Here is a 135032-nt window from a genome sequence, read left to right as displayed (position 1 = left end):
CAATTGGAACGATCACGTAGATAATGTTGTGCTTGAGGCAAACAAAAGACTGCGTTTAATTATTGATCTTGCCCAGTCAGAAGACCGAGCACCTCTGGAGGGTGTACGGTATATGACTCTAACGAGCTCTCTCGTTTCCCAACCAGTTGTGCTGGACACAGGACAGGTAGTGTTGGCCAGGGCAGGCAACGACCAGCGTCACCACCCAGGGACACGCCTCCACCAGCATGAAGTGGAAACCAGACAGCAGGAAGCGCGAGGCATATCACTTAGACTCTTCGAGGGATTTCTCCAGTTGTGGGACATCCAGTCGTCGCAACAGGGCGCTGTAGAGCTGACAGTCCGCACGAAGAGGCCGATCTTCATGACGGCGCTGCCGATCGTGAACATGTTGGTCGAGACGAGCGTTGTCTCCTCCAACCGGCGCCAGGTGAAACACACCGCCAGTGCACCGTCCACAAAGGTCGCCAGATGGTGCCGTAGGCTTGGAAGAACCACCAGCAGTCGAGAGGCCACACCTCTCCCAGAAACAGCAATCGGTTGCTCATACTGAGCACCGACCCTCCACCAACTTGAGACGATAGCCGGATTTCTGCGCCGTTTCCAGACGTCTCTACGGACCACTCAATACTAATGGCGCCAGCAGACTCATACCGGTTTTTTTTAAAACTGGAGCTCCGAATGTTCCGAGACAAATGGGACCAGAATTTGGCGAGGTAGGCGATACGATGTCACCAAATTCCCGTAAGAAATCCGTGTCGAACGTAGCGTGGAAATAAATATGAGAACTGCAGTTTAAACATTCACTTGAAACCGAAGCTGTTGTCGCGGAATGTGAATTATACAGGAGCACTGCAGCTGTCTTACTCACATATTTATCTCTTCGTTACGTAGTATAAACAAACATAACATGTAAATAATCGAGATTGTACAGTATGTCAATTCCTCATTTAACACTGTCGCTACAAACCGTCTTCAAAAATTATAACTTCTCAGGTAACGTAACTGCGTGACAGGCAATAGCAAAATTTTCGGCCAGTGTATCATATCTCAAGAAATACGCATACATTATTGCAGTTTCCTGCTAATACGAAAAGTATAATGATACAGTCGAAAAATATACCAATTTTTCATCTTGCAGCGGAGTGTTTGCTGATGCGAAACATCCCGGAAGATTAAAATTCAGTCCCGGAACGAGTTTTGATCCCATGTCCAGGTAGTTCAACTGGGAAAACATTTGCCCGAAAAATTCAAATGTTCGTAGTTTTAGTCCCGGTCCTTTACACAGTTTTTACCTGCTAGAAAGTTTCATAAAATAAGCCATCGGCTTCGTTAAACGCAGAGGACACTCTTGTGTTGCACACAGATAGCGTAATATCTTCGCCACGGCCTCTTAAACGGCACTGTTCCGACATTCACCAAAATCGGGAAAAGCGAACGAAGAAAAACCTGAATCATGTTAGGCCGACGGAGTTTGAACACGTATATTCTCTAGTCAAGCGTGGCAGTCATTCCTTCGAGATGTTCCTCCACGAGCAAAGTAATCCATGTCCTTAGAAAACGTATTCTCCAACTTTGAATTTCCAGCCAAGTGTGACCTACGTTCACTCGTGATGTTCCTCGAGGAGGAAAGTGATTCATATCCTCATGAAACGTATTCTGCCGCTCTCAGCCTGTTTACTTAGCTGAATATTGCTGCGAGCAAGCTACATAAAATGTTAATCTTCATTTACTCCAGATATTTTCACGTATTTCCGTTCATTAAAACATATTGTAATGTTCATCTTGACTTCAATGGAGGTTCTACAATAGCGTAAGTGGCTGTTCGGCCATTAAGTCGGTCACTCATTGGGTCAGTGGCTTTCAAAAGGTTAAGCAGACGATGACGTTAACAGGGAGCATTCAAAGATTTTGAGAGGTTGCTGTATTTAACTTGACGATTTGTTTCTATGACTGCGAATTGATATGACTGTTAACAGTACAAGTACAGACGAGTATATGGTTTATAGAAGTTCTCATATGCGCCATCTGCTTCCTGCCTCCTCCCTCCCTCTCTCTCTCTCTCTCTCTCTCTCTCTTCTCTCTCGGCTCTCTCCCTCACACCCACCCACCCACACACACACACACACACACACACACACACACACACACATACATACTTGGACATGGATGCGCTCACATACTCACGCACATACACATACACACACACACACACGTACACACGCGCGCCCACACACACACGCACACACACACACACACACACACACAAACGCACACACACATACGCAGACGTACACACAAAACCGTGCAATCACGCATATTAAATTTTTAAAAACACGTAAAATATTATTTCAGGTCAACGTTTCGCAGATCTGAAACTTTTCCCTGAAATACCCTTTCTAATCGTTTCTGCGACACCCAGATCAGCGGCGACATCATTTGCAAAGCACGAATTAAAAGCGTGGCGTCCAACGCAAACCATCCGTAGGCTCTCTATCGCCAGGGGATTCACAAACCTCAATCCTGTTTTGAAACATATTAAAAGATTCTAGAACATTCGAAAAATCTGATTATGTTCCATGCCTGACTGTACCATTGGCAGATTCTATCAAATACTACAGTTCTTCTAAGGTTACGCTTTTCGTTGATTAGTGATACATTATTAGGCACACAACTTACTTTATTTAATTCAATCGCAAACCAAGTACACATCCTGCCCGCTCCCCCCCCCCCCCCTCTCGTGCGAACATCCTGCCCCCTGCCCTCCCCTCTCGTGCGACATCTTATCAAATCTGTTTCTGGATTAACTTAGTAATTTAATTCCTCCGCGTAAGGAATGGAAGAGACTTTAAGTTTCCTACCGTAAACACCCAATCGTAGAAGAATTTGACTGTCATGAAATTACGCCTTTGTTGTACTGTAAGAAATGAACTACTAAGTTCAGATCGACTGTTTCATAACTTCATTGTTACCGGTTTCTTCCATATCCATCAATAGATCCATATGCCAATCTTCCAGCTCGTGATACAAGAATGTGTCGTCACTGCACTTCTTCATACAAAATCAATACAAGCCGTCTCACACAGCGCAGAGAGCTAAGATAAAAAATTTCAGCTTCATTCTCCGTGTGTCACTCCTCGAACATCAGCGTTATTCGACGGTCATCAGTAATCATAATCGATACTGCACTCGAACACATATGTAGCAAAAACTACGCTGTTGAATCTGCAACTAGGTTTTATTTCCTAACAGTCATAATTCTCTCTTTTTTTCCTTCGTGCAATGTGTCTTTATTACATACGCTTTCAGTTTCATTTAACAAGCGAATACAAGCCCTCAAACAGTAAATCGCAGAATACTACTGAAAGCGACTACCACGTTTGGAAATACATTCACTGAATTTTTATGAATACAGAATGCCAAACTGTATATTTGAATACTTATCGGTTCCGTGAACTCGTAAATACTCTTAAATATAATCCCACTAATTCGATTTGTCGTACATCTTTTCATATTAGTTTGTTGATTGGCCTAGTAGAATACTCTTCATAAATAATTTCGTCCGTGGTACCAATATAGTTGTCTTTCCTCCCCACTGGACCTTACAGCCTGTTTCGAAGCTTACAGGAATTATTCTCTATCATTGGAGTGTTTCTGACGTCAGATTACTTTATCGTAAAATGAATCAGTCAATCAATCATTCATACCGGGACTGTAGCACCATGTGGTTTTTTTCTGCTAAGATTTTGCACTTCCCATACTCTCCATTAGACATGGTGATTCGAATTCAAAATTCCATATCCCATTCATCATTTGTCTACATTGACCTGCCTCATTCTTCATGATGTGGCGGGCTTCATATCGGTGGTGTGTTAGTATCTTGATAGTTTCTGTCAACATTTTAGAACTTTGTACATTCTGAAAAAAGTGAATTTGAACGGCGTTTTTGTTTACAGACAATAAAAAGTGTGTGTCTATAAACAGCACTGTCCAATTTCCTTTCTGAGACTGACAATTTTTTTATTTCAGTGTGTTTCATTTCTGTGTCATAGACACAAATAGACGGCGCACCCACATATTTCTGCAGGCCTGAACTTTGAAACCACCATCAGAAGTCATGTGACTTCTTAATAAGGCCGAGTCAGTGTCATAAGGAGCTGTGTCATGAGCAGCTGATAGTTACAGTTTACTTCATTTAAACCAGAAATCAAGGTCTTGGTTTAATAATTATGTTTTACTACATTATTATTCTGTATTTAGCACTTTAACTAAGTTTTTTTATACTAAGTTCTCATTATTAAAGAGACAGTTATCTTTTAAAAAGTGAAGCATTAAAAACTATAGCAAATAACTTGGAAAACCTTGGTTTTGCTGTTATTTCGGTATATATTTATTACAAGGGCCGGAATACGTTTTCGACTTAGCTTTTCTTCAACCATTACTTTAAGCGAAGATACGCATTATTTCACCCACCGTTCTCACGGACTGATATCGGAATCTTTGATATTAAGAAACCTTTTTTAATCAGTCCAATAATATCAGCACTTTGTATCATCATAATCTTTCTCATTCTTAGAGATTTGGAACTGCAAATCAAAATAAATCCAAGTATCCAGCACTAATTATGAAGGTAAACGTATGAAACCTCTATAGTAATATCTAAAGGTGTGTGGACCACTTTCAGCTACTGAAATTGTTCTCTTAACTTCGTGGCTATTAAATTGTACTTCGTAGCACTCTTTCGATAAAGAAATCTTTCTTTGCCCTCATTCAGCAACACTAGTCCTGTAGCCTCTCACAGGTTTTTAGGCAAACTAAGTCAAACTTCTTGTCGATTTGTCTGAGATGATGATATTCTATTTTCTCGGTTTAATTTTAATATTGAGAAAAATAAAAAATTCATGGTCCATTTTCTTGCTTTTGTGTTCTTCCAACACCAGAGGCCTCAGTATTAAAACATTCAGGTGAACAATATTTGCATAACTTTGCATGGTCTTTCACTTTAAAGATATGTCCATTTAAAGGCAAATTTCGAAACATTTCTTCGTAATTACGTCGTGTGCTATTTAACTCATGTGTGGTGCAAGTGTTCTTATATATCTACCATGTTGGATGACGGAGATACGTATGGAAAAACTAAATAGTTTACATCAGAAGAACGACTATAATCTGTTAAATAGTTGTCTAATTGGTGGGTATACGTGTTTTAAAGAACAGTACACTAATTTCCCAAGTGACCTCAAGAGATTAGCATTCAGAAAGTAACTCACCAAACAAGAAAAAGAAGTGCATATTGAGCCGAAGGTATATGACTTAAATGGTGAAGAATTGTTCGTAGGCAGTTACTTATCTTTAAAGCAAAAACTGTGTAATATAACATCTGTGCTTTCTTGTTGCAGTAGAACTCGCACACGTGTCTCCACTAGTGAATCAAACGGTTTAATTTCCTACGACGTATTATCTCTGACACTGTTCCGAGTCTTTCAATATTGTTATATCGAGCAACAAGTTCATGAAACTCTAAGGATATTTTTTTTTGGAAATAATTTAAATTAATCGGTGAGATCATTCCACGCCATCTTGTGTTCCGAGCTACGTACATTGGAGCGCATTTTCAAAGCAATCACAATGTATTAACTGCACATCAACGCAAGGCAGGACTAAAAAATATTTGCGTTCCATCACGGTTTGCTACAAGATGTCAGTGCCAGGCTATGTGTTCATGAACTGACAGCTCACGTTCCCACATAATTGGAGGAACTATTGGTAACAAAAATTAAATGAATACGAACCACATTTATGCGGCTGCTTATATAAACTGAATTATTAGTAATAGATTCTCTTAGCTTTTGGCATAAAGAAATCAATGTTCAAGTATAAGCTGTCTCTAAAACAGCGCTGTCTAGTCCTTGGCATGTATTAGACAACATTGCCCCAGTAATAAACTAAACATAGTTCCAATCTCCTGTTTTCCACCAATGATCTTGGTTGGTTATTAAGTGAATGACGGAATTGCTAAATGTCTTCCCGTAAAGAACTATGGAATTCCTGCATAGGTCAGTGGGCTTTAAAATAGTTATCCGTAACCGTTTATTCAGACATTAGCCTAGCACATCAACATGGTCAGCGACACTTAATGCATTCTTGAGGGAGACCGCAAATTAATCTGTCGTTGCAATCGCAATTTTAGTCTAGAGCTCTAGAAACATTTTAATGACTGAAGAACATTCAGCACACCTTAATGGGATTCATTCATTTTGCAAACATAAACATGCCTGTAGTTCAGTTAAATCATAGGTAGCTAACAGGACAATAACACTGTAAGGCGAGAGATGTGCAGCCATTCCCCAGACACATACGAAACCAGCTTAAAACATTCGTTACGCACTTTTACAGTAAAAAGTGGGTAAGTAAAGAGTTAGTATATTGCAGAGCACAGATAACAAAATTTCATTAAAAGTTAAAGTAATTTGTAGCCTATCAGTCTAGGATTGGGCTGACACACATTTCATTCTTTGTTGCATATATACAGAGTGGTCCATTGATCGTGACCGGGCCAAATATCTCACGAAAAAAGCGTCAAACGAAAAAGAACGAAACTTGTCTAGCTTGAAGGGGGAAACCTGATGGCGCTATGGTTGGCCCGCTAGATGCCGCTGCCATAGGTCAAACGGCTATCAAGTGCCTTTCTTTAAATAGGAACCCGCATTTTTAATACATATTCGTGTAGTACGTAAACAAATATGAATGTTTTAGTTGGAAAACTTTTTTCGCTGTGTCATAGATGGCGCTGTAATAGTCACAAACATATGGCTAACAATTTCAGACGAACAGTTCGTAACAGGTAAGTTTTTTAAATTAAAATACAGAACGTAGGTGCGTTTGAACATTTTATTTCGGTTGTTCCAATGTGATACATGTACCTTTCTGAACTTATCATTTCTGAGAACACATGCTCTTACAGCGTGATTACCTGCAAATACCACATTAATGCAATAAATTCTCAAAATGATGTCCGTCAACCTCAATACATTTGGCAATACGCGTAACGACATGCCTCTCAACAGCTAGTAGTCCGCCTTCCGTAATGTTCGCACATGCATTGACAACGCGCTGACACGTGTTGTCAGGCGTTGTCGGTGGATCACGATAGCAAATATCCTTCAACTTTCCCCACAGCAAAAAATCCGGGGACGTCAGATCCGGTGTACGTGCGGGCCATGGTATGGTGCTCCGACGACCAATCCACCTGTCATGAAATATGCTATCCAATATCGCTTCAACCGCACGTGAGCTATGTGCCGGACATCCATCGTGTTGGAAGTACATTGCCATTCTGTCATGCAGTGAAACATCTTGCAGTAACATCGGTAGAACATTACGTAGGAAATCAGCATACATTGCACCATTTATATTGCCATCGATAAAATGGGGGCCAATTATCCTTCCTCCCATAATGCCGCACCATACATTAACCCGCCAAGGTCGCTGATGTTCTACTTGTCGCAGCCATCGTGGATTTTCCGTTGCCCAATAGTGCATATTATGCCGGTTTACGTTACCGCTGTTGATGAATGACGCTTCGTCGCTAAACAGAACGCGTGCAAAAAATCTGTCATCGTCCCGTAATTTTTCTGGTGCCCAGTCGCAGAACTCTACACGACGTTTAAAGTCGTCGCCACGTAATTACTGGTGCATAAAAATATGGTATGGCTGCAATCGATGTTGATGTAGCATTCTCAACACCGATGTTTTTGAGATTCCCGATTCTCGCGCAATTTGTCTGCTACTAATGTGCGGATTAGCCGCGACAGCAGCTAAAACACCTACTTGGGCATCATCATTTGTTGCAGGTCGTGGCTTACGTTTCACATGTGGCTGAACACTTCCTGTTTCCTTAAATAACGTAACTATCCGGCGAACGGTCCGGACACTTAGATGATGTCGTCCAGGATAGCGAGTAGCATACATAGCACACTCCCGTTGGGCATTTTGATCACAATAGCCATACATCAACACGATATCGGCCTTTTCCGCAGTTGGTAAACGGTCCATTTTAACACAGGTAATGTATCACGAAGGAAATACCGTCCGCACTGGCGGAATGTTACTTGATACCACGTACTTATACGTTTGTGACTATTACAGCGCCATCTATAACAAAGTGAAAAAAGTGGTCCAACTAAAACATTCATATTTCTTTACGTACTACACGAATATGTAATAAAAAATGGGGGTTTCCATTTAAAAAAAAAACGCACTTGATATCCGTTTGACCTATGACAGCGCCATCTAGCTGGCCAACCACAGTTCCATGTGGTTTCGCCCTTCAAGCTAGACGAGTTTCGTTCTTTGTAGTTTTTTCGTTTCTTATTTCGTGAGATATTTGGCCCGGTCACTATCAATGGACCACCCTGTATATGGTAATTCCTGTGTTGACTGAGCCGATTTATTGAAAGATATTGATATGTTATCATGGTATGATAATGACTGCGAGCATCGAATGGTTCACAACTATCTAATTTCATTTCCTTGTCCAACTATCTAGGTGCATGTTTTCTTAATTAACGGACTACATTTACCATTGGTAGTGTCACCAATGACAGAGCCAGTAACGCAGAATTATTACATACAATTGTCCGAAATTCGTCCGCGAAAGAAGACGAACTAACCACTACAGAATTTGAACCATGAACAGCTGCGAACATGAATAGAAGTACATATCCTCGGTGTTGCGAAGCAGCTGAAATCACTTAAAACACGTAAGTCTTCCACTCGATACAGTATGCCAAGTGACGTCGACAACAGTGGAAGTTTGAGGAAAATGTAAGTGCATATCGAAATGACAGGCTAATGGGAAATGGAGGTTGTGTATTTGTGACACTAAACAAGATACTCAAATGGAACGAGATACAAATTGAAACGGCATAAAAAATTGTTTGGGGAAAGAGTTGTTAGAAAAGTGCGACTGGATTCTTCTACCGACCACCAGACTCAGATCCTGATACAACCGAGAACTTCTCAGAAAACCTCATTTCGCTTGTACTTGAGCTTCCAAATCATACTGCAATCATCAGTGGAGAATTTAATCACCCAACAATCAAAAGGGAATGTTTTGTTAGTGATGGTCATCACAAGACAATCTGTAAAACATTAAAAAATGCATTTTATGAAAACTATGTAGAACAGATGGTTCGGAATACCACTCATGATGGAAATATATTATTTAATGTCAACAACCATGCCTGATATCTTTGAGGATCACCACATGAGAATTTGTAACAGTGACAATGACGTGGTTATAGGAACAATGATTACCAAAGCGTAAAGAGCAACTAACATTAGTGGGAAGACATACATTTTCAGTACACTAGTTAAAAAAGCAGTAGTGTCACTGTTCAATCCTGCCTTTGACGTCAAACATGTGGGGTCTAGGAAGCCTACCTTCTCCGATCGCTAGACAACATTCGAACAAATCGTATTAATGAGTATTAATACGAAATGAACAGTGACAAAACTTTGACAATAACACAGAACTGTCGCAAACTAAAGGAGACACGCAAATAAGAAATCTCTTCAGTATATATAATTCCTAAGTCGCTGGCCTTGAAGTGCCTAATCTTGATGCTGCTGTAGAAGTCGGCAGCGACCAGTCGGCGCGGCTCCTTTGTCCTCTTCGCATAGAGGTCGCGTTGTCGTCCTGGAGAGTGGTCGGTCAGCGTGCAATTGGCTTACGCCTTCTTCACAGCCCTCTCAGCTCTCTGGTTTCCGACTAGGGTTCCGGAGCATGACTTTACGCCGTAACAGTAATGCCTCAAGAACTTGAAACTTTTAACACAGGACAGAAGTACGAGTATGTAGAAGAGTTATTGCTCAAGTTCAAAGAAATAGTTGACTATGCAATTGACATATGTGTGCCCAGTAGAACAGCTCATATTGTGAGGGACCCTCTACGGTATACAGTCACCGTAAAGAAACTGCTAAAGAGATTAATATTACCCCCTAGTAGCTGTAAAAGCAAGCATAGGGCTATAGATACACAGATGCTAAATGAAATGCGTGAAGCCTTCAATGATTGCCGTAGCAAAACTTTGTCGAATGGTGTGCCAAGAACCAGTAGTAATCCTGGCCATATTTACGGCTGTTAGCGGCACCAAACTTAGTGTCCAGTCACTCACCGATGAGACAGGAACTTAAATTGAGGGTAGCAATACAGAAACAAAGATTAGTAACTCTATTTTCAAATTTTCCTTTCCTTTTTTTTTTTTTACTTGAAAGAGGTATAAACACTCAAGCTCTCGAACGTTTTTGTGAGTGTCACACACACATACATACAGTAAACGTACTATGTAGCGTCGGTGTACATCTTCACTTCCCTCGGTCGGGTAGAGAGAGTGGTATAGTGCAGAGAGAGGGAGAGATATTTCTGCAGGTCTCAGACATCCTAATGAAATGCAGCCCACCTGTGAGACAGTAACACTCGCTAGCATTGATGGAAACAAACACAAACAATACGCTACATATAAAATTTGTTATAGAAAAAGTTGTTCTTTCATACAATGTTTTTCACTTACAATGTTTTTTTCATTTATTTACTTTATTCACATTTTTATAATATTAACATTAATCTTCCTCAATTATTTATGTTTTTTAATTTTTTTTACAATAAGAACCAATTGGGTATTTACACTATACATAATCATTCCCTTAAAGGGTTTGCATCTCTTAAATATTTTACTTTTTACATTAAAAACCTACCTAGTATTTACATTATATGCAGTCGTCATTTCTGATGTGATAATGTCTCCAGCTCAGTGTATTTACTTTACTAGGAAGTATATGCTATTCCTCACCTTGTGCAGATAAAGAGACGTTAATTTCTTTAACTGTCAAAACATCATGCTTCTTTGATAGGACGAGTTTCTGCTCAGTGGTTTTCACATCCGGATCCAGCACATACTGCTCATAATACTCAATGATCAGCCTATTTGCGCAGTATGTGCCTATACTTTGTCTCAAGAGCATGTATTTCTGAGAAAAGACGTACAAATTCTGTGATAAGCTCACCATTTAGTTCATCCTTCATTAATCCAAACACTTTTTTAGTCTCCAGCGGAATATCGTATTTGTTATTAGTTTGGTATTCCTAAGTATCAAACATATATGCACATAGCTCCTGACATCTTTCTAGATATTTGGAGTTTTGATGTGGTAGACGAGGCTGTCAGTGGCTGTGTAGCATTGCACTACACAGTTTGATGGGAATTTGTCCAATATACGTCCATAATGGAAATCGAATAGGAGCGTTCTCGAAATACCTAAAATAACTATTCGAGGTGCGATGGGTTTGTCGAAGACTATGTTTAGTCTACCTAATTCGATGACGACTAGATTCTCCTTGAAAATAATTCTCCTCTGAAAATTAGTTTCTGAAATTAATGCATCTGCCGCGAATCAACTTTCTTATGATATTGCTAGTCTAATGCCCCACTTCTTTCACTCAATTTGCTTCATTTTTCGTAATTTTTCCGAATGCAGCATTTCTCCCGAGTTTTAAGGAATTCTACGCAGAATCATTATATGCACTCATCCCGCTTTACGTATTAATTTCTATCTATGGCTTCATTCTGGAAGCTTCCATAAACGATAAGTTTTGATGAATCTTCTTTTGACTAATTTGTTTTGCAAACATGGTTTTAGATTTCTGTAGTGAACGGCCCGGTTTTTCTTCTCATTCAATGCTTAAAAAAATTTATTTGGTTTTTTACTGTATAATAGTAGTGTCATTTACTCCAGACATAACGGAAAATATGAATACAAATCGCAAATACTTTTGGGGTATCCAAGAACTATACCCATTACGCACCCTAAGTTCGAATCGCCTTGTACTTCCTCTACCATAAAACTTTCGACTATCTCAGAAAGCCATTCAGAATCAGGTACGGGAAGATGTTGCAACATCGCACGGCTGTACAGGCTATTCACATCAAGATGAATAAAGTAAAATTCATCGATTTTTTTCATTGTAATCAATCAAGAATCTGTTACTTGCAACTGTATGTCTGCAAGAACAACTCTGATTCCTCTTTCAACAAACTGAAGTAGTTCGTTATGGGTTATAAGCTGCAGTTCTGCTTTACGTATTTCCAGCAGTGCATCTCTGGCCAAGTAATATGAGGTAATATAACGTGCAGGATCTAATTCATATATCCTAAATTTTTCGGACATGTCAGCAAGTAACAGCACTTGAATACAAATCTTAATACTTTCTTAGTGTCTTACATTTGAATACTTTGCACACAATTCAATTTCTTTGATACTCGGCTTCTGATATCGTTCCACCTGTTAACAACTTTTACATTTTTCGATTTGGTATAAGTGATATTGCAACAGAATCGATTAATTCCTAATATGTTCATGCAGAGAAACGCAATTCTGACTATCATAAACTTCTAAGCATCAGTAAAATATGATATCTTTACCTTGAGTTCATCATATTTTAGGTAAGCTGCACACTTTTCAAAGGAACATGTCCCACAATTTAGCAATTCAAGAAATCGGAAATATATGTTGCAGTGTCTCCTTTGGTACATTACTGGAATATTTTTCATGAATTAATTATATTTTTTTGGTTGACAGCAGAATCGAAAAATGACCTGGATTAAATTCAGTTTCTTGCTCGACATGTCATACTGTATTTTCGCAAATGTTTGTGGTCAAGAAATGCCCGCAGTAATTTTTCAGAGTGTGGGCTATGACAGGCACAGTATAGTGATGTCTGTAATTCCCACTGAAACTGGGATACGCTGCACCTTGGTATGCAACTATGAAATGACAATATTCTCGGTGCTTTACATCATCGTCCTCAAACGGGTTTTCACAAATGTGACAAAACTCTGCAGAGCAAGTGCTGATTCTCCTTCGGAGCTTAATATCGTTTTATATTATAACACAAAGGTACTCACAATCTGAGCTACTTCATAGAGCGGTTGAGTAAACCATTTCCTGCAGTCCCTTTATCTACACAATTTAAACTGGAAATACTCCTCATAGCTGCATTGCATGCAGTAGTTCATGATAAAGTGTACCTGATCGGAACATGAAATAGAGTCTGTCCTATGACTGCTTCCAGCCACTGTCTCCTAGACGCATTCCATAAAAGCTTGTCACAAAAGGCAGTTTCAGTTTTTTACTGATGTTTGTAAATTTTACGGACTAGTTCCTTCCACCAAGTATGACATTGGTGACTAGTTTTAACTGCACGCAGCGTTCACGCATTACAGCTGAACGGTGATGATCAGTAATACTATTCCATGATAGCATTTATAAGTTTTTTTATTTAACAGAAATGACATATACCTGTATTATGAACAACCTGAAACATCAACAGACTTACAGGTCTCCTGTGGTGGTATTTTGTAATATGTAGTGATACAACTCAGAATTCATTGTCTTTTCTCTTATCTTCCGCAGTCATCCACTTATAATCTGAATACTGAATGCCTGTAGACGTTTGCAGACACACCTTCATTCCATTTTACGGAAATGTGAAGATGAGTGAGCTCTGCGCGGAAGAGAATGTGGGCAGCGTTTAATTTCTTTACATGTGTTCGGTGTTTAGCCTCACATTGGGAATTCTTATTTACAGGATATAAACCTGCTATCAATAGCCGCTTAAAACGTGCAATATCCTTTATATTGTCGTGTATTACCTACTATTTGTTTATCAGCTCCTACCACTGGCAGTTTTACGCGTATTGCTGCATAAAGGTCAATATTTTTCTCCTCCATATTTTCATTAACGTTAAAGCGTGACTGAATTATTTCCTGCAATGCTCAGTCAAATTCGCGAACTTTTAAAGTTTTCAGTTTTTTTTCGAAAGTCATTATGTGTCACTGGTTGAGTACCATTCTCAGATATCGGCAGACAGCGATAGAGGTATTTTCTTCGCATTGAGGAACATCTGACTTTAGCAAGAGAAGGTTGCAGACCAGCAAACTGTTGCTAACCATAACATAGTATTTCATTTGACGAACTTTTATGTCATAAATGAGAAACCAGGCATACTCAAATTCCAAGTTTTTTGTCTATAGCACCAGTGCATCTCCAAAATGAAGACTTCACAGCAACCCACTCAAGATTATCTAATTTTCTGCGTTTTTCTGCCAGTTCACCCATTACACTATTACTAGCTTAGCATCCTCTCTTCGCTTTCGCAGATTGTATGGTCTGCACAAATTTTTTGTTTCCCTTTAATCGGATTTCAATATTATTCACAAACTACAATATCTTCCCTTTTCACGCTAGTTAAGACCATAGAAACATAATCTTTTCAGTACGTGCCTCTGATCAAGAAGCGATTCCAACAGCTAGAGTCGAAGGTCTTTGTCATCCCCGTCTTTTGAGTTCATGTGATTATATTTCCGTATACCCTTTCATCCCCTAATACATATTTCTTTCAACACAGAATTATACAGCCAAACGGTTGCAATCTGTTGGTTGTATAATAGTATGCTGAAATTAATAAACGGTTGCTGAGAAACAGCCATGTTTAAAACTTACAAATTTCTTTAGAAAAAATACAAATTTTGGAAGAATTTACATTTAGGATGTTTTAATATAACGAAATATTTTCATGAAAGTTTTCATACCCTATTGCATCCCTCAAGGGTTGAGTTTCAAGAATAATGGAACACATATTTCTTTATATCTAACCAAGAAGTCAAACAAATTTTCATAGATATAGCTTAGAAAATGCTTTATTAGTACTTTAACACTGATTTTACTATTTTACCCCCTCGTGGTTGAATGTCCAAAAATGCTGAAGCATGTATTTTTCTATTTCTGACCAAGAAGCCAAATAACAGTTTTCGTAATTCTAGCATCAAAATTGCCCTAATAGCGATATATTTTAAAAATCGCCTCATCTCCTACTTCATCCCCTTAGAGGTAGATTTCCGAAAAATCCCTTACTAAATGATTCCTGTAGTATATGGTCAACGTCCTCTCCCAGTTTCAAGTTTCTATCTTTAGTAGTTTGGGCTGGGCTTTGACTACTAACTGAATCATGCAACCCCCTAGGTGTTTAAATAGCAGAAACACAGAACCATTTCTGTTTATTTATAGCCTGAAAGACATACCCCAAATTTTCATAGATTTCGATTCCAAAATGCTCTCATAATGAAATATTTTCTTAAAAACTTTAATCTCCAATTTCAACCCGCGTATGAGTCGAATTTCCAAAAACACAGAAACCCGTATTTTTTATTTCTAGACAATTTTCATGGATGTAGCTTTAAAACTGCTTTAGTTGTTTCTTAGTAATGATTTTAAAAAAATTACCATTTGTTTCATCCCCACCGGAGTTTAATTTTCAAAAATGCTGAAACATGGATTTCCCTATTTCTGATCGACAAACTAAATACCGAATTTCGTAGTTCTAGCTTGGAAATTATTTTAATAGTCACATATTTTCAAAACACCTTTCATCCCCTATATCTCCATCTTAGGGGTGGAATTTCCAAAAGTCTCTTTTTAAATGATGCCTACAATTTAAGATCAACATCATCTTTAAATTTCAAGTTTCTATTCTTAGAGGTTTGGGCTAGACAATGAGTCAGTCAGTGACGCCATTGCCTTTTATGAACAGAGATTAAGTTAATCGATGTTACCCTACGGATGTAATCTTCTACATTTTCTAAGCTGTTGCTGATCCTATTTGTTTTACAATTTTTCCAGCCGTTCTTGCACACCGCAGATTTTCCATTGCTTATTCAGGAGGACTGGTGGTTCTGTAACATTAAATCAGAAAAAAATGTCGTCATAGATTTGATAAAAAATGTTTGAATGGCACCCAGAACTGCATAAGAAAAAGTGAATCGTCAAATTTTTTTGTCAATTTTCCGACACTCTCTCTCTCTCTCTCTCTCTCTCTCTCTCTCTCTCTCTCTCTCTCTCTCTTTCTCAGCTCCCACCCCTGATCTCGAGGTATAGCTGGGATAGCAAAACATGAACAACCTCAGCGAGCATGAAGGTCTCTTTTTATACCCTCACCTCCCTGTTCAAACAGCAGAGATTTTCTGCCTCGTATGCTGAATCAGATATCGTGCAACCACACTTCTGGAAATGCTAGTTTCATACAAGCGTGAGGAAACGGATATACCTAAGCAAGCAGAGACTTCTTTTCTAACAAGAAAAAGCGAGCTGAGACTTGTTCCTGTAGGTTTGCTTGGGCTTATTGCAGCCAGAATCTTCCGACTGCCAGCCTATAGAGGTGATCTGGGTTTAAAAAAAGTCTTGTTGGACGAGATTTAAGACAACGTTTATATGTATTATCGAGAGAGGATTCTCCTCACTAAAATTCCTGGCTGCACATGCACATCCACATTTTGTAACATAAAGAAAAAAAAATCTACTAGTATATTTTGGAAAATTATGTTGTCCTACCTGCCATTTCCGATGTGAGCTGTATTTAAGAAACCTAATATGAGCTATCTTGTCAGTTGTTGGTTGGACACCCCGCGAGTAAGAGTGTTATAACAGATTGCAATTATCTGTCTGACACCAGTAATTAGAGCATCTAGTAAGCTCTTCTTTGTATTATATAATTGTTGTTGAATGAAAACAGTCATTGCCCATTTTATTTATTTTTAAGGTTGGTTGCAAATGGACAGCAGAAGATTTGCGAAAGGGAAAACAGGCTGTTGCTGCAGGTTTATAGATTACAAAGGTTGCTGAGTAATTTAAAATACCTCTAAACACAATACGATAAAGGTTAAAGAGTTGAAAACAATCGGACCAAAAGGCATACTTAGTTGAATAAAAATACGTGGTGGTGCTCATCTTGTAGAAACAGATCTTCTCCATTTTTTTATCTTTTCAAATGTATAGAAAACGAGCTGTAGAAGATTTGGGAAATGAAAAACAGTTTGTTTTAGAGGTGGAGCCCCTCCGCGCTCACACCGGCATGATGGCCAACTCAAAAAGTCAACTGCCATCTCTGCATAAGGGTTGGTTTTCTCTGAAGTGAGCCGTCGCAGGATGTGGGTACTGCGATACTTGCGTACGTCTGGTTAAGGTTAATCATTAATACGCGCTCAACTGGAGATAGGCTGCGTCGAAAGTCGAACGAAGGGTAGAAGTTTGAAGGGCAGACGGAAAAAAGTGCCAAGGCAAACACCAAGGGGAAAAAAAAACCTCTGCGATAGTTAGGTCGGGTGGTAAGAGCAGCAGCGGATGTGTTGCTGACTGCGACAGGTCATGCAAGCGTAGGTTATACACTACTGGCCATTAAAATTGCTACACCACGTAGGTGACGCGCTACAGACGCGAAATTAAACCGACAGGAAGAAGATGCTGTGATATGCAAATGATTAGCTTTTCAGAGCATTCACACAAGGTTGGCACCGGTGGCGACACCTACAACGTTCTGACATGAGGAAAGTTTCCAACCGATTTCTCTTATACAAACAGCAGTTGATCGGCGTTGCCTGGTGAAACGTTGTTGTGATGCCTCGTGTAAGGAGGAGAAATGCGTACCATCACGTTTGCGACTTTGATGAAGGTTGAATCGCAGCCTATCGAGGTTGCGGTTTATCGTATCGCGACATTGCTGCTCGCGTTGGTCGAGATCCAATGACTGTTAGCAGAAGATGGAATCGGTGGGTTCAGGAGGGTAATACGGAACGGCCGCGTATTACTAGCACTCGAGATGACAGGCATCTTATCCGCATGGCTGTAACTGATCGTGCAACCACGTCTCGATCCTTGAGTCAACAGATGGGGACGTTTGCAAGACAATAACCATCTGCAAGAACAGTTCGACGACGTTTGCAGCAGCATGGACTATCAGCTCGGAGACCATGGCTGTGGTTACCTTTGACAGGAGCACCTGCGATGGTGTACTCAACGACGAACCTGAGTGCACGAATGGCAAAACGTCATTTTTTCGGATGAATCCAGGTTCTGTTTACAGCATCTTGATGGTCACATCCTTGTTTGGCGACATCGCGGTGAACGCACGTTGGAAGTGTGTATTCGTCATCGTCATACGGGTGTATCACCTGGCGTGATGGTATGGGGTGCCATTGCTTACACGTCTCGGTCACCTCTTGTTCTCATTGACGGCACTTTGAACAGTGGACATTACATTTCAGATGTGTTACGACCTGTGGCTCTACCCTGTATTCGATCCCTGAGAAACCCTACATTTCAGCAGGATAATACACGACCGCGTGTTGCATATCCTGTACGGGCCTTTCTGAATACAGAAAATGTTCGACTGCTGCCCTGGCCAGCACATTCTCCAGATGTCTCACCAACTGAAAACGTCTGGTCAATGGTGGCCGAGCAACTGGCTCGTCACAATACGCCATTCACTACTCTTGACGAACTGTTGTATCATGTTGAAGCTGCATGGGCAGCTATACCTGTAAAAGTCATCCAAGCTCTGTTTGATTCAATGCCCAGGCGTATCAAGGCCGTTATTACGGCCAGAGGTGGTTGTTCTGGGTACTGGTTTCTCAGGATCTATGGAACCAAATTGCGTGAAAATGTAATCACATGTCAGTTCTAGTATAATATATTTGTGCAATGAATACCCGTTTATCATCTGCATTTCTTCTTGGTGTAGCAATTTTAATGGCCAGTAGTTTATTAATTGCTAGTACCGTGCAGGAGGATACCGTGTCCATGCCATTGGTCGTCATAATAAAAGGAGTCTAGTGCGGCTGCGCAGTGCGTTGCCTTGAGCCCTCTGATGTGCCCTATCGTGAGTGACCTGGCACAGATCATCAGGCTGGTGCTGAACGGCGGCAGCTCGCTGTTGGTCGGCGTCCCCTGTTACTGCGTCGCGCAGTTCTGCCGCAGCTGCTCTTCGAGCAGGTCTGCTCGGCGTACTGCACCACAGCTTCGTCGGAGACCTGCAGGCCATTCTCTCGTTCATGCGCGATGTATGCTGCCATTTTATCTGCTCTTTCCCTTGCGGGGGTGCCGCCACGGCAGTCGGCGTTGCTGCCGTTACCATTGGGGCGGCGGCTGTCTTCTTGGCACCGTTTGCCTGCGGCGCTGCTGGGGTGGCCGTTGGGTCAGACACCCAAACGCACCTCCATTGAGTTGCAGGAACTTTCGCAGGGGTTCGAAGCCGTTCTGCTGGACGTAGACCTTGGTCAAGGACTGCACGCAGTTGCCCCAAGGCCTCTTCCTTGTCTGCAGCCATGGCGTCTGCGATGGCATGACAGCTGTGATGGTTCTGCGGCTTCCTCCACGGCTGTGCTGCAGTCGACGCCGCTGTCTTGTCGGGGCACCCTCCCCGTCCGCCTCTGGGCGGTCGTCGCCGCTCCTAGCGAGGGGAGCTGCCGCCGCTCTGTCCCTCTGCTGCGCCGGGCCAGTCTGCGCCCGCCGTCGACGCCGAAGTCCTCGTCTCTTCCAGTGCGCCGTTGCGCCCGCGGCCACCTCGCCGTCTTCGGCACGACTGTGGCTCGAAAAAGCCGGGCAGCCGCGCCAGCTGGTGACGTGCGGCCTGCCACACCGGGGGCAAGTCGCAGGCGCGGCTGTCGTGCTCGCCGCCTGCAATGCTTGGCGACATGGCCTTGGCACTTGAAGCACTGGGGCTGGGGGTCCGTGGCGGTCGGGAGAGCCTCCGTCGTAACCGCGAAGCCCAGCAGCTTCCGCAAGCCGAAGGTGTTGCCCTAGCCGTCGGCCGTGTGCACGGTCACGGGGAACAGCGGCGACCTCTTCACGTTGTCGGGTTCTGCACACTTGCCGTTGCGTTACTGAACCCCGCTCGCTACCGCCCCCCCCCCCTCACCCCGCCCCCGGCCGCTGCCTCATCATAGCACCAAAGCAGGATCCTTTGGGGTGCCTTGGTTTTCTTCTTTCCGGAGGAAAGTGCTTTCACAAGCGCTAGCGGCGCGTCCACGATGTGTGCTTTTGATCTTCCTGTGGTCGGCCAAATTTGCTTCCAGAACTCAGATCAGTGAGTCTGTGTCGACAGACTTGTAGACCACCTCGTCCTTGGCGCAGTTCGTCATCACGACAAGCAGCGCTGTCCACCCTCCTCTGCATTTGACGTACAAACGGGGGATAGGCTGTGACTCGTCTTCTCGGGTCTTCTTTGCTTGGTCAGTAGACTGAGTGAGTCGCACAACCGAATGCCCCATCGTAGCTGCGTGTTCTTCTTTCTCATGCTGAGGGGCGCAGAACACGACAGTATGCTGCCCTTGTTAAAACAATACACGACAATTTGTTTCTCGCAACGCCCACAACACGTAACTTCTTCGAGAGCTCTCGTTGGCCAATGAATCCAATATATATATATATATATATATATATATATATATATATATATATGTGTGTGTGTGTGCGTGCGTGCGTGCATGCGTGTGGATGTGTGTGTGTGTGTGTGTGTGTGTGTGTGTGTACAGAGAGAGAGAGAGAGAGAGAGAGAATCGTTAGTTTTTATGAGAGCTGTTCAAGGAGTATATTATTTGATGTATGAAAGGGGGAAAGGTCGTGACTTTATATGTACAGTGCAAATATTTTAGACTCATATGTCGTTTCAATACTGTGACTGCCTGGAGATAGGGTGGAGGGGAAGAGGGAGGGACAGGGTGACAGGGCTTTCAATTTTCACTATTTTGAAAATTCGCCATTTTGATTTTTTATTAGTTCTCTCGGTTTTAATCATTCATTCTTGGTTGGAGGTAGGGATGTGGTGATAAGGGCAGGGGAGATGAGGTGTGGCTTTCCAGCACTGAGGATAACCATCACTAGATAAATTAGTCAGCCACATGACATCACAAATGCAAATAATGTGCGCCACCTTGCCCATGGTATTACTGTTAACTCGCTTATTACATATATCCAACGTCTCTCCCTTTACGTTATAATACAAAATAAACTGCTCTTTCTTGATCTTTTGCAGTATAAAGTATCAATCAGACCCATTACGGATCTCATACTGCACAGTAATACATCAGAAAGAAAAGCAAAAGTGTACTGTAAAAGTCTCTTATGGTATGTATTCAGCTTTTGAAGTGTTGAAGTGTTCTGACAGTATGAAACTGTCTTTGGTTCGCCTTCTCTATAGCATATTATATCATCTCTTTCTGATGTGTTGTTAACTGCAGACTCTAGAGAATTGGTATAATTTACAACCTCTAATTTTGTATCGTTTATCATCTACGAGAAATTCGTCGATTTTCTCTTAATAGCAATGTGGCGGACTTGAAAATTTTTATTGTAATTCTTTCTTATTTGCTGTTGAATTCACTAGGCGCTAACTGAACGAATCAGCTAAACTTAGAGGACGGCTCGCAATGCATCATTTCTGACCGTGGCATGAGCATTAACGCCAATAAGGGCATGAATCAAAAGTAAGGAAGAGTAAGGGTTTGAATAGTTAATCCTTTTAAATGTGGTCGCCACAAATTAATTAATGTTCCACTGGATAAAGAGCCAGCATTAGCTGCTTCTTACTGAGACCTTCAATAAGTGTCACTATTTCCAGACAGAAGCAGTTGCTGGTGTTGGTGTTGCCATCGTGTGCTACTATCTTTTGGCCGTGATACTGATCATATTTAACCTTCGATTTGGTCGCCATTTCAGTAAGGTATGCTAGGTGTTCTGCAAGTGATTTCGTACAATAATTAATGAGAAAATTACTTCTAGAATGAAATTTTCACTCTGCGGCTGAATGTGTGCTGATATGAAACTTCGTGGGAGATTAAAACCGTGAACCATCTCAGTCCAGCACACAGTTTTAATCCGTCGGGAAGTTTTAAAATTAAATCCGCTCCAGAAGTACTGTTTACATGAGTACAGTAACAGTAGTTCAAGTATTCACATGAATCAGTGCCTATAAGAAAAGTTCAGTTAACGACAAAATTTATGAATAGACACTGTAGTGAAAACAATTAAAGCTTAGCTTCATTCGTGATCCACATCAAGCAACAAGTGTTTTAATAAGTTTAAATGTACATAATAATATTCCTGTTTCCCTGTTTGATGAATGCTTTAGTGCATATATGTACTGGGTATGTTTGGTGATAATGCTGTACAGCGAAACATGAGCGATGTACCCCCTCCTCCCCACACACACACTCACATACAAACACATACAAATATGCAAACACACACACACACACACACACACACACACACACACTTTCCCAGACTCTCCCCTCACTATTGATCGCTATATGTCCAGTGCATAGCAAATTCTGTCATTCAATATCCCAATTTCCTAATTGTTGAAGATATAATTTCAAAGTAAAAATAATGATTACCTTGAAATCACATTTTAATCCTTCGTTTATTGTGACAGTACAACAGTCAATCTGAAGAACTAAATTAAATTTCTATTTGCAAAGTTTTGTGCTAATCACTCAAACTAGTAACATGTTTTGTCAGATGGCACTTTGTCAAACAAAATGAGTTTGTAGCAGGATTACAATAACATCCAAATGTTATGGTTTTCATATCCATAATCTAAAATGTCCCTAACCTGGAATTATATAGAAATATTTGTTAGATGGCTAATTACACTTCTCTTAATTACAACTTTAACATATATTATAGCGTGGTACTGTAGTTAAACACTTCATTCCGCCCAGTTTTTCTGAAAATGTTCACCTAATTTTATTGGTACTGTACTATTACCACAAAAAAATTTATGCTTCATGAACTAAGCATAATTCACCAGGGCAATTTGTTCTTGGTAATGCTATGCTGCTGTTATTTCTAAACTTAGTGATACACACACGCATTGCAGTCTCTCTCTCTCTCTCTCTCTCTCTCTCTCTCTCCATCATCACACGTAAGTGTTTGTAGACAGCGAGAGAGTCAGTCATAATTACATTCTAACAATGTATTACTTCTTGTACATAGACACAATTCACCACTATAACTATAACTGTCTTCTGTTTCTTTTAGACAATGTGTGTTTTATAGAAAATGCAACAAGTCTCGTACAACATCATGTTCCGAATACTATATTTTTGGCTTACATAAGATTATGATTATGGAAGTCCAATTCTTTAATGATTCCCAGACCTCTCACTCAGTTCAGGATATGAAGTAACTTCAAACATGAACTCTATTACAAGTTTATTGTGTAGTGAGTTTTTTACCATCTGTTTAAAGTATAGTGATAAGCTGAGATTGCATATAGTTCATCATATACCTATTTCTGTTATGAATGTAATTCCTGATACACAAAAGTTTGTTTAAATTGAGAGGTTATGCACCTCAGTGTTGCTGTCTAACCCCAATTTGAGAGTGAAGAAGAGTAATCAGTTTTCATATACTAAGGAATAGACGCCATGCCTGTCAATATTTCAGACATTTTATTTGCATAATTAACAACATTATGTGATGACGACCACAATGCAAATATTCAGCTTGCTACAATAGATTCGCTGGTGTATTGCAATGTAGGATTCATACTTCGCATTCAGAGACATAATGCATGTTAGATAAGTATTTAACAACATAATTCAGATAAAGTAACCTTGTTTCCTATTTTTTCCTGCTACAAACATGTCTTCTAGTCTAAGATATATAAAAATGACATGTCAAATAACTGATCAGAAGAGTGCAGATTAATCATAATTGAAATTAAATGTACCAAAATTCTCTATATATATTTTATGAACTACAATAATTTAGGCTGATAATATATAGAGATATAATTAAAACATATGAAATCAATATTTTCTCCATCCTTTGAAATAAGAGTAATAATTTCAATACAGTGTGAATTAAATTTAATTTTAATTATAGGAGTCACAACCGACCTATTATCTTAAGTTTCTTGTTATAGTTACAAGTAACAAAATGGTCAGAACACCATCTCATATCTACAGGATTTTGTAGTTGAATACAACTTACATTTCTATAAATGAAATAAGTCTAAATATTTTTAAAAAATTGGAAGTGAAATATAAAATCCTAAGTGAAAGAAATAATCAGAAAAAGTAACTGTATGATTTTCTCTATCAACAAAGAGAAATCAATAACTGTTATTAAAATTTTAGTAGAAGCATCTTCAGTTTACCAATTACATCTATGACTCATACTGTAACATTAATAGTTTCATCCAAGAGGAAAACGTTTGCATTTCATATTCAGAGAGCTGAAATTAAGAAAAAAATGTGTGCTTTTTTCCATGTGAATAATTATATATTTCAGTATTGAAAGGTACATACCCATTAATTTGCAATTACTAAAATTTTTACAGGAATTCTTACATTATTTTAGTTTACACACATCTAAGAAACCTGAATACGATGTCTTCAATTCGTTTATGTCTCTTCAATTGTTTCAACCATGTGTAAATGGCTGAAGGTTTGACTCATTTTATTATATCATACAATGCCATAAAGGAATACCGTTAGTGAAAGATATGTTGAAATATATAAGTATGCTTAATATAAAGTCACTACATATCATGAACCAACGGTGATCTGATGCCAGAACAGCGACTGAGTCTATCGTCTATTCATCTGACCCAACAGTGCATAGAATGAATATGATGCATTCACCAGCTGAAAAGGAAACAACAGAAATTTATAAGTTGCAAGAAGTTTTCCTGAAGACGGATTCTTCATTAATGACAGTTAGTACAAGCTTTTATAATAATAACTGTTTGTCTACTATCATTTCAAATGTGTGAGAATATTTTGTTCAGTTAGTTTATTTCTTTTCAAGTTGTATTTTTATGTATAAGTGTCTGAGAGTTTGAGACTTTTTATTACAGCAGTTAGGGAAATGAGGAAATGCCGTTTGTAAAAGAGGTTTTGAAATGTGTAAATGTGGATAATTTTGCCAAATAATATCACCCATCAGTCATCTGTCCAATTTGAATAGTAGTATGTAGTTCATGCTAAGAATCTAGATACTACTACTACCCCAAATACATTATTTTATATAATCCATTATGGAGTCGAGGTAGCAGTTGTCGTTATACTGATTATCACTGCTAGCATTCAACCGCGATTCTTATACATATTTTAACAACGCGTTTCAAGAGACAATGCTCTCATCATCAGGTTGTAAAATCTATGTCATGAATTAAACGGACTAAAAAGACCAAATATCATCACCAATAGTGGGGAAGTCCATAGAGTAAAACAGAATTAAAAGTATATTGGACTGTGAGTCCTCGTCTTACATTGAAGTTGTTGACACAAGTCAATGGCCGTCCCATAGCTACCAAATATGCTGTCGACTGCGCCGGCTCGGGAGCTGTTGTGGACTGACGTGCCTAGGTGTTGTGGCGTGGTTACATCCGTATGCTTGACGGTAACGCTATGCTATTGGGCGCCTCATTTCCTTATTGCATTGGTCTGCCATCGTTAGCCTATCGCAACTCCGTCATTGACATGCTACAAGTTTAAAGTCGCATGCCTGCCCTAAAATAATTCTAAAAACCCGCTAAAAAATCTCATTTCTTTAAAGTTATCTTGTACATTTAGGATATTGCTTTGTTTCTTTTCATGGATAGCTATCTCGAATTCCTCTAGTAAATCAAGTTTCCTCCCTTTCTTTTCTACATGCAATATTTCTACGTTGTCTTCTATGCTATTAAGGGGATGGCCTGTTTCATATATATGGTTCGCAACAGCTGATTTGTCATAATTCCCTAACCTGAACGCATCTTTATGTTCTTTATACCGGATCGCGAATGATCTTCCTGTCTGCCCTATATATTTTGCATCACAAGTTCTGCACTGAATCTTATAAACTCCCGATCTTTCAAACTTATTTCTCTTCTCGCCAATATCGTGCTTAAGGCTATACCTCACTAGGTTATTAGTCTGAAAAGCTATTTTGACATCGTATGGCTTAAAAATATTTGCTATCTTTTGTGAGACTTTTCCGTAGTATGGCATCGTGATAATTTTCACTTTCTCTCCATCAGGTTTATTCTTTTTGCGCTTATTACTTTTCCGTAACAGTTTTTTAACCATATCTATTCTGTAACCGTTGTTCATCGCTATTCTCTTAACGGTATTAATTTCAGTCTCCCTATCTTTTTCACACATAGGTATATTGACTGCCCTATGCACGAGACTACGGAAAGCCGCTTCTTTATAAGCCTGCGGATGGCATGAATCATTCGGGATCACGGCATCAGTAGTAGTTTGTTTTCTATAAACGGAGAACGCATGTTTGTTGCCCTGCTTTTTTATATTCAGGTCCAGGAACTGTAAACTATTGTCAGTTTCATACTCCACGGTAAATTTTATTTTATTATGTGCGTCGTTGAACTTTTTTACTATTTCCTCAATGTCCTCACGGGAACCATCGACAAGTAACAGGGTGTCGTCTACATAACGTTTGTAATAAACAATTTTATCCATGATGTTATCGTCAGAATTTAGAACTTTATCTTCAAGGTCATTGATAAAAATGTCTGCCATAGTTCCTGAAATACTGGACCCCATGGCTAACCCATCGTCCTGAATATAAAATTTGTTATTAAACGTAAAATAATTAAAACTTGTAATGAGCTGAAGGAGTTCAATAAATTCAATTGTCTCTTGCGTTGAACTATGGCAGACATTTTTATCAATGACCTTGAAGATAAAGTTCTAAATTCTGACGATAACATTATGGATAAAATTGTTTATTACAAACGTTATGTAGACGACACCCTGTTACTTGTCGATGGTTCCCGTGAGGACATTGAGGAAATAGTAAAAAAGTTCAACGACGCACATAATAAAATAAAATTTACCGTGGAGTATGAAACTGACAATAGTTTACAGTTCCTGGACCTGAATATAAAAAAGCAGGGCAACAAACATGCGTTCTCCGTTTATAGAAAACAAACTACTACTGATGCCGTGATCCCGAATGATTCATGCCATCCGCAGGCTTATAAAGAAGCGGCTTTCCGTAGTCTCGTGCATAGGGCAGTCAATATACCTATGTGTGAAAAAGATAGGGAGACTGAAATTAATACCGTTAAGAGAATAGCGATGAACAACGGTTACAGAATAGATATGGTTAAAAAACTGTTACGGAAAAGTAATAAGCGCAAAAAGAATAAACCTGATGGAGAGAAAGTGAAAATTATCACGATGCCATACTACGGAAAAGTCTCACAAAAGATAGCAAATATTTTTAAGCCATACGATGTCAAAATAGCTTTTCAGACTAATAACCTAGTGAGGTATAGCCTTAAGCACGATATTGGCGAGAAGAGAAATAAGTTTGAAAGATCGGGAGTTTATAAGATTCAGTGCAGAACTTGTGATGCAAAATATATAGGGCAGACAGGAAGATCATTCGCGATCCGGTATAAAGAACATAAAGATGCGTTCAGGTTAGGGAATTATGACAAATCAGCTGTTGCGAACCATATATATGAAACAGGCCATCCCCTTAATAGCATAGAAGACAACGTAGAAATATTGCATGTAGAAAAGAAAGGGAGGAAACTTGATTTACTAGAGGAATTCGAGATAGCTATCCATGAAAAGAAACAAAGCAATATCCTAAATGTACAAGATAACTTTAAAGAAATGAGATTTTTTAGCGGGTTTTTAGAATTATTTTAGGGCAGGCATGCGACTTTAAACTTGTAGCATGTCAATGACGGAGTTGCGATAGGCTAACGATGGCAGACCAATGCAATAAGGAAATGAGGCGCCCAATAGCATAGCGTTACCGTCAAGCATACGGATGTAACCACGCCACAACACCTAGGCACGTCAGTCCACAACAGCTCCCGAGCCGGCGCAGTCGACAGCATATTTGGTAGCTATGGGACGGCCATTGACTTGTGTCAACAACTTCAATGTAAGACGAGGACTCACAGTCCAATATACTTTTAATTCTGTTTTACTCTATGGACTTCCCCACTATTGGTGATGATATTTGGTCTTTTTAGTCCGTTTAATTCATGACATAGATTTTACAACCTGATGATGAGAGCATTGTCTCTTGAAACGCGTTGTTAAAATATGTATAAGAATCGCGGTTGAATGCTAGCAGTGATAACCAAATACATTATGTGCATAATTACATTTTGTGTCTATATCTGTATAAATAAAATATCATTGCTATCTCTTCTTCATTTAAACAAATCCTGGAGTGTGTTTTTCTTGAAATATAAAGCAGTGATCACTTAATTCTCCTATATTCTCCTCCAACTCTTACAATATAGAAGTTAAGACAGATATTTCCAATTTTTAGTCTCTTACATCTAATTTGTTTTTACGAAGTTCAGTCATTAGCTGTCTTAATTCGAATAAAGAAATTAAGGACAAAAAAAATTAGCACATGAATTCCAAGCAGCTACACAACACGTCCTGTTCAAGGTGGTATTCCAATAACTGGGAGGTTTCTGCATTCAGTGTGAGACTTCTACAAGATTAAACATTGACAATTCAGTAATGTTACTAAATACAATGTGGAAGCCTATTGCAGAGTAAGCAATTGTAAACATTTCCATGAAAATACATACCAGTGGTGCGGGAAACCCACCAGACGAAAATTAGTGACAAATTAAAAATTTAAACTGCACTTAAGCCCACAGCCAGATACTTGCCTGTCGAAAACAGTGTACTACGAGTTGTACTATCAGTATGACATTGCGACATTTTCTACAGATAAAATCAGATATCTTGGTCTGATACCGATAAAGAGTAAAATATAGTTCTCTTGGAAGACGTTAACTCAAACAAGCTCTTAGTATTAGGAGGCGCTCAGGAAACACCTACGTCTACCAGGCGATGCGAAACTCTCTGTAACATCCTATTTCTGTTCAATGTCGTCAGAGAAAATGGGCCAAAGTTGGTTAAGAGGGAAGGATGCATCTACAAACAAGGTTCATCTTTTTACTGTTACATGACATAATTACAAATTTTGAAATGTCATTGCTCCGCATGTTGCATGAGTTTCTGGGATGACGCCTTGTTTGCAGGCAAACAGTAATACTTTTGACTTAGGTGCAAGGTACCTCTTGAAGCAAACCACTGTCACATAATTACAGCGTTTCAAGACCAGTAAGTGGATCTGTCTTACAGAATCCATAAGAATTGAGTGTCATGTATTGTAAGGAGACATTAAAGGTATTTTCTTCCGCAGTTATCTCTTGTGGAAGTGTACAGGAGCTGTACATATATTATCGTTTAATGTTTCAGTAACAAATAGATGAAAGAGTATATTGTTCGTTTATGAACAAAACCGACATCGTATTTCATTACAAAATTGGTATTCATGCCTTTTCCAGTAGTAGGGAAGTGATTAGTACAAACGTACTGCATTTTTAAGATACAGCTGATAATAATGATCAGTGTAATCGGAACCTCTTTGTGCACGATCTCGTAAAAGTGTTCTAAGACAATAGAGATACCTTTCAGCGCTTATAACACTGTTTGTATATTTGTAATCAGGAGGAAAGAAAAGTTGCTAAGTGTGTTTCTTCAGGCCCTGGGTCAGTTTTGTTTTCTATTCTATTTTCATATTAATTTCTTAAAATAAAAACACTAACTTTTAAAAATATTTCCGTGGGAGTATATTGACTTTTATATACCACAACTACTCCGAGAAATAATACTGAGGAAAATTACCAGTCCCAAAATGGGCTTCAAAAGTCTGGCTTTGTCAGAGTTTTGAAGTGTCTGTGTCTGTGACAAGCAGCTGGTGTGAGGACAAAGGAAAATTACAGTGAAACGTGGGAAATTATGGTGCGGGGAGTGAGAAACAGCGCCAGGTGTCTCTAATCACGCCAGTTTGGGCGCAAAGCTTCAGGAAGCATAAAAGGACCAGCTATTGGCCTCTTCAGAAGAAATAGTACAGAGACAAATTGTACATTTTCTCATCCAAATAATTAAAATAGTAGTATGTAGTTAAAGTGTAAGAAGACTGAGAAGCAGTTTGACTAGCGCAGTTACTCAGAATTATAAAAGAAATTACTTTGTATGAGAAGTAATGGAAGCCGCAGTTTTGCTAAGAAGACTGGAGAATGTGGAGACTCATCCGAACTTGTTCAAGCAGCACGAGTTTATTGTGAACACCATGTTCCGTTTTTAGTACTAGTTTATTGTATAGAGATTAAATAGGACTGATTATTATTATAAAGTATTGTTTTGTGCTTAATTCCTCACTATCAAACATTTAACCTTTTCTTATAGAGAGAAACAGCGGTATGTATCCTGATGTCCTGTCACCACTGTATGAAACGTAAGATAGACGATGTCTATGCTGAACTGTGTAGCACATGTCATCCATATGAGTCCACATGGACCGCAAGGACTCTAGGATTTTCTGCTAAATGTTTGGTGGCTGTGAACATTGACTATGATACATTTCTGTGGATCAGTGGCATCAATGGTGGATCTGTTGAGTTGCACATGAGTTAGTAATTGGAGAATATACTGAAATTCCCAACGAGCTCTAGTAAGAAATATTAATATGAAATAAAAGAAAAGGAATAGAAGCAACATCCTTCTGTTATTAATTTCAGGGAATATTTTAAGGTCATATATCTAAAGAAAGGCAAAATTTCCTTACATGGAACAGAATGCCGTAATTGAACACAGTTTCTCAGATTTTACGAAGGAGACAACAAATCCCGTGTGTGTGTGTGTGTGTGTGTGTGTGTGTGTGTGTGTGTGTGGTTTGTTTGTATGTGTGGATAGAGTGAAATGTTGCTACATAAAAATCATCACCGACTATAATGCACTATTTACACATATTTGAGGATATTATGATAAGTACTTTGCATTGTTACATCCATAATTATCACTAGGAAAGATAAGATACAGTATACCACATGGAATGAAGCCTACTTTAATAATAATTCCAGTTAAACGTATAGTTTTGACTATGTTTGAGAGAAGGAAGGAAGTTTGAGTTTAACGTGTATGTCATTAGAAACAGAGCACAGATTAGTAATGGTGTACGATGGGGAAGTAAATCAGTCATCTTCTTTTAGTGGAAGCATCTGAGTATTCTCAAAAATGTTCAAATGTGTGGGAATTCCTAAGGGACCAAACTGCTAAGATAATGGGTCCCTAGACTTACACACTACTTAAACTAACATATGCTAAGAACAACACACCCACCCATGCCCAAGGGAGGACTCGAACCTCCGGCGGGAGGGGTCGCGCAATTCGTGACGTGGTGCCTCTATCCGCGCGGCCATTCCGCGCGGCCCGGTATTCTCCTTAATCAGACTACGGAATTATAGAAAACCTACATCTGGACGATCAGATGGGCTTTTTCAGTGGCACCCTCATGAATGTGAGACCAATGTGTTAACCACAGCACCATCTGTCTCGATTACCATGTGTTTGAAATTTCACGATTTAACGTTACGTAGAACTCATGTATCAGGTTCTTTTCTTTATTTTGTGCCGTTATAAGGAACCTGAGAGTCTGTCAGATGATTAGTTTGGCTTTAGCGGAGGTAAAAACACAAGAAAGACATATCATATGTTGCACTTGATTATGGAAGCAGGACTTAATTGATATCAAAACGAGATCAAAGGGTTATCGACCTAGAATTAGCATTTGACAATGAAACAATGGTGCAAGACATTCGAAATCCTCACGAGAATAAGCGTAAGCCGTAAGAAAAGACGGGTACTATACAATATGTACAAGGAACAAGAGGGAAAAATAAAAGCAGGAGACCAAGAACGAGATGCTCGGATTGGAAAGGGTCGAAGACATCCATGTGGGTTTCCACCCTTACTGTTTAATCTATGCATCGGAGAATCAGTTATGGAAATAAAAGAAAGGTTCCGGAGTGAGATTAAAATTCGGTGTGATAGGATACCAGTGATAAGATTCACTGATGACACTACTGAGAAATGGAGCGAACAGCTTAATCAGCGCACACTATGGGTTGGGAGTGAACCGATGTAAGACGAATCTTATCAGAAGTAGCAGAAATGAATTCAGCGATAAACGTAACAGCAAAATTGTGGACCGCGAAGTTGTCGAGGTGAAGGAATTCTTCTAACTTGGAAGCAAAATTACGTTGACGGACAAAACTAAGGGAACAAAATGATTCAATGGCTCTGAGCTCGATAGTACGTAACATCTGAGGTCATCAGTCCCCTAGACTTAGAACTACTTAAACCTAACTAACCTACGGACACCACACAGGTCCATGCCCAAGGCAGGATTCGAACCTGCGACCGTAGCAGTCATGTGGTTCCAGACTGACCCGTCTAGCACCGCTCGGCCACAGCGGCCGACAACAAAGAGAACATAAGAGGCAGACTAGCACAGACAAAGAAAGTGTTGATGGTCAAAAGAAATCTGTTAGTATCAAACTTGGACCTTAATTTAAAAACTGAGTATGTACATTCTGAGCGCAGCTTTGTACGTAAGTGAATCATATCTGTCGGGAAATCAAGGAATAACATAATCAAGCGTTTGGGATGTGGTAGTATTGAAGGGCATTGGAAATGAAGTGGACTGGTAATAGGAGAAGTATATGAGAAGATGGGACAAAGTAATAATAGGATATGAGTCAGGACACAGAGAAAAAACTTCTGTGGTTCTTGAGGGAGCTGTACAGGGTAAACCTTGAACGGAATATCGAGACTGTAGTATATAAAGCAAATAATTCACGACAATGGACACGAGTGGTACCCTCAGACGAAAAGATTGGCACAGGAGTCTAATTGTCAGCGGGCTGCATCGTATCACTCAGAAGACTGATGACCCAAAATAAAGGTTTCGTATTTGGTTGGATTCCCAAACATACGGTGATTTTTACGCACTGACCGAGACGAACGTATCCCTGCTCATCGGATAGAGGTGAGCAGCGGTGATAACCAGCGGCTTCTGTGCGCGACACATGAGAATCCTCAGGGCTCGCTTGAAACGTGGGCTCGCCTCCAACCAGGAACAGCCGTATGCCGCCAGCGTCACCGCCTCCGCCTGTGAGGATTAAAACACCAGCTGAAGTCTCCTTCTTTTCGTAGACTGTAATTAACGTCATTAGTGAGGACACAAAAAAATCATCTAAGCGGAGGACCTTTGTAAGGTCCTATTATCGGTGACCTTGAAAGCCTACTACTACTAAATCAACATCTATCGGTATGTGGAGGAGCGTGCTACTAGCTGCCGCTCCATCCGTCCCCCCCCCCTCCCCACACCCCCCGCCCGATATCCCCGGTACTCTCGCGAACGTCGCATGGGGTGAATAATCTTCGGTATCCCTATGTATTAGCTCTAATTTCTCAGGTTTTCTTGTCGTGGTCATTTCGCAGGACGTCTGTTGGAGAAAGCAATATGTTTTCCGAACCTTCCTGTAAAGTGTTCGCTCAACATTTCAATAGTAGACCTCTCTGTGATGCACAACGGCTCTCTTGTAGCGTCTGCCACAGGAATGTGTTGATAACCTCAGTAACGCTCTCCCTCCGACTAAGCGATCCTGTGACGAAACGTGGAATACTTTCCATCTCTTCTATCAGTCCTACGGTAACGTCGCGAGTCAATACGCAATAGTATTTTGTGGCAGTAAGCTACTTTTCAGTACGGCTCGTAGCTTTGGAGACGTTGGCTGTGACAGCCGCTTGTATGTTAGAGTGACTCATTCGCACCTGTGGCTAGCCTAGCCGTGGGAAGCAGTACCGGAGTCAATTCGAGCGACAGAATATTCAAGTCCCTAAAAACGTAAATAAACTATATTAAATATTATTCAATTTAGTTAAAAGTCAGTATACTGCCCTTTGATATTAAACAGAAGATTATGTAAATATCTCAGCTTTCTAGTGGCATACTTTCAGAGTTAGAGAAAATTACCTCAAACACCCCAAACCGACACTTGTAAGATTGAAGTCAGTTAGGATTCACAACAGTTTGTCTTTTAGTATCATTTGGAATGATTACTGAAGTTCACAAAATGTTAGGTCAATTTGTTTGAGTTTTCATAATTATAAACGTTCACTATTTTTCATTTTCGTTACGTAGAATTCAGAAACGATTAATAATCATTTAATAACTATTTGTTTTGTTGTTGTAGAATGAATAAGAATGAGTGAGAGGGTGTATGAGGGACATACATAATATTTCAATATTATATAATGTAATGCATTAGGCAATCATAGAGTGGGAAAGATGTTTGTACCCACATTGCTGATGACGTATGTCTAGGTGTACTTGCTTTTGTAAGGAGGCAGCCATAATATCGGTAAAGTAAAATCATATTCTAAATTTATTTCAAGATTAATTTTCTCTTCGTTTGGTTTTGTTAAACATATTAGTATTTGCATATTGAAATGACATAAAAACAACTGGGAATAGTAACTGGCATAGGACAGTTTTGGCACGAGAACACTCTCGAAGGATAGTTCTGATTGGCTGGTCGTTTTGATCAACCAGTCAGAGTTAAGCAGTTCTCACGCACTGCTACATAGATTTTGCTGTTGTAGAAGCAGCATCTGGGGGAGTCGCTAGTCAGCTATTGGACGTACAGGTCATGTTGAACGAGTCCGTTTTTACTATGTGTAAAATGAAGGAATAATTGGCTTTTCGGGTCAAGATTGTGTGGCCGTAATAGCAGTTGCATTTACGGACAGTTTTGTAAAGTATGGAAGTTTTTGGATCATTTTGTTGGAAAGAGAACCGAGTGTGAATTTTCACCCTTTGTAGAATTCCGCGTGCCATGTTCCGTGCCCGTTTATGGAATATTTGGCGAGCAGCTTCTTTATTAGAAAGCCACTGGAAAAGGACTGAATGTGAAACTCGTATATGGTAGCAGAGTAATGACTGTAAATCGCGTAATAATTCGGGTCGGACTTAAGTACATTCCTGGCTGCCTTGCGTGTATACTGGGTTGTATGAACTGTGAGCTTAGGACAGTGATACTATTCATTAATTAAATATGGGCTGATGGCAAGTGTTTATTTTGAACCTAAAAAATAAAAGAGCCCGTTTGCTGAATTCTGACAATTTTCTATAGAGATGAAACAATCGCCCTCCACCCGTAATTTGTTATAAGGTATTACAGGATAACTTGCTACCACAGCTTACGCGGACTTTGCAACGCAAATGTTGACGGCGTTTTTCTCCAAAGCTGCTTTTACGTCGTCAGCGCAGTACATACGTATACAGAGAAACGGGCTGGTGATCAGACGCCGTACTGAGGTAGGTGGAACTTTGGTAGTGCACCGTACGACGAGAGACACGGAACAAACATTAACGCCTCCATTACTAAGCCGCTCCACCGCACTACCTGGTAAGGATGCCAGACCGGTGAACAATCTCCTTGTAAGGCATTTCCTTAGTGAATGAACTACATCTCCTTAAGAATCTTTCTATGAATCTAAGTCTGGCATCTGCTTTTCCTACTATTTGTTTTATGTGATCATTCCACTTACCGTCGCTCTTGATAGTTACTCCTAGATATTTTGCCGTAGATGCTGCAGATACATTTCCAGCAGACTGCGTCAAGTACAGAGGCATACTGGCAGCCGTTTAGTACACTAATGCGGTACAATGGAATACAGATAATATCTGCGGCGAAGTACTCTTCATTGTACTCTGCACAGTGATTTACTGAACACTTATGTAGAAACAGAGTTCTATCATTTCAGTGCTGACAGGGTGTCTTTCAGAGCGTGCTTTTTCGTAGAGCCTCATTTACAGTCCAAGATTATGGGTTCCCATTTTCAAAACTGAAGATGTACCCACCTGTTCGGTAACGTTGTGTGCTGCCCAGCAGTATAAGTAGATCTGACCAGCAGGTACAGGAAGGTAAGAGACGGACTTTAGGACTGAGCTGTAGTCCATACTCTGTAACAAATAAACGAAGGCGCCGCAGTTATACAGATTACAAGGCAAAAGAGGAAGGTACTGAAACGCAGTAGCCGCTATGTGGGCTACCCTATCCAAGATCAAAGTGAGATTAAAGATTTTTTACGTAACCTAATCAATTATATTACACTTTTTAAGATTCAAAGGGGTGCCATAAAATGATAGCAAGGATTTGAGTTGCGTGGTAGAAATGGAGGGGAGTAGTCGGTCGCCTCCAAGCGGTGGCACGTGTGCTGTTGTTTGGACCCTCCAGTTCCAGTAACAATGGCGCAGTGGACCGTTTAGCATCCTGTTTTCACTGCTGAACATTATTTCAAACGTAACCTCTCAATTATCGCCGTACAGCGGCTTTTCCGTATACTGTTCAGTGTTTTGCATTGTGTTTCAATAGCCGATAGCAACACAAACAACGCGGGGTAGTCGTGCGGTATGAGGCGCCTTGCTACAGTTCGCGCAGCTGCCTCCGTCGGAGGTTCGAGTCCTCCCTCGGGCATGGGTGTGTCTGTTGTCCTTAGCGTAAGATATTGTAGGTTAATTTGAGTAGTGTGTAAGTCGAGAGACCGATGACCTCAGCAGTCTGATCCCATACGAACTTACCACAAATTTCCAAATTTTTGCAACACACTACTTCGCTGTGTTAACTATTTTCTACAACTGCGTCAGATACGAAGAAAATGTCCACTGGTCGTCCTCGTACGATGCGGACTCGAGAATATGTCGACGGAGGAAGAGCGTCTGTTCTTCAAAGCCTTCGCTGCTCAATTAGCCAGTGTCTCCCCCTCCGCCACCCTCCAGCCCCCACCTCCGCCTCGAGTTTCGACATGTATCGACGCTCACAGCAGTGTTTACTGAACTGTGAGTTACAGTCCATCCCTATAAAATTATGATAGTACTGTAGCTTCATGAAAGTAAGTTTGACCAATGAAAGCTGTTTTTTGAGAGAATGCTTCATGTTCTTGCTACTGATGATTTCTTAATAATGACGAACGACGAAGGTCACCTCCACGGGGACGGTTTTGTAAATAAGCAAAACTGTCTGTACAGGGTAGCAGCAAACTCAACAGAATTGCATCATAAAACACAGTACAATGCTAAGGTGACAGTGTTGTGCGAAGTTTCCAAAGTGGGGATCGCTGGGCTTCATTATTATTACTTTAAGAATGCTGCGCTAGTGTAACAGAAAACTTGAACGTTATGTTCCAATGCCAGGCAATTTTTTGTTTCCTCAACTGGAATTTTTGGGGATCAACGTGGTAGAAATGTGATTCCAACAAGATGGAGTCACAGCCCAGACGACTGATATATACGTGTTTCTTCAACACTTAGCATCTCACGTTTCGTCGTTCACCACTGGCCTGCACGCTAGCCGAATTTTCAGGTTGTGACTTCTTCGTTTGGGATCATTTGAAACGTAAAGTTTGTTGCACCAAACCTCGTTCACTCAACTTGCAATACGAGAAGAAATTGCTGAATTTTGGTAGGACATTTTGACAAAAATTACGGAGAATTTCAAAGAAATAATTTAGCCACGAAAAAGAACACCTACTTTCATTGTTATGTTTAAAGAAACTGCAAGTCTGAAATTTCGTAACTTACAGGTTGTATTTGTGTAGGTAAATTGCATGTATCATCAAAATAAATCTAATCATAGTAGTTTAAAATCCACGCTTTCCTTTTGCACCACCCTGTGTCACATGATTTATCTTAAACACCACCCAACAATGAACGATTTAATATACGGGTATAACACACGTCTTTGTCATTTGTCTAGAAGTGTGGACAGTTATACAGAAAACATAAAGAAATTATTGCATTGCAAGAGCTCATAATTTTATTATGAGCTCAGAATTGGCGTTTTAGTATGGCGTAGTTAAATATAAGCGTGGTAAACTGTTTTTAAAGAATGGGCTGTCTTGGAAACAGTCCGTAGTTCATCATAAATGTCATGTATCATCATCTCATTCTAAACATAAGGTATTCTTAGGTGAAGTAGTTCCTTTGAGCTCCCTCTTTACCTTTCATCATTTTATAGTTCCGTCAATCAGAATTCTCTTCTAGTCATCAACCCATTTTTTCGTTTTGCTGTGTCTGTTGCTTTAAATCACTATTTCACCTTCACAACTGTTCGTTATCCATTTATCATGGCTCAGTATTTGGCACACAAGATTTATTTTTCTCTTTCAGTTTCACTGAGGGCTGTCGATTTCTGTCCCCTCATTTATTCGTTTCTTTCTGAAGATCTAGAAAGTTCTAGCAATTCTTCAATATCTCAAAATTTCTGTAGCTTCTAGTTGTTGTCTGTAATATCTTACCTTTTTACAGATCACATACTATTTCACAACTAAGAGACTTAACTACCGTTAAGTGAATTGGTCGTCTTCGAATGTGATACTCCATAAACGATATAATTCGATTACTTTTCAATTCTGAATCTTCCGAATGCTATGATCGCGATGATTTTGTGACCAAGCTCATTTGATACCGACAGCTCCATTTCAGTAGTGATCATTTTTAGTTTACACAGAGTTTCATTGCTAGTACCTTCAGCATACTGTTCGTATTCTGTATTTAATGTGTGACCCAGCAATTTTAATAGCATTTAATGTACTGCTTCTCAGTTCGTCTATGATCATGTCTCTTTCATGAGAGACTATTTCGAAAAACGTTGACAAATGGCGACTACACTGTCTACCATACTGCAAAAATCAGGATTCTACCAGTCTCAGTTACACCTATATGTGCGCTGTTTGTTACTTAAAATCCAGTTCATCCGCCAACCTTTCTGTCATAGAATATAAGTTCAGTTTTCAATTTAAAAGGTCAGAAAACTTCCCCAAAACATTAAGAGCAACAGACGTCTTTGCTTTCTACTCAGTAAGATTCGAAATGCTAAAATTGCTTCCCTAGATTCTCTGCAGAGTGTAAAATGAAATTTCTTTTCCTTTATTTAGTTTTTACTCAGCATTGCGATGCAGTGGTAGGACAATGGGTCGTAGATTGAGGTTCAAATCCCTGTCAAGTCAGCTAAATGTACTAATCATGCTAGGTGTGACATTTTTGTCTCGGATGATAGGAATATCTAACTTCCCAAGCCATTCCTGCATCAAACAGTAGCAAGTGGGAAGTTCGATACATAAAATGTCTTTGAGGGGCCGGGGAACTGGAGACGTCAACTAGAAAATTGCCTAACAATATCACCTCCTAACTACTTCCTCTATCTGTAACCACAGTATAGAGAAATATTAAAATGAAACATACAATGAAAAACCAACATGGTGAACCTAACCAAGTTGTGATAGTGGGAAATCTGAAAACCGTCCTCCTATGTAGCCATTCACAAGCTAATATCAAAACGAAACAGTCAATCAAAATTCAAGATGATGCAACTTGCCACATAAATGACCTAGAAAATAGCATACGTTAGTGTGGGTTCACATACACTGGGGCAGTGCCTACAGCTTAGATTACATAATGTCATCCAGAATGGGGGCCAGGCCCACCTTTCAATGATGACATATAATTACGCCCGCTCCCATCCCCTCACCCTCCCTCAAACCTCCCCTCTCCCTAACTCCAGTCAATCAGAGTAATTTCAGAACTAGTCCAGGTATATAGTGGGGAATTTAAAAAAAATCAAGATTGTAGAACTAGTCAAGTTGTGGTTAGTAACCCAACCTTCCACCCCCTCCTCCTCTCTATCCAATCAAAGCGAAGTATTAAAACGAAACAGCCAATGAGAATCCAAAATGGTGGATCTAACCCAGTTGTGAGGGCGGAATACCGCAAACTCAGAATGCCTGTGGTATCCCATTCTTTTTCTATGACTGAAACCAGAAGAGATAGTGATGTTGGGTGCTGAGATCAGTTGATGTTCTGACTAATGTCAAATATATTCCACTGGCTACTGGTCAATGTTCTGGGCAAGTCCTTCCACTTGAGGACTCCATCATCTCCTTTGGCAGTGTTACATCTCTGTCATCATCTTTGCCTGTGTTCTGTATGTACACATAAGAGAAGTTGTCCATAGGATCTGATAAAAAAAACTTTTTTGTTCCTTCCTAAAGTTGTGTTGCAGTTTAAGTGATAAAAGCACCTTCTTCCTTCATTTATAGTATGTTGTTTGGCTCTGTTGTGTCTGTGGTGTTTTATATTGCGTATTTTTATAAATTAATGTTTTTATTTGGTAGCTGTTTGCAGTAAATACATTCTGTAATTTTTTTCATCATAGTTCGGACTCTTAAACATTTTAGAGAGCCTTAGCTCCGAATGATAAATATTTCAGCATTTTTTTTGTGCTTAACTCCGATTAGGACAGTTATCTGTGGTACAAAGTCAATAATTGCCATTGATTACATTTTTCTCCTGAAACATTATCTTTGCCCCTCCTAAATTGGTAGCGAAAAATTACTGAAAATATTTAGGCACTGACGGTACACAGCAAGAGACTGAACCTCCTTTACGCATTTAGACACTTTTGTAACATTAATAGATGTGAAGATAACTCATTTGAGTGCTATATACCAAGATAAGGCCTAAATAATTACGTTCAGAATGACTATTTGTTTGTGTGTCTGCCTAGTATTCTAGCCAACATGAATTTTGCGGCTGGTTAAGTTAATTTCCGTCTTTTAGCCCCATCTTGGCATGTCAACTGGTGGTTTCCTTTTTTGTTAATTATGTTTAGGCATGAAAAGAGCACTGAGGCACTTTAAGGGCCCACATTTATGCATTAGACACCAGTTTGGTGAATATGTATGTGTACACTGTAAATAACATTGTGATACTTGAAAGAAATATAGCACTGTTTGGCATCACTGACTTTTGCTGACAGCTGAAATGAACATTGACACGTGGCACTCATCACAGATGAGAAAAATACTTAATTTGAGGCTCTCCCGTTCCTGGGTACATTAATAGAAGTACTGGCTTTTTCAGGCTCAGTTCTCTGTTAGCAAAGGCAAGCAACAGAAGTATAAATTGTCAGAAAATTTCTTTGACGTTTTGCGGAATAGTATTATTAATTGATTAAGCTAACTTTGGTTTTTAAGTAGTTGTCCTCTTTCTCATATTCCGTAGTAAATGATATATTGTTTTCAATGAAATTTGCAAGTACGACTGGCAACACAGTATATAAATAATTTTTTGTTGTCAGGAATGAAAACATAGTTGACAATATTTTTTAACCTGGCAACATTTTGTGTAATTCAGACGTGTTTCTTTTGTGTGTGTGTGTATTTTGATGATATATCATAGGTGGATAAATATTGCAAACATAATTATGTGATATATAATTCGGATAGTTATGAAGATAACCAATACGAGGCTACATTGTAATTTGCTGTTTCATGTTAATAAGCATTTTGATTGGACTCTTAATAAACACAAGTAGGCCAGTACACTATCTTGGATTTTGGTTGGCTGTTCCATTTCAATACTTCGCTTTTAATTGCCTGGAGAGGGATTTTAAATTTACTACTACCATAACCTGGTCAGACTGTTATACAGGATTTTCAATGGTTATTTGATTTTAATATGCCACTGTGAAAGGCTGCAGAGGAGAAGAAAGAGGAGGATATATTACTACTTGCAACTTGGCTAGTTCAACCATCTTACCTTTTCTTTTATTTCCACTGGTACAGTTGGACTTCATCTGCCACCGTTGATTTGATTGGCTGAAAGTGTGGGAGAGCTGAACTACAACGAAATTTAAGTAACATAAGCACTTATGAAATTTGAAAACAAACATACTCATATATTCAGATGAACAGGAAGAGGCATGTCAGTGATAACAGATTACCTCCCGCCTAATGTGATTAATGTTCATACATACAGGGTATATGTAGCAATGGCAATGGCCTAATTATGTCAATAACACAATTGTGGTGTCATGCAAAACACAAATTCAATATTATGCAGAAAATCATGAAAATATTTTTACTATAAGAGTTCATGGGAACAATGATATTTCGAAAAGAGCAGCTAGAAACAACCTTGGAAAGTGGCACCAAAAGCCCCACACCCACTCCCTAAGCACATGCCATCACCCCAAGCAGCTGGATCACTTATAGCGTTCCCATTCAGGTCTCTGCTATGGCCTGATAATTATTTATCGTTTTTTGACGTTTTTTTTGATGGGCGCCTACTGAAAAATAAATAAGATACACACTAGCTCCATATTACAACAATCTTCCACCATTATCCCACCTCTACAAACACCAAAAGAATGCAACAATTTCAATACATATTTGTTTATTCTTAATGAAACTTTTCATAATGTGGTTTCTTAATACATTCTATTTGTTCATAATATTAGATTTACTGCACCAACTTCCTTCATCTTACTGGTAGTAATGCCCTTGGTGAGATTGAAAAAGATAACAGTACCACATGTTTGGCAACATAAAAGATTGCTGTAGTGCAGACATGCTCATAGTTAGACCATAAGGTAGTCAGCAAGTGACTCAGTTTCTTGTCTTCATGTAGATAGCATTACTTTCTGTCCCACAAAATGTCTAATCTGATTACAATTTGTATAAATCATAAGCAAATTAAACTCAATACAAAGCAATCAATTAAAAATTTCTATGATTGTAACATGAGAAATGCAGGTGAAGTTCCGTTCACCACACTATTTTGCAGAAAGAAGTGCAATAGTAAGTTGACATTTCGTTCTCACAAACAGTCAATGCTGATGCTCGAATTACCAACTACTTCATTGTAAGCTGAAACATATCCAAGAGTTAAGATAATTTTTTTTCTGAAGTATTTAGTACCATTCTTATTTTCGATGCCCTTGACTCAGTCTTGATTTCGAAGTACCTGTTACTTTTTTCTAATAATGAATATGATTTGAGCGTTTGTAACAATAATATCTTTGTTATCTGTTTATATCTGATGTAAATTTTTTTGTCATCCTATTCCTTTTATTCTGCATGAATGAACTGCAGCATAAAGAAATGAATGGTAACTATATTAATTAACTACTGAATTTATTTTATATATTTCACTAAGTGCAAACTGAGATGTGTAAAACATTATTCAAGATGTTCAGCGTGTATCTGAATTCTTAACAACTATCATTAATCACTCATCACTTCTAGTTTAGCATGCTGATTTAAATAATGCAGATGCAGTCTCTGGAACTAATTTCTATAAAGAATATCCTTAGAATTTATCATGTGAACACAACATAAAAATCTATAAAACGCCATTACAAATTATGATTTAACCTTAAAAACGAAAACTGAAATTTTTTCTCATTTAAACAGTTTCACCATATGGTTACTACAAATTTATTCTGCTAACACCAATTTTAACGATCTTAATAAAGTTCCTAGAAGTTCCTTTTCAAGAAATTCCAAGTGTCAAATGTGTTTTAGTTAAGCTCAAAAAGCATGGCATAAATAGTTCAGTCGTTTAACAGGTATAAAACACCCAGTATGTATATCAGCTAATTCTTCTAAACTTATGCTAAATGGTAGTTTGTTATCTGTGTTTCAGGTTTTTCGTACATCATGCCAAATTAGGTGTTGTGTTGTAATCAGTGTTTTGATTAACCAGGATATTTGTAGACATTTATGTAAAATGAAAGCATCACAATAAATAATGAAAAAAGAGTCATTTGAGTAGTTAATATAGGACCCATATGTTAAATGTTATTAATATCGTCACTCACTGAGAGACACTGCAGCATTTTTTGACAAGGTAATACAGAGTTCATTACTACAGGTGCATATACAGGGTGGTCCAATTATAGTGACCGGACCAAATATCTCACGAAATAACCATCAAACGAAAAAACTACTTTTCTGCAATTGATAACCGGTCTATTTTAACACAGGTGTTGTATCACGAAGTAAATACCGATCGCACTGGCGGAATGTTACGTGATACTTCATACGTTTGTGACCATTACAACACCATCCATCAAAAAAGCGAAAAAAGTGGTCCAAGTAAAACATTCATATTTCTTTACATATTACACGAATATGTAATAAAAAATGGGGGCTCCTATTTTAAAAAACGCAGTTGATATCCGTTTGACCTATGGCAGCGCCATCTAGCGGGCCAACCATAGCGCCATCTGGTTTCCCCCTTCAAGCTAGACAAGTTTCGTTCTTTGTAGTTTTTTCGTTTGAACTTATTTCGTGAGATATTTGGCCCAGTCACGACGCATATTTACTGTCTACTGATAATCCCACACACAGTAATATTACAATATGTTACAACATTTTAAAATAAATATCTTACATATGTTGCTTGAAATAATGTCACACATATGATGAGGACGCTGAAGTAGAATTGCAGCATTACGATGGAACTCATGCTGTTCTCCAATTGCTTGACAAACCTACAACAGTAAAAATGGTGTTTACTCTTTGAGACATTTCATTCTATAAGACAGTTAAAACATAAGCGTTAAACGTTGGTAACCTACTATAGTAACTGCCTGCTCCAATAGAGGGTACATTAAACTCTAGCTACTTAGTACATCTATTTAATTCTTAAAACATGGCCTCATTTTTATACAATTCAACCTGAAATAAGCCTTCACCTTTTTTGTTTCACCACTAGTCAAATACACAATTCATTTGAGTCAGCCCAACAACAGCATGGATATGTCATTTTGAAAATAAAAGAACTTCAGCTGGAAGTTTTTTATTCATAACCTGACCGGTTTTAGAGCGATTCAGCTGCGTCTTCCTGTGCAGTCAGTGAAAAATAATAGAAAAAAACTCAAATAAGGCAAGAAAATAAAGGACTTAACAGCTGAAGCGGTCTTATCTTCAGAAATAAGTTTTGAGTTCAGTCTCATGCATCGTTAAATTAAGACACTTTGTCTTTCATAGCTTAGATAGTGTTACAGTCAGGTGCGAAAATAGTAAACGTTTAAGATACATAAACATCCAAGTCGCTATGAAAATTTTTACATCATGTGGTTTATAGAAATAACATAGCTGATGACTCAAATATTCATATTATAAAAATATAGGTGTATGTGAATGCCACAGATAATCTCATAAATTACTGAAGGAATGTTGATAAATTTTTCTCTGATAGAGGAAGTTTTTTGTATCACTAAATAGTAGAAATAAATCATCTGGCTGTAGATACTTAGTGCTACCTGTCAGAAGCCAGAGCTGCATAAAGAAATAAACTGTAAGGTTTATTTTAGTCCTTATATATTAACTGTACAAATAAAATAAGCAATGTCTCCTTCAGTTTTATAACTAGCACTGTTAAACAAGTTGTAAACATCAAGTAAATAACTATGAATATTTACCTACTTTTTCTTTCTTTGTGATTAGTGAGCTCTCTGGTAATGGAATGAAATTTATCAAAGTAAAAATTCCGATACTGACAGTTTTCATCTTGGTGGTTATATTCAAATGGTGATGAATAAATTGTGCTTTATTAATAGTGGTCAAAATATTTAAAAACACACATCCATTGTGGTATTATAATAGTACTGGTATATAAGAAGTCACATCATCATACATGCTGAAATTTTCCTGTTTATTCATCACTTCCATTTATATTTTCCTTTTAGTAGATTTTGACAGTTGTATTTAAGATACTGTATACTTATCTCCTATTACCAGCTTCCAACGATGCAAAAAGTCATCTCCTAAATTGCGAAAGAGTTATTGCTTTGTTTAAAGTTGTGCACTAGGAATGAAGCATTCTGATTACTCAAGCCTTGCTTATTCTGTTTTTAAATGAGGGCACTCAACCAGGCTTTCTTTTTAAATTACAAAAATTTACTCTAGAAAATTAATGTGTTTCCAGATGTGGAAACATGTTCCAAGGTATAACATGTTCCAAGGTATAGCACATCATGTACCCATGAACTAACATTCGATGCAATTTTCAGGGATTGCAACAGAGAAAATCTTGTCAATATAGAATTTAACAGTGTATCTGTTATATCATTGTTCTGTTACACACCAGAAACCAGTAAGGGATGTCAAATTAAGGAGAAGTGTGATCTAGCTAAATACATGAGATATGAAATACAGTTAGAAACTAAATACATTTAGAAGTAGAAGTTTTAAGAAACTTGCAGAAACTTCCATTTTCAAAAATCTAGACCCACATGTTACATATGTTATACCAGCTATTGCGACTGTGATTAATGTCTTATTACGACCAAACTCATTTCGTTTTATTCTAAAGCGTCTCCAGTAGTCACTATGATGACTTTTCTTACAATTTTGTTTATTATGATTGTGAATACTTCTCATGGATTCACTTACTACTATAAACAGCATTATCATCCTTAGACACAGTATGTTGTTTCTTATGTCGTTCCTTAAGCGAGGAAGATTTTACTGTGCAGTGCCTTGGCTAACAGTAAATATATTCACGTTTTTGGTTGTGAAGTCTGCTGCGATCTTGCCATTTCGTGTACTCTGTTTTGATATTGCAGGATGTGTACATATTTGTTTTGTTTTGGCAGTACCTGGAGCATCTGCTATATATATTACTGGCCATTAAAATTGCTACACCACGAATATGACGTGCTACTGACGCGAAATTTAACCGACAGGATTAAGATGCTGTGATATGCAAACGATTAGCTTCTCAGAGCATTCCCACAAGGTTGGCGCCGTGGCTACACCTACAACGTGCTGACATGAGGATAGTTTCCAACCGATTTCTCATACACCAACAGCAGTTGACCGGCGTTTCCTGGTGAATCATCTTTGTGATGCATCGTGTAAGGAGGAGAAATGCGTATCATCACGTTTCCGACTTTCAAAAAGGTCGGATTCTAGCCTATCACGACTGCGGTTTATCTTATCGCGACATTGATGCTCGCGTTGGTCGAGATCCAATGATTGTTAGCAGAATATGAAATCGGTGGTTTCAGGAGCGTAATACGGAACGCCGTGCTGGATCCCAACAGCCTCATATCACTAGCAGTCGAGATGAAAGCCATCTTATCCGCATGACTGTAACGGATCGTGTAGCCACGTCACGTTCCCTAAGTCAACAGATGGGGACGTTTGCAAGACCACAACCATCCGCAGGAACTGTTCGACGACGTTTGTAGCAGCATGGACTATCAGCTCAGAGACCATGACTGCGATTACCCTTGACGCTGCATCACAGACAGGAGCGCCTACGATGGTGTACTCAACGACGAACCTGGGTGCACGAATGGCAAAACGTCATTTTTTCGGATGAATCCAGGTTCTGTTTACAGCATCATGATGGTCGCATCCATGTTTGGCGACATCGCGGTTAACGCACGTTGGAAGCGTGTATTCGTCATCGCCATACTGGCGTATCAGCCAGCGTGATGGTGCCATTGGTTACACGCCTCGGTCACCTCTTGTTCGCGTTGACGGCACTTTGAACAGTGGACGTACTTCTCAGGTGTGTTACGACCCACGGCTCTACCCTTCATTCGATCTCTGTGAAACCCTACATTTCAGCAGGATAATGCACGACTGCATGTTGCAGGTCCTGTACGGGCCTTTTTGGCTATAGAAAATATCCGACTGCTGCCTTGGTCGGCACATTCTCCAGATCTCTCATCAATTGAAAACGATTGGTGAATGGTGGCCGAGCAACTGGCTCGTCACAATACGCCAGACACTACTCTTGATGAACTGTGGTATTGTGCTGAAGCTGCATGGACAGCTGTACCTGTAAAAGCCATCCAAGGTCTGTTTGACTCAATGCCCGGGCGTATCAAGGCCGTTATTACGGCCAGAGGTGGTTGTTCTGGGTACTGATTTCTCAGGATCCATGCACCAAAATTGCGTGAAAATATAATCACATGTCAGTTCTAGTATAATATATTTGTCCGATGAATACCGGTTTATCATCCAGGGTGGATGTATTGCCCTGTTTATATGATACTATATTTGTAGCATTTATGTGGTTGTTCTTTGCCTTTTATATGTTTTATCAGTTCAATTAACATTTGGCGGCTAATATCTGTTTGGTTGCTTATCTCTTTTCATGTCTGTTTCTATTGTCGTAATGTGGTGGTTTTCCTACCGCAGTGTTCGGCCTGTGTTGAATTGGTGGTGTCACATTCCTATGCTCTTTTGTTCTTTGTGCATTATTTCACGTATTACATTGGTTTTTTTCCTTTTCATTGGATTTCCGGTCGTGTCGATTCAGCCATCTCAGCAGCAACGTCAGTTGTAACAGTAAGAAATTACCACACCCAGACTCTGAGTGGGGAAATCTTCGTCCCAGCCGGGAATCGAACCCTGGCCCCTTCACTTAGCAATCCACGGCGTGGACCGCTTTTCTACCAAGGTGGACGTGTTCTATTGGTCTTCCCTAAGTATACAGTATGACAACTATTATTCGTTAATGCAAAATGTTTGGTACATGTCAGTGATAGCTTCCTGCTATAGACTTATATGCATTGAGTTACTGCTTTTGTAAGCTATTTTTATTCCTTGATTGTTAAAGATGTTCCCAATTCTGTGTGTCATTTTCTTTCCATATATGAGTGTGCAACGGTTTGTCTGTCAGATTTCTGTAATGTCATTGTTATGTAGTGCTGCTGTTGTTGGTGTGTATTTGTGGTTTGTGTTGTGAGCCTCTGGATTTGTAGAGAGTTGTGGTTTATGTTTATGTCCATTTTGGATTTTCGTATTCAGTTTTGTAACTGGAGGTTGTTGATGTCTATTACTTTTTGCTGTTGGAATAATTTTATTCAGCTCCTTATTATAGTTGTGTTTGTCAGGTATTACTATGTGTAGTCTGGGAGCATATATCTGAGAGCTGTTTGTTTTTGGGACTATGGATGGTTAGATGATTGGTGCAGTATTGTGCCAGTTGCAGCGTTTTTCTTGTAGATTATGTATGAGTATTAGTTACTTTTCTCCGTTATAGGGACATGTAGGAAGCTTATTTGGCCTTCTAGTTGCTAGTGAAATGTATGTTTCTATGTAGTGTGTTTACCTCTGTGTGTAGTTCTTTCTTATTTTCAAGTTCGTCTCCCAAGCATAGAATATCATCCACATACCTCCAACAGTGTGTAATTTTGTATTATAATCGTACTGACTCTGGAATATTGTTTCTTCTGTTTTGTTCATGAAGACATTTGCTAGTTTTCCTGAAGTGCGTGATCTTCTTGTAAGAAGAGCTCAGTATTGATTTCTAGACCTACGTTATCAAGTAGGGATTTGGAGGACTCTACTTGATAGGTCAGGAATGCACGACACGAGAGAAGCAGATATTTTGGTAGCAGAGTACTTGTGGAGAGCACATGAGGGCTTTTTGAGCTAGGCAGTAGTTTGATGTACTCTGATCAACCCTCGCCAGTCGATATGCAGCAAGAGAAGTCAGACCGAGTTCAGAGTAAAGACACCTCGACTGTTAAGAGTTTGTCACTGAACTGTCGAAGTAGTCATAATAAAGTTCCGAATTTACTGTCCTCCAGAAAGACCTCATGTTCTCATTATTCTTGGGACCGAGAGCTGGCTGAAACTCGAAGTGGAAAGCACTGAGATGTCTAGCTAATTAGAAACCATAGGAGGGTGAGTGTTCGTGGTAGTTTAAAAAAACACTGTCTCTACTGAGACCGAAGTGGAGTGTGACATTTATCTGGTCACGTATAACAGGTGTAGGTGAAACCAAGTTAATTGTTGGACATTTTTGTTGGCCACCCGACTCCCATGTGACAGTTCTAGTGTCATTCAAAGAACGGCTAACGTCAGTAGCACGTCAATACCCAGATAATACAATACTAGTTGAAGGCGACTGTAGCCTACCGAGTATATACATTGGGTGTGTGTAATAATGTGTGTGAAATCTTATGGGACTTAACTGCTAAGGTCCTCAGTCCCTAAGCTTCCACATATTTAACCTAAATTATCATAAGGACAAACACACACACCCATGCCCGAGGGAGGACTCGAACCTCCGCCAGGAGCAGCCACACAGTCCACGACTGCAGCGCCTAGACAATTCGGCTAATACCGCGCGGCTATACATTGGGTGTCTGTGGATTCATAGTCGAAGGTGCAGAGAGACGGCCTTGGGAAATAGTTTTGAAAACGTTTTCTGAAAACTGTCCTAAGCATCTAGTTCGGCAACCCACAAAAACTGGAAATACCTAGACCTTGTAGCTACAAAGATGCCGGACCTTATCAATCATGTCAATACAGAAAAGGGGATTAGAGATTATGATGTCATTATAGCAACTATGGTTACGAAAATTAGTGAACCAGTCAAGAAGGCACGGAGAGTGTTTCTGCTACATAGAGCAGATAACAGTTAACATATCACTGAGAGTGTGAACTGATTCACTTAGTTCCAGTGAGATGGACGTAGAGGGATTATGGGCAAATTTCAAGCAGATTGTAAATCATAAGGTGGAGAGTAACGTGATTAGTAAGTGGATAAATGACGGAGAAGACCCACCGTGGTCTTAGTAACGAAATTAATTAATGCTGAGGAAGCGAGGCTTTTACACTCTCGGTTTAAAATAGAACGCACAAATGACGACAAGCAAAGTTTAGCAGAAATTCGTGCGTCTGTGACAAGATCTATTCACGAAGCAAACAACTACCACCGTCATACCTTAGCACAAGATCTGGCAGAACACCCAACACAATTCTCGTCCTATAGAAAATAGCTAGGCGGCGGGCCTACAGCTTTCATTAAGTCCCTTGTTGACCAGTCTGCTGCGGAAGTTGAGGAAAGCAACACGGATGCAGAAGTTTTAAATTTTACATACAAGAAATCTTTCACTCAGAAGAATCGTACAAACGCACCATCGTTTCACCATTGGACAGACTTCCTTATGGACGACGCAGCAATAAGCATCTCTGGCATAGAGAAACAACTGAAATATGTGAAAGCAAGTAAGTCACCAGATCTGAATGGAATCCCAATTCGGATTTACAAACAGTACTCAACGGCACTGCCTGGATTTATTGCGAATCTCTCGCCAAGCACAAAAAAGTCCAGATATATGAGAAAGGTAAATGTATGGACGTAAATGCAGGGACCCTCAAAATTACAAACCAATGTCCCAAACTTCGGTTTACAGCACAGCCGTTGAACATATTTTTGGTACCAACATAATAAATTGTCTTGAGACTGAGAAACTTCTGTCCACGAATGAGCATGTTTTTAGAAAGCATCGCTCGTGCGAAGCTCAGCTTGCTGTTTTCTCACATGATATACTGCGAACTATGGATGAAGGGCAACAGCCATATTCCATATTCCTCGACTTCCGGAAAGAATTTGACACGGTGCCCACTGCAGGCTGTTAATGAAGGTACGAACATATGGAAGAAGTTCAGAGATACGTGAGTGGCTCAAAGATTTCTTAAGTAATAGAATCCATTATGTTATCCTCAACGGCGAGTGTTCATCAGATACTTCCCAGGGAAGTGTGATAGGACCACTGTCGTTCTGGATACATACAACTGATCTGATGGACGGAATGGGCTGCAACTTGCAGTTGTTTGCTGATGATGCTGTGGTGTACGGTAAGCTGTCGAAGTTGAGTGGCTTTAGGAAGATACAAGAAGACTTAGACCAAATCTCTAGTTGGTATGATGAATGGCAGCTAGCTCTAAATGTGGACAAATGCAACTTAATGCGAGTGAGTAGGAAAAACAAACCCGTAATGTTCGGATACAGCATTAGTAATGTTGTGCTTGACACAGTCACGTCGTTTAAATATCTGGGAGTAACGTTTCAGAGCGATATGAGATGGAACGATCATGTGAGTACTGTGGCAGGGAAGGCGAGTGGTCAACTTCGGTTGATTGAGAGAATTTTAGGTAGGTGTGTTTCATCTGTAAAGAGACCGTACATAGGACGCCTGTTTTTGATTACTGATCGAGAGTCAGCGATCCATACTAGGGGGGATTAAACGAAGACATCGAAGAAATTCAGAGGCGGGCTGCTAGACGTGTTACCAACAGGTTCGACAACACGTTTAAGTGTTAAGAAGATGCTTCAGGAACTCAAATGAACATCCCTGGAAGGAAGACGATGTTCGCAAGAAACACCACTAAGAAAATTTAGAGGATCAGCATTTCAACCTGACTGCCGAACGATTCTACTGCTGCCAATATACATTCTGCGTAAGAACCACGGAATTAAGATACGAGAAATCTGGGTCATGCAGAGGCATGAAACACTCTTCTTTTCCTCATTCTGGCCTGCCGTTGTGGCCGAGCGATTCTAGGCGCTTCGGTCCGGAAACGCGCTGCTGCTACGGTCGCCGTTCGAATCCTGCCTCGGTCATGGATGTGTGTGATGTCCTTAGGTTTGTTAGGTTTAACTAGTTATAAGTCTAGGGGACTGATGACCTCAAATGTTAAGTCCCATAGAGCTCAGAGCCATTTGAACCCTCAATCTGTTTCCGAGTGGAACAGGAAAGAAAATGACTTGTAGTGGTACAGGGTGCTCTCCGCCATGCGCTGTACGGTGCCTTGAGGAATATCTGTGTAGATATGTAGAACTTCTCGCTCGCATCATCGATACTGTTGCTTGCATTAAAGCCCTCCGAGATGATGATCGATGTACAACACAACACACCCCACAACACACCCTCTAACTCGTTGACAAGTACACTGAGATGGGTGGGGAAGTTTTAGAAAACCTCCTGTAGAATGGATCAATCTCCTATCCCAGCATTCTGTCCACCAAAAAGTCAACACAATATTTCGGTAGTCCTCATATCCATTCGTGGACGTGTTTAGTCTTCAAGCAGTTCCAGTTTCGTAACGATCGAAAATCAGAATTCGAATTTTGTCTCTTATAATGAGTAACGGGGGTGTGCGGGTAAGGCATCAACGGGCCCATTATAGTCCTTATGTAAATAAAGACGTCACTTGAACTTGGGTTACAGATCAAACATATGTGCTGTTCCTAATGTAAACAACAACACCACTTACGTTTATGCAAATGCTCATAGAACTTTTTCGGTTTATTTTCAGGGGCAGAATCACCTCACAAACTATGTGACATTCCTCCTGAATCAGTTTGCATACATAGAGACTTTGGAGAAGAAATAAAGCTTCTGTGGTTTGTTTATGGTGTTCTAATTCTGTCAGACACGGGAAAGCACTTAAAAAATAATTCAGGACAACTAATAGCGTCTTGAAACGAGAGTGTAAGATGAACAACACAACTAAAATGTTTGTAAAGGAATCTAGTCAAATTAAATAGGTGATTCTAAAGAGACTATACAAAAAAGACACTAAACATAGGAGACGAGTTTAGTTAATTTGGTAGTAAAATAGGTAACGATGGCAGAATTGAATTAGACAGGGGAACACTTATAACAGGATTTTTCGGACTTCCGATGATCGTCATAGAAGAGTGTAGCTACTGATACACACGTTACGCATGCAGGGAGGTGAGTCACTCCGTCCTGGGCAAGTACAAGGTGTGAATGTCTGGCCCCATTCACAGCTATCGAGTGTAATTTGAGGGCTGTATAGTATATGAGTATATGGACATGATCTTCCTCCACCTTGTGAACAGTTTCCTCCAGGAGGTATAAATCAACCGACCTGGGCGGCCTACGACATTTGATGGCACTGCGCGTAGTTGTATGAGCGCTCCTCATACTGGATGACTACGGGACAGCCCTTTTGTCTTTGTTTCATAGTTTAGATATTCGTTTTCTTAGTTTCATACCAATTATTGGTTCATTCCCTGTCCTCCTTGAATGTAAGACACCACACTTTCAAAGAGCCACAGCAGATATAAAGTAGTGTATGTATGACTCAGAAATTTTCCTGTCAACAGACTAGTTATTCAAATAACATGAACACTGTTAGTGAAAAGTGCACGCCGGATGTACATGAATGCTGTTAAATTATAAATGCCATAAAGAAAACAATATATGACAAAACTCAATTAACAATTCTATTTTATCATTAAACATATTGCCGTCAAATCAAAGCAGGTGCCATTCCCCAATATCTCTAAAAGGTTTTGACTTGAGGACACTTGGTAGAATGAAGGAAATTCAAACCGACGCAAGTGAGGTTCAGAACAATTGTTACTAACAGAGTTTGAGTTAAGCATGAGTGGAGACATCATCAGTACATCTTTCAGTGGTCACCATACTACTCGGGGTAGACTCTACTGGAAATGTGAATGAAGCTACATGGAAATAAATTTGAGTTCTGTTTCTCTAGAACTTGACATAAAAGTCGTAAACAATGAGTGATAACGCTGAGAGTGTTTCACAGATTCACTTCTGTCATATCTATGCCTAAACTGTATTTAGAAAATGGTATTTATAGCAACATACAGAGTTTTAGATTTCCTCTTATCTGTCATAGATGAAAAAGAAGGAACAGTGAATTCTTATTTACCTGTATGCTATCTGTTAGTCTTTACAGAACTGATAATCCATCCTGGGGTATAATCTTGCAAATTTGTCTGGTATTATCAGTAATGGGACTGTGGGGATATGACCTCAGTGGGTCCATTATACTCCTTATGTATACAATGACGTCACTTGAACTTGGACCACAAATCACACATATATGCTCTTCCTAATGTAATCATCACATCACTGTTACGTTTATGCAAATATGATCTGTGACTGTAACGTTAACAAAATACTCTGTTTCATATTGCCTTCACTCTTCTCACCTCCCTATTTCCCTTGCCCCAATGCTTCTACTCCCACTGGTTGAAAGAAACGTTAGCCCATTGGAGAGATTTGACAACCCCCACCACTCATCTAGCATATGGAAGACATCAGGAGACAGATTCCTCACCTGTGTTCTGTACACTGGCTGATAACGCCACCATAAATTGTCAGTGCCAGCAGAGATCAAACCTTGCCTCCAGGCACAATGAGAAGAAGAATGTCACATTAAAACTTAAACTTTATTAATCCATCTCTCTCATTATTTGATAACATTAAATCATTTCTTTAGCTTCCATCATTATTGATGATACTTCAGACTCATTTGCCACAACTAAAATTTAATTCCAACACATCAATAGACCACCTGTGCCTAAGGTACAGACAGAATTTCTCCATTATGTGCAAAGCTGGGGTACTATTCCAATACCAGACAGTCTCAGCAATACTGATAAACTTGCAATTTTGTCTGGTGTTATCAGTAATGGGACTGTGGGGATATGACCTCAGTGGGTCCATTACACTCCTTATGTATACAATGACGTCACTTGAACTCCGACCACAAATCACACATATATGCTCTTCCTAATGTAATCAATGACATCACTGTCTGAAGGTGTGAACTGAAGTTTGTGTTGGGGAGGGTATTGGACTAGTGTAGTCCATACCATTTTGTTAGCTATGTTTCTGTAGTGGTGTAATGACTAGCACATTTGTCACATAAGCAGAGTTCAAGTCCCGATCATAGCACAAATTTTAATTCAGTTCTTCACCTTCTTTCATTATTGAAGATAGTTGCAACTCTTACATCTGAAGAAAATTTTAATGACATCTCTCATTATTATTGCTATCGGTATTATTATTATTATTAATCATTGTATGTATGAACATTTACCATAATTTATCTGACAGTGCAATGAGCCCCTGATGGCATAGTGAAACAGGAACTGTTCCCAGACTTTGAATTTCTACTGTCTACACACCACCCACTGTCTGCCTACCTGATTTATCTGATTCGGATACACAGCTATTCTGTTTCCTGCACTGCAGGCAAGACCACACCAAAGATATATCTGAGCAGGATACTCAGTTTCCATCTGCTGAGATGAAGTTACGTGGTTCAATAATTATGCTCTTGGCCAATTCTTATCGCATAGCTGCCAATGGATCAAAATGTGTTAGTGCTTGAATGTAGGCTTAGCACTGGATAGTGTCTATGATGTCATAACTAAAATCGAGAATGTTCGACTTTGTGCTAAGGTGCAGTATAAATGGTTTGAGTTGGACAGGGGATGGAGTACATCGAAAGTAACATGACTACTGAGTAGGAGCTGCCTCATACTCTTATCAACATTAATATTTTTAGCAGTAAGGTGTCCATCATCGACATCTAAGGAGATGCAACACTAAATATAACATCTGGTGACTCTGGCATTTATCGAGATTATGCGTGTGTAGTAAACTTGCGTGACCTATATAGTGCATTATTGACTGCAGCAGACTGAGTTGCTGCTGGCTGTACATCACAGTGCTGTTCTATGTCGTCGTAAGCTGTCTACTCAAGAGAAGTGTTCTTGTGAACGATTTAGAGCAATGAATACATTCATGTGTTCATGAAATACAAGTGTATGCTCCCATAGGTATCAAATCTATAGAAGCAGAATTTATAGACGAAATTCCTAAGTATTTTGTTGCTACTTATGGTTTGAAACGATAAAAGATGAATTTGGGACACACAGGAAATACTAGATGTTACATACTGCAGGAAGTGCCTGTCTTTTTTTCATTATCTTAATTTACACTGTATATAAAAATATATAACAAAAAATAACATTTCCTACCAAATTGTTTCATTTTTCCCATTCCATCCTGCCTTTGAAGTGTGAGTTACAACTTTATAAAGATGTGCAGCCAGTATAGCTCAGTGAGCAAGGTACAGTAAATGGAGTGGCCCCATTACCACCTCTCATCAACTTGCAAAGCTACAAAAACTGTGTATTTTTTAAAAAGAATGGAAACAATACACTTAGAAGAAAAAATAATATTATTTGCTTCTTTTTGCAACCATCACAGTTCAGTTTAATACGAGGAGGGCCATATATTTGATATTGTGAATCCAAATCATAATGATAACAATTACAACAATATTCAAAGAAATAAGTACATTGCTCTGGAACACCATTGAGAAGTACCAAACCACAAAAGCGTAAGTTGGTTAGAAATCAAGTAGTAGCCAATTGTGTTCAAACTATGATTTTTCTCAGTAAGTTGTTAACGAATTTCAAGATTTTTAGGTTTGAACCACATGAACCAGTAAGAAATATTAACAATCTGCTTTTCCTTCTCATCAGATCAACAGTCTTCCAACTGGAGCATCATGAAGTATTTGGAGATAATTTGTCCCGAAAACATTTAAGACATCCCGAATTAGTATATCTCTCAAAAACACCAGTGTCATCATTCTCTTTCAGCAGCAAGTTGCTGGACGAGTTAAAAGTGTTGAATGATACTTCAGTGTTCTGAACTTGCAGTATACGTCACCAGCTGTCACTTAAATTAGCAACTAATGTTTATCAGAGTCAGTGTCTAGTATCACAGCCTTATTTACTCTTTTTCAAGAGTATTTGTGTGAGCATTAGCAATGAACTGTCTGTGAAGCTCGGTGCATACCTCATTTATATCTGAAAGCAGAGGTGGTACACATTTTTTTGTGTTTTAAAGTTGCAAAACACTACTGTGAAAACTATATATTAACAGTGGCTGAGAAAGAATTCTCCGGGTCATGTAAGAACTCTCAAAGTGTTAAGATCTGGAAACAAGCAGCAGCAGCGCATGTCTCCTCCACCTCAATGCAGCCCTTCATGTAAGCATTAGTAGTGGAAATAAAAGAATGTGGTCAAACATATATGTATGTGGAACCCATTATCGGCATTTTTTCTTGCAAATGATGTATAATTATCACAGTGGCCTGTTATGAAAATAATGGACTGTAACACAACATATCGTTTAAACAGCAGTGATATCAAATGTTTCAGTGTGGGAATGATGTGGACCATAAGCTCTACCCAGCAATGGTTTTCATGTATCCTCAATATAGTGATACAAAACCTTCCTATCAGTGGTCAAGGTTTTAAAGCAAGGTGCTGCACTCATTCTCAAGATCAAACATTTGAAAATTTGAATCGACACCAGTTACATGATCACCATGCTCTTGGCAAATGGCCAACTTGCCACTTGAATGAATACAGATTCTATGAGAAAATAGAGACCAATTTGATGGAGTTAAACTGCCAAAATATTTATCCACTGTAAGAAATGATCGCTCAGTATAATCTGCACATCAATACATGAAAATGTGTATGAACCAGCTATACCAAAAGTAGGCACTGAACTACTATCTTATTTAAGCTTGTAGATATGTCCAACACTTTTTAAGAATTTATACATAAAATATAAGAGTAAGCACCAAATTTATTTCTTTCTCTATTAAATCCACCATAACCTGTAGTCGTCAGCATGGCTGAGTGGACTCATCACATTCATCCCAAGGACTTAGTGACTGACTGGTCCTGCAGTGATACTGAGCACCAGAAGAAGAAAAATAATCTCTTCTCCCTGCAAATATGCGAGTGATAATTGTCTGTCTGATTCCAGCAAGATGAATGTCATTTTCTCATTACTAACACATCCTGAATGGATTCATTTTGGACATATGTGCATATTTGTAAAAACAATATTTCACCCCAGACAGCAGCTATTACAGAAGATACTCTCACACTCATGACACATAGTGAGAGCAGCGAAATCCTCTGCTCCAAAAAGAGTGAAGCTGTGTGGACGCTGTGTTCATATTAGACAATGTTGCTGTGGAAAACCAGGGTCAAACACAGAAATATTTCTGTTTTGGTCGTCATATAGAGGGTGACGTCTTTTACTTCAGCTGAGCATACACTATGATTCTGGCGCAGTTGGTAAGAGGTTCTGAAAAAATTATTACCGCTTTTAGACAAGACAATGTAAATTTAAAGACGTTTATTGAACACATATCAACATTGACATGATATTCAGTGAACTTATTATCATGTACTGAGATTTCCACAGTTACACAGTCTGGTTATTGATTAAAAAAAGAAAATTAAATGACCTAATATATAGACAAAACTTCCAGGAGATTATATCTAAAACACAATTTTTAACTGTGTCAGTATCATGACCAAGTCTGTGTGCATGTCAGGCATTCGACCCGATATGAGGAGTATGCAGATGAGAGCATCTGGCAACACATAGGTTCAAAACTGAAGCAATCAACACAAAATCAACAGAATTTGATATTCTTATCAAAACAGGAGCCATGAAAGGCTGATCAGTATGAATCACAACTGGAACAGTTGAATGAAAGAATCTATCAATGTGAACGAAAAGTCAGAGGAAAAAATTGATACAGTCATCACAGTGTTAATGGAATTTTAGGGATTTATCAAAGGAATGGCCATAAAAGTTGAGTTGTATGAATCTCTGGTGGAGGCCACAAGAACCTATTGACTTGGAGCTGAGATGTAAATTTAAAGAAAAAAAAACAGTACTTCACCAGCTCTAGTCTGAGAGCATATAAGCTGTAAACTATCTCAAAACCTGTTTAGTGCACAACAGAACGTCAACAAAATGAAAAACTGTCAAGATGCAGAGGGCTATTTGGTGCAAATTATGATTGTTAAAATTAGAACAGTTGATCGATATCATTTTCTCTCATGAACAATGAAGATCATAACTGAAAAGTTTAAATGGCACCCACACATACCTGAAAAGGATAATGGATGCAGAAGACAGGGAGAAGACGAAGAATATACTATTGCAGGGTTCATTACCAATCACAGTGGCATTGAAATGGATGGATGAGGTCAACATGAACTGGATCTAGTATTTTTTTTAAATTTAAAAACTTAACAAGAACAATCTCATAGAAATTGAAATGTATGCTCAGATATTAAATCTGAGTAATGTATGTTAGAAAGGCAACATCCCAGAGGGACGAATAAAAAGCCCTAACAGCAGGAAGTACCAAAATAATGTAGACACAAGGCTCATGAAGATATTGACACCCAGTAAAAAAGAATGAACAATTGATCTCTGCAACACCTACAAGATTCCTACAATACAATAAATGATGTCAACTGTTTATGAGTTCAGGAATACATTTTGGATAGATGGAATGATGTAAGTCATTTCAGAGGTTTGAGAAAGATGCATCAATAGTGATGGAGACAGTAGTCCAAGAACTCTACAAACCTGCATGCAAAACATTCTCATACAGAAGAGTTGTAATTGGAATTCTTGATGATTTGTATGAAACAATATTCATGATCAAGTAAAGGTCTCAAATATGTTCTAATGGTTATTGATGTGGCGCCACCTGTGAAAGCAAAGGCTGGGAAGAATGGTGCATAGGTTATTGACCAATTGTTGCAGACAGGGCAATTGGATGTCCTGTTAACAATAATACCGATCATGTTAGCGAGATAACAAATAGTTCAAAATTGTAATGTAGTGGTATGGGATACACAACTCTCAGCATTGTCACAGCTGAACAGATGTTTCAGAGCATTATAAATCCTTATGTGGATGCATTTCAATCTTCTTGCGTTATAGAAATGGAGAGTAACAATTAACTGATAAATATAATTAGATAATAAATGCAACAATGAAGATAAAATCAGTTGAAACTTCCTGGCAGATTAAAACTGTGTGCCTGACCGAGACTCGAACTCGGGAACTTTGCCTTTCGCGGGCAAGCTGTGAGGACTGGGTGTGAGTCGTGCTTCGGTAGCTCAGCTGGTAGAGCACTTGCCCGCGAAAGGCAAAGGTCCCGAGTTCGAGGCTCGGTCGGGCACACAGTTTTAATCTGCCAGGTAGTTTCATATCAGCGCACACTCCGCTGCAGAGTGAAAATTCTCATTCTATAAAATCAGTTGATTTACATTACAGTGAATTTCTAAAAATGCTGTATGGAAGCACATTAAAATGATGGGTCCATGCAATCAGAAATTTAATGTGTTTGATTTAGTACATATAGCAAAACAAGACAGAATTTAAAACTGGTCAAATAAGGTATTTTCAGTTTTACAAATGGCAATAAAAAAGTCCTAAAACCTACATCTTAAAGGATAGCAGTGTATAGAGATAGCTGGTTGTCTATACACAGAAGAATTATAGAGGTGTATTGACCAGAGATGCTTCTCGTAAAGCATGCCAGGAAGCGACATTGGAAGTCTGTGCCAACTACTTCTATGTATTTATAATTAACAAATAACTTAGAAAACAGCTTCTGTGTGATGTTTAACAATGTTCTGCAGTTTTTTATACTGAGGTGAGTGTACACAATAATTGACCTGTGAACAAGTAAGTCTGACAACCAGGACTGAGAAAAGCTTATAACAAAGATCTCTGTGCATATAGTTTTAATTATCTACTTGTAACATACGTTGAGTTTCTTAATACTGGCTACAATAAACATTATTTAATTATTACACAGAAGTGTTATTTTAAAGCAGAAGAAAATTACTTCTCCTAATCTCGAACATTGCTTTTCCTCAATAGCATCTAATTTACACATTGCCAAATTGGGGATGCACAAAAATAATGTGTTTGTGAAGCTCCTCTCACATCAGAACTTTCTTAGATTTTGTACATCTGACAACACAACAACTGCTTTCATGGTTTAAAATCGATGGAATAACAGAGTTTAACAGTATTTCGTTTTCAAGATAAATTCTTATGTTGAAGTTGTACATGGATACACAGCCTTAGAAGCAGAAGCGCTCCACAGTCATCTGCAGTCATATTCTAAGGGTCTCTCTCTGCATACCATAAAAACATCATACTGTGTTTGCAGTTTAACAGCATTCTGCCACTTGTCTGTTGGTGTAATAACCTCACACTATCAAAGAAAATCACTTGGAAGATTGTGCTTTTTGCTAGTCATAGTAATGACAAGTATCCATGCATTGCAGTGCTATGTGATTCCTTTAGATATCTGTATCCTCGCCAGCAAGATGCGCATCTATTCCTCTTACTAGATTTTGTATTCATTCTTAACACTAAGAATGAAGACCGTTGGGAAGGGATTCTTTTGCCAGCCACAGTGAAAAGGTCCACCCATGAGTGAACAGTTCATATATTCCAGTTTTAATTCCCACTCGTACTTGTTTATAATCATATATTGTCCAGGAATGGGTCAAAAGTAGATGGCGGCGGCCCCAGAGGGTACTATTGTGTCTGCAGTTTATGTAATAGTTGTGCACCAATCTCGTTGTTGCTTTCTGTTTTGCCAGCAATATTGGCAGCATGCGACACGTGGTGTGGTGGCTGCCAAGGCAGCGGCTGATCGCTGGGACACTGCCTGGCTTGTGGCTAGCGTGTTTACTCTGTGTCCTGTCTGCTAAGGAGAGGGTGTTTGATGGATTGGTGCCTGCCACAGGCTTCGTCTGTTGAGGCTGCTGTGCAAGCGTGATATTCTGCTTGTGCACACAAGAGCGATATTTTACCTCCTACTCGTTTGTCATGCCTTACTTATTTTTCGTCATAGCTCTCATTTCTGGAAATTAATTTAAAGTCGGCAGTTAACCGCTCTTTGAATCTATTTCAGCGTATAACGTCCTGTAAGCCAGTGTTTTCCAACCATGCACAGGGATTCGCGGTAGCAGGAGAAATCAGTTACCGCTTGGCTGGTAAGATATGTTTCATGACGATCATCTTCTATGGTATAAATGTCACACGGAAGTGACAAGGTTTTGTGAAAGCACCTTGCAAATTCGCCCACTTTCAGATCTGGTACTTATATATAATAATGAATACGTATTTAATCTAAACCTGTTGAAGAGTTCAAATATCTAAACACCTGCAGCAGTGAGAAGTAACACGATGTGTGTCAGCCTCTTTCCACTCCTGGGGATGGAACTAGACCGGCGAGAGTTACTGAGTCTTACACAGATGGTATTTATCTCTGAGACGTTAGCAGGTAGAGGGAAAGGACTACATCGACTTCTGCACTTGTCTTGTGTATTACTGACAACTTAGTTTATGTGCCAATCATGTCCAGTGATAAAAACATCAAACGGAACGAGAACAATTTATGAGAGGGAGTAACAAGCTTAGAACCAAACAATAGATTGCTAGGATTGACAGCTGTGAGACAAAGCGCGAAGTACAACAATGTTTACCAAGCGGATCTAGGATGCCTGAGCTCGACTTAGACTGTAATTCACACACTGTCTGTTGACATTGTTTCTATTTTCCTAGTTCTGTGGCTTCATTGGGATTCCCACAAAATCGTCATTGCTGCTCACCTGGTTAATTTCTCGTTTCTTTCATGTAGTTAATTATGGTAATTGCTGTGAAGCGAATCATTGTTTATTTGATAGTGCTTTATAAAAGACCTAAAAAGTATCTTACAAAAGAACAGGTACCATCATTTATAAAAATATATACTACATATTCTCTCAACTAATTAAAAAGAAAAGTTGTCTTCTTTTGAAACTGAATGAAAGTAAATGAAATAACCATCCTGCTACATGTCTCAAAACTAGGGGTTCTGTAATACAAAAACATAGATCTATTGAAAATGGTATTTATTTTTATACAAAAATTACTTAATTCCTTGTTTAACATTAATTCTGAATTGACTACAATGTAGATTGTTTTATAATAAATACACCATGTTAACGATAAATAACCACAAAAATGGAACAGCGTTTCCAGGAACTGATCGATAACTAAATGACGAAAATCCAATAAGTAACTGTGAGAAATTCGAAAAAAGATCTTCTTGTTTACAAATTGACTATACATCGGGATCTCGTTCAACGAGAATAATTCACTTCTTAGTCTTACCTGCATTGCAAAACATTCGTTATGTGAAACATATTTTTCTGTTGGAAGTCAAGTAAAAAAAGGATAACGCATTCAATTCCGAAAAAAATACTGAAACATTTTATAAGATGTACATCCATTCTTACAAGAAGTCGTCTAAATACGTTTGTTTTTACGTTCTCTTCAAAAAAAGTCATAAACACAGAAGATGGCTAGCTGAATGAAACATCTGCCTACGTAATAGTCAATGCGCAGCTTGATTGGATTCGTGTTGGTTAACAACGACTTATCTAAAATGAAATTCATATAGAGCTATTTCAAGGCAATGGCAACGGCCTTGCAGTAGTGGATACACCGGTTCCCGTCAGATCACCGAAGTTAACCACTGTTGGGCTTACCCGGCACTTGGAAGAGTGACTGTCCAGGCTGCCATGCGATGTTGCCTTTTTCGGGGTGCACTCAGCCTTGTGATGCCAATTGAGGAGCTACTCGACCGAATAGTAGCGGCTCCGGTCAAATAAAACCATCATAATGACCGGGAGACAATGTGCTGACCCCACGCCCCTCCTACCCGCATCCTTATCTGAGGATGACACGGCGGTTGGATGGTCCCGATGGGACACTTGTGGCCTGATGATGGAGTGCTTTTTTGGTACGATCCAGCAAATGCACAGCGCTTTATTGGTACAACTGCAATTTGATGCCTGATGCCTAATGTCTCTCACTTGTATTACTAAAAAGCATACTTGACACTTATTATGATTTGATTGTTTTGAACAGTTTTTATTCATAGGGCAACACCAACGATATCTGCCACGGGCGCCACTAAGCCAGATGAAAGTAAGCAAGGGTTGTAGGTCCTAGACTACAATAAAAACACAACAGTTTCTATGAGAAGGCTGTGCCCGTGTATTTATTAATAATTTGTCAAATAATGATTCTATTTTTGAGACACAAATCACTTTCAAGTTGAAGTCCATTTCTCTCCTTAGTTTTTATTTCACCATTGAAAAGAACGCTAATTTAGAAAGGTAGGAAGTGCGAATAGCATTAATAATTTCAAAGCTTTCTTTGCCAAATGTGGATACTCTTCTTTTTTCTTCATCCAGAAGACGTCAATCTTTTTCAAATTAAATTCCATCGCATTCCATCGCAAATTCCATCGCATCAGCCGCTAAACCTATAAGTGTTTCTTTCGTCATTGTGTTCAGATCAGCCACTTGTACTGACATATCAAAAAAAGGAATTAGTATCTATCTATGACCGTTGTCAGCGTCAGAGTTCAGCTGTGGAAAGTAACTTAACAGTTTGTCTTCAAAGTATGCAAGCTCTGTATCATGGAAGGAAGGTGAGAACTTAGTACCACCGACTAGTCTATTACAATTTCTTCTAGAATTGTCTGAATACAAGGGAAAGACTCAAACATCATCTTTTGTAAAAAAAGTTTTGAGAGGAATCCTTTGACTTTATCGTTAACTGTTATAATGTTTTCTTCTTTCCCTTAGAGGCTCTTGTTCAAAATATTTAGATGGTTAAAAAGATCAATGATAAATGTTAATTTTAATAGCCAAACAGGGTCACAAAAGTAATACGCATATCCAGATTTAGAATATTGTAAGAACCTCAACAATTCATTTTTAGTTCCAGAACTCGTGTCAATACCTTTCCTTTGGAAAGCCACCTGACCTCTATGTGAAAGGAGATTTTGATCGAGCGAACACACGTGTTCACGAATGAGCCTAAACAGTCGAGTCTGCAACACTTTATCTTTAATAGAGTTTACAACTTTGACCACCTCTTTAAGCAGATCATTTAAAGCAGAAGTTAAAATAGTTGCTGCCAGAGCTTGTCGATGAAGAAAGCAGTGTGTCCACGAAAAAATTGGCATTATTGATTTTAATTTTGTGACTAGCCCTCTTTTATTGCCATTCATAGCTTTAGCACCATCACTGCAAATGGCGATACATTCTGTCCAATCAATCTCGTAGTTGCGAGTGCTTCCTAAAACATGTCATACGAACACTGGCCAATAGTGTTCACAGGAAGTGCTTTGCAAAATAAAATGTCTTCCATGATACTTTCATTTGCTTCAAAGCTCATAAATAACATAAGTTGAGCCTAATCTGAAACATAAGTAGATTCATCAAACTGAAAATCAAAATGTGAGCTCTTCTTTAATTTTTCGACTAACTGTTCTCGAGTGTCACTGGCCGTATCGTTTATTCTGCGTTCAGTGGTATTATCACAGAGTGGTATGCTTTTTAGCTTTTTGCCTCTTGCTTGCCTAACATAATTTCAGCTATATCTAGGGCTCCTGGCGAAATAAGATTCTCTGCATCTATAAGCGATTTTCCTGCTTTAGCGACACGGAATGCGGCATGGTAGCTAGCTAGTAACGCTTTCTCGTTGACACTGGATACCTAAAATCAGATAAAAAATATTGTTAAATCAGAAAAACGAATAAAAAATCAGAAACATTAATATTATTTTAAATCTACAAATAACATTACTATTTTATTACCTGAATCATAGTAGTTTGCTACTCGTTAAGTGTTTTCGGTTTCCTTTCGGAGAAATCCAAAGGTTTATCAGCTTCCTTGGAATGGTTGGTTAAGAGATGATGCAGAAGATTTGACGGTTTGACACTATCACGCGACAGTACTTCGCCGAAAATTACACATTGAGGTTTATTGTTCGTGACAGTGAAACCATACTTCAGATAACTGTCGGCATTAAGTCTTTTTTTTCGATTTTGATTCTCTTCTGCCATTGCCACTTGCACCAGACGTGAAAGGCTGCACATATCCTTTACAAATAAGACACCTGTCTATTTTATGCTCGCTCAGAGCGAAGCGCGAATACAATAATCACGTCCATACTTTCAGGCGTCTGCGGACAACTGATAGTAGTGACCGAAAACGCGCGACCAAGCCCCCGCTGCCGCCTTCTCACTCCCACGCCTCTACCGCGGCAAAGAATGTAATTATATGTCTGCCTGCAGAGCACTACGATCTGTTTTCACATTGCACTTGATTTCTCGATCAGTATAGTATCACTAGAAAGAAAATCAAATACGTTGCCTTTGCAATCGCTAACATACTTTTATTATGGTTCTGGGGGTCGCCATAATATGTTTACTTGCAAAGGAGTCGCGTATTCAAAAAGGTTGAAAAACAGTGCTGCAAACTAAACTGCTACTAGTATCATGGATCTGCATACCACATGGTAGCTAGGGGCGTTAAGGTGTTTTGTTCAATCCAGTTAAAAACGATAAGATTTCTTTAACACTCATAGGACATGACTTTCGTTTTACATGGTATTGTAAGTGATACATACTTGATTTAGTTTTGTGAGGTTTGCATTTCCTTTTTATTTCTGCCAAATGTATGTAGGACTTTCTCTTGTATTTTTTCTGTTGTTTGTGAATGATGTATCTGGTTTTTCTGAAGACACAACCTGAAGAGCTTGGATTTCGTTAACTTGGATAATTCCTCTATTCCTCATTGTTCTGTTCCAGGAGCATCTACATGTGATACGTGATGAACACTTGGTCTTTCAGTTGTTTTAAGAATGATTTGTTTCACATGTGAATAATGTATTCTTATTTTCATGTTTGCTAAACGATAACGATTTGTTGGAACTCTTGTTCACCATTACATTACATTACTCTCTTACATGGCGTTCATTGCCACAGATATAAGGAATTTACTTGATCTTCTGTGACCTTCTTGTAGAGACCGAATAGGGCTCATCACCAACCATAACTTTGGCCATTTACATTCTCTCTACCCTCTTGCAACCAGTTTATAATAAACTGTATGAAAATGAAACTGATAATAGGGAGAGATTATGAAAGCTACTAATGGAACCACAGATGAACTAAAGAGATTGGAAACTAAATGTGAAGGACAGAGCAAATAAATCGGGAAAGAAATTTATGATAAAATAAGGTGTCTGCCTGATGCAATGAAATCCAATAAAATCGAAATTCACAGCCAACTGACTCTTTCAACAAGTACATAACCATAACGTATGACAGTTGGAAACGTAAATTACGTTTAACTACAAAGGAGCTCAATGCGCTGTAAAGAAATCCACTTCAAAACACTTAGGGACTCACACACATTCACTAACCCAATATGTGAAGATAAAGTTATTCAACTAACAAATGCTGTTAAACAAATTGATGAAATAATGAACCAGAACTCGTCAGCTGTAGGGAGTATGGAACCAATATTCAATACTCAGCATAAAACGTTATTTACTAACACCCAAGCGCAAATAAAATCTAAATTGCGATCCTTTATGAGCCAAAGCGGGTTTACGTAGACAATACCATGGATCCTGAAATACAAGCAATGATTTAATAGATAATAAACACTGCTACTGCTGTTAATATCTTCAAGGACAACGTTCAAATATCGGACACATAGCAAATTTTCTTAAGAGTGACGTCCACATCTCAACTGATCCATGCAATAACTGACAGAACTCCCTATGAAAACCCTGGGGCCTCAACAGTAACTCTCATTTAGGATGCAACTTCAGTTCCAATGTAAGTTACAGTGAGACAAATCCTTGTTTCCTGCTACTCAGGTCAACAAACTGTTCAAATCTAGCTCAGATCACTCCAGTAAATCGCTAAGAGCCAGAGATTCTTGAATTAAAGCACCTTGCCTTGTGAGGATGAGAAGATTTATTGTGTTTAAAATGGTGGGAACATACTCCCAATGACCTGGGTCAGTCAGTCTGACAACATTATCTCTGTTTCCTATCCTATACAAAACCACATGGAAATGTGGTTATTTTGCGGGGGAAGCCAATGGCATTATAGCTCCACTGGCTATATCTTGCAGTACCTTCTAGGTATTTAAATGAGACTTTTTAAATATTAGGTTGGTGCATAAGTTCGTAATTTCTTCCCATAAGTTTAATACACACACCAATTTAATCATCAATAATGTAACCTCCTTCACTGTTTACAACAGTCGGCCAACTTTGGGAAAACTTTCCGATTCCGTGGCTGTAGAAAGCATGTGATTTTGAGGCGAAGAACTCGTCGAGCTATGTTCAGAGCGTATTATCATCTGGAAGGAAATTCCTTGAGGGAAGAGGGGAAATTATGAAAATCTGAGGCTGTAAAATCGGGTGAGTAAGGTGGGTGCAGGATGTCTTCCCTGCCCAACTACTGTTTACTGTTGTTTGTCAGTCTAGAAGAGAATGGATGGGTGTTCTTGTGCATTAGTATCACTTCACACAATCTACCTGGTCGTTGTTCTTGGGCTGTGTGTGTAAGACGTTGCAGTTTATGACAATAAATGTCAGAAGTGATGGTTACATCTCAGGGAAGCAATTCGTATTACACCACACTGTCGACATTCCACCAGATGCGTAACATTTACTTTTGTGGGTGTGCACAGGTCTTTGTATGTGAAATTTCAGCTTTGTTTCGGCTCTACCATTCCATTATTTTCCTCATGTTAGCACAGAGAAACACCTCTCGTCACCATTAACGATATGGAACTGGAATATTCGGTATTGTTCACGAGCCAATCGATGACGAACAAGCAGAGATATACCCATGGCCAACTGCTAGGTTTTGTGGTTTTGGCTCAGAGCATACTGTACCTGTACACCCGATTCTTAAAGCTCCTCATTGCATGGAAATTTCGCATGATATTGGAATGATCACAGATCATCATATTTGCGTGGGTAATTGTGGATTAATGCGTTCAAACGATCTTCATCAAACCCTGAATGTCTTCCTAAACACAGAGAGTCACTAATGTCAAAACGATCCTCCTTAAAACGAGAAAACAATTTTTTGGCATTCTCCATCCAGTGGCATTATCCCCACAACTGACGCAAATGTTTCCGGCCACCACTGCTGCAGTCACCCCTCTATTGGTCTCAGACAGAAGAACATGTCGGAAATGTTCCAATATCTCCAATTAGCACTCCATTTTCTAGAATACACAGCTCCAGTTAAAAAATGTTCAAATATGTGTCAAATCGTATGGGACTTAACTGCTAAGGTCATGAGTCCCAAAGCTTACACACTACTTAACCTAAATTATCCTAAGGACAAACACACACACCCATGCCCGAGGGAGGACTCGAACCTCCGCCGGAACCAGCCGCGCAGTCCATGACTGCAGCGCCTTTAGACCACTCGGCAGCTCCAATCCCTATCTCTGAATGACAGAATAACAATATATAAATTCAAACAGCAACAGTGAAATATAAATAAAAAATGATAATCCATAAATTAATCCTTATCAACCGGAACAGGCAAAAAAAAATGCTACTAACCTATGCACCAACCTAATATCCGCGTTTCTGAGGTTCAACAAGAAGCAAATGAAATTTCATTGTACCCAAGTCAAACAGATTCTAAACGTAAAACGTATTGTATTTTGAGCTACTAGTCAAGAAGAACCTTCATCTTCCTAACACATATGCTGCTGGGGACACCAAGATCCCAAAGGAGGTCAGACTTTCATTATTGGCAGCTCATCCTGACATCATTGAAAGATTTGAAAACCCACTTGTGTTACTGGACTCTCTTCAGCTGTAAATATAGATACACAGCCACTGGTAGGAGAGTGACCATCTCATACAGAGGTCGTGATAATAGTATGGACCTGAATCACAGATTTAGGTGATGTTGGGACACAAACAGATATAACCGTAATAAATACAGTTGTAACAACAAATGAAACATCAGCTAGCAAAATAAGAAATGTAATGACAATTATTGGAATTCTTGGATGGCACATATGCAAGAGATACCACAATAAGAGAGAAAAATTAGAAATCGAGACCAAAGAACAAATCAAAGCAATTCACTAGAGGACAGTTCAAGTAACCAGCTTGACGAGAGTGAGCACGATTGTGTAGCTGTTAATATGTTAGATTATGACAATATTAAAAGTCATGTATTCTGTGAGAGTGATATTCTGAACCCACTTTGTCCTGTGTTAACACTTACTGTTGTTGATACTCTATTTATTTTCATTTTTTATTCTGGCAGTACTATTTTTGTGGTAAGTGAAGCAGTTTATCACGGTTATAAATGTCTGATTCATGTGTAGTCTTCTCGCTTCACAAAAGAAAGGTCTGATGGGCTGTCAAAGGAAAGTGTACAGAAGTCCAGAACTGCTATGAGATTTCAAGATTTGGACAGAGATGTCATTGTGTTAATTATTCCTAGTCTCACCACTGATGTTACTTTGGGTGTTGACTTCCTTCACGAACACCATGCTATATTCATCATTTGCAGTGCTGGTGTCAAATTACAACTTAACAACAACTCTGAGATCTTACTGTTTTTCAGTGCTTCTGATATAAGGGTGAACTTCTTTCCATTGCTTCAGTTGTTTTACTCACCAAATGTTTTCGTGGAACTGTTGCTCCATGTAGTTCATATAGTTCACTTAAACAAAATCTTAGAGCAATCAACATTATCAATGTAACTTGTGATGAAATAAAATCCACAGAACATATTACTGATTCAGTAAATGCCCATTTAGAAGATATTCTCGATGTACATAGGAAAATATTCTCATAAATACTTCAAACAATTAAGAAATTCTATTATAAATTCGACGTGAAACCATGTAACAAGTTTTTCACTAAACCTTATGGTATTCCATTAGCACAAAGTCGAAGGGGAGCATGAAATTTCTAGCATGTTGTGGCAGGTGGTAACTGAGAACACAAGTAGCACATATACGAGGGCGGTTCAGAAAGTAACCTCCGATTGGTCACAGTGCGGGTTGTGGGGGGAGTAGCGACGCCATCTGTGCGTTCACGCACTCAACAGGTCAGTCGGCATCAAGCCGTGGTCGAGTGAACGTCGTACCTGCGCTAGTTTAGTTTTTGTGGCAGTTTGAAATGTGTGCTGCAATAGAAAACCCCGCCAAATGTGAAGTGCGTGCTGTCATAAGGTTTTTTACAGCCAAAGGATATTCTGCAGCAGCTATTCATCGTGAGCTTTGTGCCGTGTATGGACCAAGAGTTATGAGTGAAGGAGTTGTCCGTGAATGGGTACATTTATTTAAAAGTGGACGAGAAAACGTTCATGATGAAGAGAGGAGTGGTAGACCATCATTGGTGACTGACGAACTCGTTCAGACAGTTGATGCAAAAGTTCGTGAAAATCGACGTTTCTCAATGTCGGAGTTGTCTACTGGTTTTCCACAGATTTCTAAGACTCTCTTGTACGAGATAGTGACAGCAAGATTGGGTTACCGTAAGTTCTGTGCACGATAGGTGCCCAAAATTCTTACCGACCACCACAAAACTCAAAGAATGGCCTCTGCATTAGACTTTCTGTCACGTTATGAGGACGAAGGAGAACCATTGTTAAACAGAATCGTGACCGGTGACGAAACCTGGATTAAGTACGTGAACCCTGAGACAAAAGAACAATCAAAGATGTGGGCACATTCAAATTCGCCTACCAAACCAAGAAAAGCCTCGCAAGATTTTTCTGCCAGAAAACTGATGGCAACGGTGTTTTGGGATGCCAAAGGGGTGTTGTTGGTTGAATTCATGGAACGTGGTACGACCATTAATCAAGACGTGTACTGTGAAACAATAAAAAAGTTACGACGGGCTATACAGAACAAACGCCGTGGTATGCTGACTTCCGGTATCGTTTTTTTGCACGATAACGCCCGTCCTCACTCTGCTCGCAGAACAACGGCCCTTCTTGAGTCCTTCAAGTGGGACGTTATCAACCATCCACCTTACAGCCCAGACCTGGCGCCAAGTGATTATCACCTCTTCATGCATTTGAAGAAATGGCTCGGGTCACAGCGGTTTGATGACGACGAAGAGCTCAAGGATGCGGTCACAGGCTGGCTCCAGGCACAAGCGGGTGATTTTTATGCAGAAGGAATTTCAAGGCTTGTGAAGAGATACGATAAGTGCCTCAATCGCTATGGAGACTATGAAGAATAATAGTGCAAAGATGTAGTTGTAAGATGTATATATTAAAATATTTTTATTTAACTTGGTGTATTTTTTTTAAATCAACCGGAGGTTACTTTCTGAATGGCCCTCGTAAAAACCCACTTTTGTTTGTGCCAAAGAAAAATAGTCCCTTCAGACTTGTTTCTGATGCAAGACAAATTTACTACATCATTTAACCTGAGACAGATGGGCCTGAAACTTCAGATGAAATATTCCAAATATTTCATGGCATGAAAGTAATGTCAGCTACAGATTTATGGTCCAGTTTTTGGCAAATTATACTTCATCCTGAGTGTCACAAGTACACCACTTTTCCGTGTAGTTTTCTGTGTTATCAATTTAAGAAATTTCTGTTTGTTCTCGTTATCTCCTCATGTGCTTTTATCCAAAGTTTTGTTTCCATCCTCCCTGATTATTTGAAAAAGAGTGTCCTAGTCTATGTTGTTGACAACTGCTGCTAAGATCTGGGAAGGGCACAAGTGGATTTTTCATGAGCCAATTAATGTGTTAGTTAGATCTGGTGTTACCATGAAGCCTGAATTTTGAAAACACTAAATTAATTTTCTTGGTCACATCGTTTCATCTGACAGAGTTCCTTCAGAACCTGAAAAGATTCCAGCTATTAAAGACTAACAACAAGAGCCAAGTCAGAAGTTTTCTTTGCCTCTGTAACTATTGCAGATGATTTATCAACTTGGACATCCTAAGTACCACATGTTTATGTTATCTTACTGGGAAGAAAACTGACTCAAACTAGGACCAGAATTTGTTACCTTGAAACAAACACTAGATGGCGCATCCATTATTTTCATCCTGATCTCTCACTTGATTTTTTTCCTTGACATAGATAGCTCAAAATCTGGACTAGGAGTATAATTTTTTCATAAGCACAAATAAAATGAAAGAATACTCACTAAATGTGAGAGAAATTATTCTGTTACGGAACTTGAAGCTCTGGCCATCATACGGAGTTTTAAAAAACTTGGATACTTAATTTTTGGGAAGAGTACCACAGCCTACACACATCATAAATGTCTTGATTTCCTCATATCTGCAAAATGTACCTACAGATGGCTGGCTCTGTTGGCTTTATACCTCCAAGAGTTTTCTTTCAATACTGTTCCAATACCTAGGGTACAAAATATTGCTGTTGATGACTTGTCACATTCACTTGTTGGTCAAAACCCTGGTGTGGGAGAAGACATTATTAAAAGCTATTTCGAAATTCCCTACATAGTAAAAGTTCCCCTTAGAAAATTTTATTTCACCATCTTTTAAAAAGATTGGTTTGGGACAATCTGAGGAAACAAAGTCCTGTGACATCAGAAACAAATCGATTGATTGACCCAAGCCTGCTGTGAGACCATTCTATTTTGTTAGAAGCAATATTCTATTCAAAAGAAACGTCTCAGATGAGTCATTATGGCCTTTATGTGCAGCCAAACACCTTATAGAAAAATTTATTTGGAATATCCATTACAGTTATGGACTTGTTGGGCCCAGAAAATGCCTACACAGGTTTACACAAAATTTCCACTACGAAAATATGGACAGATGATTTCATAAGATGTTATCTGTGTATGCACAATGTCAGAAGGCAAAGTGCCCCACCACACAGCAACATGTACAAAATTTCCTACGGGCACCACTGACGTTTTTGGGACATTACCCTGCCTATATTCCTGTTACATTAGAACTTACGGAAAAATATTTTATGTTTATAACCATAAAAAGAGCCACTGCAGAATCTATCATAGTATCATTCGTGAGATCTTCCCTGGGAGACGCAGAAACTCTGCTGAAAGCTATTTCTGATAATGGGTGCCAGTTGAAATCAGCAGTATGGAAGGCTACTGTCACCAGACGCAGAACTGACCTTCAATTAAACTTAAAAAAGAGAGTGATGAGGGATATAGCCAATTTATTTCTTCAACAATCACAGTTCTTAGGCTGTATTTCTGTCAGATATCCAGGATAATCTGAATAACGAGAGAGCTTGGTTTCTCCTGGTGTGTACAATGCTAAAATAACTTATGGGAATGGAGCCAGCTGACGTCGTCGACAATCGGCCGCTGCAGTTGCGTAAGTTATTTTAGCATATTCTGAATAGGTTTCCCCACTAATCCACAGCCTTGCTTCCAATGATCAAGCTATTGCTTAACAATTATCATGCTAGCACAACAAAGAAATGGGTGAAGTTACTGACATTTAGCCATTTTCAAAATGGCACTTACTAACATAAAGGCTGCTGCCAACAACGGGAAGAAACAAGAAGCTAGCTCTGTGTGTAAAGAATTAGCAGCTCTCATCCACAGCCATGAACTACCAAACCAGCACCAACTTCTGGCTCAAACGTTTTTAATTTGCGGTGAGGACCGTATAGTGGATGAATGCTAATACATGGTAATGCAATGGAGATGGAATTCATTAAGAACTGTAGAAGCCTAGGTATGCATCACACGTCTAATGTTAAGTCATTTTTGGGATAAAAGGTATTACCAACCTGGGTTTAAACCACTGTTTGATGACTTTAACCTCAATGTAAATTGTGTATGCATAGGTTTAGGTTTGAGTTTTTCCTTTAGTACAGTAAGTGATTTTTTTACTGCCACATTTTTTCTTGTAGTAACATTACTTTTTTGTCTTCCAGCTAAGTGCTGGATCTTTGCATGTGTATGTGTTGACAAGCTGTCTTTGACTTTCTAGTGGACACACAGATGTCATTAGCTATGTATAAACTCCAAAACTAGTGCATAACTGGTAACAGATGTATCACACACAACATTCAGATTTCTTTCTAGTCAACCTTGCAGCAGTGTTAAGTAATTTTATGTTCAGTTTAAAGTTAATTGCAACATCCATTACTGGAGAGCAGTTTATAGTTGTAACAAGACACTATTTCTAATATGGGTATGTTCTAGTAACTCAGTAGAATATGACTGACTGGTTAAAAAGATAATATGCATGAAATAGTGTGGATTCCCCTACTGAGTGATATGATGTAGTATTAAAATTACGTTTTTATTGTTGTGATGACAATTTTATGACGATAATGGTTTGTTGATAATGGTTTGATGGTGATTATGAGGATGATGATGATTATTATTTAATGATGAATGCACAGGGACCAGTTGAAATTATGGTATATCCTTACATTTTAGCCAGTCAGGAAAGAGGATAAACTACATTGAATGAAATCAATTCTCAAGGACACTGAAGTCCTGAAGCTTATTATGTATGAATGAATGTTCTTTCCTCCATGGATACACTGACCTATTCTCATGTTAGTGTAGACTACTGAGTAACACTCTTGCTGTTTGTGATATTCAAGGTTTCATGGCGTCCAATGTACAAAACCTAATGTCTCTGAATGCATTGTTTGTGGCATCCTCTGTGTATAAGCATGAGAGTTTTTCCCATCCTGTAACTTTACTTGTGTAACTTTGTATTTCAATGTATTGGGGATGATGCATATGTTAGTGGGTAATGGCTCTGCATAATATGAAAACTCCAAGCTATGAATTTGTTTGTCACTTTCCTTATCATTTTAAACCCTTCCAGGCAGTGAAGGATTAAGAGGAATAGCTCTCTCTAGTAGTTTGTGCTATAGTTTTTTATAAATCAATCATTATTTAAAGTACAATTTGAAAAAATCGTATTCTGCTTGCACAGATGAGAATGGTTCTCCCTATGTTTTATGTCCCATATTCGTTTTTAGTAACTTAAGATTTCATTTTTATCTACATAATGTAAATATTAATTTAAAACTATAGTTGGGTAACTGTAGCAACAACAGCACCATGTGCCATCATCATGTAAAATTATTAAATGTTGTCTCCATCTAGATATATGACTAATGTTAGCTTTCATATAGATTATTTTAATCAAACAAAGCTTGTTTATTTGATGCAAAGTTTCATTCAGTTTAATATTTCACTACTTTTCTTATTTATCTATTTGTGTTGTATGAGCACTTGATGGGGGACCACTGTGACTGGCCACGGTATGTGGAGAGTGACATGGTGCTGTATAAAAGCAACCAAAAGTGGCAGAGTGATTTTCAAGTTGCGGATTTAAATGGGACCACTCACTGAGAAGCTATTGTGAAAACTAGGTGGTCTACCAGATGGACAGGTGCTGACCTGCACGGCATGTCACAGGTGAAATTCATAACCCACCATGTCAATATGTCTGGGAGTCAGCTCAATCAACAGCGACCACCCTGTGACTACCCTTGGTGGTGCTTATCTTTGTGTGCAGATTCATAGTTAATTCCAATATTGTGCTGCTTAAGGTGATAACTGCAGATATGATATACTTTATTTTTTGCACTATAAAGTGTGATTTGCTCATTCTGGATGACATATCAGTTGCCAGTTTCACCCTCAGTTGTTACTCACCCTGTAGACTGCCTAACAAACGTAAGACACTGCCTCATCATCCATTCATAGAACTTTTATCCCTGCTAAACCCATGCTCCACATAAGTTCCGCCCAAATTTCTGTGTATATATTCTGCTTTGTTAAAATTGTGAAACAGTCACTATTTCTAACGATGCATCATATTATTATCTTTTTCATGTCAATATATGACACTGGATTACAGTTAATTCTTTATCAATATGTTTTTTACTCGAATTTATGTAAGCATACTGTTCTGGTTGGTTCCGATGTCCTCCATTTCCAGTTTTCTGTTTTTTGTACATTACAAATTAACTGTGTATATAGGGTCTTATTACCCTAGTCCATAATATACAGAACACTCTTAAAACACCAACAGCAGCTGTTCTGTAAGTCATTCGTTGATTGATACTATACAGAAGTGACAGGCACACAGAACAGTTACAAATACTGTCGCTTGTTCTTTGCACACACCCCAGTCTTTTCGCAAGCTATAACTATTTAGCCACGTTGAGATGCACCGATTTTTCTCGTGTATCTTTCGATGCAGTAAACTGTCTCGATTCTAACATTTTTTAACAATCCTCCTATGTATGGACGTTTGTGGTTACCAAGACTGGCAAAAGCACACCTTTCCAGCGTTTTCCTGTGCTAATCTTAAGAATCAGGATAAAATTTAGTAAGAGTCAATATCTCCATGACAGTAACTATAGGAATGCAAGGAATAGCTACATACCTCTAGTTGCCTGTGTCATTTACTAAAGCTATTTCGTTTCTTAAGTTCGATGTTGTACATTTCCAGGTTTTTTTCGTGTACATCACAATAATCATGCTTAGGGGTATATGTAGGTCTGGCTGTACAACAACTTCTAGTCGGCCACATTTTGATGGAGTGTTATTATGCTTTTTTAAGCAGATCTAAATGTGTATGTATCTTCGTAAAATAGATTTTTTCGTTGACTTTTAGTATAGTAAACTATCGATTCCGACATTTTCAACTGGTCCACTATACAGTGTAAATATTTTTGTTGGACTTTGCACAGGATCGGACAAACTATTCATTCTGTTCAGAGCTACAAGCTTCTGTTTCTATTTAAACTGACAGGCATTCGTTTGTTTGTTAAAACCACTAGTACTAATCGTAGTACTGGGTGTACAAAAACATTTATTCAGCCACTTTTAGGTGCAGTGAAACAATGATTTTTTAGAAAATGTAGACGTGAATGGAATTTTATGAAGCAGATATTTTTGTCTCTTAATGTGGTATACTGTACGGATTACAACATTTTCGACTGGTGCTCCAACATATGCCTAACTATAGCTCCAACATATGCCTATCTGTAATAATGGCTAGCAAAATTTCCACCTTCCCAGGAGTTTTCATTGTTACTGTGGACTTATAACCCCAGAAGGTTAGCTGCAGAACACTCTTAAAAAGCACACACAAATTACTATCCGTAGAAATGTGCTCTACTGGAATACGAAAACAGACTCTTGTGGAGTAATTCACCTTTCTGCAGCATATAACCATGTAGAACATTAAGTTAATAATTTTTTGTTGGAAACAAATTACCCTTGAAGGCTATTATTCTATCGGTTTTGAACTCTGCAAACTGTTGTTCTGTTGTTAGGTGTACAACATTGAAGCTAGTCCAGAAGTGCATGAAGCATTTTAAGCATATTTCTTTAGTGCGTCCATTTATGCAACAGACATAGATCACAGGAAATAGGTGACTTTCTTAGGATTTTTGGCAGAGGAAAGAGAATATGAAAAAAAAATATACTAGAGAAATATCTTCATTAGTCTCTACATACACATTTACCCACAGAAAACTACTCTCTAGTTTGTCTTGGCTTACTTTCAACAACGCCCAGCTAAACTTCTAACTTGTATCTAAAATCCGCTTTGGAATCCCCGAATTCTTTCTCCATTCAGTAATTTGACAAGCACAATGAAGGTACGTTCTCGAATCCCAATATGAACCCATTTCTTTCCTTTAAAGTATCCCGTTTTATGGGTGTTACAAATGTTCCCTTTCTTTCTGCTAATCTAGCCAAGGTCACTCAGGTAATCTAACTTTACCTCTTATTGCTACATGATGCTGGTTTTCTGAACATTTCACATTTTCCTGGATGCACACTACCAACTATTCTGCTACATGTGCATGGGAATTTCCTTACAGAACTTTATATTTACAGCTGTTGCAAACGAATCACCGTTAATGGTTGTTATTCCGTTGCAAACAGTTGTTTTACTGCTAGGGACACAACATCCAGTCCATCACATTTAGATATAACATAACCATCCTTTTTAATCAGACTCCAGGTGACTGTAGAGTTTTATTAACTGTTTCGTATGATCTTTAACACAGCAAGTGTGTTCTAGTTTGTCGTCTTCAGCCAGCACTCCAACATATGGCCACATAACACTGCTGTTTACAGTAAATACTAATATCTAGTATTCTCCAATCACAGCTAGATTTATCCATGCACTGTGTTTAATGCATGTATATCTGCAGTAGGTTCTTCCTTTTCCAACTGCAGTTTACATCCTTCCATTATAGTAGTTGTTCTAGCCATGTTATCCAGTTTTCCTTTTTAGATTTAGATCTCTTCCAGTTCCAGCATTCTTTCCCATTCGCATAACATATTAGCTGCTCCTAAAAGCATAATTTCTTTAATGGTGAATAGTTTAAGTCTTTTAAGTCTGTGTTTCAAATTTATTCTTTTTCTCAACACTTGATGAATAACATCACTAATAACAACCAGTCCTAATTTGACAGTATCTATATCTGATGGTATTGTGACGAACAGTGTCCTGAATTGAGAGAAATGTGCTACTCCTTCTTTAAAACATTACATCTGCATAACACTTTTACCGTCTTCCTTGTAGTCATGTTAACCCTTTAAGTCACAAGGATATAAGAAGTACCTAATTTTAAAATTTTTGACAAAACTGATCTTTATCGTCATTGTAAGCAACGAATACAAGAAGAAATTGGCAAAAATTAACAATCATTGTTTGAAAGTTGTGGTTTCATCTTGGAATCACTCAGCCATACAGTTTTCATCTACCCGCCATTCCATGAAACATATTTGAAAGCGGTTTCTCACTTTTCCTCGACACAGTCACACATCTGGACACTTCCAACTACTCATAATGCCTAAACATTTATATTCCTAAATAACAAGCAAAAATAGTCCTAAAATTTAATAAATTTATATCAACAATACATACTGCTTCAGTGATTTCATTGCAAAACCGCCCATAACAGCACTATTGCAAACTATATTAACTTCATAGATCTTTACCTTCAGAGCAAATTATCTCTCCACCGTGTCAACTAAAAAAACAGAAATGCCACATGTCACAGTTACCTACAATCGTGTAGCATAGTCTCTGCGCCGATTGTTGCTTTAAACGCTGTAAGAGATTCCTACAATGCACTACATTCTTACAAGGTCTTCAATGTGCCACTAAACATCTCTGTCTTGCAATGGCGGCCGGTGTGGTCGTACGGTTCTAGGCGCTTCTGTCTGGAACCGCGTGACCAGTACGGTCGCAGGTTCGAATCCTGCCTCGGGCATGGATGTGTGTGATGTCCTTAGGTTAGTTAGGTTTAAGTAGTTCTAAGTTCTAGGGTACTGATGACCACAGATTTTCGGTCCATTAGTGCTCAGAGCCATTTGAACCATTGTTTTGTCTTGCAATAGCGTCGGTGGTTTCATGCGAAAGGCACTGATACTTTTAAAAAAGTTAATAAAATGGCTGTTTCAGGCAGTAACCACTGGTGCTCAAAGGGTTTACAGATAGACAGTTAAAACTATATGCAGACAGAACACAGTTTTTAAGATTTTCTTGCTTTTCGAAGCCTGGAAGACTTACTTGTATACCACTCTGTTTTTATACTTTCTTCTTTCCCCAGTAGGCAAACTGCAGAATGTTGTTAACACCACACAACAGCTGTTCTGCAAGCTATTTTTTAACTGACACCACATGGACGTAATTGGGAAAGAGCAGAGTAGAGACACTGTAAATACTGTTCGCTGACATCATATACACTTAAACAGTCTTGCATGGAATCAAGATACAGGATCCATCATGTTCTATTCGCTTACTAAACAGCTAGTTCCATCTGTAGGAATAAAGAGAGAAAAAAATATCGTGACAGATGCTACACCCTACTTACTGCAAGTTGTTTTATTACTAGAACTATTTGTAAAATATCCATCATTTCGATTCAAAATGCTGTGGTAGTCCCTCCTAACATATATAAGCTACAAGTAAGGCTTTGGAAGTACTTAAATGAGGCTATGAGGGCGAGGCAGCACAAGACGACTGCTTGCATATGTTGGTACTGTGTCTGCCTGCTTTGTGTAATAGCATATAGCTATTCAGCATTGTTGCTTCCACATAACAACATGTGCACAAGTTAAAAATTAAGCTGGATGTTATTAAAATTATAGCAAGCAAAATAAGAAACAGTTATTCTCTGTGTGTAAATGTATGTGTAGATTTGAAATAAGTTTTTGAACAAGAATATTTTTTTTGTATTCTGTAGCCTGGCCAATATCGTAATAAAGTCTACTGTTTACGATGGTCTACTTTTGTTGGAAGTGGAGAGTTAGGTAACTCTGAAAGTAGTCAAAACAAAGTAGTTTCAAATAGAGTAACTCTCATTTTGTACCTATATGATGAGTAGTCTGATTACACTTGTCTGCAATTTGTGGTTGCATGTATACTCATTCATATGACCCTCAACAAATAAATGCATTCAAAACTGGTTTTTGATCATCTAGGTTAACCATTCAATGACATGAGCTTTCAAATGGGAGAAACTTGTAGTGGTTCATTCCATGTTGTTCCATTGCCACCTTTAAATTCCGTATTCTAAAATTCGCCACCACAGTTGGTTTGAAGGTTGTTAGGACACCGATTCATTCTAGCCCACAGCAATTTTACAAACATCTCCACAACCTCTTTCCCTGTCTTTACCTTTACAGGTTGGTCTCACGCAAATTCGAAATGCATGTCTATGACCATTAAATAAACTTGAAACCTTTATTGTCATGAATGTTCTTGCACATCTATGAGATCAGCCTGACATAAATCATCCAGTCCTTGTATTATCACATGCCTGAGCAGGAATGTTTTACACACTTGCCTGAGGAGCCGTTGAACAATCGTCTCCATAATTACTCAATGATATATCTCTTTGAGAGCGCTCTGAAATGACTTATATGATTTCATACATGTGACCTGTATTGCCCATGGCTGGTCGTGCCTTAAGCAGTCGGAATCATTCTATGATTTCGTTATTGTCATCAAAATATGTAAACTCCTGAGGTAGATTGTTCAGTCTTTCATTTTCTACCTCAACGCCTTTGCCTGTGCTATGTGGAGCTGCTAACACTAGTTTCATTATATTTTTGTAGTGTAAGTCTTTCAGGCTTTCATTTAGCCTTTTGAGGTGTTGCTTTTCCCATATGCATTGACCATATGTAATATTCCACCACAAACTTTCGAAGTTTTTACAGTATTAGCTCCAATAAACATGGTGTTCTTTCAAATTCCTTATTCCCAACTTGTCTGCATTCTCAGTGAAGTTTGTTGGGTTATTAACTAACCTATGTGCTTTCTTCCTATGGACACTATATTTTCTGTCTACATCAGTAACACTGTGACCCCATCTTCTTTTCTGCTTACATCCATAGTGTATGACAATGTTTTTAGACTTTCAGTTACTGGTTTAAATGTTTCTGAGGGAGACAGATCTCATTGCAACTGCTGTAATTTTAATAACAGTAATTTCCATCAAATAGCCTTCTGTGCTCTAATAACTTTCCACTTTGTCGACGGTATGTTTCGGTATCCCAAATTGTGTTTGACGTAGCATACAACTCATATTTCCTCTCCAATAAGATCATACTTCTGTGCCAATATCTGGCAATGTTGATTCATGAATTTTCACCTCCATTGATGGACAGCATGAATCATAGAGTTGAACTAAGGTTTCTTCTAATGGGTGAAGAGTTTGGCGAGCTAGTTCCAACAGATTACTCCCAATGTCTCATAGAACTGCTGGACATAAATCTGCCGCCTTAACCGACACTCTATATCATGCTGCAATGCATAGCTGGTACACTCATACACTGAATTCTTAAACCTAGCTCCAGTAGATGTATGCACTCCTTGTTGCTATATATCCCAACTGTTCCAGGAAAGATTATCCATTATCATCGATAGAGTTTAACGTTTCTGTGGAAATCTGCACTGAAATATCCCATCGTCAATACTGGTCGTCTATGGATAAAATTACTTTGATATCACTAAATTGAGGGTTTTCAAATACTACCATCAGGTGAAACTCCAGATTTGAAATCATATAGACACTGACATGCTTACAGCCAATAGATATATGACTCATCAGTAGTTCTCTCACAAACAGGTGAACTGTTTATCGATCACTCTAAATATATGGTATTCACAGCTATGGTGACCTCTACTGTTGATCATCACCATCAATATGAATTTCGTTATTATTATCTTTGATACTAAACTCAGAATGACATTGCTCATTATCAACTCATAACACTTTGAATGCAGTTGGAGTTAATTACCCTTGTCCAAGCAAGAGAAGTTAAAAAATTTAGGAAAGTATTTTAGGCGGTTTTTGTGTGTGGTGAGGTGGCATGCTGAAGTCGCAGCTGCATTGACGATGTAAAGTGAGTACTGAATATGACATTGAATGGTTGATTAGCGACTCAGAGTAAGGGGCAATGCATTCACACAATGTATTTTACTTGCACTAGATATTTACATGTACTGTTATTAGTTTTACACCATCACAAGCATGGCTCTGTGTGTGTACCAATGCACCTTATGTTAACCCTTTCATTAGGAAGAATTTTTATAAAGCGCTAGTGTGAGTGCTGTTATTGATTGACTCAGATGGAAATAAAAACATTTTAATGTGTATGTATTTACGCACTAACAATTGTTTAAAATATTCCCCCTAACTGCTATATACACTTGAGCACTGCTGTTGTTGCTGCTGCTGTTGCTGCTGCTGTGAACACCTCTATGTCCTGGTCCAGTAATAGTTCTGTTAGTACTGCAATAACAACAAAATACCCTGCGTATAACGTCATACAAATGTAATAATAATAGTAACAAAAATAATAATTATTATTATTACAGAGGGATGAATACTTACTGGCTTTGTCAATGCTTCTCCCATCATGGGACACTGAATAGACATTTTAAGAAGAATATATAGTTCCAGATGTGTTGGAGGATCCAGTCAGATAATGCATCTTTCGGCCATTCTGTTGCATTGCCATTGTTTGCTTAAAAATATTCCTGCTATTTGCAGTTGTATGCTCCTGCACTATCATGTTCTTCCACTCTTTATACAGAAAGCTATGAGTGCATTTCCCTGATAGGTTTTTACAACGATTAGACTTAAATTATTCTGTGTTTGATGCAAGCGCATTATCAGTTAAATACATGTGACATAGGTGTATGTACAGACAGTAAAGACATTACAGCACCCATATCAGCACTATGTCTTTTCCAAATATCATGTTTGTTAAGTTATTCTCATTACAGTACAGTCAGGGGCTTCACCAGCTCACAGCTTACATACAACAGCAGTGAGACAACTGTACAGCATGCAAATTAAAATTTCTTATAGGGTAGGGGGAACTGAAGTTGCATGGAGAACGGTGACAGCCCCAATTAAAGGCACAGCGCTGGGGGGCATGCAGGGAATGGGTGTGCAGGGGGTGGAGGGGGGCGTCAGTGACTGGGGATTTGGGAGGTGGGGAATGTGAGGTTATCTTCGTAGGGCTGTGACTATGACGTTTATGATAAGAAATTGCTGATGCAGATAAAGTGATGATGCTGACATCAGGGCATTCTCCACTAGAAGCTGCAGTGACCCACTATTAATGCAGGCACACAATGAGGCCCCTTCCATTCTCTGTCAGGTGATCAGCTTCGCTTGAGTGTACTGCATCTTGTTGTCTTCTCAAAGTATCTGGAGCTGTTCATGTACCGTATGACCATACCAGGCTTCGTTCCAACTCTAAACATGATCAGTACTAATGCACTCTGATGACCAATTTACATGTCACAGAGAATTGTAGCTCTAATTGTTTACGTTCTCGCCAGTCGTATGTTTGTGTACTGAGGTTTGTTGACGTTTCATCAAGTCTTCTGGATATTTCACTTCCAATGCCAAGTAGTGTACTTCTATCTTTCTATTAATACAACTTTGATGTTTTTGCCGGAACATTATCATTTTGTACATCTCAAAACATCTGCTGATGATATCAGACTAAAACACTGTAACACAATAGTCAGTCAGTCCTCTTCGCAGCAGGGTGCCTATCCCTAATCACGAAGATCCCAGTACGAATCCTCGAATTACAAGAAAGGTAATTACTGCGAAAAATAGTCAGACCAATGTCCTACCAGCTGGTAGACGGTGGTAAAAACCTAATCATGAGTTCTACCAACACCAACTAAACCTCACCAATGCCATCAGAAGAAAACTGATATCCTATGGTCGGTCACCTGTACGTAATGCCCCTCCACAGGGTGACTTCAAAGATGTTGAAAGTAGCGAAAATTGGAAAAGCCACTGTAATCCTGTCGATCAAGCAAACAGAGAAAGAGCTTGCAGAACTTCGTAACAAGCAAGACATCATAACTTGCGGGGATGACAATCATTTAGCTATTGAAACCAAACCCTTCGTAACATCCCACACACGTGTTAACCACAATGAGCCCAGGAACTGGAAAATTAAGTAGCAGTGGGCTAACAGAAAACTCAGAGTGCTAACAATAAAAGACCTACTAATCTTCGCAAGAACACCAAAAGTGGAAGACGACAGAAACACTACATAAGCACAGTTGTGTTGGTCCACAGGCGTCTGATACGAGTTAAAAAACTCAAGACTTTTACTGGTAAATATTTCCCTGAATTAGTTGGAAAATATTATTAAATGTTGTTTGTTCCATAATTTTCTCCATACCTCCATCTGATATATATATATATATATGATGCTTCAGTAGAAATGTTCGCGTCTTTAAATTACAAACTGTCAGATGACGGGAAAATTTACTAAGGTTGGTCAATATATACACTTTTTGCGGAGCGATGAACATAGTGTACTGAGTTATTTCCCAAAGATCTACAGCAAAGACATACAATTTTTAAATGGAACAATAGATGTTTCTGTCAATTTAAATCACATTCCTATCGCGTTTAGTTTTGGAGCAACAACCTTTCAAAGGTTCCTATCACGTTTACAACCGTTGAAAGGTGCTGCGCACAAGATGTAACGTCGGCGATGACAAGAAGCGACAACCTTCCTCTATGGGCTGTAGAATGACGACATTCACCGTAGGCAGCCGTATACGCAAAAGGTCGAACCACACAAAGCAACAGCGTTCAGTGTGCCGTGGTTACTGACGTGGGATGAAGATGACATACACATACAACGAGTAAGTCGACATGTTGCTCATGTCGCTCTGACGCTCAGCAAATGCCGAAATGATGCCACTGAAGCAGCCATGACGTATGCCGTGAGAGGTCCTAGGAGAAGAGCTCCGATAGCCGTTAACGTTCTTACGTGCTGAACAACGTCTTCGGGAAACAGACAGCTTGGAAACGCGCAGCAGTGAGACCTGCAAGTAGTGATGAGACGGAGGTGCTTGCTTTAGCTGCAATACACCACGATCCTCGTACCAGCTTACGAGACTTTGCTACAGTCGCTGATGTCAGCCTTACGTCTGTGTGACTTTTAATACAGCGCCACAGGTTTCGCCCATACCGCCTGTCACTGACACAGGAGCTGCATTGGAACGATTTCAATCGGAGAGTTACTTTCTGGGAACGGGTCATGTTTAACCTCACTCTGGACTCCTTACAATGTAGTACGTTCTCTGTTGAGTCCACGTTCACAAATTAAGATGTAGTGAACCGTCGCTTCTGGGCCGCAGACAATCACCTGTAGGTACGACCTGTCAAACATCCTCGTCGGTTGGTTCTACATGTATGATGTCGAATCCTTGGGAATGAAATCATCGGTCCACACTACTTCACAGGTACACTGTAAGGTGAGATGTGCCAGGCTTTTGTAGGCGACAGTTTGGGTGCTCGTCTTGAACACAGTGTGTCTAGACATCAGAGTCCATATATGGAAGCAGAACAATGGCCACCCAGCCCATTCTGCACATGCTGTTGCGGAAGAACTGGAAAACAGATTTCCTGGGAAATGGTAGGAGCACCGTAGTTCTCATGAATGGCCAGCACGGTCGACCGATTTAACACCAGGAGATTTATTTTTTGTTACTTCCAACCACCCGGAAAACATTTATAACAAATACACAGTTTTGAATCAGTGTACTCACAGATAGATTAGTGTGCCACAGACGTAGCGAATTGTACACTGTTATAAGCATACAATAAAAGTTGAAATTGTAAAAAAAGACTAATCGAGAACGAAACGTGTGGATTGCATCAAATGCACCAGCAGAATGCGGTGAAATATAGGAAAGGAGCAAAGAAAGTCTTTAAGACATTATTTATGAGAAAAATTAGAGAATATAACTCCGCCATCGGTTCATCAACAGAAGTATAGCCAGTGACTGAGTAACTGCATATATCTGTCAAACAAAATGTTTACTCTTGTTATATAGCGACATTTCATCACTTACTGTACATTCACAGTGTGAACAGTTGTTGTAATATTGTAATATATGTCTCGCCAGGTGACACATAAACATAAACAAATCAACGGAAAAAAGTACAAACGTAACAATATATTAAGAAATAGTGACGTAAGTTTTTTGCTATAGCAAAAGAAAAAATAATTAGTTTATAATTTAGCATCATGGACCTAACATCGTCATACATAAAATGTTCGATACTAGCAGCTAATACGGCAAACGATGAATCAAGTGTAGAAAGTATAACAGCCTAAATTAGAAGGTTGACAATTTTTAAAATACGAGAAAATATAATTTGCTGCACCAATGCACTGAAGGGCCAAAGAAACTGGTACACCTGCCTAATATCGTGTAGGGACCCCGCGAGCACGCAGAAGCGCCGCAACATGACGTGGCATGGACTCGACTGAAGTAGTGCTGGAGGGAATTAACATCATGAATCCTGCAGGGCTGTCCAGAAATCCGTACGAGTATGAGGGAGTGGAGGTCTCTTCTGAACCGCAAGTTGCAAGGCATCCCAGACATGCTCGATAATGTACATGTCTGGGGGGTTTGGTGGCCACCGGAAGTGTTTGAACTCAGACAAGTGCCCCGGAACTACTCTGTAGCAATTCTGGACGGGTTGGGTGTGGCAATGTCCTGCTGGAATTGGCCAAGTCCGTCGAGATGCACAATGGAATTGAATGGATGTAGCTGATCAGATAGGATGCTTACATATGTGTCACTTGTCAGAGTCGTATCTAGACGTATCAGGGTTCCCATATCACACCAACCGCATATGTCCAACACCATTACAGAGCCTCCACCAGCTTGAAGAGTGCTCTGCCGGCACACAGGGTCAATGGATTCACGACGTCTTCACAGCCATACACGTCCATCCGTTCGATACGATTTGAAACGAGACTCGGCCGACCAGGCATCATGTTTCGAGTCATCAACTGTCCTACATCTACATCTACATCTACATTTATACTCCGCAAGCCACCCAACGGTGTGTGGCGGAGGGCACTTTGCGTGCCACTGTCATTACCTCCCTTTCCTGTTCCACTCGCGAATGGTTGGCGGGAAGAATGACTGCCGGAAAGCCTGCGTGCGCGCTCGAATCTCTATCATTTTATATTCGTGATCTCCTCAGGAGGTATAAGTAGGGGGAAGCAATATATTCGATTCCTCATCCAGAAACGCACCCTCTCGAAACCTGGACAGCAAGCTACACCGCGATGCAGAGCGCCTCTCTTGCAGAGTCTGCCACTTGAGTTTGCTAAACGCCACCGTAACGCTATCACGCTTACCAAATAACCCTGTGACGAAACGCTCCGCTCTTCTTGGGATCTTCTCTATCTCGTCTGTCAACCCGACCTGGTACGGATCCCACACTGATGAGCAATACTCAAATTTAGGCCGAACGAGTAAGCCACCTCCTTTGTTGATGGACTACATTTTCTAAGGACTCTCCCAATGAATCTCAACCTGGCACCCACCTTACCAGCAACTAATTTTATACGATCATTCCACTTCAAATCGTTCCGTGCGCATACTCCCAGATATTTTGCAGAAGTAACTGCTACCAGTGTTTGTTCCGATGTCATATAATCATACAATAAAGGATCCTTCTTTCTATGTATTCGCAATACGTTACATTTGTCTATGTTAAAGGTCAGTTGCCACTCCCTGCACCAAGTGCCTATCCGCTGCAGATCTTCCTGCATTTCGCTGCAATTTTCTAATGCTGCAACTCCTCTGTATACTACAGCATCATCCGCGAAAAGCCGCATAGAACTTTCGTCACTATCTACTAGGTCACTTATATATATTGTGAAAAGCAATGGCCCCATAACACTCCCCTGTGGTACGCCAGAGGTTACTTTAACGTTCGTAGTCGCCTCGCCATTGAGAACAACATGCTGTGTTCTGTTTGCTAAAAAATTTTCAATCCAGCCACAAAGCTGGTATGATATTCTGTAGGCTCTCATTTTGCTTATCAGGCGACAGTGCGGAACTGTATGGAACGCCTTCCGGAAGTCAAGGAAAATGGCATCTACCTGGGAGCCTGTATCTAATATTTTCTGGGTCTCATGAACAAATAAAGCGAGTTGGGTCTCACACGATCGCTGTTTCCTGAATCCAAGTTGATTCCTGCAGAGTATATTCTGGGTTTCCAGTAATGACATGATACGCGAGCAAAAAACATGTTCTAAAATTCTACAACAGATCGATATCAGAGATATTGGCCTATAGTTTTGCGCATCTGCTCGACGACCTTTCTTGAAAACCGGGACTACCTGTGCTCTTTTCCAATCATTTGGAACCTTCCGTTCCTCTAGAGACTTGCGGTACACGGCTGTTAGAAGGGGGGAATGTTCTTTCGCGTACTCTGTGTAGAATCGAATTGGTATCCCGTCGGTGTTGACGGGCCCAGGAGAGACGTAAAGTCGTGCAGTCACCAAGGATACACGAGTGGGCCTTCAGCTCCGAAAGCCCATATCGATGATGTTTCGCTGAATGATTCCCACGCTGACACTTACTGATGGCCCAGGGCTGAAATCTGCAGCAATTTGCGGAAGGGCTGCACTTGTCACGTTGAATGATTCTCTACAGTCGTCGTTGGTCCGTTCATGCAAAATCTTTTACTGATCGCAGCCATATCGGAGATTCGATGTTTTATTAGATTCCCGATATTCACGGTACACACGTGAAATGGCCGTACGGGAAAATCCCCACTTCATCGCTACCTCAGAGATGCTCTGTCCCATCGCCCGTGTGCCGACCGTAACACCACATTCAAACTCACAACTTGATAACCTGTCTCTGTAGCAGCAGTAAACAATCTAAGAACTGCGCCCGACATTTATTGTCTTATACAGGCGTTGCCGACAGCAGCGCAGTATTCTGCCTGTTTACATATCTCTGTATTTGAATACGCATGCCTATACATCTTTAGCGCTTCAGTGTATTTGCAATGTATAATACAAGACGGCAAAATGTATAACATATAAAAAAACGATGGTCAATTTACTCTCGTACAGTGGTCTGAAAACAAATTTTTTGGGTCATCTTCTGACTGGTTTGATGCGGTCAACTACGAATTCCTCTCCTGTGCCTTTATTTTTCTTCTCAGAATAGCAGTTGCAACCTACGTCCTCAATTTATTGCTGTATGTATCCTAATCTCTGTCTTCCTATACATTTGTACCCTCTGAAGCTCCCTACAGAACCTAGGAAATTTTTCCTTCATGTCATTCTACTTGGAATTGTTTTCCACGTTTTCCTTTCCTCGTCTATTCTGCAGGGAGCTCCTCAGTCCTTAACCTATCGGTTCACCTAATTTTCAACATTCTTCTATAGTATCACAACTCAAACGCTTCTTTCTCTACTGGTTTTTGCCAGTGCTAGTCTGTTTCTTACGTCCTCCTTGCTCCGCCCGTAGTGGGTTAATTTGCTCCCTAGGTAGCAGAGTTCCTTAACTTCATCTACTTCCTGATCACCAGTTATGATGTTAAGTTTATCTCTGTTCTCATTGCTGCTACTTCTCATTACTTTCGTCTTTCTTCAGTTTACGTTTTATCTATATTACTCATTACACTGTTAACTCCAGTCAACAGATCATGTAATTCTTCTTAATTTTCACTGAGGATAGCAAAGTCGTCAGCGAGTCTTGGCATTGATATCCTTTACACCTGAATTTTAATCCCATTTTTGAATCATTCTTTTATGTCCGTTATTGCTTCATCGACGCATAGATTTTTCGCAGAGGTGAAAGACTACATCCCATTTTAATCTGTGCCATTCGTTCCTGGTGTTCCTCTTTTCTTGGTCCCTCTTGCTTCCTGTACACATTGTATATTACCCGTCTTTTCATATAGCTTCCCCTACGTTTCTTAAGATTTGGAACCTCTTGCACTATTTTAAATTGTCGAAAATTTTTTCCAGGTCGACAGATCCTAGAAACGTTGATTTTTCTTCAGTCTTGCTTCCCTGATCAATCGCAAAGTCAGAACTGCCTCTCCGATGCCTTTACCTTTGCTAAAGCCAAACTGATCGTCTTCTAACAGACCCTGAGCTGAAGAAATTTTTCTGTCACCCATAGTTCCGTTGCAGTTACCTTCCCTGTACTTTTTCTCTCCTTTTCTGTGATTGCCGTTTTTTATTCATGCCCATTCCTCTTCAACTGAACTGGCTACTGAGATATTCATTATCGCAATATACACTCCTGGAAATTAAAATTTATTGTCCCAGGAAGGGGAAACTTTATTGACACATTCCTGGGGTCAGATACATCACATAATCACACTGACAGAACCACAGGCACATAGACACAGGCAACAGAGCATGCACAATGTCGGCACTAGTACAGTGTATATCCACCTTTCGCAGCAATGCAGGCTGCTATTCTCCCATGGAGACGATCGTAGAGATGCTGGATGTAGTCCTGTGGAACCGCTTGCCATGCCATTTCCACCTGGCGCCTCAGTTGTACCAGCGTTCGTGCTGGACGTGCAGACCGCGTGAGACGACGCTTCATCCAGTCCCAAACATGCTCAATGGGGGACAGATCCGGAGATCTTGCTGGCCAGGGTAGTTGACTTACACCTTCTAGAGCACGTTGGGTGGCACGGGATACATGCGGACGTGCATTGTCCTGTTGGAACAGCAAGTTCCCTTGCCGGTCTAGGAATGGTAGAACGATGGGTTCGATGACGGTTTGGATGTACCGTGCACTATTCAGTGTCCCCTCGACGATCACCAGTGGTGTACGGCCAGTGTAGGAGATCGCTCCCCACACCATGATGCCGGGTGTTGGCCCTGTGTGCCTCGGTCGTATGCAGTCCTGATTGTGGCGCTCACCTGCACGGCGCCAAACACGCATACGACCATCATTGGCACCAAGGCAGAAGCGACTCTCATCGCTGAAGACGACACGTCTCCATTCGTCCCTCCATTCACGCCTGTCGCGACACCACTGGAGGCGGGCTGCACGATGTTGGGGCGTGAGCGGAAGACGGCCTAACGGTGTGCGGGACCGTAGCCCAGCTTCATGGAGACGGTTGCGAATGGTCCTCGCCGATACCCCAGGAGCAACAGTGTCCCTAATTTGCTGGGAAGTGGCGGTGCGGTCCCCTACGGCACTGCGTAGGATCCTACGGTCTTGGCGTGCATCCGTGCGTCGCTGCGGTCCGGTCCCAGGTCGACGGGCACGTGCACCTTCCGCCGACCACTGGCGACAACATCGATGTACTGTGGAGACCTCACGCCCCACGTGTTGAGCCATTCGGCGGTACGTCCACCCGGCCTCCCGCATGCCCACTACACGCCCTCGCTCAAAGTCCGTCAACTGCACATACGGTTCACGTCCACGCTGTCGCGAAAGACAGTGCGAAAGACTGCGATGGAGGTCCGTATGCCATGGCAAACTGGCTGACACTGACGGCGGCGGTGCACAAATGCTGCGCAGCTAGCATCATTCGACGGCCAACACCGCGGTTCCTGGTGTGTCCGCTGTGCCGTGCGTGTGATCATTGCTTGTACAGCCCTCTCGCAGTGTCCGGAGCAAGTATGGTGCGTCTGACACACCGGTGTCAATGTGTTCTTTTTTCCATTTCCAGGAGTGTATGTAGTTTCAGAGAATTTATGAGTATATCTACATTACATAGTACTTTGTAGCCTCCCTACTACGAAGTTCTGCCATTCGCAGTCCCGAACCGTAGGAACCTATCCTTTCGATGGTTATTCATTCTTTTTTTAGTGATAACCTCCCACTTTCTTGTCCCCACCTGGAGATCAGAGTGGGTGACTATTTCGGAATATTTTTCCAATGGAGAGATCATCATGACACTTTTACACTTACAGGCCTCTAGATAAGTGTTATGGGTCTTTTGATGAAGTGGTTTCCACTGACTTCTGCTACCTCACATTGTTGATCACTGCTGAGTCTTCCCATGTTAGCTTTTACAGGCAGTTTCCCACACCAATCGTAAGAGAGGCCCTGGACCTCTGTCCGCTTCTCCGCCCTCTTTGACAAGGCCGTTGTCAAACTGACAGTGACGTCTTATGCTAGAAGTCGTCCGCCGTTACTGATGACTTTTCGTCAAAATTTGTGCTGTGGAGGGGTCCGAATCCGAGACCGAGGACTTTTGACTGCTAATTTAAGAAGCTACCCCTACAACACTAGCAACTAAAAAAAGGGGAAGGGAAGGGGGCGGTGCTACAACGATTATAAAACATAGTAAACTACAAGCGTAAGATTGTCAATGAAACAAAAATATTTGAAAGAGTAAACAAAAATTGTTTGCTACAACAAACATGAATCTCATAGTTTCATTTTAGAATAACGCTATATTGCAAATAAAATGTTGAAAATTGACGCTTTGAGTTAATATTACTCGTATATTGCTATTTCAGATGCAAAAAGGATATTTATTAAAACACTTTCAAGTAGCTGTGGCTTAATAATAACGGGTAAAAACGAAAATACGAGATCTATAGAGAACAGTGATATCGTCTCTCGTGCCGATGGTAGTGAACTTGCTGACCTAGCAGCTGATAATGTAAGATCTTAAAGCAGCGAGATATGATTGCAAGCTGAAGGTGAGGAGTTTATTTCACAAGCCAGCCATGTTATGCATCCGTTCGTGGAATCGTATAGAAAGGCAGAAGCAATGATGAAAACAAATTTCGACTACATATCATCAGTACAGGATGCCTTTCCGTCCTAACTAAACGCCATTCCTGATGCTATAAAAAAATTAAGAACGAAATGGATTCAATACGATTGGAACAATCCAACCTCATTGTATCTGTTTGACAGCTAACGAAGAAAATAGATGGTTTAGCTTTTGAACAACAAAACTGACAGAACAGTTTGATATACAGTGCCGAAACTTTGCTCATGAATTTACGAAATAGATATCGGGGAAAGATATACAGATTAACGGAAAGCTGGTTCAAATGGTTCAAATGGCTCTGAGCACTATGGGACTTAACATCTGAGGTCATCAGTCCCCTAGAACTTAGAACTACTTAAACCTAACTAACCCAAGAACATCACAAACATCCATGCCCGAGGCAGGATTCGAACCTGCGACCGTAGCAGTCGCGCGGTTCCGGACTGAAGCGCCTAGAACCGCTCGGCCACAAAGGCCAGCCCGGAAAGCTGGATTCCGAGTTAAAATTGCTATACAACAGTCTACTAGTGGAGTATGATCGGAACGAGACGCTTCATTGTAACTAACTCAATCCGAGTAGTGTCAGATTTAAACCACACTTAGTAGGGACCTGCTTGAGTTGCGTAATGATGTTACTGCACAAATTAATGATATAAGGAGTGAGTTCTCTCCTGTTCAATAAATCGTGCATGATGCTCTACAGATTTTTACTAGAACAGGTGATACTTATATACCATTACAAGTCAGTTTGATAGAGTATGTAGAGATGACGCAGATCACTGTAGTCCGTCACTTAACCGTGGATCACATGGGAGGGGGCCAACTCCTATTTTCTCATCTGTACATTTAGAGGCAAGTTTGTTAAAACATAGGCAGTATCGATTCCTTTCACCTGATGAAAAGAGCACGCATCCAGACTTTTCATAAAATCATTTAAAGTAACCCTACCTTAATATATGGTCTGATTTACTAAAAATACTATTCTCTACAGGGTTTACACACGGCGAAGCAGCGCTATGGGCAACAGAAACTGCCGTCTGCTTTCAGACATATGGAAAATTTGCAAAAACCTTTCATATAAAGGCATTCTTGCATGTGTGTACAGGAAAGGCTTAGTAAGGAAGTTAGGACCCTTGCATAGCCAACAAAGTAGCTTGCATAAGTACATAGAAAAGTGTATGAATGAGACACGATACTCGGATGAACCAATATTGGACCAAGATGTGTTACAGATTCTTAAAGATAAATTACCACTAAGAGCCAGAGAACAGATAACCGTACCGTAGGTGGAACCACAACGGAGGGGTATCTCTTGAGAGGTCAGACAAACGTGTGGTTCCGGAAGAGTGGCAGCAGCCTTTTCAGTAGTTGCAGGGGTAACAGTCTGGATGATTGACTGATCTGGCCTTGTAACATTAACCAAACTGCCTTGCTGTGCTGGTACTGCGAAAGGCTGAAAGCAAGGGGAAACTACAGGCGTCATTTTTCCCGAGGGCATGTAGCTTTACTGTATGGTTAAATGATGATGGCGTCCTCTTGGGTAAAATATTCCGGAGGTAAAATAGTCCCCCATTCGGATCTCCTGGCGGGGACTACTCAGGAGGATGTTGTTATCAGGAGAAAGAAAATCCAGGTGCAGGTTCGAGTCCTCCCTCGGGCATGGGTGTGTGTGTTTGTCCTTACGATAATTTAGGTTAAGTAGTGTGTACGCTTAGGGACTGATGACCTTAGCAGTTAAGCCCCATAAGATTTCACACACAATTGAACATTGTTTGAAAAAGAAAACTGGCGTTCTACGGATCGGAGCGTGGAATGTCAGATCCCTTAATCGGGCAGGTATGTTAGAAAATTTAAAAAGGGAAATGGATAGGTTAAAGTTATATATAGTGGGAATTAGTGAAGTTCGGTGGCAGGAGGAAAAAGACTTATGGTCAGGTGACTACAGGGTTATAAATACAAAATCAAATAGGAGTAATGCAGGAGTAGGTTTAATAATGAATAGGAAAATAGGAATGCGGGTAAGCTACTACAAACAGCATAGTGAATGCATGATTCTGACCAAGATAGATACGAAGCCCACGCCTGTCAAAGTAGTACAATTTTATATGCCAACTAGCTCCGCAAATGACGAAGAGATTGATGAAATGTATGATGAGATAAAAGAAATTATTCAGATAGTAAAGGGAGACGAAAACTTAACAGTCATGGGTGACTGGAACTCGACAGTAGGAAAAGGAAGAGAAGGAAATGTAGTAGGAGAATATGGAATGGGAGTAAGGAATGAAAGAGGAAGCTGCCTGGAAGAATTTTGCACAGAACGTAACATAACATATGTGGACTCTGACCACAATCTATTGGTTATGAACTGTAGATAAAAACTGAAGAAACTGCAAAAAGTGGGAATTTGAGAAGACGGGACCTGGATAAACTGAAAGAAGCAGAGGTTGTAGAGAGCTTCAGTGAGAGCATTAGGGAACGATTGACAAAAATGGGGGAAAGAAATACAGAAGAAGAAGAATGGGTAACGTTCAGAGACGAAATAGTGAAGGTACCACAGGATCAAATAGGTAAAAAGACGAGGGCTAATAGAAATCTTTGGGTAACAGAAGAGATATTGAATTTAACTGAAGAAAGGAGAAAATACACTCCTGGAAATTGAAATAAGAACACCGTGAATTCATTGTCCCAGGAAGGGGAAACTTTATTGACACATTCCTGGGGTCAGATACATCACATGATCACACTGACAGAACCACAGGCACATAGACACAGGCAACAGAGCATGCACAATGTCGGCACTAGTACAGTGTATATCCACCTTTCGCAGCAATGCAGGCTGCTATTCTCCCATGGAGACGATCGTAGAGATGCTGGATGTAGTCCTGTGGAACGGCTTGCCATGCCATTTCCACCTGGCGCCTCAGTTGGACCAGCGTTCGTGCTGGACGTGCAGACCGCGTGAGACGCTTCATCTAGTCCCAAACATGCTCAATGGGGGACAGATCCGGAGATCTTGCTGGCCAGGGTAGTTGACTTACACCTTCTAGAGCACGTTGGGTGGCACGGGATACATGCGGACGCGCATTGTCCTGTTGGAACAGCAAGTTCCCTTGCCGGTCTAGGAATGGTAGAACGATGGGTTCGATGACGGTTTGGATGTACCGTGCACTATTCAGTGTCCCCTCGACGATCACCAGTGGTGTACGGCCAGTGTAGGAGTTCGCTCCCCACACCATGATGCCGGGTGTTGGCCCTGTGTGCCTCGGTCGTATGCAGTCCTGATTGTGGCGCTCACCTGCATGGCGCTAAACACGCATACGACCATCATTGGCACCAAGGCAGAAGCGACTCTCATCGCTGAAGACGACCGTCTCCATTCGTCCCTCCATTCACGCCTGTCGCGACACCACTGGAGGCGGGCTGCACGATGTTGGGGCGTGAGCGGAAGACGGCCTAACGGTGTGCGGGACCGTAGCCCAGCTTCATGGAGACGGTTGCGAATGGTCCTCGCCAATACCCCAGGAGCAACAGTGTCCCTAATTTGCTGGGAAGTGGCGGTGCGGTCCCCTACGGCACTGCGTAGGATCCTACGGTCTTGGCGTGCATCCGTGCGTCGCTGCGGTCCGGTCCCAGGTCGACGGGCACGTGCACCTTCCGCCGACCACTGGCGACAACATCGATGTACTGTGGAGACCTCACGCCCCACGTGTTGAGCAAATCGGCGGTACGTCCACCCGGCCTCCCGCATGCCCACTATACGCCCTCGCTCAAAGTCCGTCAACTGCACATACGGTTCACGTCCACGCTGTCGCGGCATGCTGCCAGTGTTAAAGACTGCGATGGAGCTCCGTATGCCACGGCAAACTGGCTGACACTGATGGCGGCGGTGCACAAATGCTGCGCAGCTAGCGCCATTCGACGGCCAACACCGCGGTTCCTGGTGTGTCCGCTGTGCCGTGCGTGTGATCATTGCTTGTACAGCCCTCTCGCAGTGTCCGGAGCAAGTATGGTGGGTCTGACACACCGGTGTCAATGTGTTCTTTTTTCCATTTCCAGGAGTGTATAAAAATGCAGTAAATGAAGCAGGCAAAAAGGAATACAAACGTCTCTACAATGAGATCGACAGGAAGTGTAAAATGGCTTAGCAGGGATGGCTAGAGGACAAATGGAAGGATGTAGATGTGCATATCACTAGGGGTAAGATAGATACTGCCTACAGAAAAATTAAAGAGACCTTTGGAGAAAAGAGAACCACTTGCATCAGTATTAAGAGCTCAGATGGAAACGCAGTTTTAAGCAAAGATGGGAAAGCAGAAAGGTGGAAGGAGTATATAGAGGGTCTATACAAGGGCGATGTTCTTGAGGATAATATTATACAAATGGAAGAGAATGTAGATGAAGATGAAATAGAAGATATGCTACTACGTGAAGAGTTTGACAGAGCACTGAAAGACGTAGGTCGAAACAAGGCCCCGGGAGTAGACAATATTCCATTAGAACTACTGACAGCCTTGGGAGAGCCAGGCCTAACAAAACTCTACCATCTAATGAGCAAGATGTATGAGACAGGCGAAATACCCTCAGACTTCTAGAAGAATATAACAACTCCAATCCCAAAGAAAGCAGGTGTTGACAGATGTGAAAATTACCGAACTCTAAGTTTAATAAGCCACGGATGCAAAATACTAACACGAATTCTTTACAGACGAATGTAAAAACTGATAGAAGCTGACCTCGGGGAAGATCAGTTTGGATTCCGCAGAAATATCAGAACACGTGAGGCAATACTGACCCTACGACTTATCTTAGAAGAAAGATTAAGGAAAGGCAAACCTACGTTTCTAGCATTTGTAGACTTAGAGAAAGCTATTGGCAATGTTAACTGGAATACTCTCTTTCAAATTCTGAAGGTGGCAAGGGTAAAATACAGGGAGCGAAAGGCTATCAATTTGTACAGAAACCTGATGGCAGTTATAAGAGTCGAGGGGCATGAAAGGGAAGCAGTGGCTGGCAAGAGAGTGAGACAGAGTTGCAGCCTACCTTCGATGTTTGTATGTTGAGCAAGCAGTAAAGGAAACAAAAGACAAATTCGGAGTAGGAATTAAAATCCATGGAGAAGAAATAAAAACTTTGAGGTTCGCTGATGACATTGTAATTCTGTCAGAGACACCAAGGACCTAGAAGAGCAGCTGAACAGAATGGACAGTGTCTTGAAAGGAGTATATAAGATAAACATCAACAAAAGCGAAACGAGGATAATGGAATGTAGCCGAATTAAATCGGGTGATGCTTCGGGAATTCGGAAATGAGACGCTTAATGTAGTAAATGAGTTTTGCTATTTGGGGAGTAAAATATCTGCTGATGGTCGAAGTAGAGAGGATATAAAATGCAGACGCAATGGCAAGGAAAGCGTTTCTGAAGAAGAGAGTATATACTTAAGTGTCAGGAAATCGTTTCTGAAAGTATTTATATGGAGTGTAGCCATGTATGGGAGTGAAACATGGACAGTAAATAGTTTAGAAAAGAAGAGAATAGAAGCTTTCGAAATGTGGTGAAACAGAAGAATGCTAAAGATTAGATGGGTAGATCACATAACTAATGAGGAGGTATTGAATAGAATTAGAGAGAAGAGAAATTTGTGGCACATCTTGGCTAGAAGAAGGAATCGGTTGGTAGGGCATAATCTGAGGCATCAAAGGACCACCAACTTAGTATTGGAGGACTGTGTGGAGGGTAAGAATCGTAGAGGGAGACCAAAAAATGAATACAATAAACAGATTCAGGAGTATGTAGGTTGCAGTAAGTACTGGGAGATGAAGAACCTTGCACAGGATAGAGTAGCATGGAGAGCTGCATCAACCAGTCTCTGGACTGAAGACCACAACAACAACATTTTTTTTCTGGGCTGCCTACCATGTTTATTTTTATTTATTTATTCAGTAGCATAGTCAACGGCATGTCGGAGGAGGACTGGCCACGATGTCTCTCTCCTCCTACCGCTTAGGGGCACGATCACTTTTTTTTTATAATAATCAACAAAAACAGGGGAGCCATATGCCAAAACTTATGCCGATTATTTGAAGTAAAAGGGACCATCTTGCCCGCTGGTATCGCCTTATCAATGCCGGCGGCCAGTAAGAGACGGTCGTCATTGCAATGGACATCACCAGTCATCAACCGTCGGTCCGTCTGGGGCCGCTGCACACAGCCAGAGACTGTTTCTGTTACCGTACGGGAATCGTGGAAAAGTCAAGTCTGCAAGTCAATTTCTTCTAACACCCAGCACACCCCAGCTCGGCGGTGGTTTCATGAATAACGGTCCTAAATAGTTAGCAAGATGGTTCCGGTATTCGGTTCTGTTCGTTAAGAGCAGGAACTCGTCAATCATGTATTGCCACAGATCGAGGACTACCTTTACGCCGTCGCGGTACATGTGGTAGACTCCCTACGTAATGTAATATGATTGTAATATTCCGGCCGCGCATACCAGCGATGATGCGCTACCAGAATATGGTATGACAACGCTCTTTGCTCTGACGAGAAAGCTCTTTACTGAAAAAAAAAGAGAGGAGCGTCTGTGTTTTCTTGTAATTCTTGGAAACATGTAACGCCGATTTTTTTTTTTGTGTGTGTGTGTGTGTGTGTGTGTGAGAAGTTTGAAGTTTGCATATAGAAGTAATGTGAAGTGCAGAGTTCAACATGTAATCGCGATTATCAAGAATAAAAAAATTTAATCTGTGAAAAAGGTAAATATCGTTTACGAACTTTTATTCCATGTTCGATATGGTAGGTACCATACTACCTGCTGGAGGCAACGCAGGCTCGGCCATTAGGAGCATTGAGCTAACTAGACCTCTATGCAGGCAGCCACGACGAAAACTGATGCTTACGTAGGACTCCAAACAGAACCCCAACAAAACCACTGATCTATTTCATGTGTTCAATTAATTTTGTAAGGAGTTATGTAAATTATATGTATATTTTAATAAGGTTTCTGTTTCCGGACGACCTGGTGCAAGTTTTATGTAATGTGTTATTGATACAATTTCATCAGCCTGACCGTCCAGGTCTCTGACCTTCTACAACTGGTCCTGTCGCCGACGGAAGTCTAGCTCATCGCATTTCAACACGAAGGACCACACGTCGACAGCTACCATCAAAGATGTCCAAAATCTTCAAACCAATTATCCTAACATTCTAACTAGCATGTGTTTCTCCTTTCCATGCGTTGACAACTTATTGCCAAGTACGAAACTGAAAGAAGTGCATACTATTGTAAAACCTGAAGTCATCTCTTCTAGGCCTAGAAAGATATTTTTACTTTACTTCATATGCACGCACACCGTGCTTGTAAAAACTGTTACAAGTTGACGAACACTTGACAATTGATTTATTTGTTCTCAGACATGACTTTGTACATAATTGCTCGCTTACTGTCCATGGATAGGATTCAATTTTGTTAATGCTATATTCGCAAATATCTGTACTAACCTTGTTTAAACCATATGTATTTATTTTAAAGCCAGGCACTTATATTGGTTCTCATGGATTTCAATTTTGTTGACAAGGGTACGAAAAATAAATTCCAAACTTTATGTTGCACACACCTCCAACACCTTTAAATTTTGAAAGAGTTGTTTCCACGTACTTCACGTGAATAGGAGGGCAAATATATTAAATTCAACCGTGAGCACTGACAGAGTAATCCAGACATCAAAAATGCGCTATAATCTTTTTCATAGTTTATATGATCTCGCAGAAAACCGTGTTCTCTGTTGTCATAATAAATAAAAATATACCGTCTGGATAACTTCTTTTTGCTACCGACTACCGCTTTCAGTCGACGCTGATGATCATGTTCCGAACAGAAAAAGAGGTGATAACAATAAAACTTACAAAACTGTGACATTACAAAGATTATCATCAGTTGTTGTTGTTGTGGTCTTCAGTCCTGAGACTGGTTTGATGCAGCTGTCCATGCTACTCTATCCTGTGCAAGCCTCTTCATCTCCCAGTACTTACTGCAACCTACATCCTTCTGAATCTGCTTAGTGTATTGATCTCTTGGTCTCCCTCTACGATTTTTACTCTCCACGCTGCCCTCCAATCCTAATTTGTGATCCCTTGATGCCTCAAAACATGTCCTACCAACCGATCCCTTCTTCTAGTCAAGTTGTGCCACAAACTTCTCTTCTCCCCAAACCTATTCAATACCTCCTCATTAGTTACGTGATCTACCCACCTTATCATCAGCATTCTTCTGTAGCACCACATTTCGAAAGCTTCTATTCTCTTCTTGTCCAAACTATTTATCGTCCATGTTTCACTTCCATACATGGCTACACTCCATACAAATACTTTCAGAAACGACTTCCTGACACTTAAATCTATACTCGATGTTAACAAATTTCTCTTCTGCAGAAACGATTTCCTTGCCATTGTCAGTCTACATTTTATATCCTCTCTACTTCGACCATCATCAGTTATTTGACTCCCTAAATAGCAAAACTCCTTTACTACTTTAAGTGTCTCATTTCCTAATCTAATCCCCTCAGCATCACCCGATTTAATTTTACTACATTCCATTATCCTTGTTTTGCTTTTGTTGATGTTCATCTTATATCCTCCTTTCAAGACACTGTCCATTCCGTTCAACTGCTCTTCCAAGTCCTTTGCTGTCTCTGACAGAATTACAATGTCATCGGCGAACCTCAAAGTTTTTACTTCTTCTCCATGAATTTTAATACCTACTCCGAAATTTTCTTTTGTTTCCTTTACTGCTTGCTCAATATACAGATTGAATAACATCGGGGAGAGGCTACAACCCTGTCTCACTCCTTTCCCAACCACTGCTTCCCTTTCATGCCCCTCTTATAACTGCCATCTGGTTTCTGTACAAATTGTAAATAGCCTTTCGCTCCTTGTATTTTACCCCTGCCACCTTCAGAATTTGAAAGACGGTATTCCAGTTAACGTTGGCAAAAGCATTCTCCAAGTCTACAAATGCTAGAAACGTAGGTTTGCCTTTTCTTATTCTTTCTTCTAAGATAAGTCGTAAGGTTAGTATTGCCTCACGTGTTCCAACATTTCTACGGAATCCAAACTGATCTTCCCCGAGGTCCGCTTCTACCAGTTTTTCCATTCGTCTGTAAAGAATTCACGTTAGTATTTTGCAGCTGTGACTTATTAAACTGATAGTTCGGTAATTTTTCACATCTGTCAACACCTGCTTTCTTTGGGATTGGAATTATTATATTCTTCTTGAAGTCTGTGGGCATTTCGCCTGTCTCATAGATCTTGCTCACCAGATGGTAGAGTTTTGTCATGACTGGCTCTCCCAAGGCCATCAGTAGTTCTAATGGAATTTTTATATTTTCTCCTTTCATCAATTAAATTCAATATTTCTTCTGTTACCCAAGGTTTTCTATTAGCCCTCGTCTTTTTACCTACTTGATCCTCTGCTGCCTTCACTACTTCATCCCTCAGAGCTACCCATTCTTCTTCTACTGTATTTCTTTCTCCCATTCCTGTCAATTGTTCCCTTATGCTCTCCCTGAAACTCTCTACAACCTCTGGTTCTTTCAGTTTATCCAGGTCCCATCTCCTTAAATTCCCACCTTTTTGCAGTTTCTTCAGTCAATCTGCAGTTCATAACCAATAGATTGTGGTCAGAATCCACATCTGCCCCTGGAAATGTCTTACAATTTAAAACCTGGTTCCTAAATCTCTGTCTTACCATTATATAATCTATCTGATACCTTTTAGTATCCCCAGGATTCTTCCAGGTATACAACCTTCTTTTATGATTCTTGAACCAAGTGATAGCTATGATTAAGTTATGCTCTGTGCAAAATTCTACAAGGCGGCTTCCTCTTTCATTTCTTCCCCCCAATCCATATTCACCTACTATGTTTCCTTCTCTCCCTTTTCCTACTGACGAATTCCAGTCACCCAAGACTATTAAATTTTCGTCACCCTTCACTATCTGAATAATTTCTTTTATCTCGTCATACATTTCATCAATTTCTTCATCATCTGCAGAGCTAGTTGGCATATAAACCTGTACTACTGTAGTAGGCATGGGCTTTGTGTCTATCTTGGCCACAATAATGCGTTCACTATGCTGTTTGTAGTAGCTAACCCGCACTCCTTTTTTTTATTCATTATTAAACCTACTCCTGCATTACCCCTATTTGATTTTGTATTTATAAACCTGTAATCACCTGACCAAAAGTCTTGTTCCTCCTGCCACCGAACTTCACTAATTCCCACTATATCTAACTTTAACCTATCCATTTCCTTTTTAAATTTTCTAACCTACCTGCCCGATTAAGGGATCTGACATTCCACGCTCCGATCCGTAGAATGCCAGTTTTCTTTCTCCTGATAACGACGTCCTCTTGAGTAGTCCCCGCCCGGAGATCCGAATGGGGGACTATTTTACCTCCGGAATGTTTTACCCAAGAGGACGCCATCATCATTTAATCATACAGTAAAGCTGCATGTCCTCGGGCAAAATTACGGCTGTAGTTTCCCCTTGCTTTCAGCCGTTCGCAGTACCAGCACAGCAAGGCCGTTTTGGTTAATGTTACAAGGCCAGATCAGTCAATCATCCAGACTGTTACCCCTGCAACTACTGAAAAGGCTGCTGCCCCTCTTCAGGAACCACATGTTTGTCTGGCCTCTCAACAGATACCCCTCCGTTGTGGTTGCACCTACGGTACGGCCATCTGTATCGCTGAGGCACGCAAGCCTCCCCACCACCCACCAACGGCAAGGTGCATGGTTCATGGGGGAACATTATCATCAGAGGCTGTACAAATAACAACAAAATATTTTGAGAACCCACACATACCTGGCCCCACAAATTGCGGTTTGTCACTTAATGTAAAACACAAAGGTATTGAGCGTAAAAATGTCGAAGGCTAAAAACTTCTAATAAAACTGAGAGGTCCTTACTAAATTTTGGCCGGCCGAAGTGGCCGTGCGGTTAAAGGCGCTGCAGTCTGGAACCGCAAGACCGCTACGGTCGCAGGTTCGAATCCTGCCTCGGGCATGGATGTTTGTGATGTCCTTAGGTTAGTTAGGTTTAACTAGTTCTAAGTTCTAGGGGACTAATGACCTCAGCAGTTGAGTCCCATAGTGCTCAGAGCCATTTGAACCATTTGAACTAAATTTTGCTGCAGATTTCAGCGCTGGGCCATCAGTAAGTGTCAGCGTGGGAATCATTCAGCGAAACATCATCGATATGGGCTTTCGGAGCTGAAGGCCCACTCGTGTATCCTTGGTAACTGTACGACTTTACGTCTCGCCTGGGCCCGTCAACACCGACGGGATACCAATTCGATTCTACACAGAGTACGCGAAAGAACATTTCCCCCTCCTAACAGCCGTGTACCGCAAGTCTCTAGAGGAACGGAAGGTTCCAAGTGATTGCAAAAGAGCACAGGTAGTCCCAGTTTTCAAGAAAGGTCGTCGAGCAGATGCGCAAAACTATACACCTATATTTCTGACATCGATCTTTTGTAGAATTTTAGAAGATGTTTTTTGCTTGCGTGTCATGTCTACTCTGTAGGAATCAACATAGATTCAGCGATCGTGTGAGACCCAACTCGCTTTATTTGCTCATGAGACCCAGAAAATATTAGATACAGACTCACAGGTAGATGCCATTTTACTTGACTTCCGGAAGGCGTTCCATACAGTTCCGCACAGCCGCCTGATAAACAAAGTAAGAGCCTACGGAATATCAGACCAGCTGTGTGGCTGGATTGAAGAGTTTTTAGCAAACAGAACACAGCATGTTGTTCTCAATGGACAGACGTCTACAGTCGTTAAAGTAACTTCTGGCGTGCCACAGGGGAGTGTTATGGGACCATTGTTTTTCACAATATATATAAATGATCTAGTAGATAGTGTTGGAAGTTCCATGCGGCTTTTCGCGGATGGTGCTGTAGTATACAGAGAAGTTGCAGCATTAGAAAATTGCAGCGAAATGCAAGAAGATCTACAGCGGATAGGCACTTGGTGCAGGGAGTGGCAACTGACCCTTAACATAGACAAATGTAATGTATTGCGAATACATAGAAAGAAGGTTTCTTTATTGTATGATTATATGATAGCGGAACAAACACTGGTAGCAGTTACTTTTGTAAAATATCTATGAGTATGCGTACGGAACGATTTGAAGTGGAATGATCATATAAAATTAATTGTTGGTAGGGCGCGTGCCATTGGGAGAGTCCTTAGAAAACGTAGTCCATCAACAAAGGAGGTGGCTTACAAAACACTCGTTCGACCTATACTTGAGTATTGCTCATCAGTGCGGGATCCGTTCCAGGTCGAGTTGACAGAGGAGATAGAGAAGATCAAAAGAAGAGCAGCGCGTTTCGTCACAGGGTTATTTGGTAAGCGTGATAGCGTTTCGGAGATGTTTAGCAAACTCAATTGGCAGACTATGCAAGAGAGGCGCTCTGCATCGCGGTGTAGCTTGCTGTTCAGGCTTCGAGAGGGTGCGTTTCTGGATGAGGTATCGAATATATTGCTTCCCCCTACTTATACTTCCCGAGGAGATCACGAATGTAAAATCAGAGAGATTCGAGCGCGCTCTGAGGCTTTCCGGCAGTCGTTCCTCCCGCGAACCACACGCGACTGGAACAGGAAAGGGAGGTAATGACAGTGGCACGTAAAGTGCTCTCCGATACACACCGTTGGGTGGCTTGCGGAGTATAAATGTAGATGTAGATGTACTTTGTGGCACCAGGTATTTGTGGTTTACCATTAAAGTTTGTTGTTAATTGTCCAGCCTCCGATAGTACTGTTTTTAATGTTGCATTTTTTTAGTTTTTATTGTTGTTACCTCTTATTCTGTTCCAATTAGACCTGATTATGAAACCGTTAGTCGGTAATAATTACTAACTGATCCAGCTGATGTTTGTTTATTTGCAATTACCTTTAATTATCCAGGGTAGACTTGATCAGATCTGTAACTAATTAATGAGGTGAATACCACGCCACCGATGCACTCTAATTGTGACGTTTGTTTCACAAACCCACATTCGAGCGACAATCAATATAATTCAGTCAAATAATTCTCTTTATCACGATAAATATGTGGTAAATCACAATAACTGAATCATTAACATTTGCTGCACTTTTCTAAGGTTTTTTATAACGATTGAAGTGAATGGTTTGTAAGCTTGCGGTGGATGGCAGATTATGCTGATGAACGGTCTCTTCATTATTCGAGGGGGCCGTATAATACATTCTTTCATAAAGACTTGAGGGTGAACGCTTATGCCTATTTTAATGGCCTTGAAATGATGTTCCTGCCTGTAGACTCCTACGTGAAAATGTTGGAGAGATCACGCCAGTTCCATTGAATGAACAGCAAAATATTATATCTTTTATTTGTACATATGAAAAAGAAATATCTTGTAAAATTAATGTCTTTAACACTCTAATATTGTACAAATTTTTGTTCTTCGATAATTATAATTGTTCTGTCTACGAAATATCGGACACTAGGTTGTTTTCTTCTTCTTGTTTTGGTATCCACACGATAAGAATTTAAGTTTTACTAGCTGCTCCTTTGCGCCAATAATACTTTGAATGTTACATTTTGAACATATTTAATTCAGTAATACGACAACCCTCTCAATTCTCCTGTTTTGATTAAATTATGCAATTAATTTCTGGCCGTTTAAATTAATTTGGAAGCGACGCAACGATCGAGCGCCTTAAGCACTCTGTCATTATTTATTTTATTATTAAAAAACCGAGCCTGCTCTATTATTAGTTATTATTAATAAATGGAGCCTGCATCTTAATTCGAAGTCCGATTAACTTTTTACATAGTAACTTCTGTATGAACATAAACTATGTATGGGGTCATTCGCAACGAAGCGCACCGTTTACCAACAATGACTTCTTTACTTGCAGTTCATTTTCGTTCATTCTATTGTAGTCAGTGAATATAATTTCATTTAAAGTAAAAATAATCAGCATTTGCGTTAATTTCAATTACAAATGAGAATAGCTGCATTTCTCAATTTTTCATCACATTTTTAGTGGATCCTTTTGTTGTAAATTTCATGATACTTATACTCTGAAAAGAAATTAGTCAGTTTACTCAAAAGGAACCACTTCAACCTCTTCTATTTCCCAGCGCTGAAGATAAATTTCTACAATTCTAATTCAAGTGTGACGATGACGTGCAACTTAATCAGCGATGCGATGCAATGGGATTCTAGGCACCAAACATCATATATTTTCTACTTTGCAATCATTTTTGCACTGGAACAACGCTATGATGAAATTGTTAAAAGGAGCAGTGATTCTTATAAATGGAGAAGAACACGACGTAATAACAGAACTGCACGTGTCGCTGGAACACATCGATGTTACGATGTGTTCCAGTATCCCATATTTTTTGGGAGTGGGAAGACGTATGTCCTTTCAGTATTGTGTAAACTTACCTAACCACGGGTAAGTGCGTTCATTATTAGATGTGCACATTTCGTCTTATAAAAGAAGAAAAACCTTCCTTATTATTCATACCGTATAATGGTACGTCAAAACGGAACAAATCACATTTGGCAATACATGGTATATATATATATATATATATATATATATATATATATATATATATATATATATATATATATATATATATATATGCGATAACTGAATCCTCACGTCTCGTGTTTATTCGATTAACTCAAAAAGCATTGCGTTCAGAGGAGTACATGCATTTACGACATGCGATTGCAAATATCTGCAACATCATCGACATTGGGAAAATGATGATACTTCCATCGACATTCGCGACCAATCCGCAACAAATGCATGAATATGCATAGGACATAATCACATATATGAGATCATACGGGCGCCCCGACCTAGTCATAACATTCACATGCAGTCCAGCATTTTGTCATTTACTGGACTTGTCAGATAAAAAAAAAAAAAAGTATATTGCCTGGTAAAGCTCCATCCGATCGACGCGATTTTACTGGACGCGTTTTCAAACAAAAGCTCACTGCATTGTTAGGTTAAATTGTGTAGCATAACATTTGTAGTGAAACTCAGTGCTAGAGGTTTTCCGTGGACTGGCTAAAGAGAAATCACACTCTAGTACACATTTCCATATTGCTCGGAACGAAAATACATTCAACTCAAACTGGTGATGTAATCTCAGCAGAAATGTGAAATAATGAAGACGATCGATTGCCATTAGATTTTGTCACCAAACATATGGAACATGGATCACGTGGTGCTATGAACCCACAATCATCTTCCACGGCAGATAACAAATATCCTAAGCGTACCCAAGAGAACTGATACATGTAAGTCGCACCGTTGATAACGGCTATACCTATTACGGACGTCGCGAACCAGATGGTGGAGTTTACTCAGCTACAGTCAGAACGCAAAATTACTTGGTGTAGAAATACTTCCATAGTAGAGGCAGGAGACTATTCATTCCACAACTAGTCTGACGACGAAATTTCGATACGTATAACTCTTCAAATGGTTCAAACGGCTCTAAGCACTATGGGACTTAACATCTGAGGTAATCAGTCCCCTAGGCTTAGAACTAATTAAACCTAACTAACCTAAGGACATCACACACATCCATGCACGAGGCAGGATTCGAACCTGCGACCGTAACTTCAGCTAGGTTCCGGACTGTAGCGCTTAGAACCGCTCGGCCATAGCGGCCGGCGTACAACAATGAATGAAGAATTGTGCGATCAAGACTTTTCTATATCTCAAAGTCGTACCAGAATGAGAAATGCCGATACTGAAATCGACAACAAATGGACTGTACCATACGCGCCTTCGTTATGAACAACAGTTAAAGCGCATTTACACGTGGAATATTGCTGTTCAGTTACATAAATGAAGTACATTTGCAAGTACGTGAATAAGAACAGTGATATGGCAGTATTAGGAGTCGATAATGTCACGCAGGCTGAGAATTCATACTGTTTCAGTCAGGTCGATACATAAGAAACCACGAGGCGGTGTGGCGCAGTTTGGATTTTCCAATTCACAGTCGTCATCCGAATGTAGTTAATCCTCATCTTGAAAATGGACAAAGAGTCTATTTAACGGAAGAGAACACATGAGACGCTGCTGCTGCACCAGCATTTTCAGCACTGTGCCAAGAAGATGTATTTGCCGATACATTAGTGTACGCAGGGGTAACAAAGTATTGCACATGGCATACATACTACGTCGAAAAAATTTCGAGGACGTAAGCAAAGTACACAGATTTAAGGCTATCAAAATCTGTATTCCTCTGTCACATTGGGCCGTATTTACACAGTATATTCAAATAATACCGAATATTATTATTGGAGAATGCTGCTGATTTACCTGAAAAGTACAGATTCAATTGCAAATCTGAGAACGATCGACCGCGTAGAATGCCAGACATGCAGAGAATCTTGACAAATATTTAATTTACTAGAAGCCGATGAACACTGGGAAACTACATTGATGGAGACCTCTGTAAGCCGCCATCCGCGACAAATACGAACATTATTCGTTATCATTTTTACCGCACGTTCGACATCTAAACAAAAGGATTTGTAGGAAAAATTCAAAGAAGATTTGAGCGAAGACATCTCTCAACGTATTCTACAGTCTGACAGTATTTTCAAAGAAGCCCTCATAGAAGCTGAAGACGTATTCTTAATCGTCAACAACAAGACACTCATTCAACGTAGCTTGTCTGCACCAGAATTTCTGTATATGACTGTTATTGACAGGATAACAATGCAGTGCTGATGACTTGCGTGCATTTGTCGTAACAAATAAACTACTCCTAGTAGCGGATCAAAGGCTGACCTACGATAAGATTACATATGCGAGGACAAATAATCGTGACACGCTATTCTTTCTTAGTGCTCCCGGCGGCACAGGAAAAACCTTCCCCTTTAGTTGGCTGTTAGTTAAAATCCATTCTCAAATGGCATTGCTTTGGCTTCTACGTCATCACGTATTGGAGTTACTTCATTTGATTGTGACTAGACAAAGCATTCGGCGCTCAAATTACCTTTGAATGTATGTTTTTTCGGAGGGTCAAGCATGTAATATTTCAAAAGGTTCTGGCATTGCGAAAGTATTGCTAATTTGCACAGCGTTTAGTTTGCATGTCGAACATGTCGTCAAAATAATAACGAATAACGTTCGTATTCGTCGTGGATGGCAGCTGGCAGAGGCATCTATCAGTGTAGTTACCCAACGTTTATCACTTAGAGTGCATTGAATTTTTAGCAAGATTCTCTGTATATCTTGCTTTCTAAGCTCTCTGGAATAAATGCACTACGGTGCAAAAGAAATCACTTGAAGCGCTTGATCGAACTTCTCGAGATTTACGAAAAAATACACAACCGTTCGGTGGAGCTCTCATTCTGTTACCAGACAACTAGTGGCAGACTGTGCCAGTCACATCAAAATCAACACCGGCTGATGAACTCAACGTTTGCCTTAAGCATCACATCTTTGGCCACACGTGCATAAACACACATTAAAGACCTTGTGCTCATACATCTACAGCAGAATGCACCAGCCTTATTTTCAAAATAACTAACGGCAACGGAAAACTTCCAGTTGATATCGTCACAAATTATATTTTATTTCCAGTTAACTTTTGTATCATTGGATCGTCGATCGATCAGTTTATTGAGGAAGTCACCCAGACATTTCCAGAAATTACAAAAGTCATGAATAGCTTTTCGAACATGCTATTTTATGAACAAAAATCACCTGACGTCAGTGCTGTCAACTACGCCATCTATGAACAAAAAGCGGGCTAGTCTGTCTCCTGCAAATCGACTGACAGCGTCATGAATGGCGGCATTTTAAATTAGCGATTTGAGTTTTTTAATTCGTTCGATCTTCCTGGTGTCCCCTGCATACATTGTCACTCAAAAATAGAGCACCCATGTTTCTTTTCTGCAGCATTAGTCCAATTAGATTGTGCAGTGTAAACAGGTTCACTGTCAAAAAAGTTATGCCAAACGACATTGAGGCGATAGGTCAGACGGAGATGTTCTCATTCCACGTATTACTTCCTGTTCCATCGACCTGCCATTTCGTTTGAAACGACTAGTTCCCCGTTCCCCTAGAGTTCTGAATAGCTGCCAAAAAAGCACGAAATCAGTCGCTTCAAGTGTGTGGATTGGATAGGAAAAATCCATGCTTTTCGCATGATCAGTCACACGTTGCAGGCTCACGAGAGAAACAGCCGAAAAATTTATTTGTTTTTGCAAATGACGGGAACACCGAAAATACTGCATACACCAAAGTATTTGAATAAACTTATTCACATATAGCGCAAGACGCTTTCTAAATATGCAGCGTGAGGCAGCTAAGAAAGGCCACCCCAAGTATATCCAGACTGAGTAAATATATCGAGGGGCTGTCTCCGCCAACTTATAGCGGACACTATGTTGAATTTCCTGACTTTCGTAATTTTTATCGTTTATAGTCGCCGAATTACGATATCGACTTTGTTTCTTTTTTTTTCCTAATGGAACTGTATACTTTTTCCTATGGGACTTGTAAGACGCTGCTAAGAGAACTTCACCGACATAACATGCGTTTCACATAGTCAATTCTACAGGGTGTACGTAAAGTCCGGAAACACTTCCAATTATTTCTTGCACAAGAACTACACATTTTACAAATGTCATACATATTGTATTTCGAAGAGAAATTCAGATTTTTTTTTTTAACATTCGATATCGTTCCTCACGTTCACAGCTGTTCTCGATTCAATTTCTGGAATATTTACTTCTTCTTTTGTGAAGGCATTTCGGAAGGCTGTGTTTAGCATGCTTTGGCAGTACTGTCTTCGATAGTGCCTCCATTGCTATCGCGCAGAGAAGTCATTGTTTCTTGCTGCTAACATACTCCACATACGACCAGAATCTCTTTGGATTTTCTGCCAGGATTCGAGACAAAGTTTCGTTGTGGAAACTGTTATAAACATCTCGCATTGAAGTCCACGCTAAATTTCGAGCTTCTGTAAAAGATCGCCAATCTTGTGGATTTTGCGAATGTTTAAATTTGGCATGTTTGTGTCGTTGTTTCTGCAACAGTGCTCCAACCCGTATTGTGTACCAAGGAGGATCATCTCCGTCGTTTGTTAATTTATTTGGTATAAATCAATTTCTGCCGATACTATTTCTTTGAATTTAAGCCACATCTGGTCTACCTTTATATAATTAATTTCAAATGAGTGGAGATTGTCTCTCAGGAAGGCGTCAAGTGAATTTTTGTCTGCTTTTTTGAATAGGTATATTTTTCGCTTATTTTTCGAGGATTTGGGGATTAAAATATTCAGTTTCGCTACGACAACCCTGTGTTCACTAATCCCTGAATCGGTTTTGATGCTCGTTATTAACTCAGGATTATTTGTTGCTAAGTGGTCAAGTGTGTTTTCACAACCGTTTACTATTCGCGTGTGCTCATGAACTAACTGCTCGAAATAATATTTAGAGAATGCGTTTAGCACAATTTCGGATGATTTTTTTTGCGTACCTCCGGAATTAAACGTATATTTTCGCCATTAAATCGAAGGTAAATTAAAGTCACCACCAACTATTATCGTATGAGTTGGGTACGCGTTTGAAATCAAACTCAAGTTTTCTTTGAACCTTTCAGCAACTGTATCATCTGAATTGGGAGGTCGGTAAAAGGATCCAATTATTATTTTATTCCGGTTGCCAACATTGACTTCTGCCTATACTAACTCACAGGAAGTGTCTACTTCAATTTCGCGACAAGTTAAACTACTTCTAACAGCAAGGAACGCGGCACCGCCAACCATGTTTAGCCAAAGTTCATCGTTAGTTGGTAGTTCACGCAGGCTTAAAGAAGCAACGCTCTTGGTCTATAAACATGTGGTGCGTGTTTTGCAAGGCGCGCATCATAAGTCCCTGTATTATTGATGGGAATCTAAATAGACTCTAGTACCTTGAGTTCTTAAGATATGTGGCTGCCGCAGTTATCGGAAGAAATCCCACTGGACATAAGGCAGTCAGTGGCGTACCAGCATGGCGGATGTCCCTTCTATTCCGCACATGTAATGACAGAACCTCTTAAGAGAACATCTGGAGGACGCTGGAATGATATTTTTTTAAACAAAGGAAAGAAGAGAGAGAGAGAGAGAGAAAGCAATCTCCGCGGCAATGAGGTATTGAAAGAATTTGTATCCAATTATTCTTAGGAAGTTATGAAATTAAATTCCGGACATGACATTGAATTTTACGGATTCACGTATTTATAACATAAATACTCAAGGATTTTATAAATGTGTAGATGATATTGATGAATTTTATAAAGTGATTACTCGACAAGTTCACATTTGTAATATTCCATAGGCAAATAAGAAGTATTAAGAGAAATAAAAGATAAACTTATAACACAATCTCCATTATTATCAGAATAAATACAGAAAACGTATGAAACAAAAGTAACGTGTTCTTTACGATAAGGAATAATTTAGAGAAACTAGTTAAGTAACAAATGAGAAACAAAATCTATACAAGGTAAGGCAATAAAAATTAGCTAAATCTACATTATGGTAAAAAGAAATAGTTTTAGAGATTAAAACAGACATACTACCATATCAGATGCACTACCATATGCACATTTAAGCCATCTTTTGTAGACATTAAACCTTACACATTCACTCTCAGTGTTTTAACATAAATTACAAATGTTAATATACAGTGATTATAATTTAGATTTAAATCTACAAATATTTAGTACTGCAAAACCATTTTTCAATAAGTTAAGTAATGTTTACATCACGAAGAACTTACAACTTTGAATACCAGTACTGATTTATGCATTTAGCTTACAGACATGTTTTAGTGTCATTTTAGAGCAAAATACATCAAGTTTTTTTACCTTATACTCAAACAGGTTCAATGTGACTTCCATTGGTTATGCAGCACACTTCCCATATTAAGAAAATGTTTTGCCGAACTCCTTTCAGCACATCATGTGTGTCTTATTCAGGCGTGAGGCAGATTCAAGCTCTGAGGTGTGGTACAGAATGGTATGAAAGGAAAAAATAAGGTGTCATGATAAACCTCCACGCATCAGATGTGACTTATTCAGTTGTGAGGTAGATTCAAGCTGTGAGCTGTGTTAGAGACTGGTATGGGTGGAAAAGACATGGTAAGTTTGCTAAATCAGCAAGAGAAAAGGTGAAGAGGTGTCTGTTCCAGTGGACATGGGGGCTATTTAAGTGGCGTATCTAGACCATCCACTTACCTAGTAAACAGAAATTTAGGAAATCGCACAAGTTCGAGAAGTAGTAATACAGTGCTCCATTTTGTATTAACTGTTCTTTGTCATCAACATCAATTTCGGAATCAAAAAGTTATCCAGCGTATCTAATACATTGTTAGGTTGATAGTTTTGTTTTGAAAAAAAGAAGATCCCTAAACTCAGCTCTTCCTGACTGTCAATTTTGGGTCATCACGTTAATGCTACAGTGATTTTAGCGGATTTTCACTTCACCAAATCCTACAAATGTGTTCACTAACTATGCCAGTTAAGTGACAGCTCGATTCATCGTTAAAAATTTAAAAATAATCTTTACAATGAAAGTTTTATTCTGATCTACACAAAAGTCCTTACGAGCAATCCTATCATAGTCTTTTAGTTCTTGCACCGATGCTAACTTGCATGAATCGAAATACAACTGTTTTCTTGACAAACGCCATACAGTCATTTTTGGAACTCTCAGTGCTCAAGAAGCACACCGAGCCGATTTTGTAGGCCTGTTCACAAAGTTTCGTCTCACTTGCTCTTCGACATCATCAGTCGCAAGGGGATGACCTAAGCATTTGTTGTGTCTTACTGAAGATCCAATTTCAATAACACACTGTTACTCATGAATAATAGGCCTGCTGGGCAGATCTTTACCATACTCTGTATGAAAATCACGTTGCACAGTTGCCACAGACATCGACTCTTCATACCAAAACACACACCTATCACTCTTAGGACCAGTAAAAGCAGCCATCTTTGCTGCAACTTCTGCTAGCACTTCTGGAGGCGTTATTCTGTACTGTCGTGCCAAGTGAGACAAAATTTTATCTATTTTCATTCAAGACGACACCAACGCTAAGTATGTAGGTAGTATGCGTAAGTTTGTACGTATTTTCAAAGTTGTGGCGTTCTTTTTCTTAATTCAAAGCTTTTATTGATACTAAACTGAATGACTGATATTGAATTCATTTGTTACAAAAGTCCAAGATTCCAGGTTCGAATTCTGGTTCAGCTCACAGTTTTAATCTGTTAAGAAGTTTCACAGCTAAAGTTCTTTTTGGAAACAATCCCCTAAACTGTGGCTGACCCATGTGTTCACAGTTTACTTTCTTCCAGGTATACAGGAGAACTTGAGCGAAGTTTGGAAGATAGAAGAGGAGGTATAGGTAGGCGTAAAGTCAGTAGTCTTTAGATAGCTCAGATAGTAGAACACTTGTGCACAAAATGCAAAGACCCCAGGTTTGAGTCCCAGTCTGGAACACAGTCATTTTCAAATCAGTGCACACTCTACTGCATGGGGAAAATTCATTTCTAATACTGATAGGGTCAACTCTAAAAAAAGTTATATAAATTTCATCAATATATAAAAACCTCCTCAGTGTCACTTTTGTCAAGATCTAAAACAATATTCTCAAATTTCGACCTTTAAACCCGATTATTTTTGTTCGGTGAAAATACAAATATCAACTATGTAATATTTTGTGTGGCTTTTCTAGTCTTTTAACAAAACAATTAGTCTAGATAGAAAATGGTGTTTATATTTCTCGTGACCGGTTTCAGACAAGTATGTTACACAGAAATTGATAAAGTAAGCTGGGAATAATACGGCTATTCACATTACCCAACATTAAGTAGACAACATAGCTACAATATAAAAATACAACATGCCTATAGCCATTGGAAAAGCGTGAAGCCGATGTGTGGAGTCACTGTACATGCTAAGAGGCACCTGCAATCAACTGCTAGCTAGCACAGCGATGCCATGCGTTATAAAGAGAGAGCTCCACCCATTCTTTCACGTCCGATCAGTTCAACCACTAACAACATAAAGACACACAAAACAGCGTGCGTATAATCACGAAAATCTCATGTGATATATGTGTACAATTACAACATTAGTTATAACTGACAAATACATTGTAAGTATATTTAAAATAACCGAAAATGAGATTAAATGTTACAGAAGCCATAAGTAGCAGCTGAAACATTATAAACTCATCTGTGCACAATAGATGAAAGTATTAGATCATGCATATCTGTCAAAGATTATGGCATAGGCAACGCCGACGTCAATGCAAAGATGTTTAGAGTGGACTACCGTGGGAAAGAAGATTCATAGGTCCGCCATCATAGCGATAGCACGCGTACACTGACAGCTAATAAAATGTAGTGTGTTCCACTGCATGCCCATCCTACTGTTATAAAACATTAGCATGCAAATAACAAAGACAAATTATTCACAAACAAAGATCGATATTTAAATTGTAGCATCTCTGTACTGTATATCAGTCGACGACAGGTGCCTCGTAGGATGTAAAATGGCTTTGTGCAGTGCCTCCACGTATCGTCAGAGGATATATACAGACTGTATTTTTATATTGTAACTATGTTGTTTACTTAATATTATATAAATTTAATAGCTGCATTATTCCTGTCCTATTTTTTTAATTACAGAGATATATATTGCTTTGAAGATCGTCTGTCATAAGTGAAACCAGTTACCAGAAAAAGAAACACCACTTGTAACATACATTGATTATTTCTGCTAAGATACTGTAAAAGATCTCTATTGTTCCAGGTTTAACTTCTAAAACTATTGACCTGTTGTTTAGTCACGCACTTGGAACTCTTAAGGAATGTAGAGCGGTCTGGACGAATTTGATGAAACAACATATGAAACTTAATTTTAGGAAACGACAGCAAACATTTCATGTCATTCATAAATAAGCAAAAGATTATTTTAAGGCTGATTCACGTGCTGCCAGTTTTGTTCAACAGAAGAGCAGTCTTTAACGAATTAAGGCCGAAGTTAGAGAGGCACACAGATTAAAGGAACACCTGAACAAGAAAATGAATTATATTCATTTCCTTCTGAGCGATTAATTTTTACATATGGTTTTCTCTATCATCCTCAGTTACATAGATGATAAGATAAATGGGTTACAGGCTTTCATAAAAAAAATAGGCATTTGAAAAATTATTTGAATGATTAATAATAAGTGAAAACACAGGATAGCATCATAATGTGACCCATAATCTTCTCCCGCCTGTTGGCTGATACAAAACGCACAGTTGCTGCCTCAGTTTTGGCTGAGTGCACAAAGAGTGGTGAACTTCACGGAAACCCAATTCAGAAAGGTCTGACTAATTGCTTGTTTTTGTTGCATTGCGACGAAAGATCGCTGTCGTGCGAATTGTGGCTCTCGTCATTTGTAAGGCAACTTCTTTAGAAATATCTCATGTTAAACCATAAACTGAGAAAAATCAAATTTTCGAAGATCATCAACTCCTTCATTTATACAGCAAAAATGATAAATTTTTTGCATTTGGTTTCGGATTGCCTCGAATAACTGATATCTGAAGAACTTGTAATAGCCTAAGAGAAATCGACTTTAAATATAGAAAGATAGAATTCCTAACTTCAACAGTAGGATATCTGAGGGAACTATGCTTACTGACCAGTTTATTTTAATGAGAACTGGAGCCATATGAACAATTTGCGCAGTCAGAACGAGGTTTACAGGTAGCGTTTGTTAAGGTGGTTTTGCACATGGTAAAACTGAATCCCTACGATATAATGCTGCCACATTATACGGCCTTTGAAGAAAAGAAGGAAATGTAGTGCCTAACAACTCATCTATGACCTCACCGTTACAGCTGTACCCCAACTTGGAAAAGAATCAGGAAGATAATAGTCTCGCTCCCTTTAGAAGAAATCGTCTAGGCAATCAATATAAGTTATTTAATAGGCCGGACTGTTTTACCCACTTTTCATTAATACTGTTCAGTTGCCTAAGTGACTATGTCCGCTCACTCACTGCTTGTGAGGAAACGTTGTACATAGAGACGATAGACAAACTGATAACTATACATATGAGGAGTATGAGTAACACACAACTGCGATTTCATCTTTAATGTTGCATTTTAAATTTTAACTGTTATCTGCTGTAGTGTATGGTTATTTACGTTGGCCTTTATGTTCTACTTGAGTTGTATTTTCCATTTAACCCAAAGTTACAACTTTTTTACATTTAGTGGTAGCATTTGTGACAGCCAGATGACCTAGCAATGCGATAACATGTAACTGTTATCATGGCTGACATGCACATAAACCATTTGAAGCAAAACTTCTTCTACAGCCAAGACCCCAATCAAAAAGGAAACTATATTTTGTAAGCGATGTGTACGTACCATAACGTTCCATTTCCAGTGGAACATAAACAAAAGTATCAGATATCTGCACCTGAATATCACAAGACACCACATTACACAGAAATGCAAAATTTATAGGAAAAATACAATGATGTAGATCATTATCGCTGCAGCTTCATGTCACACATACATTAACATGCTGGCAGCATATAGGTGCGTGCCCGTGAACCAAGAAAACATGCAAAGGGAAATAAACTTAGTGAAATACATTGCAGCTGTCAATAACTACACTATTTCTATAGTTGACTCAGTACTATACAAAGTAAAGAAAGATGCAAATACAAACCACTCCACAGAAGTAACAGATAAATACAAATGCATATATAACATATCATACATTGGCGATATATCACAAAATATTGTAAATACCTTAAAAACCACGGGGTAAAGGTTGAATTCTCCAAGCACAATCATCATCAATAGAAACTCATAAATAATATAAAATGTAAGACGTGACCAACACTGAAGCTCTGACATATACAAAACAGCAGACAAGAAATGTTTTAAGTAACAAATAGGACAAACAGGACGAGATTTCCACACCAGCTATACAGAGGACATTAAATCCCTATATATACAACATAGCAATATAATCACGGACCTCATTTCCCCTGGCTTAATGTCGAAACTTGATGTGGCAGGGACTCAACAAGACGTTCGAAATTCCCTCCAGAAATACTGAGCCATGCTGCCTCTGTAGCTCCCACAACTGCGAAAGTGTTATCGGTACGAGTTTTTGTGCAGTAACTGAACTCTCGGTTATGTCTCATAAATGTTAAATGGAATTTTTGTCGGGTGATCTGGGTGGCCAAATCATTCGCTCGAACTGTCCAAAATGTTCTTCAAACCAATCACGAATAATTGTGGTCCGATGACACGGTGCAATGCCATCCATAAAAATTCCGTCGTTGTTTGGGAAAACGATGTCCATTAATGGCTACAAATCATCTCGAAGTAGCCGAACATAAATACTTCCAGTCAATGGTAGGTTCAGGTGGATCTGAGGACACAGTCCAATCCATGTAAACACAGCTCACAACATTATGGAGCCGCCAGCACCTTACACAGTGTAAATGGAAAGTCCCATACGGCTAGCTCCAACTACCATACCATATTCAAAGTCTGCTAATTGCCTTCATGAGACGCTAATAATGTTGGAAACCTTGTTACATAATAACCTGAGTCCAAATGATAGCTCTTCCAGTGCACTACACTTTTATCCGTTGTGCATGCAATGCTACCGTCATCTTTACATATGCATATCGTTATCCCACGACTTTTGTCACCTCAGTATAATACCGATCATCATATACTTCGGCGTGGATGCATGCACTGATCATAAAATCATTGAACCCCTCCTCGAGTGAAGCTGGCCCACAACTGTTGCAACTGGTCCTTGATGCCCTAGTTAAAGGCACTGGGATGCAGTTGACGCTGATCTATCGGGAACAGATCTGGGGATCCTCTTGCCATTGGAGCCCCTCAACGTCACGCTGACAGTTTATACAGATGCGTACAATATGCTGATGAGCATTATCCTGTTGAAAAATGGCACCACGACACAATTGAATAAGAGATAACGCAGGAGCACGGAGCATGAGGGTGACGCACTGTTGTACCACGACAGCTTCCTTAGTCGCTACCAGGTGTGACCTGAAGTCACACTCAACGTCTTCTCGCATCGCGATGACAGGAGTAACACAGCTGTGCCTCTCCAAAACGTTGGGACGTCTACCATGGTTGCCGCCATATTCGCGGATGATTGTCGCAGGGATAGCGCAAAACTAGGACTCGTCGCTGAGCACAATACGACACCAACCATCAGCAGCACAAGCTTCACGGTCACGACAACATCCCAAACGCAGCTGTCTGTGTTGCCTTAGTTAACGGGAGCCTTGGCATGGGACGGTATTTCCCGAGTCAACTGTTGTTAGTCTCCGAACAATGGCGCGGGTTGGCACAGAACGTTTTTCTTTTCCGATGGTCACTCGTTATCGAACGATAGTTTGACGACAAGTATATTTCGGTATTCTCACAAGCTGTGACATTGTCGCGAATAAAACAGTGACCCGTATATAAAATAAGTTTCCATTAATTTACGTCTATGGTCACAAACTTTTTGTTAACACGTTACCGATTTCTGTCTATAATGACCATCATCAGATCTGTTTTATAAAAAACAAAGTCCTAATGTACTGCAGTCATAGTGGCATCGTCAAATGTTAAATGCAAATTCAGCACCAGCATCGTCAAATACATATAAATAACATCATACACACGAGTCATGTTGTCAGTAGCACTACTGACTTCATTTTTTATAAAACAGATCTGATGATGGTCATTATAGACGAAAACCCGTAATTTGTTAGCAAAAAGTTTGTGACCATAGGCGTAAATTAAAGAAAACTTATTTCGGTATTCGTTTTCGCAATTTTCTATGTTATTAGTTAGCGATACGTTTCTGACAACGTATTTATATGTGGTGCAGCAGCGACATAATCATACACCGAAACTATAGAGAGGTGGGTCATGTGACCTTCAACAGGCTATCTCCGTGGATCCAACATTCTCTGCCAGGACACTCCACATGCTTGAGGTCTAGGTGCCGTTCAGTTGACGGCAAATGTGAAAGCCATTATTTAAACAAAAAGGTATAACGTTTAACACCGACTCTCCATCGGGTGAGAATTCATCCTGTAAATAAGTGCTAGTTAACAGCTGGCTTTCATCACTGGCTTTCATAGTTCTGTCTCCTACATAAAACAATTAGATTGAGAATTATTTATACTGTAGGCTTTGAAAGCTCGAAGGTAACATACTCGGAAATATGCTGAAAATAGAAAGCTGTTTCCGATTATTTATTTCAGCCATAGTTGTAATTCAACAAAGGCAATTACCGGTTTCGGTACTTTATAGGCGATTTTCAAGCTTTGTTAGATTTTATTTTGTGTTCATTTCAGTGAGAGTACTTGATGAACCATTACTATATGGAAAATACACTTATTTATTACTTGTTTAACTAATCAATTAGTGAAGTACTAATAAATAAGAGTCTCTTTTCACGTTAGTTACAGTGTAAGCGCCAACTAGGTCTTCAATATACTGGGTGATCAAAAAGTCAGTATAAATTTGAAAACTGAATAAATCACGGAATAATGTAGATAGAGAGATATAAATTGACACACATGCTTGGAATGACATGGGGTATTATTAGAACAAAAAAAAATACAAAAGTTCGCAAAATGTCCGACAGATAGAGCTTCATCTGATCAGAATAGCAATAATTAGCATAACAAAGTAAGACAAAGCAAAGATGATGTTCTTTACAGAAAATGCTCAATATGTCCACCATCATTCCTCAACAATAACTGTAGTCGAGGAATAATGTTGTAAACATCACTTTAAAGCATGTCCGGAGTTATGGTGAGGCATTGGTGTCGGATGTTGTCTTTCAGCATCCCTAGAGATGTCGGTTGATCACAATACACTTGCGACTTCACGTAACCCCAAAGCCATTAATCGCACGGACCGAGAGGTCTGGGGACCTGGGAGGCATGACGAAAGTGGCGGCTGAGCATACGATCATCACCAAACGACGCGCGCGAGAGATCTTTCACGCGTCTAGCAATATGGGGTGGAGCGCCATCCTGCATAAGCATCGTACGTTCCAGCAGGTGTTTATCAGCCAGGCTTGGGATGATGCGCTTCTGTAACATATCGGCATACCTCTTACCCATCACGGTAGAAGTTACGTTTTGCTGTCCAGCGCCATCTATCGGACATTTTGTGAACAACTTTTTTGTTAATAAAACCCCATGTCATTCCAATCATGTGTGTTAGTTTTTACCTCTATATCTACATTATTCCGTGGTTTATTAAGTTTTCGAATTTATACTGACTTTTTGATCATCCAGTATTTAGCTTTGAAACGCAGCGAAGAAGTAACCATCATGAAACACTTCAAGTATAACGCAATTTTTATGTAACTGTTATCTTTAGATTCAAAGCTTTCTAAACTGAAAACCGACAAAATGCAAAATTACCTTAAAGCCGTTGGTTTTACTTTGTCGTTAGAATCGGTGTTTTCACATAAATTCATCGTGTTATTGCTCAAACAAAACTTACATGCCTCTGCTTATAAAGCGTGTGAGACGGTGCTTTTCATTGAAAGGTGCACAAATTAAAAATTTCTCTTGTTACCGCAGGAATTGAATGTGGGACCATTGAATGCATAGGGCTATATAAGTCTAGGCGATTTGTTCGCTAACGATTTCTATGTTTTTACAGCAGTGTTGTCAGAGTTGTTTAACAGCATATTGGAATTCTGCGAGATATTACACGTTATTTTGTACTGAGTTGTAACGACGAATTAAACCCATCATAGCAAAAAGGACTATCGTTATGAATCACAGATCTTGCTGTGCGGTGTGGCTAGCGAACCTCAACGATACAGGTAGCCGCACTGCAGCTGCAAACACGTTGGAGAAGTATTTATGGAGAAACCAAATCAACGTGTGGTTCCTGAAGAAGGTCAGCAACCTTTCCAGTAGTAGCACCTATAATAGTCTCGATTTCTGCTTCAAGTGGACGTCCAACATTAGACAATATGGTCTTGATGTGTAGGGACTACGGACGGCTGAAAGCAAGAGGAAATTACAGCCAAAATACTTTCCGAGGACACGGGGATCGTTTTGGAATTTATTGATAAACACCGACATCCTCTACTCTACAGTACTCCAACACTTAATAAATCCCACTATTCGGGTCTTCGGGAGCGGACTACACAGGAGAATTTCGTCATCAGGAGAAACAAAACTATCGTACAACGGGACGGAACGTGCTATGTTATACACATCAAAAAAAGAACTCTTGAAGACAGACGTTGACTGTGAATATTGTATCACAGACAGACTCCTCTTGACTGTTCAGAGATGTCACTAAACCCGTCCAAAGATGTAAACAACCATGAATGAGCAGCGCTTATTAGACGGAGGGGGTCCGACAGCTGAACAGTTCCATCATTCCACCAGGAAGGAGGCACACGGCTCGTGTTGTTTGTAGTTCAACCGTGTCTAGACGGTCAATACCGCTGTTTGATCGCGTCCACATTGTTACTTTGTGCCAGGAATGGCTCTGAACAAGAGAATTGTCCAGGCGTCTCGGAGTGAACCAAAGTTATGTTGTTCGGACATGGACGAGACACAGAAAGTCAGGAACTGTCGATGACATGCTTCGCCCACGCCGCCCAAAGGCAATTGCTGCAGTGCATGATCGCTACCTTCGGATTATGGCTCGGAGGAACCCTGACAGCAACCCCACCATGTTGAATAATGTTTTTCGTGCAGCCACAGGATGTCGTGTTGCAGCCCAAATTGTGTGCAATAGGCTGCATGATGCGCAACTTCACTGCCGATGTCCATGGCGAGGTCCATCTTTGCAACCACGACACCATGCAGCGCGATACAGATGGGCCAACAACATGCCGAATGGACCGCTCAGTATTGGCATCACGTTCTCTTAACCGATGAGTGTCGCATATGCCCTCAACCAGACAATCGTCGGAGACATGTCTGGAGGCAACCCAGTCAGGCTGAATGCCTTAGGCACATTGTTCAGCGAGTGCAGCAAGGTGTTTCGGGGTGGCATTACGTGGGGCCGACGTACTCCGCTGGTGGTCATGGAAGGCGCCGTAAGGGCTGTACGATAAGTGAATGCCATCCTCCGACCGACAGTGGAACCACATCGGCAGCATATTGGCGAGGCATTCGTTTTCACGGACGACAATTCGCGCGCCCCCATGGTGCACATCTTGTGAATGGCTTCGTTCAGGATAACTACATCGCTCCACTAGAGTGCCCATTATGTTCTCCAGACAAGAACCCTACCGAATATGGCTGGGACAGATTGAAAAGGGCTGTTTATGGATGACGTGACCCACCAACCACTCTGAGGAATCTACGCCGAATCGCCGTTGAGGAGAGGGACAATCTGGACCAACAGTGCCTTGATGAACTTGTGGATAGTATGCCACGACGAATACGGGCATGCATCAATGCAAGAGGACGTGCTAATGGATATCAGAGATACCGGTGTGTACAGCACATGCAATGTGTGGTTTTCATGAGCAATAAAAAGGGCGGAAATTATGTTTATTTTGATCTCTATTCCAGTGTTCTGTACAGGTTCCGGATCTCTCGGAACCGAGGTCATGCAAAACTTTTATTGGTGTGTGTATATCCACCAACCGGAGAGTCGGGTTAGAGAAATTAAAAAGGGAAATATATAAGCCGAAGTTACGTTTAGTGTTAACTAGTGTACGACACTGCCTGGGAGGACAGGACTGCTGATCAGGTGAGTACAGAAACATTAACAAAAAATCAAGTAGGAATAGTACACAAGACGGGATAATAATGGGCAAGAAAATGGGAATGTAGCTGAGCTACTATGAGCAGCTCAGTGAACGCATTGTGGTATAACAGTTCATTGGACGGGCATCCACAGGCATTGCAGCAGCCAGGAAACACAAAGCCAACCCGAGTAACAGTAGTAAAAGTTCGTGTGCCTACTAACTCCGTAGATGACGAATGGGTAGAATAATATATGAGGCAGTTCTGATCTTCAAGTGAGACGAAAGTTTAATTGTTCTGACGGACTTGGATTCGATGGTAGGTAGATGAGAATGTGGAACATCGACTTGGAGAAAAAAATTAAACGAGAAATTGCCCAGTAAAAATTTACACACAACATAATCATGTTAGGAGGTTGTATACGTGGAAGAGATCTACAGACACCGAATGGTTTCAGGTAGAGTACATACTACACTGAAACGCCAAAGAAACTAATATAGGCATTCGTTCTCAAATACAGAGACATGTAAACAGGCAGAATACGTCACTGGGGTCGGAAACGCCTATATAAGACAACAAGTGTCTGGGGCAGTTTTTAGATCGGTTACTGCTGCTACAATGGCAGGTTATCAAGATTTAAGTATGTTCGAACGTAGTGTTATAGTCGGCGCACGAGCGAAGGGACACAGCATTTCCGAGGTAGCGATGAAGTAGGCATTTTCCCACACGACAATTTCACGAGTGTACCATGAATATCAGGAATCCGGTAAAACATCAAATCTCCGACATCGCTGCGGCCGAAGAAAGATCCTACGAGAACGGGACCAACGACAACTGAAGAGAATCATACAACGTGACGGAAGTGCGCAACTCTTCCGCAAATTGATGAATATTTCAATGCTGGACGATCAACAAGTATCAGCGTGCGAACCATTCAGCGAAACATCATCGAAATGGTTTCAAATGGTATCGAGCGGATGGACCTGTACGGGTATGGTGACAACCTCTTGAAACCATGGATCCTGCATGTCAGAAGGGGACTGTTCATGCTGGTGGAGGCTCTATAATGGTGTGGGGCGTGTGCAGTTGGAGTGATATGGGACCTCTGATTCATCTAGATACGACTCTGACAAGTGGCACGTACGTAAGCATCCTGTCTGATCACCTGCATCCATTCATGCCCATTGTGTATTTCGACGGACTTGGGCAATTCCAGCAGGACAATGCAACACCCAAAACGTCCATAATTTCTACAGAGTGGCTCCGGGGCACTCTTCTACTAAGATGGTGATATTAAACCGCACAACTCTTAAAGGCGCATATTTGAACGCTGCCTACAATTTATTGGTTATGAACTTGCAGAGTGAAACTGAAGTGACTGCACTAAGGTAGGAAATTAAAGTCAAGTTTCAAGAGCCAGAAGTTCTCGAGAGTTTGAAAGAGAGTGACGGAAACGTTTCACTGGAACAGGGGAAAGGATTACAATGAAGAAGATTGGGTAGCTTTCAGAAATGAAACAGTGAAAGCAGCGGAGGATCAAATGGGCAGGAAGACAAACCCCAATATAGCTTCATGTATAAGATAAGAGATAATGAATTCAATTTTACGAAAGATAAGAAAATAAAAATTCAGGAATTGAAGTTGGCAGAAGGAATACAGACGTCCAAAAACTGAGACTGACAGAAAGTGCAAAATGAGTAAGTATAAATGGCCAGCGAACACACTCAAAGTTGTAAATGCATACGTGAGAAATGTTATGACAAAAGGTAAGCATCTACACGAAAACTAAGAGCTCGTACGGTAATCTAGTTTTAAGAAACGAAGGGAAGTATCTGAGGTGGAAATAAAACGTAGAAGTGCCATACAAAGGAATCTATGCTACAATATGAAAAGGGGAGAGGTAGCAGATGAAGATAAGGTAGGGGATATGATACTGCGACAAGAATTTGGCAGAACACCCAAGTACCCAAGTTGAAACAAGGTACCTGGAATAGACCCAGTTCCCACAAAATTACCGATATACTTGGGAGAACATTCAGTGAAAAGCTTCTCTGCCTTTTATGCCAGATATACATATAAGGCAGGCGACGTTCCCTTAGACATTACGCAGCATTTAATAGCTCCAGCGCCAGTTTCAAACTCTGACAGGTATATTACAGGACCCTCAGCCTTAATAAGTGGCGGTTGCAAAACATTCACACAAATTATTTACAAGCTAATGGAGAAACTCGTAGAATCCAGCCTCACTGAACATCAGTTTGGGTTTCTGAAATATGTAGGTGCACGTGAGGCAATGCTGACGGTATAACTTTCCTTAGGAGACAGTATGAAGGAAAGTCAATGTATGTCCTTTGTAGAGCCAGAGAAAGCTTTGGTAATATCGACTGGAACGCGGTCTTTGAGATTCTAGAAACAGCAGTGATAAAACATTGGGAGCGAAAAGTTATCTCATATAGATACCGGGCTGCAGTTGTAAAAGCTGAAAGACATTTGAATGAAACAGTTGTGGACCAGGAAGTGAGATGCTATTCAGTTTATACATTGCGGAAGCATCAAAGGGAATTAAGCAGAAATCTGAAAGGGAACTGAAGTCCAAGATAGGAAATAAATACACCGAAGTTTGCTGATGATATTATAATTCTGTCACAGACGGATAAGTACGCTCTAGGATGGAAATCGACAGGTGTGATGTACATGCACAGACAAACAAGTTATTACAATTTCAGAAAAAGTGGATGATTTATTGAAGAGAAAGAGCTTCACAAATCGAGCAAGTCAATAATGCATTAGTTCACCTCTAGCTCTTGCGCAAGCAGTTATATGGCCTGGCGTTGACTGATAGAGTTGTTGGATGTCATCCTGAGGGATATCTTCCCAAATTCTGTCCAACCGCACGTTAGATCGTCAAAATGCTGGGATCGTTGGCGAGCCCTGCCCATGACCCTCCAAACGACCTCAGCTGAGAAGAGATCCGGTTGTGACTAGCACGAAAACAAGCATAAAAACTCTCACCTTGTGCGGGTGGGCATTGTCTTGCTGAAATGTAAGCCCGGGAGGGACTACCATAAAGCACAACAAAACGGGATGTAGAATACCGCCAGAGTATCGCTGTGCTGCAAGGCTGCCGCGAATGACAACCAAAGGAGTCCTACTACGAAAAGAAATAGCACCCCAGAGCTTCACTCCTGTTTGTCGAGCTGTACAGTGGTCTAGAGTAAAGTTGGTATCCCACCGCTGTTGGAGGCGTCTCCAGACACGTCTTTGGCCTATAGTCTCATTGAATGGACTAGAATTGTCTCCAGTGATAACGCTTCGAAATGAGCCCCGGTGATCAGTGAAGACATAACTCAATACTCCAAGATAGTGGTTGGGTATCAACCCGACACTCGCCAACCATACGATCGAACAGCCGGGAATAATGGTCTGAGGTGCCATTTCTTTTCATAGCAGGACCCCTTTGGTTAACATCCTCGGCATCCTGACAGCGCAGCGGTTCGTCGACGATATTCTACGCCCCATTTTGTTGTCCTTCTTGGCAAGCTATCCTGGGCATATATTTCAGTAAGATAATCCTCACCTGCACAGGGAGAGAGATTCTACTGCTTGTCTTCCTGCTTGTCAAAGTCTGCTTTGGCCAGTAAGGTCGCTGTATCTCTGCCCAGTTGAGAACTTTTGGGCAATCATGGGTATGCTCCTCCAACCAGTTTAAGCGAATTTGCATTTTCACGAGCTAAGGCAACAGTTGGACAGAATTTGACAGGAGTAGAGTCTCACAACACTGTCACTAATTGCCAAACCAAATAACTGCTTGCATATGAGCCAGAGGTGGACCAACGCGTTACCGACTTGCTCTATTTGTGAAGCTCTTTCTCTTGAATAAATTATCCAATTTTTCTGCAATTGTAAACATTCGTTTGCCTGTACATATACATCACATCTACCGTTTTCAGGCCCATGGGGATAATTTTTAGGTGGTTCGTTGGTGCTTTATTTTCTTAATGTGTGTGTGAGGGAAGATTAGGTGAATGGAACAGACAGTTATAAAATGAACATCATAAAAGTAAAATGTGGGTAAAGGATTGTAGTAGTATTAAATCAGATGATGCTAAGGTAATTAGAGTAGGGAATGAGAGTCTGAAAGTAGTAGAAGAATTTTGCTATTTGGGCAGCAAAATAACTGCTGGAGGCCAAAGAAGATACAAAATTTACAAAGGTTGTAACAAGAAAAGTGTTCCCGAGAAAGATAAATTTGATAACATCAAATATAAATGTAAGTGTTTGAAGATTTTTTTAAGACATTTGTCTGACTTAAGCCTTGCACGGAGATCAAAATTGGACTATAAACATTCCATGGCAGTTGAGAAAAAAATGGTTCAAATGGCTTTGAGTACTACGGGACTTAACTTCTGAGGTCATCAGTCCCCTAGAACTTAGATCTACTTAAATCTAACTAAACTAATGACATCACACATATCCATGCCCGAGGCAGGATTCGAACCTTCGACCGTAGCGGTCGCTAGGTCCCAGACTGTATCGCCCACAACCGCTCGGCCACTCCGGCCGGCGTCAGAAGAGAATAGAAGCTTTTGTACTATGGTACTACAGAGGAATTCTGAAGTTTAGATCGGATAACTAACTAGAATTATTGTATCGAACTGAGGGAGAGCGAAATTTGTGACACAATTTGACTAAAAGAAGTGATCAGTTGATAGGACACGTTTTGGGGAATCAAGAATCCGTCACTTTGGTAACGGAAAAAAGACTGTATGTGGGGCAAGTGAGGATTAAAAACTGTAAACTGAGATTATATCGTAACTTCAGTCAGCAAGTTCAGTTGGTCGTAGTTGGGAATAGCTATGCAGAGAAGAAGAGGTTTTGCACTGGTCAACATGAAAAGCCTAGCGTGTCCTACCACCAGCTTCACATACCACCTTCAACGATAGTCCTTCCCTCACTCCCCTCACTCCTCCCACGCCCTGTCCCCCACAAACATGCGTAAAGGGCCGTATCATCCAATCCAAAAGGAGAAATTTTATCCATCGAACAACAGATGTGATTAAGCAGCTGATGTACATCCATGGCAAAGAACGCATATGGTTTGCCATCAAAACATGTGTACGGTGTGTGTGCATCCAGATACCGAGACCAGGTTACCATCATTTTCTTCACGAAACTCTTGAGGGTAAATTTCCGTTTACCTACACTCACCACCTCCCTCCTCCCCATCATATGGAGAATGATTCCCGAGGTACCTTAATGTTATCTCTACCGTACATTTCTTATGTGTTTAAGCGTTAATTAGTACCACACAAGATACTTTGTTGTCCACCATTCATTTAAGGCAACAATGTTGTTTGAGCTGCACAGAAGCTTCGCCGTAACCATGACGGTCTGTCATATCATAGTGAATCCCACAATATTTGTAGTCCAAGAAATCAGATGGCGACCCCAATGTACAAACCAACATCTTACCAAACACCAAACAAACTGATGAAAAGGAGGAAGGCACTGAAGTCACTTTCGATAGGAAAGAAGATGGTACAGGGACGCCTGGCTATACTGATTTAAGGCTGGTATCATGATGATTTCTTTGAAAATACTGGAGTCAGTTTTCTGCACCATAGATCAGCCTTCCACACTTTTTCCCCATCTCTGATGACACTGTGCTGCTTTCCTTTCGTAACAGATATCATAGAATTAAGATTTGTCGTATTAGATATGTATCTTGCAAGTACTTTTGCAAGGACGTCTTTCTCAGAGTTGCCAAGCATCTTGTAGTTTGCTTCACTTAACTCTGAGCCTACATAATAGTTTAACTTTGTACGGCCTTGCACTGTTCTCCTCATGTATTTGAGTCAAACGACTAACACCGTCTGTTACTTACTAATCGCATGATCAAGTGCATTTTTAGCAAGGGTGAAGTGCGACTCTACAGTCATCGTCATTAGGTGTACGTTACCGGTTGTGATAAGATCACGCTTGATTTTACGACAACATTTTTCGGATAGCAGTTTCTCAGTTCTGATTGTTCATCACATTAGAAACTAGCAGATGCTAAATGTTAATGTAATGTACAGTACAGCAGTGCAGCAAGCATTTTATTCTGTGGCGTATCCAGCTTTGTGATAAAAGAAATCATTCAATTTGTCCAACATACCTGATGACTTTCTGGTGACTTTCAATGCACTGACATAATTTTTCATACATTTCATCACCGCAAGTATTCTCCGTCTGGCCGATCACGACATTAGCCCTTTTTACTATCCTTACTTCATTGTTCTCGGTTTTCAGACTGACAATGCGCAGTGTAAGAATTCGCATCTCGGCAGCTGTGAGGATCATGACAGTAACGAAGAGTAAGTCCACACCGTTGCTGAGCTGTGTTGCCCACGTCGCTAACATGCACTGCAAGGCGTACGACAGCTCGTAGTAGTTGGTGTTGTTGTCCCAGCCGTGCTGAACTAGCGGCAGACGCCGTTGTTCTGGCTGCGTAATGATCGGCATGGGGAACCACACAGGGTACTGCGAGAACATTAGGAACAGCAGTCCTATGGTGAGACGGGAGGCACGCCTCTGGGAGCCTCGCCGAATATCAGCCAAGACAGGGTCTGCCGAACAGAATTCACTTTGCACAGACATCAGGGTCTCCACGCGTCGAGCCAGTGCGTTGTACTGTCGCCGATTGCGAATGAACAAGGCCATCTTGGCGGTGCCGCAGGCATTGGTGAAGGCGCTGATGAATACCAGCGTCGTCTCATCCATGTCTCCCCAGCTGAAGTAAAGGGACAGTGAACTCTCTATCGCGTTCCACACGCCCATTGTGAGGCAGAAAGCGTTGTACACGTCATAAAACCAGGAACCAGACAGAGGCCACGCACCAAAGAGCCACAGATGGCGGATGTTCAGTTTGAGGATCGACTGCCCACTGTCAGTCCAGGACAGTCGCATTTCAATGTCCTCTGGTACTTCTCGCGCCATCTAGTTAGTCTAGAAGTGCCGCTGACTGACGCTTCATTCGTAAGATAATTAAATTAGATGAGAAACGACGGTTAGTCTGGGTCGTTCAGCCTTTTTTTTACATCCACTGAGATTCCAGCGACCATCTATATATAAATGAACGTAACTGCAGCAGATAACCGGCTTGATAATGAGTTGTCAGTAATAGAGTGATGTTGAGCGTGGTAACTCATTATTTAGGGTCTTATACAGTTAATGAAGTCTGAGTTACGTAATGCAGGCAAAGTAACACGACACGGTAAATGAAAGATGCAAGTGGTTTGGTCGTCTTGCTCAGCATTACAGAAATGGATGGATCAGCCCAATTAAGAGGAAGGAAGATTATGGTTTAACGGCCCGTTAACATTGAGGTCATTAGAGACGGAGCAATTAAAAGTAACGACTCCCTCTCCACCTCTTTTCATCGACGCCGAGCATATTGTCCTTGTATGAAAGGAAATACAATGAACATTTACTTGAAACACGTGCTGAAAACAGAGCCTACTTTCATCAATATGCGTCTTTGAAAAATTAGTGGACCCACATAGAAAGTGCTGAGTATTGGTAACACAATATAGCTCGCTTAACTATCTAGAATTGAATACACAGTACTCAACGTAAATCTGAATCTGACTTAGATGCTGGTGCATTTTTTATTCGCACAGTGTCAACGCCTTGATGGGACACATTTGGTCCACATCAGTCTATATGAATTGGCAGTTCTAGATGAAGCAAATGGTCGTCTTCGATTCTTTGGTGTGTGCTAGGGAAGTGCTGAATGTCAGGACAACATTTTGCTTACAGAGTACTTGTATGGCTGGTCCCGGTGTACAGCTGTGGTATAGTAGGCTTGACAATGGGTACTAATAATACATCTGTGAAATCGTTGTGTCTGTTTGTCTGTCTTTGTACACGCCAATCTCCAAAGCTATTTGACATCGTGATTTAAAATTTTACGACTGCTAAAACTTTCTTGTCTGTCTGTTACAATGTCTCAACAAGCTAATCTGCGAAACCACTAACGAATCTTTTGGGGTAACTTCAGAGTGGCTATGGGCATCGTATAGGACATATTTCATCACAGTCGCAGTGCATGCGCGTCGTTCAAAGTCCACCAGGATGAATTTTCCGTGCTCCCCTGGCCACAGAGTCCGCTGCTTTAAATCCGATTGAGAATCTATGACAGCACCTCGATCAGGCTGTTCGCACCATTGTAACCTCCCACTTACATCTGTTTTCGTCTGAAATTTAGCCCAACCTTACCTCCCACTCTATGAAAGTCCATGAACTACCACAATTATGTCCCCAGCAACTCTTAGACAACATAAACTCGTACGCTAACTTTTGAGTAAACGGAACGTAATTGGAACTGAACTGTAACTGATTTGAATTTCTGTTTCTACACAGATATTCAAACTGTTGCATGCTGAAATGCGTAATGATAAACAGAGGGGTGGGGAATGTAACTATTCCTATCAAATAGTATTCCAAGACAATGATGTTAGAATGAGATATATATTCAAAAAGACAAAGGAAAACTTCGCATGATGTTCACACATAACGTAGGGTGAAAAATACTGTGCTAAACAAAATGAACAATGATTTTAAAAAGGTACAGTATTAACAGAGAATTTCTATAGAAACCAAACGGCTTAATCAGTTAATATGTTAAGGGAAATGGGGTGGTCTCTCCGTCAGCTCTGAGAAAATTAACTAACTGGTACTAATCATTCCCAACTGCAATGTGCTGCAGTCTTACCTCTAACTTCTTCTTTTCAAAAAGAATAACAGTATTCATAATTTATATCCTTTTCCCCTACATCATATTCATCCTTGCTGTTCTTTACACTAAATCTTTCTTCATTTAACAAATGCCATCACACGTCAACACAACACTACTGAATATGTCCATCAGCTACCACACTTCAACTAAGAATGCATCAGAGGGCGCAGAGGCAAAGACTGTGCCACGACAAGACCAAAGATTGTTTAACATTAACGTAACTTGCTTTCTCTATCTCTCTCTCTCTGACGTGCACATCAACAACATACAAAATTCAAAGTAACATAACCACCTTACATACCCTCCACCTTCCCCCAGTTAATTTTTGTACGAGGGTCATTTC

At 40.0% G+C, this 135032-nt stretch overlaps 1 protein-coding gene across 1 annotated transcript; it reads right to left on the bottom strand.

Moving 5' to 3' along the window:
• Positions 1 to 24489: 24489 nt before the first annotated feature.
• LOC126204103 (odorant receptor Or2-like) lies at positions 24490 to 132888 on the bottom strand. Its single transcript, XM_049938520.1, has 5 exons — positions 132068 to 132888; positions 44042 to 44141; positions 35669 to 35770; positions 32756 to 32911; positions 24490 to 24546 (listed from the first exon to the last, which is right to left on the bottom strand). Exons 1-5 carry the CDS (start codon positions 132886 to 132888, stop codon positions 24490 to 24492), a joined length of 1236 nt encoding a protein of 411 aa, XP_049794477.1.
• Between the last annotated feature and the right edge of the window lie 2144 nt (positions 132889 to 135032).

This window comes from Schistocerca nitens, chromosome 9, assembly GCF_023898315.1.
Source record: "Schistocerca nitens isolate TAMUIC-IGC-003100 chromosome 9, iqSchNite1.1, whole genome shotgun sequence".
NCBI lineage: Eukaryota > Metazoa > Arthropoda > Insecta > Orthoptera > Acrididae > Schistocerca > Schistocerca nitens.
The sequence above is the reverse complement of the archived record's forward strand: the minus strand, read 5'-3'. Positions and strand labels throughout refer to the sequence as shown.

Bases quoted from the DNA above. Each gene is read 5' to 3' on its own strand.
- LOC126204103 (XM_049938520.1), bottom strand. From the start codon at position 132,888: ATGGCGCGAGAAGTACCAGAGGACATTGAAATGCGACTGTCCTGGACT. The intron at 32,912-35,668 runs GTGGGTACATCT...TAATCCTCACAG, and splicing joins CACACAACGTTACCGAACAG to GCGGAGGCGGTGACGCTGGC. The intron at 24,547-32,755 runs GTCAGTGCGTAA...TTTCCTTTTCAG, and splicing joins GCAGGGATACGTTCGTCTCG to CTGGTGAATGCATCATATTC.